Consider the following 144,179-nt stretch of genomic DNA (forward strand, 5'->3'; position numbering starts at 1 on the left):
AAGAAATGCATCAACAGGTGGACAGACAGACAGGTAGACAGGTAGACATATACAGTACATACTGATAAACAATTATGTTACTGTGGAAAAAAATGTTTCCTTGCTACTTTATGCCTTGCTTTTGTACAATTCTGAAAATAATTGTTAGTCAAGGTACAGGAATCTTTGAGGGGGAAAAATGGGATGTAAAATGTGTGTGAATAAATGCTGATTGAGGGACAGATTTTAAAAAATATGTTTTATTTATTTATTTATTTATTTATTATTTTAATTCCATTTATATCCCGCCCTTCTCCGAAGACTCAGGGCGGCTTACAAGCTTAGCAGTAGCCTTCATTCTATGTATATGCCTGCTTATTAGGGCTTTCACACACACCCCCAAGCGGCATTATTACAAAGTCAGCTTAATTGCCCCCAACAATCTGGGTCCTCATTTTACCTACCTGGGAAGGATGGAAGGCTGAGTCAACCTTGAGCCTGGTGGGATGCGAACCTGCACTAACTGCAGGCAGCTGGTGTTACTTAAGGAGGCATTAGCCCACTGCTCCACCAAGGCTCACCAATGTTCAACAAAAGAAAAAAGGAAAGTGAGAAAAAATGAGGCCTGTCCACTCAAGAAATATATTGCATGTAGCCCTCAACTTATGACCGCTATTAAACCCAGAATTGATACTATCTGGAGACAAATTTATTTATTTATTTAAATTTATTGGCTGCCTATCTCCAGTGGACTCTGGGTGGTGCACAAAACTAAAAGAGACGCAAAGACAGCTAAAAATATTAAATCAACAGACAGGGAGGGCTAACCTGCTCTAATGACCAAATCCACAAAACAAAACAAGGGCCATTAAACAAATAGCATTCAAAATTTGGGCCAAAGCCAGATTTTTAAAGCATTTCCCAAATCCCAGGAGAGAGGGCACTATCCTTATCTCTGGGGAAGGTGCTGTTCCAGAGGGTGGGGGCTGCAACAGAGAAGGCCCCCTTACTGAGTCCCACAAAATGACAAAAATTAATGGAAGGGACCTGAAGCACCCATTCTGCTGGAATGCACTGGGCAGGCAGAAACCTTTGGAGACAAAGGATCTCTCAGGTGTTCAGAGCCTATGCCAATTTAGAGCTTTATAAGAAATAACCAATGCCTTGAATTGCATTTGGAAGCCAACTGGCAGCCAATGCAGCTTGCATAGTGACACATGGAACACCAAGAGGTGTCCGTTACTACTCATGCAACTGCATTTCTAACCAGCTGTAGCTTCTGGGTAGGCTTCAAGGGTGGATTTCAAGGGCAACCCCTTGTTTAATTTAATTTAATTATGAGGTGACGGGGTCAGGAGTGACTGTCTGAAAGGCCTTCTGATGGACGAAAGTATGCAACTGGTGCCTAATAACAACTTTACTTGGCTTGAGAATATATAAAGACACTTCTCCAATCATTAAACTGAACTCAAATAAATAGCCATTAGAAATACTAACAGGACTGGACATGGACAATTACCAGCATGATCAGATCTGTCTTCAGTCCTGTTTAGCCCTCAACACACAGAAACTGTCTTGACTGCTCAACACTTACTTGTCCCATTTGCTGTTTCGTAACAAAGGAAGAACAAATTTGTAGCTTGCTTAATATCAGGGATGAACAGGTATAACAGTGGAAGTTGGGAGCTGATTGTATTTCCTGGATTTCTCTCTCGCTCTCTTTCATATTCTGTTGTTGTTTCAAATGTGGGCTTGGAGCCAGGAGGCAGTGAAGATGGCAGGGAGTGAAAGGAAGGAGCTCCCTAGCAGATGAGTTTCTGCAGAATGAATTATTCAGATCAGTACAATATGTGCACAATTGTTTATTTCACATAAACGCCTTTCATCTGTATGCAGTATTACAAGCTCAGTATTTGAAGCTGGACTTCCCCCCCCTTCTCTTTTATTATTTTAGTCTGCTTTCAAGTGATACTATAAGAATGTGGAGAGGTGTGGATAAACGATAGGCAATCAGGGTGCAAGTATGATTAAGATAAAATGATTGGAGGTCATAAGCAAAGGTCTTGCAATCATACGGGGCAAAAAATGGTGACCTCAAAAACAGAGAACATTTTTCAACAGCTTCTGCTTGAACATCTTGACAGTGATCTCTGAACTCATTGGGATGAATTTGTATGAAGTGCTATATTTTCTCTGTGTAAAATAACAGATACTATAACTAACAAATAGACAGAACTGTAACTATGATGGCGTGCTTGTGAAAGAACAGTGTAGTTGCTGATCTTGTTCATTTCTCTTCTGTCAAACACTGGTGTGAGAAGAGCAATGATTACAACTAGTAAAATAATCACAATTAAAAGTCTCCAGTAAGATGGGAGAAGAATAAGAATAAGGCTTCAGGTATTCATCTTCCCGGAACAAATAAGGATATCCAGTGTGCAAAAACAGGATGCACAAAGGACCAGGTATGGCCTAAAATAGCCCAAGCTTAGTAAACAACCCAAAACAAAGTGCATTATTCTGCAATACGAAACCCAGGACTTAAATGCTTCCTGGCAGAAGTGAATATTTGAATTTGATTTGTGGATCTGAAAGAGCTATTCATTTTCTACTAAATGTACTACTAATCGAGAACTTGTGTGTAAGATCAACATCGTTTGTAAAAATAAAGCTAAGGCCACATCCTCACTATGTGACCAGGTTTTGCCTCATTTTAATAAAGAGCAGGAACTATTGCAACATGCCCATCTTCTCCAGGAGCTGATTTCTGATCTACAAATGACTTGAGGGTCTTTTTCAACCTGGCAGGAAGGAATGCAACATGATTGAGAAATAATGATGGGGAAGATTATATGCACCAATTTATGATAGCTATTTTTTTAATGAAAGTGGCTCTGTTTTTTTGTTGATTGCTTTACATTGTCATGAGGTACGGATGAGGACCCATCTTTCTCTAGAAACAAGTGTCTGCTTATGTAAAAGAATCAATGGTCACAGTGGCTAATAGTTCTAGAGAGTCCTGCCTTAGGAAGGCTGGTCTACTTTATCACCTGGGTAATAATTTCCATACAAAATCAGAGAAATGGATGTGAGGAGGACTATGGTTGTGCAGCTCTTTCGTTCCAAAGAAAAAAAGTGCATTTTTCTCCAGAATTACATGATCATTGTTTGTAGTTACCATATGATCAAGGGGAAAAACCTGTTGCAGGCACATGCTGTCTAAAAATGCCATGAAATACCTTTTGGCTTTATAGCTAAAATGCTATACAAGAGCCCTGATGGGCAGTTCTTTTAAAGGTGTAAGGTAGAGTGGAATCAGATTGCTACTTAAGTCCTTGTGGAAACCATTATAGGTTGTCATTTTTATTTTTGGGTGAGACTTGTGGGCCATTGCACGTGGCTAGCAGAAATTCAACAGGAAAGATCACAACCAGCGCATCACAACATTTCCTTTTTTTGCACCTTTAAATACGGTAGGTGCCTTTCTATATATAGTCGCTTTATGGCTTCTTTCTTGTAAGGCCAATAACAGTGTAGATATGTATATATCACCTTCATATGTTGTTACGTATGAGCATTATAACAGATACTTTCTTCTCCAGAAAAGTGACCCTGCAAGAAGAGACCTGTGTAAATCAGGCAAATTAGTGCAATTTTAGGTAACATTATATAGAAGTTATTTTTAAAACTTCTCTACTGGAGCATAGTGAACACCAGTTTAGAATGTGGGCATGCATACATTTGATGATGATCACCCTAAACTTTATGTAAAGATAGATGGCTGCAGTGTTTAATTTCCAAAGGGGGGTGGGGTGGGGAAAACAGCTCAAATTGGTTTGAAAACAACATTCTTTCACCTTTCCTCTAAGTATTGATGAGCGGGAGAAACACATGTAAGGATGTGTCAGTTTGTTTTCTGTCAAAGAAAAGGAATCTTAGAGTACATTAAAGACTAACACATTTATTATAGTGCTCAATTCAGAGGTAGAATCTCCTTCAAAAGATTATGTGTCAGAGTTTCTAGCTCAGGAGTGAGGAATTTCCACATGTGGTTGCAATGCATATTCCCGTAATTCCTATTTATTGGACATTCCTGTCTATTGGACATACTGCATTGGGACTAACAGAATTGGGTACCACCAATATCTGACAGGCCATAAATTCTCTACCCATCCTCTAGTTAATAATGAACAAAATGAGCTCTGCTGTACATGCCAAAAAGGTGCAGTGCCTTCTAATGTTCCTAATTCTTATACTCCAAACTTCTCCAAAGGGGGATTAAATTATTAACCAATTAATATGGTCCGTCCTCAGGCATGTAGCCAGAGGAAGTTTCATAATTTGATATTATGCTGTGTTAAACAGTATTTCCTTTAAATCATCCTTGTTAATCAGTTCTGGGGACGAACCTACATTCTATGGCTTTCTCTAGTCATTTGAGTTCCATCTCGGAAGTAGGCAGTGATTGTTTTCAAGAAAACTGCATTGATCCATGTAGTTGCCAGGAGTTGAACTTCACTTGAAGAAGACTTGACTTTTGATATACCTAAAGTAGGAGAATAGTAGATTCCCACCAAAATAATTTAGACATGACTCCCACTCCTTTCTCCCTGCAGGTAACAATTTTCTTTATGAAATGTTCATATGGGGATAGGGAAATTTTAAGGTAGGTGCGTGTCTATTCTTTCAGATGATATAAGTGAGAGCTAGTTCAACACAGCCAACAGGCTTGGGGCTGATATTTTAATTTTCTACAAGTGAATGTTAGTGTCACTTTAGGACAGGGATTGAAAACCTCAGACTCTTTTGGTGTTGCTGAACTATAATTCTCAGGTTTTTTCACTACTGAATTGTGGGATATTAAAATGATGGCCTTAAGTAGCCAAGGACATTGCTTTGAGCACCTATTGTTTTATTTTTAAGGAAAAGTGTTAGGTTCTTGGTTTGGTTAGGCATTGACGAGGCAGAGCGTTGAAACAGCAAGCATGTTTATTAACTCACAACAGAAGCAGCCCTAATGGTTGCTGAACAGCTATTTATATAGTTTACCTCTAGGCGGCAACCAATAGATTTAAAGTGAGCATTCCTGCCCAAAACATTGTTAACTGCCTGGAGACAGACAGTCTGGGTTGCAGCAATACAAAATCATTAAGCAATAACTTACTTAAGTACAGCTATTAAGATCAGCAATTTAGGCCAATACATTACACCCCTTGCCCCTGGCTCAAACTCTCAAATGCTTGACATAGTCCTGCAAATACTTAGGCAGTCGTTGAGAGTGTTCTGAATGTCTAGGGGTCACTGGGGTCTCCTGGTCTACCTGCTCGCCTGCTGGGCTGGATAGACCAGGACTCTGAGACCCGGTGGATTAGGGTCGACTTGAGTCCCTTTGGCTGGCCTGTTCCAGTAGGCCCAAACCAAAGTCCATCTGGGGAATAGAGTTCATTGGTCTGGACTCTGGAGCCGCTTGCCGGTATTGCTCAGTGGGTGCAGTCAGTGTGACCAGAGGGATTTCACTTGTGGCCAATCTGCTGTCTCCTCGACTGAGAGTTCTGTAAGTGTGCAGGTTCCATCGTCAGGCCTCTGCTGTACTGTCCTTGTGATTGGCCCTCTTGAGAGCCCTGAGCCAGCGAATTGGTTTGTTAGCCTTCACCGCAGTTGGTCAATGTGACGCCGAATTACTCAACCATCGTGGCCCCGTCACCTTAGCAACCACAACTACCACCCACAAAGCCCCTTGACTGTAATTCTGGGCCAAAACCCAGTCACCAACTTGCAGAGTTTGTGGTGGTTTTGGCTGTACTGTGTCTAAGGCAACTTGGTCAGGGTGCAGATGGTCCAGCTTCGTGATCAAGCGCTGGCCCCATCTTAGTTCTGCCGGGCTTCTGCCCATGGACGTACAGGCAGTTGTGTGTTGGCAGAGTAAGAAATCTGCCAGCCTATGGTGCCAGTTGCTGGTGACAATGCTGGCATTCCAAGCGCTGATGGCGGCCTCCACAGCCCATGCATTTAGGGAAAGGAACTGGCTTGTCAGCTGGCCTCTGTCCCCTCTCCAGTTGCTTCCGCAGCTGATTGACTTTGAAGTCCAATTCGCAGTCTTCCGTATGCTCGGCGTCCTTGTGGTGGATGGCTTCTGAGCTGGGCGTGCTCTTGGAGGCCCACAACGCTTTAACGGCCCCTCCGGTGGCTTTGTCGGCCATCACCTCCTTCAAGGCATCTTGTAGTGAGAGGGTCTCTTTGGCGAATAGCTTCTGCTGGAGCTCTCGGTTTCTTAGCCCACAGACTAAACAGTCCTTCAGTATCTCCTCTAAGTCAGTAAAGTTGCACAGGCAGGATGTCTCTCACAGGGCAGCTATGAACTCTAACGCAGACTCACCAGGCTGTTGCTCCTGATGCTCAAATGTGTGCCTCCACGCTTCAGCTCGACATGGTCCCAGAGCTTCTTCTTTAGGTCCATGTATGTGACTGACTCGAGCAGAGCAGGGATGACCAGGTTCTCAGCTATATCGAAGGTAGCTGGGCCACACATGCATAGGAGTGTCGCGGCCTTCAACCCGTCTTTGCTAACCTGGTTAGCGTGGAGGTAATTCTCAATGTGAGAGATGTAAGAACTCCACCTCTTGGGATGCGCCACGTCGAATTCCTCCAGTTTTCCGATCTTCGACATGGTGAGTTTCTTCTTACTCACAATGTCTTGTGCTGCTGGCTTCTATGCTGGCATTAGGATGGATCCTTAGGGCGTGGTGGTCTCCAGCGTGGCTTGCTGGCAGACCGAGGGGAGGAACGTAGTTCCTGCCAGGCTCTGGTGCTGGTCTCATCCCCTAGTGACTTCAGGCTCTCCCGATTAAGCAGCACATCCCACCTTTGTCACCACTGTTAAGTTCTTGGTTCGGTTAGGCATTGACGAGGCAGAGCATTGAAACAGCAAACATGTTTATTAACTCACAACAGAAGCAGCCCTAATGGCTGCTGAACAGCTATTTATACAGTTTGCCTCAAGGTGGCAACCAATAGATTTAAAGTGAGAGTTTCCACCAAAAACATTGTTAACTGCCTGGAGACAGACAGTCTGGGTTGCAGCAATACAAAACCATTAAGCAATCACTTAAGTACAGCTATTAAGATCAGCAATTTAGGCCAATACATTACAAAAAGGCCTTGCTTGCATTGGGCAGTTCTAAGTTGGCAAAGTCACTAGCTTTCTAAATATCTCTCATGCCAACCCAGAGTTTAATTCTGTTTCTAGTTTCTCTGCGCTAACTGCACTAACAGTCAAGTAACAGTTACTAAGTTTGAAAAAGAGAAAGAGGAGTGATTAGGTGTCAAGCAGAAAGACCAGGAAAATTAATTTATATAATATATTTTTAATAAGTAAAGATTTTTTAGTTGGCAAATCTTCTGCCTTTCAACCTTTCTATGGATTGAAACTTAAATACACTTTCATGCCAGCCTAGCCTTGATGTATTTAAGCTATTTCACATTTCCTTCAATATCACCAAATTGCATCTGTATCCAATATAGCACTTTCTGAGATACTGAAGAAAGTTTGAGATAACAATAAACAAAAGCTACTGCTCTATATTAAAAGGTGAGGCTGTCTTTAATATATATAATTTTTCATTCCCTATGTTAGTCACATGGAGGGGTGATCCAAATTACCCCTGAAAAAAAGCTAATATGGATACTTTTAACTTACAGCTCATTCAAGCTGGTCCTCAATTCTTTAATTGCATCTTTAGCTGATTAATCTATTGATTAAACTATCACGAAATTGACCTCTCACCAGCGGTGGGATTCAAATATGTGAACAACCAGTTCTCTGTGTGGATGCTGCTTCTGGAAGTCCATTCTGCGCCTGGGCAACAAAAAAATTAGCTACCAGTTCTGCCAAACTGGTGTGAACTGGCTGAATCCCACCACTGCCTCTTGCTGAGATATCAGACAAGGCAGTAGCACAGCTGTTCTTTAATCCTGCCCTCCCTTTAATGCTAACTCTGCTTGTTTGCTCTGCATGGCCTCATCTGAAAGGTGGCTCAGTTACAGTACCATAGAGAAAATGACAATCATTATTATAATGGAGGCAGTCTCTCTATATGTCCTTAGATTTAGGTTTCCTCTCTGAAGGTGGGATGAGTATTGTCCACCCCTTCCTGTGTTGAACACAATTCCCAGGATGCTGTAGGTCAGGCTACAGCTGAATATCTGAATAGATTAAGATAAGGAGGCCCCATGCTAAGAAAGTCCTTCACCACACTTCATGTCAAGAAGGCAATCCGAAGGACTATGTTTGCAGAAGTCTGGAACTGAGTGGTGTGGGTGAACTGTTTTGAGTTGTGTTGTGTACTGGGTTCGTTGCGCAGGAATGAAGACGAGGTGAGTGAGTTCAGCAAAGAACATGGTTTATTGCTTGCAGGATCTGAACTAGAGAACAGGGCTGTAGCTGCAGCAATTTATACCTTGGCCCCTAGGCCGTGGCCAATAGGTTTGAAGAAACCTATTGCCGCCTAGGGGCAACCAATAGCAGCGCTGGAGACGGGTTGTCTGAGAAGCTGGGAGCTGTTAGCTAGCTCCCTGCTCTAGCAACCTACCAGCCGTTACCACGTGGTGTTAACAAGCAAGCCCAATACATTACACCCCTCCCCCCTTAGAACGAACAACACTATAGCAACAATAGAAAATAATTACAGCAATACTCTTACAAAAGACTTAACACTGGTGTGAATAGGTTCCACTTAGCAGCACAATAAAGTACTTACATTATAGCTCCATTGTCCATTACAATCTTGTAGGCAGCATTAAATACAAGGTACATACAACATTATAGCTTTATTATTATTGAACAAAATCTTTCAGATAAGCAGGAGGTTTGTGTGGCCTTGTGGAACGCCTGGGGGACTCAGGCACATCCTGGCCTACCAGTTTGCCTGCCGGGCTGGGTAGACCAGTGTCTCTTAGTTCAAGTGATTTTGCACAGCTTGGTGCTCTCTGGATGGCCTTTCCAGGTTGGCCCACCCCAGAGTCAGTTTGTTCAGCAGAGTTAGCACAGCGGCTGTAGCCATTCGGTTGGCTTTCTCCGTCAGGGCACCCATGTTGCACGTCCGGGCTCCCCTCCTCTACGGCCAACTCCTCGTTGCTTGGGCTGTGTGAGCCTTCATAGTCTATGCATGGGCTGGCTTGGCTGCCAGTTTGTGGACCTTGGTAAGGACTTGTGATGAAGTCCTCACTTTGTGGCCATTCTGGGAAACGCTTCCTGAGCTAATCGATGTGGTGCCGGACAACTCGCCTGCCCTCCAGCCCCACTGCGTAAGAGAGGGAGCCTGATGTTTTAGTAATTTTTCCAGGCACCCACAAATTCTCATGCCCATAGTTCCTGGCCCATACCCCCTCGCCCACTTGCAGCCCCCTCGGGGGTTTTGGGTGCGAAGCTTCTGCTGCCACCCTATCTGGATGCAACCTGTCCAGTTTTGTGATCAGTCGCCTCCCCAACGGAGCTCTGCTGGGCTTTTCCCTGTAGCTGTGCAGGGCGTGGAATGCTGGCAATGGCCTTTTCTGAACCTGGCCACCATAAATAGCTTCTAGCTAAAGCTTTCATTCGTACAATACCTGGATGACCTTCATGCAGTGATTGTAAGACCCTGTCTCTTAGTGAGGTGGGGACTATGACCCTGTTCCCCCATAGGATACAACCCTTGTGAGCAGATAGCTCATGTCTTCTAGTAAAATAACTCTGAAATTCAGGGCCTGGGCTCTTATCTAGCCACCCTGTGTGCACCCAAGAAAGCACTCTAATTAATGTCTTATCAGCTGTTTCTGCAGCTATGTCCCCAGCATGGAGGGGAAACTCTGGCAAGTCCTGAATCGACAATATGTGGGCTGCTGGGGCCGGATCTGGTTCAATCTGTGGCAGTGGAAGCCTACTCAGGCCGTCTGCATGGCCTATTTCTTTGCCGGGTTTGTGAATCAGCTTAAACGTGTAAACTGATAAAAAATAGACCATCTCAGCACTCTAGGGGATAATATGTGGGGTGTCTGTTTGTCTGTGGTGAATAACCCCAATAATGGTTTGTGGTCTGTGAAGACCGTGAAGTCCCTGCCATATAAGTAGTCATGGAATTTTTTTTATTAAAAAGTTTTAGAATACATTTTATCTTTAACAAACAACAAAAACAAAACAAAAAAAAGAAAAAGAACCCCCCCCAGCCCCCTTCCCTCCCACCCTCCCCAACCCTCCCCAACCCCACCCTCCCTTTCCCCCCCCCCACTTCCCAGAGCAGAATACAGGGTATAAAAATACAAACAATCCGGATGGCAAGGCGACGCCGGAGGCAGCCATTTCTTGGCTGTCAGCCTCGCGGCTCCGTAGAGTCGCCGAAAACAGCGCCGATCAGCTGTTCGGCGGCTTGGAAGCCCCCACCTTGGGAGAAGAGGAGGGGGTGAGCATCCAGGTAGGGGTAGAGCTCTCCGGGGCCGCCAGAACCTAGAGTTTTGGTGGCGGAAGGATTGAGCCCCCCCCGAAGCCTGGGCATGCTCCGGACTGCGAGGCGTCTCTGCTCCGGGTTTTTTGGAGCAGAACAGGGCGTTCGCAACCATCCCTGCTAGCAAGGAAGAGCTTATGAGAACGAGGACGCAGGCAGAGCGATGCAGGAGATTTTGGTGAAGATGATGTTTTGATCTTTAACTCAATGGACTTTGCTGAATCTGCATGTGAAAGTGCGTAGTTACAATAGAGGGTGATAATGGCGGCTATATCTTCTAAAGTTCCTGCCCTGAGGCAGCAGTCTTCGGTGAAAACTTCATTCTCTGCATCTGAATCTGTATCAGCTTTTACAGTAAAAGATTTGCAGAGTTTGCTCCAAGAAACTATGGAAAAGCAAATGCAACAATTTGTTGAGATAATGGAGAAAAAGTTGGAGGAGAAGTTTACAGAGAAATCAGCAGAAATGAGAGCAGACCTCACTTCTGCAACGTTAAATATGGCTAAATGCATTGAGATTTTGGATGAAAAAGTGGAAGATCTTGTTCAAAATGATACTAGAATGGAAGCCAAAATGACAGAAACTGAAAATATGATAGCGAAAATGGACTATGATTTGATTTCGACACAGTATTCTCAGATGGAGCTTGCTTTGAGAATCAGAGGCCTAAAAGAAAATCCTAAGGAAAATTTGACGAAAATGGTTTCTGAGGTTTTGGAAGGGGTGTTGGAGCAACCAGCAGATGAAATAATGGAAGATATAGATAAAATCTTCCGTGTTAATTCGTGGATTGCAAGACAAAGGAAATTACCCAGAGATGTGGTGGTTTATTTCACAAAGAGAAAGATTAGAAATGAAGTTATCCAGGCCTCCTATAATATTGATTTTGTAATGGATGAGCAAAAAGTTTTGATTTTAAAAGAGATTCCTGCAAGAATTTTAAGAAAAAGGAAGGAATTTGCTTTTTTGACACAAGAATTGAGACGACGTGATATTAAGTTTAGATGGCAAATACCAGAGGGTATGGTGGTGACTTATGAAGGTACGAGGCATTGTCTTACCACGGTGATTCAGGCACGTGACTTTTACAGTAATTTTTTAAAAGCAGTCCCCATATCGTCTTTGGAGTCTACAAAGAAAAAAGGTGACAGAGAGCCTCAACGTTCCAGAGAGAATCCACAAGATGTTGAAGGGTTAACGCAGACAGATGTGAAAGCTACAGGAGTGGGTCAAATTTCATCACCACGGGAGAAGGCCAGAAATTGGAAGAGGTGTGCTGCTTCTGGAAGGATGAAGCAAACCTGAGGATTTAGTTGCATAATTGCAAGAGATAATAATGTAATAAGGATGCTAGAAGGATTAAGTATGTGGGGATTCATTTTTCACCCTTATAAAATAATTATATAATATTTTGTGTTGCTTTAGTTTTAAGATGATTATTAAAATTTAATTGGGAAGATTTGTAGTAGTGTTTATTGATATTCTGTAGGTTATGCTTTGTTATTTGGATGGAAAGTTTTAAGCCTGGAAGGTAGTGTATGGTATTTTAAGTTGTATAATACATTAGGAGAAGGAAAGGTTGTATAAATTTGGTTTTAGTATGTTAAAGCTTAGTTGGATAGAAGAATAGTTTTATAAAACTGATATAAATTGTTTTATGTGTGATTGAAATTAATTTGTAATACTTTTATGGGCAATATTGGAGTAGGTAATAGAATATAAGAATATAAGAATGATGTGATTATATAAAAAAAAAATTAAGTTTGGAAGTAATCTATGGTATTTTAATTTGTATAATATATTAGGATAATATGAATTTAAAGCTTAGTTGGGAAGAAGAACAGCGTTAGACAATTGATATAAATTGTTTTATTTGTGATTGTTTTTATTGGGTAGATTGAAAAGTATTATATTGTTTTTGAATAATTATTGATATGATATATATATATGTTTGGAGTTTATCTATATGAGTTAAAGTTCGATAGTCTATATAGTTCAGGATTGTTTGCGTAAGCTAGATCATGGAATTTTTTAACTCCAGCTACAATGGCCAATGCCTCTTTGTGAATTTGAGTGTAGTTACACTCAGCAGAGGACAGCGTCCTCGAATAAAATGCAATGGGAACCTGGGTTCCATCTTTCTCTAAGTGACTCAAGACTGCCCCCACCCCGTATGGGGATGCATCACATGCTAAACAGACTGGTTTAGACTCCCTGAAATGAGTGATAGTGGAACTGATCAACAGAAATGCCTTCAGGTCCTGAAAACTTTTTTCGTGAATGCTGGTACACTTCCAAGAAGCTTTTTTTATCTAAGAGCCTGTGAAGTGGCTCTGCCACTGCACCTTGTTAGGAAGAAATGCATAGTAGAAGTTGAGGAGGACCAAGAATGCTTGCAGCTCTCCTTTTGTTTTAGGGCTAGGTGCCATCTGAATGGCCTTTACTTTGGACTCAGCTGGGTGGATGCCATTAGCATCAATGCAAACCCCCAAAAATTCAGTCGAGGGAACCCCAATACTGCATTTGCTCTTTTTTAGTTTGAGGCCTGCTTCACGCAGCCTCTGCAGGACGGCTCTGAGCCTCCTTGCTAGCACTTCTGTGGATTATCCGGCAATAAGCACATTGTCAAAATAGGGGCAAACCCCTGGGATGCCTTTGAGTTTGCGTTCCATGATTGCCTGAAAAATGCCTGGGGCTACACTGACCCCAAATTGCAAGCGCTTTACTCTGAAAGCCCCCCTGTGGGTCACAATTGTCTGTGCTGCAGCCGTGGCCTCATCAACAGGTAGTTGCTGATAGGCCTGCGCCAAATCTAATTTTGCAAAAGTGGTGCCACCCTGCAAAGATGCCAGGATGTGGCTCACCACTGGGACTGGGTATGCGTGCTGTTTAAGGGCCCGGTTAATTGTACATTTGTAGTCTGCGCATATTCTGACTTCCCCATTGGCTTTAAGTGGTGTTACAATAGGAGTTTCCCACTCCCCACCATCTACTGGTTGCAACATGCCCTGTTCCACAAGCTTGTCTAGTTCTGTGTCTATTTTATGCTTGTGGGCAAAGGGGACCCTGCAAGGCTTAATCCTGATGGGAACCATGTTTGGGACTAGTTTAAATGCTATTGGCGGGCCTGTGTAAGTTTCTAGGGCTGAATCAAATACATCTGCGAAGTCCTCGCAAACTGACGTTAGACTCGTGACTTTTGTCCTGTTGATACCGGTTACTTGGATGCCTAGTGCATCAAACCAATCGAGCCCAATTAGGCTTGTTCTCTGACCCCCTACCACAACAACATCCAGGTGCCCTGAAAACCCTTTAAATTTAACGGCCAAGGTGGCTTCACCCTTGACTACAACTTTTGCATTCTGGAAATCTGTTAAGAGTATGTCAGAGGGCCTCAGCTTGGCCCATCTCCTACTGCTACTGCACATGGAACTAAAAGTGTCCAGAAAAATAATGGAAACGGTGGAACCTGTGTCCAGCTCCATCTTACAGGGTACCCCTTGTAGCTCCATCTGGACTCTATACTTGGGTTTAAGGGGGCATCGGGCCCCGGTATGGCAGATACTTCTATGGCTTGAGCAAAACCCCATGCTGAATGGCCCTGGGACCCTGGTACCTCTCCTGATCAGATCTTCCGACTGGCGATTCGATGGCTGGTCCCTCTGGCAACCTCTGCAAACGGATGCGATGTGGCCGGTTTTTCCGCAGGCCCAGCATGTGGCTGTCCAGAACCTGCAGTCTGAGCGTTGGTGGCGGCTGCCACAACCTGGACATCTAGGCAAGAGATCTGCCTTGTAAGAAGTCTCTTGCCGCTTGCTGCTGTGGAGCTGTTGTTCGGGTTGTCTGTTCAACTTGTCGACTTTGGTGTCTTCTTCAGAGTCCTCGGTGAGTTCTCTGTCCTCGTGGTAGATGGCTTCTTCGCATAGCATTGTTCTGGCAGGCTGTATTGTTCAGACAGCTCCACCGGCAGCTTCGTCCGCCATGACTTCATTCTGGGCATCGGCGAATGACAGGACTTCTCTTGCAAAAAGTGTCTGCTGCAGCTCTCTGTTGTGGAGGCCGCAGACAAGTCAGTCTCGAAGTCGCTCTTCAACGTCTGAAAATTGACACAGGCGTGCGGCATGCCTCAAGGCCGCAATGTACTCAGATGCAGTCTCTCCTGGCTGCTGTATTCGTTGTTCGAAGGAATAGCACCATGCAATCACTGACATCTTTGGTTGGAAATGTTCTCCGAGCTTCTTCTTCAGTTCAGTGTAGTTCAGTCCATCCTCTGCAACCTGGTTCTCCCGAAGGTAATTCTAGACCTGGGACAGGTACGAGGGCAATCCTTCTGGTTGCTTGGTGTCGAATTCTCGCAGCCTTCCGATCTTGGGCATTCTGCTGGTCTTCACGGCTGGATCACAGCGTCTTCGGCTCCTGCCTCTCCGTTGCCCAGGGACTGGTCCTCTGAGCGTGTGGTCGCTAGCGTGGCTTAGCTAGCTGACCCTAGGGGGGGGGAATTTGCTTTCCTGCCAGGCGTGCGCTGCCTCTCCCCTAATGACTTTCAGCTTCAACGGAGAAGCAGGATCCCACCTTCATCGCCAGTGTTGTGTACTGGGTTTGTTGTGCAGGAATGAAGATGAGGTGAGTGAGTTCAACAAAGAACATGGTTTATTGCTTGCAGGATCTGAACTAGAGAACAGGGCTGCAGCTGCAGCAATTTATACCTTGACCTCTAGGTGGTGGCCAATAGGTTTGAAGAAACCTATTGCCGCCTAGGGGCAACCAATAGCAGTGCTGGAGATGGGTTGTCTGAGGAGCTGGGAGCCATTAGCTAGCTCCCTGCTCTAGCAACCTACCAGCTGTTACCACGTGGTGTTAACAAGCAAGCCCAATACATTACAAGTTGTGTGAGTTTTTAAAATGGAGATGTGATTGTGGTTTGGGTTATCCGTCAAAACTGTTCCCACTGCTCCTCATTTCTCCCACTTTCAGAGGGAGTTCTGGTGGCAATGGCAGCAAGAGTTGAATGGTGGCTGAAAGTTGGGAAGTCAAGGCAGAGGCAAAGACAGAGGCTAATGAGAGTGATTAGCACAGGTTTTGAGAAGTGGTTTCACCAGCTGCTTCATTCAAAGGTAATTGGCTCTGTTGATTCTTCAAGTAGTATCTGGAATGGAGCTGAAGTTTGGTCTGTCTACATAATTGTCAGCATCTGCGAGGTGATGGGACTGCGGTCTTCTTCCCTAGAGGAATTTTTGGCTCTAGGAACTGTGGTACGGTAGTGGTGTGGCAGTGCTGTATTGTTTGCCTCAAGAATGAATTTGATGAGCAGCAATCTGAGGCACAATTGGATGGAACTGAGGATAGCAGGAATAGGTTTGGGCTGAGGTACTGAGTGTCCTAATCCAAGTCCTGCTTTTTATTCTCCACAACTTATGCCCTGTCTGTTTTCCATCCAGTCCCCATTTCTTGCTGCCTCTCACTGCAGGAATCTGGGGTACATTGATCCCACTGTTGATCCACAATCTGTCTTGCATATTGTGCCTTGGGAGGTTAGGGATTGGAGGGAAGCAGATAGTGGTTGGGAATGCATGTGAAGGAGTGGATGGGTACTCCTTTGACTGTTGACTGTTGTTTTTAAACACAATTTTAAAAAGAGATTAAAAAAGATACTAATATAATAAATCTAGAGTAAGGAAGAAGAAAGAAAAAGAAAGCAAAGAGAAAGAAAAATGTGGAAGGAAAAAAATAAAGAAAAATAGAAAAGAAGGGGGAAAAAAGCAGTGGCTTCCAATACTCACAGCAGTTATAATTACATTTTAACCCCTCTGTCTAAAGTTACATCAGTTGTTCTTCTTTCTATAATCTATCCTGTCTAATCAAAGCCATAAAGCAGAAGTTTGGGTTTTCCCCCCCATTTTTATGCGAAAAGTCCGTAAGAGGTTTCTAGACATCAACAAATGTCGATAGTGTCTTTTCTTTAATCACAGTTAATTTAGTCATCTCAGCAAAATCTGTCCATTTCACCAGCCATAATGGGTAGTGTTGAATCTTCCCATTTCTGTGCATATAATAATCGTGTTGCAGTAAATGCTAGGGAGATCACTGGTTAGGGTCAAGGAGGATCAAGAAGACTGCATGAAGCTAGTTGGGGGCAATATGCATTCTGCAAACCACTTAGAGAATACTATGAAGCTCTATGAAGTCAGTGGTGGGATTCAAATACCTGAACAACCAGTTCTCTTATTGGATGCATGCCTGGGCCTCTGAGGCCGAGAATAGACTTCTGGAAATGGCATCCATGCACTTCCAGTGTGCCGTTCTAGGCCTGGGAGGCTTCCTCCAGGCCTCCGAGGTCTAGAATGGACTTCTGGAATCAGTGTGCATTCCGAACTCAGCAACATTTAGCTTCGGATTCTGCCAAACTGGTGCGAACCGGCTGAATCCCACCACTGTATGAAGTGGCATATAAGTCTAAGTGCTATTGCTATTGCTCCTTTGGTGAATGTAAAAGGTAGGTTTCTCCTTTATTTTTCTCTTCTGCTTTTCTCTATCTTTAGCACTTTGGCCCTAATTAGCTCTCCATAGTTGGTCTCACAGTTTATATTGTTCTTATTTCCCTGTTTTGTAAAACCCACCATTTATTTACTATCTTTAATAATAAACAGCATTCCGATCTGTTACTCTAATTAATTTTGTTGTTTTCAAAGGCACTTGCATCAGGAAAAAAAATATTCTGGTTTTATTATTATTATTATTACTATCCCTTTTATCCACGTAAAACTTTCTTGGGTCACAATATCGTTGACCTTTTGCTTTTAAATTAGAATCCTTTTAAATAGTTTTCCCCCCCTTCCTCTTAATTTCATAAAGAAGACCCTCACTGAGAGTCTTTGATCTTTGTGGCCTTTCAGAATTTCTTCCTTACATTGTAAAGTAATTAAGTTCAAACTGTGTTTTAAAAAGTGAGGCTTTTGCCAGTTAAATATACATTAACTCCTTCATGGATTACTGCCTTATCATGGCCAAGGGGCTTGTGTAATTCAATGAAGCTATGAGCTATGCCGTGCAGGGCTACCCAAGATGGAAAGGTCATAGCCGAGAGTTCTGACAAAACGTTATCCACTGGAGAAGGAAATGGCAACCCACTCGAGTATCTTTGCCATGAAAACCCTATGGACAGTACCAAAAGGCAAAAAGATATGACGCAGGATGATGAGCCCCTCAGGTCGGAAGGCGTCCAATATGCTACTGGGGAAGAGCAGAGGGCTAGTACTAGTAGCGCCAGAAGGAATGAAGCGACTGGGCCAAAGCCGAAAGGACGCTCAGCTGTGGATGTGTCTGGTGGTGAAAGGAAAGTCCGATGCTGTAAAGATTTTTTCTCCATAGGAACCTGGAATGTAAGATCCATGAATCAAGGAAAGCTGGACGTGGTCAAAAAAGAGATGACAAGACTGAACATCGACATCTTAGGAATCAGCAAACTAAAATGGACAGGAATGGGTGAATTTAATTCAGATGACCATCAGGTATACTACTGCGGGCAAGAATCCCTCAGAAGAAATGGAGTAGCCTTCATAGTCAATAAAAGAGTAGGAAAAGCAATACTGGGATGCAATCCCCAAAATGACAGAATGATCTCAGTTGTAATCCAAGGCAAACCATTCAATATCACAGTAGTCCAAGTGTATGCCCCAACCACCAGTGCAGAAGAGGATGAAATTGACCGGTTCTATGAAGCCCTACAGCATCTTATAGAACTAACACCCAAAAAATGATGTACTTATCATCATGGGGGATTGGAATGTTAAAGTAGGAAGCCAAAAGATAACCGGAACAACAGGCAAGTTTGGCCTTGGAGTACAAAATGAAGCAGGGCACAGGCTGACAGAATTTTGTCAAGAGAATACGATGGTCATCACAAACACGCTTTTTCAACAACCCTAGAGACAGCTGTACACATGGACATCACCAGACGGTCAACACAGAAATCAGATTGACTATGTGCTCTGCAGCCAAAGATGGAGAAGCTCTATACAGTCAGTAAAAACAAGACCAGGAACTGACTGTGGCTCAGACCATGAGCTTCTCGTTGGAAAATTTAGGCTTAAACTGAAGAAAGTAGGGAAAAGCACTAGGTGTTCTGAACCAGCCCTCTTCTGGCCTTGAGTAAGGCAACCCCTATTCAGAAAGAAGAGACTGGAGAGCGTCCAAGGCTAAAAGGCATCTGCCAAGATTTAATTACGCAGTTAACAAAAACACTAGAGCTTGTCTTCTCAAGCGGAAAAGTTGCTTTCAGCAACCAGCCCCTCCCCAAACACTCCTTTTATAGAGAGCTCAGGGCGTGGTCTCCCTGTGCCTCCTCCCGAGGAGTCCCACATTCTTTCTTTGTTTGTTCCTGCTCGACTGCCTCCTGCGTCGGGCGTCCTTGAACAGGGCCAGCTGTGGGTCATCATCTTCCGCACTATCGGGCTCACGCAGCTGAGAAGAGGGCCCCGGCTGGGAACTCTGCCAAGCCTCCACGCCATCATCAACCGGTTCGTCTCCCACACGGTCCTCCTCCCCCTCATCTGAGTCATCCGACACCTCTGAGCCGGCTGCCGAAACCACAGGCTGGCCCTGAGTCACAACACTAGGCCACTCAGATATGAACTAAACCATATCCCTGATAAATACACAGTAGAGGTGACAAATAAATTTAAGGAATTAGATCTGATAGACAGAGTGCCTGAAGAACTATGGATGGAGGTTCGCAACATTGTACAAGAGGTAGCAACTAAAATCATCCCAAAGAAAAAGAAATGTAAGAAAGCAAAATGGCTGTCTGGGGAAGCTTTGCAAATAGCTGAGGAAAGGAGGGAAGAGAAAGGTAAGGGAGAAAAAGAAAGATACACCCAACTGAGTGCAGAATTCCAGAGAATAGCTAGAAGAAATAAGAATGCCTTCTTAAATGAACAGTGCAAAGAAATAGAAAAAAACAATAGAATAGGGAGGACCAGAGATCTCTTCAAGAAAATTGGAGAGATGAAGGGAACATTTCATGCAAACATGGGCATGATAAAGGACCAAAATGGCAGGGACCTAACAGAGGCAGAAGAGATTAAGAAGAGGTGGCAAAATTACACAGAAGAGCAATACAAGAACGAGCTTAACATCCCTGATAACCACAATGAGGTGGTCACTGTCCTCGAGGCAGACATCCTAGAATGTGAAGTGAAGTGGGCCTTAGGAAAGCTGAGCAACAACAAAGCTAGTGGAGGTGACAGTATTCCAGCTGACCTATTCAAAATCTTAAAAGACGATGCAGTAAAAGTGCGACACTCAATTTGCCAGCAAATTTGGAAAACTCAACAGTAGCCACAGGATTGGAAAAGATCGGTTTACATTCCAATTCCAAAGAAAGGCAGTGCCAAAGAATGTTCAAACTATCGCACCATTGCACTCATTTCACATGCTAGTAAAGTTATGCTTAAAATCCTACAAGCTAGACTCCAGCGGTATGTGGATCGCGAACTACCAGAAGTACAGGCAGGATTTCGAAGAGGCAGAGGAACTAGAGATCAAATTGCCAACATACGCTGGATCATGGAGAAAGCTAGAGAGTTCCAGATAAACATCTACTTCTGCTTCATTGACTATGCTAAAGCCTTTGATTGTGTGGATCATAACAAACTGTGGCAAGTTCTTAAAGAGATGGGCATACCAGACCATCTTATTTGTCTCTTGAGAAACCTATATGTGGGCCAAGAAGCAACAGTGAAAACTGGACACGGAACCACTGATTGGTTCAAAATTGGGAAAGGAGTCCGGCAAGGCTGTATACTGTCGCCCTGCCTATTTAACTTATATGCAGAGCACATCATGAGAAAGGCAGGGCTAGATGAATCAAAAGTTGGAATTAAGATTGCCGGAAGAAATATCAACAACCTAAGATATGCAGATGATACCACTCTAATGGCAGAAAGTGAAGAAGAACTAAAGAGCCTCTTGTTGCGGGTGAAGAAGGAGAGTGAAAAACTTGGGTTGAAATTTAACATTAAGAAAACCAAGATCATGGCATCCGGCCCTCTCAATTCCTGACAAATAGATGGGGAAGAAATGGAGGTAGTGACATATTTTATTTTCCTGGGCTCCAAGATCACTGCAGATGGGGACTGCAGCCAAGAAACTAAAAGATGCTTGCTCCTCGGGAGGAAAGCAATGGCAAATCTAGACAGCACACTAAAAAGCAGAGACATCATGCTGCCAACAAAAGTGCACATAGTCAAGGCTATGGTCTTCCCAGTTGCAATGTATGGCAGTGAAAGTTGGACCATAAGAAAGGTTGAGCGCCAAAGAATTGAGGCCTTTGAACTATGGTGATGGAGAAGACTCGTTCGAGTCCCTTGGACTGCAAGGCTATCAAACCGGTCAGTCCTAGAGGAGATCAACCCTGACTGCTTTTTAGAAGGCCAGATCCTGAAGCTAAAACTCAAATACTTTGGCCACCTAATGAGAAGGAAGCACTCACTGGTGAAGAGCCTAATGCTGGGAAAGGTTGAGGGCAAGAGAAGAAGGGGACGACAGAGAGTGAGGTGGCTGGATGGAGTCACTGAAGCAGTAGGCGTGAGCTTAAATGGACTCCAGAAGATGGTAGAGGACAGGAAGGCCTGGAGGAACGTTGTCCATAGGGTCGCGATGGGTTGGACAACAACAACAACATATCCATTAAGGGTGTGTTTTAAGTTAAGGGCATGTTGAAAATCCCTCTCCTCCTGAGCCCCTCAACTCATGATTTGGATACAAGAAACTCTTCCAGAGCATAAATGGGCAATCCCAAAGATCTCTCCTTATGTCCAGAAAGATTTTCATCAGCTAAAACCTGGCTCCTGGCTGGCAATCCTAATGTAGTGCTGTCCACTTGTGCAGAAACGTCCAGGGACATCTAACTCCCAGCCCACCCCCAAGCCCTTGACTATTGTGTGTTTGTAAATAGGTGTGGCTGCCTTCTGGAATGAAATCTCTGGAATGATATTTATAAAGCCTCCATTCTTAAGACCTGGTTCTTTTCGTAGGCTTTGAGTAGAACAAGTAGCAGACCTTTTGTGGTCTATCACATTTGTGAGATGATCGTTGCTTTTGCCTACATGTTTTGTATGGTTGGAATTGTTTTACATGAAATGATGTATACTGTATGCTGCTCAGAATCATAATGGAGTTAAGGAGGTTATAAATATAAAAATAAATAAATGCTTCCTTTTTGGCTAGCGGGGGTGGTCTTTGATTCTGTGGTTTCTTTTCCCAAGTCCCTAATTTGACATTCAGTAATTCACTCAGAAGGGACACGGTGGCTCAGTGGGTTAGGACACTGAGCTTGTCGATCAGAAGGTCGGCAGTTTGGCGGGTCGAATCCCGAGTGCCGCGTAGCAGAGTGAGCTGCTGTTACTCGTCCCAGCTTCTGCCAACCTAGCAGTTTGAAAGCACGTAAAAATGCAAGTAGAAAAATAGAGACCACTACGTTGGGAAGGTAACAGTGTTCCGTGTGCCTTTGGCGTCTAGTCATGCTGGCCACATGACCACGGAGATGTCCTCGGACAAGCGCTGGCTCTTCGGCTTTGAAACGGAGATGAGCACTGGCCCCTAGAGTCGGAAACGACTAGCACACATGTGCGGGGAACCTTTAATTCACTCAGAGAACTGCTGATTCTTCAGATGTGGCTGAAGTATCAAGCCTACCTGTCTATAGTGATGGAAGCTGGAAGTTATAGTTCAGCTACACCTAGGAGGCTATGCTATACTTACACAAAAGGAAGAGCCTCTGAATTTATGTTGTTCCCTACCATAAAAGGAAATTTTGACACGCCAAAAACAAAAAACAAACAAACAAAAAACCCTCACTGGTATCTATTACTGTACTTTTGTGATTTTAAGATCACCCTCCTATTTTAAAGATGAATGACTGTGGCAAAAAAAATGATCAATTGCTGAGCTAAACAGTGTTGTTTAATTGTGTTTCCCAGCACCGTTCACACAAAAGAAGGTATCCATAGCTCTGAGGAAAACTCAAAGACTGGAAGAAGTTCAAAAATATTTTTAGGAAAGAGTGGGGAATAGATTATAGTGGATCATTCCTCTGAGCCAAGTGAGAAGTGCTCAAGGTGAGTGGCACTGAATGCTTGCTGATTGCTGAAGGAGAAGGTGCCATTATAGGTTGCCATTTTTATTTCTGAATGAAGGAATGGATAGAGGAGAATTGAATATTCTAGCAAAGACGTTGGATAGCCTTCTGGCATCGTACACGTGGCCACAGTTTGCTGCACTTTCCTCTTGAATCAGAAATGGGGAAAATGGCAGCAACTGAATAAAAGCAGGTCTTGCTAAGAAGTGCCTGGTGTTGAATGCGCTTAGATGGAATGTTTGTTCCCAGGAGAATGGGGTTTGAAAGGCTGTTTTCTCTACAATCTGGCAGCCTGGTTATCCTACAACAATACGCTCAGATGGGAGATGGACTGGGAGGGAGAGAATAATACAGAAGATGGACACTGTTTAGGCACTGAAAAGGCTGCCTAGGACACATAGTCCCTTTAGGCCCTCCCCTCTGTTACACTTGGACTTTTTGAGAAGAATAAAAGCAGGTTGTCAGATGCCAGACGCTGGGCAGTTCAGAACAGGCCTTTGAAACTTTTTAATGTCCTTGGACATCCAGCTTGAGGTCGTGTGCTCTGCACGCCAGTGGCAGATCTTGGAGATGAGCCCAGATCTTCCTGACTTGTGGGCCACGGCCCAAACCGGCTGGCCCTCTCAGAACAAGGCTGCAGATCACACATGACAGATGTTAGTTGTGTTGCTTAATGTACCCCCAGAAGATGCTCAGATACAGGAGGGGGTGGACACCCGGTGGTAGTAATGAGAAAGAAGCAAATCAGTTACGTAGTTGGTAAAAAAAAACAAAAACCCACTGCATGTATATGGAAATCTTTAATTCCTAGGTGCTACTCACAACCTCAGGCAGCTGTACCCTCCATTGTTAATTATTATAATTAAGATCTGCTTCAATTTAGCCCAGTCACTTCCTCCTTTTTGTTAATTACAGGTGGAAAGCCAGGTTGTTTCTTCTGTTTCTTGGAAAGGAAATGTTTTCTAGAGCAACTTTTACAGTTCAGTTTTGAAATGGCTGAATGGAAAATAAGCAAACACATTGTAAAACTTTTCAATAAAAAAAAAAAGAAAATAAGCAAACACACACACAAACCTCCCCCGCCTTCTCTCCCTCCCCCACCCCATATGGAGTGCAATAAATATCAGGCAAAATGGAATTGTTTGAATTTCCTATTCTTTTATGGATTCCTTTCTCTGCTCTGAGTTACCTCTGAGATCTGATGGCTCAGCAGTTTGAAGGAAAAAAAAAAGGCAAGATACACGTTGAGAATCTTTCTCCAGAGATGAAAGAATTATTGTGGCTGACCTCAGCAGCACACATCTGCACGCACAAATAAAAATAGTGAGCAGAAGCTGGAGGAAAAAAATAAATTGTGTGTGTGTGTGTGTGTGTGTGCTGTTTTGATACTGAACCAATGAGGCAAAAAACCCCCAAAACTCTCCTTCGATAATAGCACTGATCAATTGGATTTCAATTGTAAACCACTTGGCTATGAGGTATCATTTTATTTCTGCCATCAGTTGTGTTGAAACACTTCTTCCTCCCCTTCCTTTCTTTCTAATATCTTTCTTTAAGAACAATGGTAATCATGACGCTTCCCTTCATGCCCTTGTAAGGAGAAAGCAAGCTGAAAAGGAAATACATTTCCATAAACCTTGGTTGGATCACACTGCAGTTTGTGGACAAACTGGGGAGACAAAGGCCGACTTGGTTATTCAAAATAAGTCTTCTGGGACAGAAGAACCAATAGAGTCAATAGAGTCTGCTCAGTGAATATGGATACATGAAGAACATTCACACTAGAAGAACACACTTTAAATCCTGTCATGACCCAGAATTTGCATGAGCAGCATTGGGCAAATTGGTCTCTTTCCATTCAAAAGGGAAATATAACAGAGAACACCATTTACCTAATGGTATATTTGGGGCTGTTTTTATTCCAGTTAAAAAGCATCTTTCATTTTGATAGTTGTGATAAAACCTATTGCAAAAGCAATAAAAACATCTACTTTTTTGGTTGTCCTTTCAGAGTTTGCAACTATTTTTCCAGCTATTGGGTGGCACATCTGGAATGTTGAAACATGTTTCTTTTCTTTTCTTTTCTTTCTTTCTTTCTTTCTTTCTTTCTTTCTTTCTTTCTTTCTTTCTTTCTTTCTTTCTTTCTTTCTTTCTTTCTTTCTTTCTTTCTTCCTTCCTTCCTTCCTTCCTTCCTTCCTTCCTTCCTTCCTTCCTTCCTTTCTTTCTTTCTTTCTTTCTTTCCTTCCTTCCTTCCTTCCTTCCTTCCTTCCTTCCTTCTAGCAGCATCCAGGAATAAAACACCTGGCTGACAGAAGCCAAAATCCTGGGCTCCAGCCATCCACCATGTTATTTTCTAAAAAGGGCTCTGAATAGAGGTGTGTAGTGTTCTGATCTGTATTTCTTAGGCAGTTGATGGGTACATAAAAAATGCCTCCAACCAGATCTGAAGCATCTGCTCCTTCAGATTCCCATCCTGTGCACCCCTATCTCTGAGGTCAATGTGGGGCACAAAGATATTGCTGAAAATGCAAGTTATGCCTGAAGTTGTGCTTTGCTTTGCAGCAGGTTATCTTCTCATTTGTTTTGCTTCAGAGCAAAAGAATCTAAAAAGGTAAAATTTGATGGGCAGTGAGCAAGATCTACGCTAGGGATGTCAAACTGGCGGCCTGCGGGCCGGATGTGTCATGCACAGGACACACCCACCTGAGCTCCACAAAGGCAAAAAACATCATGATATGTCACAATATGACACAATCGAGTTTGACACCCATGATAGATCATTAGCCTAAGAAAAGATATCCTTCAACTAATGTTTCTTCCATTTATTATTGGCCTCCTCCTCCTCATGTTGAGAGGTGTGTTTGCAGAGTTAAAAAAAACACAAAAAACAAGGAATATTCTTTTTTCCTCCTGTGAGTAGAAAAGTTGAAAAATAATCAAAGGGAAGAAGTTAAGCAATCTTTCTCTCTTTCTTTATCATGGCTGGGAGACTTTGGCTTTTTTGTTGTTGTTAAATCGAAAAATTGGAGCTTTTTGTAACATCAAGTTTCTACCTCAATTAAATGTACTTGTTCTTAGCTGTAAGGATATAATCAGAACTGATTGTCTATGTAGTTCGGAGTAACATCACCACTTTCACTAAATGATCACTAGTTGGCTCAGATTACTGTTTGAAAGACGAACAAGCTCTAAACAAGGAAAACAGTAAAGCATGTGTGTGTCTGTATGTCAATGTGTGGTCTTGTTAGCTATGATTTTGATTGGTGTTTTATTATTCAGCTACGATTATTTTTATAAGTAATAAGATTTGTGACTTTTACTAATTTTCAATTGCTCTTTTATATATATATGCTCCCGTATTTTGCAAAGCCCTCCTTTTAAAGGATTTACCTAGGCCGACAAGCGAGTTCTGCATGGAAAAGAGAGCATTGGAAAAATGGGATGAAGGGAGAAAGGAATACCCAGCCTGCAATTTTTTGGTTTCATGAAAAAGCAGAAAATTCATAATTATTAATATATTGCTACTATTGTATTATTTTTATTGCCAAGATTATGAGATTTTCTCCCTCTGGTGGCCAAAGAATTTAGTTGAGATGACAAACTAGACTACTTCAAATGGTGTTTACAACCATTTATTAAACGGGTGGGATATCTATAAAACACAGGTCCTCTGTTTAAATTAAGGGCTTACACTCTTCATCTATCTTTGAATTCCTGAGCTAAATCTCTTTCTGGTAGAAAATTTCCTGTAGCCTGGGCCTTGGGACTCTTCTGGTTGGTTACCAAAACTCAAAATGTTGTGTAGTGAGTTCTTTGTGCAGGAAAGGAGACAAGGCAAATGAGTTCAGCAAAGGTCATGTTTATTTGCTTGCAGGATCTGAACTGAGAATTAGGCTGCAGCCTGTAGCAATTTATAGCCTGGCCCCTAGACGGCAGCCAATAGGTTTAAAGCAACCCATTGCCGCCTAGGGGCAGCCAATAGCAGCACTGGAGCCGGGGAGTCTGAGTTGCTGGAGAGCCTTTAGCTGCTCCAGCTTACCACGTGGTGTTACAACTGAGCCCAATACATAACACAAAATATGGGGTTGAAAGCGGGATAAACAAGCACAGATTCCTTTAAATAACAATGCAAATAGTTCTCAACTTACGACCACAATTGAGCCCAAAATTTCTGTTGTTAAATGAGACATTTGTTAAGTGAGTTTTGCTCCATTTTACATCTTTTCTTGCCACAGTTATTAAGTGAATCACTGCAGTTGATAACCTGGTTGTTAAGTGAATCTGGCTTCCCCATTGACTTTTCTTGTGAGAAGATCACAAAACGGATCACATGACCTTGAGACACAACAATGATCAAAAATATGAACCAGTCGCCAAGCATCTGAATTTTGATCAGATGGTCATGGGGATGCTGCAAAGGTTGTAACTATGAAAAAAAACCCTATGAATAAAGAAAGGACATTTTGGAAATGTGGCAGATGAGGGCCAGATGGATGTTTTTCAGTGCTGTTGTAATTTTGAATGGTCACTAAAAAAACGGTTATAAGTCGAGGGCTACTTTTATAGTTATTATTCTTTGCCATAATCCTTTCTCGTAGTTCTGATATTAGTGCAGGGTACCTGACGGGTAAGAAGCACATACCCAGAGTTGCCAAAAGTATAAATTCCCGGAATCCCTTTGATTTCTATGGGCCACATGTAATGGCGTTATATTTAAGCAAGCTGTCCATCTATTATACCAACTATTGTCTACTTTGTTGAGGATTTATTCCCTATACGGAACAAACATGGAATAATGCCACGTGGCTCTCTGATCTGCAAATTTACACCAAAGGACACACTTAAAGGAAATTTCGCCAAGTTGCATTCCTTTGTTTTGGTCCTCTCCTCAGCTCTGGAATGGAAGCTTGCATGGATGTTTGTTTTTATGTTAATTTTTACCATTCAAAATAAGATTCAATCCTTCCTTTCTCCCCCTTCCTCAAGTGCCCAAGCAGATGTGGATGAAAAAAAGAGAGAAGAAAAGTGTGTATGTGTGTGTGGGGGGTTGCGTTTACTTTCTCTCCAATTCTCCTGATCCATACACGGCCAAGGGATGTTATTACTACCACCAGCCTCAGGCTAATAAATAAAAAAGAGGTGTCAAGGTAAAATATACACTTCCCAGAGAAATGCTTTGGAGAGGTGAGAGTAGTGAGGAAACTGGCAGAGAAAATAATGACACGAAACAGGTGCATGTACCTGCTTCTACACACACACACACACACACACACACTCCCAAACGCATTGGTGATGGAGAAGTGTTGGGGCTGATGTAATGTGAGCTCCCTTCATGATATTTCCATCATTCTGCCCCCAGAGGTTTCCCCTATGCCCCTTTTGGGGGAAGAGACCAGGGTTCCTTCTCTCCCATGCTCTCTCTTTTCACCAGTGGCCATTTGTCAAGCAAGGGAAATGAAGTGGGTGCGGCTGAGGACTACAAAATTAGAACTACAAAACTGGATATGCGTGATCACCCCTCTTCCTTGCTGAAGGCCATCATTTGTACGTAAAACATGAAATAGTGCAGGAGGAATTCCTAAAAATAATTAGAGAGAGAAAAAAAATGGTTTGCAATTCTGAGGTAAAAGCATCAATTGTTTCAAATACCCTCCTCAACATTTTGCAAACCACCCAAAACTGAATGCATATTTCAGATCCCAAAGTTCTTGGAATATTTCCAACAGTGGTAATAAGTCTTTCTCAACCTGGTTCCCTCCAGATGTGTCCAGCTGCACCTCCTATAATTTTGCAGCCTTCATGGTTATAATATAAGTCCATATAGAGTTGGATGTTATGTACGTAGAATGTAATGGGACACTGAAGACCCTGTTGTATTCATTCAGCATCCTGCCTTTCTTCAAAAGCCAGATTTCAAAGCCACTTTCTGATTACTGTGTAGTGAGTTACAGTATTAGCATTTTCATTTCATATGCGCTTATATCTAGACATAGTACAAGACAGATTCACACACACACACACATTCACATACGCAGCCTTGGTGGAGCAGTGGGCTAATGCCTCCTTAAGTAACACCAGCTACCTGCAATTAGTGCAGGTTCGCATCCCACCAGGCTCAAGGTTGACTCAGCCTTCCATCCTTCCGAGGTAGGTAAAATGAGGACCCAGATTGTTGGGGGCAATTAAGCTGACTTTGTAATAATGCCACTTGGGGTGTGTGTGAAAGCCGTAATAAGCAGGCATATACATAGAATGAAGGCTACTGCTAAGCTTGTAAGCCGCCCTGAGTCTTCGGAGAAGGGCGGGATATAAATGGAATTAAAATAAAATAAAATAAAATAAAATTCACACAGCAACAGATTAAAGAAACTGTTGCTGTACTCAGTGATACTGAATTACTTTTGCCCAATCTTCAATTTTTATTTATTTAGTAAATTTATATGGCTGCCTACGCACATCTCTAGGTGGCTTCCAAGCAATAGGAACGCAATATATAAAAAAAATAAAATAAAAAACATTTTTTCCCATTATAAGGAAGCTTGTTGGATCCAAAGAGGATTGGATTGCAGCTTTAAAGATCTCTGGGGAAAGCAGATTATTTGGATCAAAAGTCAGACTGGGATGCAGTATGAGACATATCGATCAAGCTTATTAATCTCTGGTAGAACAGGATAGCAGTGGTACAACCATCCTGGTTCTCATCTATGGACATTCTCAGTCATCCAGGTCATGGTTATCTCAAAGGTGCTTTTTCAAGAGGAAACTGGACTTTCTTGTTTAAAAACTTGAAAAAAAGTAAGTCCAGTTGCCTCTTGAAAAAGCACCTTTGGGATATCCTGGCGTTCTCCTTGACCCCCTAGGCAGCCTTTGATATTATCCATCATGGCACCTTCTGGACCAGCTGCAAGGTTTAGCAGTAGGAGGCATGAACATAGAACATAGAATCATAGAGTTGGAAGGGACCTTGGAGGTCTTCTAGTCCAGGGCTTTTCAAACAGTGGTACGAGTACCACCTGTGGTACATTGGCACCTGGAAGGTGGTACGCAACCATCCTAGAAAAGTGGTAGCAGGGGAGGGAATGAGCTGAACCAGTGGCAGCACTGCACAAGCCTGAGAGAGAGATGGCTGCAGCTGCCGGGCTGTCAGGGCTCAGCAGAAGTACCAGGATCAGCGCCAAGGTCCAGCTGCAGCTCGGCACTGATCCTGACGCTTTTGAGCCCAGAGGAAGCGCCAATCAGCTGGAATGTTACAGCATTTCCAGGGTCATGTGATTTACATTCAGATGCTTGGCAACTGATTCATATTTATGATGGTCACAGTGTCCCAGGGTCATGTGAAGTGACCAAAACCTGCTGCAACCACCCAGCAGATGAGGGGAATAAAAATCACCCCCCACCCCTGCTGCCAATCCTCAACAGAAATGCTCCCAACAATGAAAACCTCGGACAGGAGGAAGAGCGCCACCGGGTGGGCAGGCAAGTGTCTTGCTCGGCTATGGCTTGGGGGGGGCACTTTTTTCAGTGCCATTGTAACTTTGAACAGTCACAACTGTTGTAAGTTGAGGACTAGCTGTACTTCATCACTTTTTTTCCTTTTTTTGTTTTGGTCATCAAGTTTTTGACACCTTGCTAGGTGACTGGTGGTACTCGCATGTTGCCATATCCTAAAAGTGGTACAATGGGTGAAAAGGTTGAAAAGCCCTGTTCTAGTCCAACCCTCTGCTCAAGCAGGAGACCCTAGACCATTTGTTCTATGGTTCTACCATTTGTGCTGTGCAAAGGCTTTCCTCGGTACAGCAAAAATCTTTGCATGAGGGTCATCTTCCTTTCCCAAGGGCTATTCCAAATAGTATAGAGGGGTGTGTGTCAGACCTCAGTTCTTACTTGCTTGATATTCTGCAAGGTTTGAATGCAAGAATCTTTCACATTACTGGTTATTTGAAATCCTTTTTCAGTTCTGAGGTAAGTAAGCCAGAACCCTCGGCTGGCAAAAGGGATTGCTCTGCTATTGTACCACCTGCCATCTGATATATTTTCTCATGCAAAATGCCCAGTATGGCATTGTAATGAGAGGAGTTGTAATGGAATTCTCTGAGTCTGGAAAAGAGAAAGGAAATTTTGGAAATGAAGCAAATGAGGAGGGCCAGATGGTCATTCCAATGTTATGTACTGCATGAGTAGTTAGTCCATCTCTTAAGTGCAGAGGTGTCAAACTGTAGATGCATCACACACACCGGCCACGCCCACCCTGGCTCTGCAAAGGAAAAAAAGTTACGATTCGTCACGATACTTCACGTGACGCGATTGAGTTTGACACCCGGGCCTTATGGAGTCTGTGAAAAACAAGATCAAAGGAGTCACAGAGACACCACCTGGATATATTCACTATATTTAATTGGAGGAATTAAACCAGTGGCATGGACATAAAGCTGCCTGGGTCACATATTCTATTTTCTATAAGAGGATTTGTGTCATTGTGGTTTAGTGCAATCTATGATTCAAGCCTAATATATTATATGGAGCTGGCCAGTTGTAATTTATGGTAAACAAACTGTAGATTAGCATAATCTGTAAAGTCTTCAGTAATGGATTTGAAAATTCTGTTTGGTGAATCACAGGTAAATTACAAACACCACAGGATGAAATAAAGACCATATGTGTGTGTGTGTGTATACACAACACACACACATATACATACACACACACACATATATGTATATATATTTGAAATTATATATATATAATTCTAGGGACAGACCTCAGTTAGACTTTCTGCATGAGAGTTTGGGCCTTCTCAGGGTGCCACCGGTCAGAGAATGTCGGCTGGTGGCCCCCAGGGGGAGGGCCTTCTCTGTGGGCGCCCCGACTTTATGGAATCAGCTGCCGGTTGAGCTCCGGATGGCACCTGACCTTCGCTCCTTCCGACGCGACTTGAAGACCTACCTGTTTGAACAGGCCGGCCTGGCCTGATGGGGGATGCGTTGGGGTTTTTATTGGGGATTTTTTACATTTTTCTACTGTTTTTAGTTTGGGCTCGTGTTTAATTCTCTTTTTAATTTTTGTAATTTGTATTTTTATATATGCCCTGTTCACCGCCCTGAGTCCTTCGGGAGAAGGGCGGTATACAAATATTATAAAACTTAAACTTAAACTTATTAGAAGTGTAACTGAGCTGTTCCCTTCAACAATACCCTTCCAAAAAACTCTTGACTGCTTTGCTGGCTAAGCTCCACCATTAAGGCTGCTAAGTCTAAAAGTGCTGGTATTCTCCACCAAACCACGTCTGAATGGAATGTTTTATGGCTCTCCAAAAATATTATTCAAGTTGAAGGAGAATCATAGCTTGTGTGCAGGCAGCTAGCCATCGCTGGGGATATATCATCTCAAATTGGGATTCCTCTCTCTGCACCATGATAAAATGCTTCATTAATGGGAGATGCAACAGCTCAGATGCTAGCTGATTCAACAGCTTCCCTGACACCTGACATGCCCATACATCCATTTTTTTCCAAACCCCCTTTCTCCATATCCTTATAGGAGCTCCCATTTGCCTCTCATTCCCGAGAGGCTATTAAACTGAATTCATATAGCATAGTGATTTGCTAGTAGGGAAGAGTTATACAGCAAGACTGTAGTACTAGGGGCTCTTTCCTAAGAAAAAGTGCTTAGAATCGCACTGTCCAGTCTCGGGGAAAATGGCATTGGTACAGCCTGAGGCGGCAGAAATAGGTACTCCTGGGTAATAGCAGGTAGCAAATGCAGGGGACATAACAATTTATTTCTAGGTTTCTGGGGAAAACCTCATTAGTTAGGGGAATGTTATCTGACACTATTGCTAAGAGGTTTCTGGAAATGCACTATTTAGAGGGGGAAAAAAATCTAGGATACTAAATGCTGCTTAGTGACTAGAACAGCCTGCTGTGTGTTTGCTTTTTTGGTAGCTGCCCATAATCTTTGTTTAAACAATACATTTGTAAATCCATCATGAAAATACTGTGAAATATCCAGTGCTAGTAAATCCAAAGGTACCTTTTATCGTATTTCAGCATCCTTCAATCTGTTGCCCATCAGAAGTGTTGGACAACAATTCTCAGGCAGGAATTCAGGTCTGAACCCATCTGGAAATACAAAGTTGGGGAGGCTGTCACAGGTAGTCCTCAACTAACAACCACAATTGAGTGCCAAATTTCTGTTGCTAAGCAAGACAGTGGATGAGTGAGTTTTGCCCCATTTTACGACCTTTCTTGCCATAGTTGTTAAGTAAATCACTACAGTTGTTAAGTTAGGAACAGTGAATTTGGTTTCCCCATTGACTTTGCATGTCAGAAGTTCACACGAGCCTGGGACACTGCAACCATCATAAATCTGAGCCAGTTACCAAACATCCAAAATGGAAATAATGGTCATAAGTCGCCTTTTTCAGTGCCATTGCAATTTCAAGTGGTCAATAAACAAATGCTTTTAAGTTTAAGTTAAGTTGTACATAGGTTGACATGAATGTCCTGCTAAGGAATCTCCTAATTACTATCCTGGAATAATGATCAAACTTTCCTTACATTAACTTATATTGGCATGCCAACAGGGAACCAAGAGATTGTGGTTACTCAACAGCATCATTTGTACTCACACTGGTGTTTCTTCCGGCCTCAGGGAGACTATGGGAATTGCTGCTGAGACCAAAATGCCCTCTGACTTTTCATTTCTGGATAATATGGTTGAGCACAGAAGCAAAGTAAAGGGGCAGTTCTCCTCTCTGTATGCTGTATGACTCCAAATTCACACATGTGACTTGAATTTGATGACAGAGAGAGACATCCCTGTGAGTCTCAGAGAGATGACCTTGCTGTCAATGAAACGAACACTTGCATTGTTATTCTGAGGTGTTCCTCAAGCTGGGAGGTGGTTAGTGTTTCTAGGGAGATTCCACTGATTGTAGTATAATTTAGCATGGAAACTGTTTTCGCAAGAAGTTGTGGGAAAGTACAAGTGAATTAATGAGTTTAAGTTAAATTCCACAGACCTGTCCACGGCTTCTATTTGCATAATGCAAATGTACAAAGAATTACCATAAATGGAAGTGTCTTACCAGAGACGGTGACCAAATAATGGGCATGCTTCTTGCTCAATCTGTTTCCTGGTGTTCAGTGTTGACTGACAACTTCAAGGCCTTCTATGTTCTCCAGTTTTATCATTCTTCCAAGATCTTTTGGCTGTGAGTTGTCCTGATGTAAACATGAGGCTAGGAAAATAGAACTAAAAGATTCCTTCAAACGGAGGATTGTCCTCTTTAGAATATGGCCAGGATGCTTGTGGTTTTGAAAACTGCATGCTGAGTAACACTGTTGCTGCTAGACACAGTGGGGGTAGTTTTTCCTTCATTGGGTTCCCAGTTTATGGAATACCCTTACTGCTGTATCCTTGCAAGTTCCTGATCACCATCGTTTTGCCAAACTCAAAGATTTCATTTACCTTACAGAGTCTTTCATTTGAATGAGTTTTCTCTGTTGATTTGCTGCATAGCTCTGGTTCATGTCATCCTCTGTTCTTATTTTAATCTTGATTCTGCAACCATATATTGTTTTTAACTTTGTCTTTTGACCATCTTGGGGATTGCCTATGGTCTGGACATCAATAGTTTACAAATATTTTAATCAAATAACATGCTAAACGGTACCTCCACCTTCAGAAGTACTAGAAGGCAGAGTCAAATCCCAGGGAGAAGATAATGGCTTCTATAAAATGCTTATGAGCATTTGCAGAGCTCATTTGTGAAAAAGACTGCGCTGGCTGAAGGGAATGGGTGTTGTAATCCAACAGGCTCTAATGGGAGCAAAGCTAGGGTAGAAAACAGTTATGCTAGGAGTAAGTATGTTTATGGATTGATCTAGCTTTCAAGATGCGGTCTCAGAAGCACCAGGGTTGGTCAAAGGCTGCTCAGTGGCATTTGTGATTTCTCCTCAAGAGATAAAGATTCTGTTTCAAGATGTTTTCACCTCCAGGCAGCATACATCGAGGGGCAGATCTTGAACCCAGGCTCACAGCATAAGTAAGAATCAAGCCCCTTATTCAGGCAACCATAGGTTCAGTGGCAAATAGGTTCATGTCCCTTGACAGACCCTTCAATGTATAAAGGACTGTCAGAAACAGCAGTCAGGAGCCACAAGGAGATTTAGAGCATTCTGACTTGAATGAATCAAAACGCACAACGTGATGGAGTTTGCTGTAACTCTATAAACAATGTCCTGGCATTTCAGAGTTTCCATTTATATATTTCAGAGAGAGTTCCATCAGCTTCTGTTTCATGATTATTTATTTCTTTCTCCCTCTGTGTAACAAATCACCTATTGTCTCTTCTGTTATTTAGTTCAGCTTGCTCCAGAATGGGATCCCTTGCGCTGTAAATCTTAGCGGCTTATTCTCTGTCTCGCAATAATAAAAAATTCATATGAACTAATACAAACAAACAATAAAGCAGCGGGCAATAATTAAACAGTGAATTAACAGGATTTATTTCCATTGATGACTTGGGCTGAGAGATGGGATGAGTGGAGAGAAAATCTGTCTTCTGCTACCCGAACACCTAGTAACTGAAGGCTGGAGGATGTACACAACTTATTCTACCTACAGAAGCCACTTTTTAGTGAGTATATAGGAATTCCATGGCAGAATTGTTCCTTACAGCCACACTGTTTGGCTGATTTCTGCACACAGCCATGTTTTTATTTATTTATTTATTTAGTGAGACAGGTTCAGACACTACAAAGAAGCAGCTAGATGTGTTTCTCTTGTTGTCACCGGGAAGTAGAAATAGAAAAACAACTCTTTTCTTAATGCTACTTTTCTATTGCATTCAACCTTTATATGCAGACCCATTCTACCCCATTTCAGAATTAAGCTTCTTTGAAAATCATAATGAAATCCCATCAGAAACATTTAGGTCTGCATATACATATTTGGAAATACAACAGTGGCAAATATCTGTAGCCTGGATGTAGCTCAGAGAATGAACCTTCATCCTCATATTTGGAAATCTATAAAACAGTTTGGTACATTGCCGGATGCTGACTAGAAATAATTCTGTGTGTGTGTGTGTGTGTGTGTGTGTGTGTGTATGTACACATATACAATGGTGATTAGAATGCAGTACTGCAGGCTAATTCTGCTGAGCACCGGCTGCCAGCAGTTCAGCAGTTCGATCCTCACCAGCTCAAGGTTGACTCAGCCTTCCATCCTTCCGAAGACGATAAAAGGAGGACCCAGACTATTGGGTGCAATATGCTGACTATGTAAACTGCTTAGACAGGGCTGTAAATCCCTGTGAAGTGGTATATAACTCAAAGTGCTATCACTATTGCTATATTATATAATAAATCCTAGTCCTCCCATAGGCTAACTGGGTAACTTTGGGCCAGTCATTGTCTGAGTTCAGCCTCACCACAAAAGGTGGCTAATGTGGGGAAAACAGGAGAGAGGTGTGTAAAGTATCTATGCCAGCTATGCATGTTGTCTTGAGTTGTCTGAAAACGAAGGCAAGATAAAAATCAAAGAAACTTTAAAAAAAACAAACACAAATTAACTAACCAACTTGAGAAAATGTATATTTTGCTCAGCTGGTCAGCCAAGCAGACTTGAAACACCCCATTTTAACTTCTATTAGGAAATATATATACGTATATATCTTTGGAGGAGAACCTTGAAGCCTTTCAGGAGAATTATTTTTCCTTTGAGAATCCATCTGCTACTCCTATTCATGCCCTCACACTGGCTCTGCTTCCTAATTCTGTTTGGTTTTTTTAAATTCCATTTATATCCCACCCTTCTCCGAAGACTCAGGGCGGCTTACAAGCTTAGCAGTAGCCTTCATTCTATGTATATACCTGCTTATTATATGGTTTGTCACATTGGCTATTGACATTGGAAGGAGGATGTTATATACAGGCAGGCATCCCCCAAATCTGAAACCCAGTGATCAGCTTTTGAGGAACACGCACCTGCCTGGTTCCTCATATTTCAGGGAAGGCCAGTCTGTGGGGTGCAGCCCAGTTGTCTCATTGCAAGCTGCGGACCAAATGCCTGAAAGTGCTCTCATCTTCCTGATCCCACCACAAAGGAGAAAAACCTGAAGAGTCAGTAACTCTTCCTGCACTTGCCCTGGTTATATTCAGTCTATTAACTGCTCTGAGTCTAGCAATAAGGACAAGAATGTCTCCTATGATTCTGATTAATGGGAGGCTGCGTTTCCTGTCTCATTCTAGAAGATGGAGATGGCACACCTGCCTTGAGTTGCTTTCTCTCTCTCTTCTCTCTCATTGCAGCCAAGAACTCTGTAAAGCCACCCTTCCTGGTTTCCATTTCACATTGTGTATTGGCTATTATGTAGTACTAATATATCTTTGATTTTGTTCCCTCTTCCGCATCTTTTCTTTCTCACTTCTCCCTATCTGTATTATGGTAGTTTTGATGAGTCTGTCTTTGCTTGGCTATTGCACTTCATTCTTAAGCTGCCACCAGCTCTCAGAGAGAGAAATGAGCTTGTGTTGCAGGCAGTTTCATTCAGCCAAGCTTCCCAAAGGATTTGGCGGAGAGGGAGAGCGAAAGAGGATGTAAGATATTGAGAAGGTATGGATAGGCCTGGCGGGCAGGCGACCTCATGTGGAATTGATTTTCCACCCCACCAGCAATTTGAAAAGGATTTAGAGAAATGCACCAGGAAATTATGCCTGTTAGTCTGAAATCAAAGGCCAAACAGGGAGAAAATGCTTGCTAGGTTGGGCGTGTAATCCAGGTTTAGAAGCTTGTTATGAGAATTCCCACCAATTCTTGACTGTTGGCCAAGCTGATTGGAGCAGATGGGAGTGAGATTCTTAATGCCTGGAGGGCTATAAATTCTCCATCCTGGGAGTAATCCCTTTCATTAAGACCAATTAAAGTGAGCAAGCTTTTTCAATTGCTTCAAATATTTCTTCAGGCTAATTGTTTAGGAAAGGAATAGGGTGGGGAGAGAGAATAAAGAAAGATATTTATTGGCATGCTAGCCAAGGGAGCATCTGACTCAGTAGTTTATCTTAAGACAGATACAAAAGATGCTTCAGCATGCAAACTAATCTAGCTGAAGCCGGGCAGGAAATAGATTTCAGATTAATCCGAATCCCAATGGAATGTGTGTGGGGGGGAGAGACAAGAGGTGTGGCTGTTCCTCCTTGGAGCACGTATAAAAGCCAGCAGCCCCTCTTGAGGGTGGATGTCTATATGTGCCCATGTTCTTAGACTGGGAAGTTGAAAAAATATTCCAGAAGATAACTAGTAGAAAAACATTTCAGTCTTATTGCCAAAATGACTACCTGGCAATAAGGTGCAAAGGATCAGGACCATACATTAGGTTGAGTTCAGAAGATTTATTGCTCATGCCTATTTACAAGAATCTAATCAACTAAAGATCAGTACTAAATTGGTGCAGGTAAAGGTAAATGGAATTGAAGAGGGAGGGGTTGGATTTAGACTGTTTGTGGGAAGGTAACAACTCTAAGCTGATGATATGCTTAATTCTGCCCCCTCCCCCCCCCCCAGCACTGCCTGCTCTTCTAGACTCATGTAGTCACCAGGTTTCCCTCAAAAAAATAGTTCATTTTATATTGCAGGGAATATTTATAAGGCTGGTAATGCTCTGGATTTTCAGAGAGAGACCCAGATTCAGAGGCTAGATGGGGGAGGGGGAAGAGGTTAAAGGTAGTATCTCTCAGGATATATCTGGTAGGTTAGAAGGTTATAGCTTTAGCTTGGCAAAGTTCTATAATTCTGTTGGATGTATGCAAAATAAGGATCAAACTCATTTGGATTTCATTGTGTCATCTCTGGGCTTGGGCCTGACATACTTGGACCTTTTTGCTCTCCTGTTCTCATAAGAAGAATCACCAGGTCCCATTTGGTCAAGAAGTGGATTCTGAGTTTGAACTTTTCCTTCCTTCCCTCCTTCCTTCCTTCCTTCCTTCCTTCCTTCCTTCCTTCCTTCCTTCCTTCCTTCCTTCCTTCCTTCCTTCCTTCCTTCCTTCCTTCCTTCCTCCTCTCTCTCTCTCCAGGGTGAAGGTGATGGAGATGGAGGATATCTAACACTAATCTGGAGATGGCACTTTTTAAAAATTCAAATTATAACTTGTGATTATTGTTTGTAGCATTATTTATTTATTTATTTTATTGAATTTGTATACCGCCCTATTCCCATAGGACTCAGGGCGGTTTACAGGGCAGTTAAAACCATGAAATACAAAAATTAAAATCAATTAAAACAATTAAATTAAATTAAATTCAAGCCCCAAGAGTAAATCTAAAACCCAGTTAAATTAACAACCCCACAGTCTGGACCAAACAGATCAAAAAGCCAAGTTTTCAGGTCCAGGCAAAATGAGCGAAGGTTGGGGGCAGTCCTAAGTTCCGTGGGTAGTTGGTTCCATAGAGCAGGCACACCCACAGAGAACACCCTTCCCCTGGGAATAACCCGCCGGCATTCATTAACCGGCGGTACCCTGAGAAGGCCCTCCCTGCACAGGACGATGGTAGCCCAGACCCAAGCTATTTAGGGCTTTATAGGTCATTACCAGCACCTTGAATCTCACCCAAAGGGCAACTGGAAGCCAATGTAGCTCACAGAGAAGAGGTGTTACACGGGAGTATTGGGAAGCTCCCATCAAAACTCGTGAGGGTGAATTCTGCACCAGTTGAAGCCTTCGGGTGGTCCTCTAGGGCAGCCCCATGTAGAGGGCATTGCAGTAGTCTAACCGGGAGGTCACGAGCGCATGAGTGACTATACGTAGAGCATCTCGGTCCAGATAGGGATGCAACTGGCGCACCAGGCGAATCTGGGCAAAAGCCCCCCTGGTCACGGCTCCTATATGATCTTCAAAACTGAGCCGTGAATCCAGGAGGACGCCCAAGTTGCAAGCCCTATCAACGGGGGGGGGGGGTAATACCTCATCCCCTATTGTTAATGATGGAGAAGGCTGGTCAGCCCGAGATGCCGGTATGAACAGCCACTCAGTCTTGTCAGGATTGAGATGAAGCCTGTTTCTCCCCATCCAAACCCGGACCGCCTCCAGGCAATGGGACATCACGGCTTGAACTATCTTGCTTTGCATGTAATGAGTCTATCTCATATATTAGTTTCTCCTTTTAAGGTGCATTACTGAAATAAATGAACTTTTGCATGATATTCTAATTTTTCGAGTTTCACCTGTATGTCCAGCATCTCAGTAATGCTGCATATTACATTGGTAGTGATTTACAACCACCACCCACATTAACCTCTGTTCAGTCCAGTCTTACTAATTCAATAAAGTTTGATATTTGTCATTCATTAACTCAGGAAGTATATTCATCAGTGACATTTGTTTAATTAATTTATGATTCATTATAAAGTTGAGTGATTTGTTTCATATTAGCCACTGCTTTAGCAATGTAGTTATTTCTATGATCTGCTTAAATATTCAATATTTGCCTACTCAGAATCTTCAATTTTCTACCATCATTTGTTTGACTAGTTTGTCCAAGGGTAGTCATTTAGTTTTGACTTCTTCAGAACAAACGTGATTAAAGACAACATTAAGAAAGATTAGTACTTGTTCTCATCCTACAGTGGCTGCTGAGTTGACACTGACTTGATGTCACATAATCAAAAAAAGCTATTGTACACAGTTAAGTACACTGTTGAAATCTCACTGACATTAAAGGGACTTAATCAGGGTATTTTACTGCAGAATTTCAACTTTAATTAGCATGGGTCATGGGAAGGGGCAAAGGAAAGCATGTGCGATGATACCGTCACCCGTATCGACTTGCATCTATCATTAATCGCAAATACGTCACCTTGCTGTTCATTTCATGATGCCATCGTGCGCATTTCACCACCATGGTTTGTTGCAGACACTGGTATCTCTAACCTGTCTGTCCTAAAGCTGGAACTAACATTTTCTCCCCTTACCAGTCCTCACTTAATCTGAGGTAAGACAATATGCTTTTAAATGTTGTTTCAAACAGAAAGCAAATGTCACAGGAAATTCTCACAGGTATAACATGATGCTGCTGCGCTTAATTCATTACAAGCTGTCCACACACCACAGGTGCAAACGTCCCATCTTTTATCGTGTTCTTGAGAACCGAAGAGTTTTTTTAGATTTCAGAATTTAGATCCCGTGATCGTGGGGAGGCTGCAACGGTTGTAAGTGTGAGAACCAGTCACTTTTATCATTGCTGTTGTAACATTGAACAGTCACTAAATGAAATGTGTGTGTGTGTGTGTGTGTGTGTGTGTGTGTGTTTGTGTACATGTTCTAATTGTTTAGTTTGGTTTTGTATGATTGTGTTTGGGTATTTTTTGTCCATAGGCTATCTTTATGTATTATCCAATTTTTTTGAGGGATGATGGCCTGTGTTTTACATCCAGACAGTTCAAACGTTTCTCTGAGCATCACCATTTGTCTTCAATACAATGCTCTTTTGCTATGATCCTCTTTAGGGTCAGTTATTGGGATTTGTATCTCATGCCCTATTTTTGTTCCAAATTTATTATTGGGGGTGGGGCAGAATTTATTCACTGTCTACAGTTATTCTCCACTTGTAACTAACTATGTCCTTATTTTTTGTAATGTATTTCCATGAGGCCTTCTTCATCCCAACCCAGCCCATACATGAGGCAGACTTAAGCCTTCCTTAACAGTGCCAAAACTAAAGCGATGCTGTCCCCTTAGTTTTTACAATCCCCAAGGACAGCCTTAAAGTGGGTAAATTTCTGCTAAAGTTTGTCAGCCATGGGAGGAAGGTAGGTAAAAGCAGTGAAGGCAATTTTGATGGTGGCACTGCTTTATGCCTAGTCCTAATTCCTTATTTAAAGGGGCAATCACTTGCCACCATCCTATTCTTTAAGCCAATGAATAATTAGAATTTGGTTAAAAGACATCCAAAAAAGAAAAAAAATGCTTTTAAAGCAAGCCCCTTAAAACAAACAGGTGACATAAAAATAGCAAATGAAAAATGTAAAGACATTATTTATTTATTTATTTATTTATTTATTTATTTATTTATTTATTTATTTATTATTTAATGTATGCATTTATTTATATCCCACAGAATGGCCTAGCGGTGTAGTGGTGAAGACGCCCACCTCCCACTCGGATGCTGACATCAAACTTACACAGCAGATGTTACTTTGGAATGAATTTGTACAAGTATGAATTTGATATAGTCAATGGATCTTTGAATCATACATTCCAAACCCTTATTTCAAGGTTGTACACAGATCTTGATGATACATTTTCCAAATAATGGACTGTCTGCTCCTGATGATCCCCAAAGTCAGATCTGAGAATCTTTCTGTCCTAGCGCTCTTTTCATTCGGCTACAATAGAGATCTTTGATGATGGTGCAAGAAACATTTAGCACCTGTTTTGTTCTTTTAATTTTTGAGCCTCGGGCTTACTTTTTTTTAACTTGCACTCTGTTTCAAGAGTTTTGCTTGGGAAAGCTGGAGGGGGAAAAAAACAGGGAAGAAGGAAGAGAATTATACATATGCCAAAGAGTTTGTCTTTTTAAAACTCTACCTTACTCAGATGAAGTAGCCCAGGTATTTATTTATTTAAAATATTTATATAGCTGTCCATCTTATACTGAACTCTAAGCAGTTCTCAATCAGCAATTAAAACAACACCAATAATAAAAAAATAATTCATACATCTATTAAAAACCTGGCACCAAATTTAAGCTTCTACATGCAGTCCATCATTAAGTCCCCCTCACTTTATCCCGACACTTGGGGGGAAATTCAGGTCTTAAGTGGTTGGATTTTTTTGGAAGGCTAGGAGGGTGTGCTGAATTTCAAAGGGAAGGGTGTTTCATAGGGGCTGGGGCTGCCATGAAAAAGCATGGTTCCTAGATCCCATCAGATGGTATTGTTTAAGGGAAGAGACTAGAAACATGTCCACCCTATTGAATCTGGTAGGACAGGTACCGGTAGTTGTTCTTAGGGAGATGCAGTACTGCAGACAACCTGGTCCTATCCATCCATCCATCCATCCATCCATCCATCCATCCATCCATATAAATTGTTGTTGTTAGTTGCGAAGTCGTGTCCGACCCATCGCGACCCTATGGACAATGTTCCTCCAGGCCTTCCTGTCCTCTACCATCTTCTGGAGTCCATATCCATATAAATACGGTAGATCAAAGATACTGCTTTTTTTCGCTAGAGGAATTGTAACCTGCAACCTCTAAATTTGAAGCCAGGGCTGATGGTCACAATAGCCAGAAAGAAATGGCTCCTTTAGCTTATTTCTCCCATCCCTATTGCACCCCCTCCCCATCACATCGCTGTCTTGATCTACCCCAAGCCTTCCTGCCTTCATGTAGAATTCAAATTGGCCGTTGTTTGTTCTGCACATAGGTCTATTTTTCTTTCTCTCTCCCCTTTTTGCTATGCGCTTTGTTATTTTAATGGATTCTTTATTCCAATCCTGGCAACGTGGCAGGCAGAGGCTAAGATACTGCATCAAATTGCATTCCTCTTCAGTAAATCTCTCTCTGCCTCCCTCCTTTCCTCCCCTTTCTTTGGGAAGGAGGAGAGGGAGCATAGCAGGAAGCAGTACATTAAACAAGCAAACAAACAAACAAACCCCAAACTAGAAATAAAAAATACATTAAGTGTGCAGCCCTGCTGAGGCTGAATGGAAACTCAGTGTCCCTTTCGGATGGGTCCGGCGCACTGCTCTTTGAGCAATTCAGAGGATCAGAGTGATCACTTAGATCTCCTTTGTCTGCTGTTGTGGATTGCAGCCTTGGTAACTCTTCCCCATATCCTCATATGAATTGTTTAGGGTTGGCTGCCTAGCCTAGCACCCTGAATTCACCTGTCGGCTTTCATATTCTCAATAGCCTTCTCTTTTTGCAGCAACTGAATGAGACTCAGCCCTCTTCTGTATTCAAGTTCACATATGGCTGCCATTGAGGAAAGGATGTGTGTGTGTGTGTGTGTGTGTGTGTGTGTGTATAAGAGAGAGAGAGAATATGAGAGAGAGAGAGAGAGAGAGAGAGAGAGAGAGAGAGAGAGAGAGAGAGAGAGAGAGAGAGAGAGAGAGAGAGAATATGAGAAAAAAAGAGACAGAGAGGGAGAGATTGAGGGAGGGGGTCCACAGAGAGAGAAAGTTCAACACAGAGAGAGAAAAAGCTCAGCAGAGACAGACAGAGAAAGTTAGGTCACATTGGATCCAGACTGGTAAATCCAAACCTGCAATCTACTTGGATAGGTCCACACATTACACCTGTCCACCCTAGATGAGTTCAAATCATCAGGACCAGATGGATTACATCAGTCAGCCTGACATCAATTATCTGGAAGATCCTGGAAAAGATAATCAAGCCAATGGATCTGCAAACACCTAGAAGCAAGCAAATTATAATCAGAAGTCAACATGAGTTGGTCAAAAGTAGATCGTGCCAAATAGATCTTATTTCATTCTTTGACAAAGTGACTAAATTAGTGGACCAGCAAAATGCTGTGGACATAGTATGCTTGGATTTCAGTAAGGCATTTGACAAAATAGACCGCAACCTACTTCTTGGTAAATTAGAAAAACATGGGATAGACAGCATCACCACCAGATGGATGTTTAACTGACTAACAAACTGCACTCAACATGTAGTCCTTAATGGAATTACATCTACATGGAGGGAAGTAAGCAGTGGGGTACCCCAAGATTCTGCCCTAGGCTCAGTATTCTTCAATACCTTCATATATGATTTGGATGAGGAAATATAAGGGGAACTCATCAAATTTGCAAATGACACCAAGCTGGCAGGAATAGCCAACATGCCAAAAGATAGGCTTAAGATACAGAAGGATCTCGACAGACTTGAACATTGGGCCCTATCTAACAAAATGAAATTCAATGTAGAGAAAAGTAAGGTTTCACACTTATCAAAGAAAAACCAAATGTACAGGTATAGAATAGATGGAACCTGTCTCAATAGTAGTAACTGCGAGAGGGATCTAGGTGTTCTAGTAGGCCAGACATCTCAAACTCGTGACGTCACGTGATGTCGCGCAATGTATTGGGACTGTTTTGCCATTGCTGGCCATGGGGTGGGTGTGGCTTCCGCATGACGCATCTGCCCGTGGGCTGGCAGTTTGACACCCCTGTAGTAGACAATCACTTAAATATGAGCCAGCAGTGTGCTGCAGCCACAAAAAAGCCAGTGCAGTCCTAGGCTGTATTAACAAAGGAATAGAATCAAGATTACCTGCAGCATTAGTAGCACTTTATAATGCCTTGGTAATGTACTTGGAATACTGCATACAGTTTTGGTCACCACAATATTTTTTAAAAATGTTGAGACTCTGGAAAGAGTGCAGAGAAGACCAAGAAAGATGTTTAGGAAAGTGGAGGCTAAAACATATGAAGAACAGTTTCAGGAATTGGGTATGTCTAGTCCAGGGGTCAGCAACCTGAAACAGTGAAAGAGCCACTCGGAACAGGTTCCCTCACAAAAGGAAAAACTGGGAGCCGCAAAAAAATGTGTGCACATGCGCATACATGCGCGCATGCGCAGAACAGGGTTTGACTGAAGAGTGGAGCCAAGGCGAGATATGCACCTACCCTGCATATTTGAATTGATTGGTTCAACTTTTTTAGTCCCACTTTTTTTTTTTGGACTGCACATGGCAGAGGACTGGGAGCCGCAAGAGATGGCTGAAAGAGCCGCATGCGGCTCCGGAGCCGCGGGTTGCAGACCTGTGGTCTAGTCTGTGAAAAGAAGGAGTAGGGGTGACATGATAGCAGTGTTTCAATATTTGAGGGCTGTATCAAAAGGGGGAGGGGAAGTGTCAACCTATTCTTCAGAGCACTAGAAGGCAAGACAAGAAGCAACGGATGGAAACTAATCAAGGAGAGAAACAACCTAGAACTGAGGAGAAATTTCCTGACAGTGAAAACAATTAACTGGTGGAACCCCTTGCGTCCACAAGTTGTGGGTGCTCCATCACTGGAGGTTTTTAAGAAGAGATCAGACAACCATTTGTCTGAAATGGTATAGGGTTTCTTGCCTGAGCAGGGGGTTAGACTAAAAGACGTCCAAGGTCCCTTCCAACTCTGCTACTCTGTTAAATCAGTGATCCTGGAGCCCAATTTAAAAATACACTATATCCTGATATATCTTCAGAGGCATTGACTAAGTATTGTTATTGCCTTCCTTTCTCTGTTTGTGGTGCCAGCTTTACCAGTTGTGTTAGGTTCATCGGTCAGCTGAAAGGCTAGAAAATAGACCCAAAAGAAGACTTTTCTTCTACCCATTTGTACACAGGGACAAGATGGATAGGGAATACAAGATTAAAAATGCAATTTAGACAAAACTAGTCCATAGAAAGTTAAGGTACAGCTGTAATGGAAATGCAGAAAGTTGTAAATTGTGCTTTTAAATCTTTTAATTAATTTTAAAACCTACAAAAATGTAATCATTTTTAATATTGTGTTTCTAGTCCTCACACAAACCCCTAGTGGCAAGAAAGATGCTCAAAATTAGGTGATCAAGAGCAGCCAAACATTTTCCAATGCCACTTACAATATATAAACTTCAAGCTTTTATTTCTGCTTATCTATTGTCTATTGCCATATAGCTTCCTGGCTGCTTTTGCGGGCTTGATTCTTTGCAGTCTTAAGGGTCTGGTTGAATCCTGTGAATGAATAGACATTCATTCATCCTGCAAGGATGCCCATACCATTTTACTAATCACCTACAAAATCACGATGCAACTTGAAGCTTGTAATAACATAAAGAAGTGGTTGGTGAAGTTAGTTTTGTGTAGTAGATGAGCCGTGGTGGTGCAGTGATTAGAATTCAGTATTGCAGGCTAATTATGCCGACTGGCAGCTGTTCAATCCTGACCAATTGAAGGTTCACTCAGCCTTCCATCCTTCTGAGGTCAGTAAAATGAGGACCCAGATTGTTGGGGGCAATATGCTGACTCTGTAAACCACTTAGAGAGGGCTGTAAAGCACTGTGAAGCGGTATATAAATGCTATTGCTATGTAGATGCTGCTTAACTTCTACAGCTAGGATGACCTTATAAGCCATGTCATTCTTGAACCTTGAGATGGCTTTTTCTGACCCTATAATACCTCATATTACAGAATACTACATATGCTTTGCTTGGAAATTCTGGATTCTAGATGCCTCCAGATGGTAGCAAGTCCAGACCTAAGAGATCCTAGGAGGTCCATCTCCCATCATGCTTATAATATGCTCTGTATTGCTCGCCCTCTCCCAGTTCCACTGTTAACTTGTTTCCGAGCATAAACTGCCTCTGGCAACAAGGAATAGAATCTGCCTGCATCCATCATCTCTACACAGAAATACATCATCTCCAAGTGGCACCTTCATTTAAAGGGCTATTATCAGAGTAATTCCATCCATTCATCATTTGGGGCTTAACATGGCACGGTGCTATTTCTTGGGACTTTCCCCCTCCTGGCTTTAGGACAATAACAGAAAGCAAACTACAAACAATGAAGCCAGCAGGGCAGGGAATTTACCCATCAGCCTCAGGACAACCCACTTTCCCATGACAGTAATCCCAAATGGGACTCTCAGAGAGTTATGCCAAACCTAATCCCTGTGTAATTCCTTTCAGCTGGGTTGCCCTAACCATTGCTCTGGATGCATCATCCCATGACTGTAAGCTGACATTAAACCGAGGTCAGTCTTTCATCCAGGGAGCCAAATTGCAGTTCCCAACCTATTTGATAAAGTTAAAAAGGGGCCATGACAAAGAGAGAGAGAGAGAGAGAGAGAGAGAGAGAGAGAGAGAGAGAGAGAGAGAGAGAGAGAGAGAGAGAGAGAGAGAGAGAGAGAGAGAGAGAGAGAGAGAGAGAGAGAGAGAGAGAGAGAGAGAGAGAGAGAGAGAGAGAACAATTTGTGAAGTCCTATGCTATAAAGTCCTAGAGCATCATGGATACCTAATTCAAAGTGGAGATAAGAGATAGCCAGAGGCTGAATAAGGCTGGAAAAGGAGGAAGCAAAAACAGAGAGAAGCAGTGGATGGAAATGCAAGACAGCAGCCTGGCCAACTCCCCTCTTTCCTGAGCATATAGAAAGAGGCTGGTCTAATGTCTATGGAGATTCTCAATCATCCAGGTCATAGTTGTCCCCAAAGTGCTTTTCAAAACGCAGCTGGACTTCCATGGTATTTTTTTTTCTTGAAAATGTTTAGCATCTCATCCAAGAAGAAGAACTGAGGAAGCTTCTTAGATGAGAAGCGAAATATTTTCAAGGGGGGGGGGAAAACTCCAAGAAAGTCCAATTGCATTTTAAAAAGCACTTTTGGGACAGACTGGTGGAAAGTTTCAGAGTGTGATCTGCAATAAATGTAAATCTGTGTCAAGCCCTCAAAACCAGCACATGGCTAAGGAAGCAAGATTGACACAGAGTTTTCATAATCCATTTTAATCCCTAACTGACTAACACCTCACTTGTGACAGATTTTTTTCTTTATGTCTAAGTCACAAATTATATCATATTAATTCAAGATTCAGGGATAATCTGTCTGAATTTTTAGACTTCTCAAAATCTTGACTCTTGCCACCCAACAGCCATCTCCTCCCTCCCTCCCTCCCTCCCTCCCTCCCTCCCTCCCTCCCTCCCTTCCTTCCTTCCTTCCTTCCTTCCTTCCTTCCATCTTTTTTAATTGACTTGCACTATTCTTCATTATGCCAACTTCCTTTCTGACTAAACGTAATTGGATACTGAAGTAAGGTGATATTCACAAATGTTTCAGCAAGCTACAGTATTTTTTAAAATTACAAGAGACCTCTGTTGGTAGGTATGTGTATCAGAATTTCCTACACTCGGAAATTCATATTTATACAAATGTACCTGTACGCTTCATATATTATTATAGCCAGTAACTAGAAACAAGATCTACTTAAGGTCATTTTATGGGTCCACCTATATCACAAGTGCCATCTACCACTCTTCACAAACAAAAGAGACTAATGTATCTGCTCTACCATGTCTGATTTCTCTCAGAGGTTATTGGTTCCTAGGATTGACCATTCAGCCTGTGTGTTGATTGACTAAGAGAATGGGCACTGTTCATCACCTTTTAATAAGATGACACTACCATTTTATTAGCTGCAGGCATTTCAAAGGAGCTGTAGGCAGTACAGGAAGATGGACAGATGGATTTATATAAGAGAATTGACACAATTTGGGTACAGCCAGAAGGGAAGGGCTGTAGCTTTGTAATAGAACACATGTCTTCTATCACAGTTGTCCCAAATTCCTAATTACATTTAAATGGGCCTGGACAAAATTCAGATGTGGGATTCCTACTTAGCCAAAATTGTCAGTTGTTGGCAGTGACGGTCTTAAGAGTTTTGGGATTCTGGGTGAAAAGTTATTATTTGGAAGACTGACTTTTTAAACCATTCAATCAAGATGATAAATCTGATTTTACTTTAAAATTTCCAACTTTTGGCCTAGTCATGGAAGTCTGTTACTGTAATTCTTATTCTTTGCCTTTGTTTAGGACTTACAGTAAGTTAAATCATCTAATTCTGATAATCATATCATTAATGTTGAAGACTTCTTCCTATTTTTATGTAGGTTTCCTTTTTTATTCACTGAAACTGTGGCAAAACTGGAGGATTCAAAAATGTGGCAATTATTTGATTTGCCTACTCCTGAAGCCATCATAGTTTATACTTCCTTTATCAACTGCATATTTATATGGTGGTGGTGATGTAACTTAGGTTAAATTGAATCAGAGCTGGAATACAGCTAGTATAAATTCAAGAGAGCTAGATGATCTGGCTTCAGATAAACTTTCAATGGTGTTGGGATTTTGGATTTATAGCACTTACTTGGCACTGTGGTGAACCCACCATAGACACCTATAAAAGGTAAAGGTAAAGGTTCCCCCGCACATGCGTGCTAGTCGTTTCCGACTCTAGGGGCCGGTGCTCATCTCCGTTTCAAAGCCGAAGAGCCAGCGCTTGTCCGAGGACGACTCCATGGTCATGTGGCCGGCATGACTAGATGCCAAAAGCGCACGGAACGCTGTTACCTTCCCACCGTAGTGGTCCCTATTTTTCTACTTGCATTTTTACGTGCTTTCGAACTGCTAGGTTGGCAGAAGCTGGGACGAGTAACAGGCGCTCACTCTGTTACGCGGCCCTTGGGATTCGACCCGCCAAACTGCCGACCTTCTGATCGACAAGCTCAGCATCCTAGCAATTAGAGATTCCCTACATCAGTTTCCAGCTTTGATACCATCAATTCATCTCTTGGTCAATGAGAGTCAGTTTGTTGTATAGTACTGGTTAAGGCACCTGGTTGAAACAGAGAGATCATGAATTCTAATTTGTACCTGTTTTAGGTACAAAGCCAGCTGGGTGACTTTGGTCCAGTCTCTCTCTCTCTCTCTCAACCTAGGAAGTAGGCAATGGCACACCAGTGCTGAAATATTGCCAAGAAAATTACAGGGAGTAGTCCAGTCAGTTGCCAAAAGTCAACACTGACTCAAAGGTACAAATATATCTCTTTGTCTAAGGGGTGCCAAAGCACCCACCACCAGGGGAGTAGCCTTGGCTACCCTCTGATCTACAGAGATAAACATCCTGAACCTTTTAACAGCAGACTTTGGCACTTTGTCTATAGGCCATCTTGAAAGTCACAGCAATACCTGCTGCTGAAAGCAAAGCTTCTCCTTTTCCGCTCTAATGAACTATGAATGAAATCTATGAAATTAAACACGCGCTTGGGAATATTTGCTTATTAAATGTATATGCCACCATCTCACTGTTGAGCAGCAGAATATACTAAGTGGGCATACCTTTGTCCAGGTAGTAATTCCACCACCACCCCCGGGTTGTTTTGGGTTTTTTTGTGGTTTTTTTTTGCATTTTGGTCTCTGTCTGTTCTGGAGTTGCTCTGAATCATTGGAAAAAGTGGAGGATGCTAGACCAGCCACAAAGGCCCCTGTTGCTCATTGTCCCCAAACCCATGTTCTTCTGATCCTGCAGCAAGAACTCATATTCATTGTCCGTTTCTCAGGATCTGAACTGTCATCTAATGTTCATTCCTTTAATAAGCTTCTTCATCTGACTGAACACCTCTCTTCAGTATCCCCCAAGAGTTAGGTAACTGCTAAAGTTGGGACATCTACGTATTTTTTTATTTATTTTTTAATTCCATTTATATCCCGCCCTTCTCCGAAGACTCAGGGCAGCTTACAAGCTTAGCAGTAGCCTTCATTCTATGTATATGCCTGCTTATTAGGGCTTTCACACACCTCCCAAGCGGCATTATTACAAAGTCAGCTTATTGCCCCCAACAATCTGGGTCCTAATTTTACCTACCTCGGAAGGATGGAAGGCTGAGTCAACCTTGAGCCTGGTGGGATGCGAACCTGCACTAATTGTAGGCAGCTGGTGTTACTTAAGGAGGCATTAGCCCACGGCTCCACCAAGGCTCTATTTGTTTATATGGGACATTTTTAGCAGGTGAGGCTCAGTTTCCCATTTCTTCGAACATCCTGTCTCTCCTTCTTGAGGGAGGCATATATAATTATGTACCACCAATGATAACGTTTACCAATGAAGTGCTTTATGGATATTATTATGCATTTATCTGAGTTTTTTTACTTTCAGATGTGCTGGTGTTTTTTCTTCTTTTAAAAACTGCCTGAAAACAGAAGCCAGTTTCCTCCTCTATTTACATGTCTTCTGATTGCATTATTCACATGGAAGAGGAAACAAAAAAGATCATAAATAATATGAAGAAGGATCTTGATCAATGCAGACTTTACATTCAATTATTATGAATCCTGTTCAGGCAAGACCTGTTAATTCCTGTATTTGTTTATTCTTCATACATAAAGCAAACCAACCTCCCCACCCCTGTGCACATAATAGCACATTAAAATTTAAGTAATTCTTAATCCATCATTAATTTCAATTGTTGTAACTAGCTGCCCAAAATCTAAATCAAGAGCAAATTGTTACCACTATTTTTATACACTATTTTAATACACTCTCTGAAAAATATTTACAAAAGAAGTCCTGCAGAAGACAAAATCCATTCAAAGAGGAAAGGGTCATTTCCATAAAGACCATCAGTACAGTGGAGTTAGAATGGGGAATCCAGAGTCTTCAGGCTGCTTAATACATAAGAAGATCTATATAGTATATGGAAGGAGAGGTTTTCTGTAATCCTTATAATACTGAGGACTATGGATGACTTCAGCAGTTCAAGAATGGAGACACTTTGGATCTGGTAATATTTGCTACAATTCCCAGCACCCTTCTTCATTGGCTACATAGGCTGAAGCTGCAGGGAGTTGTAGTTCATGAACCAAAGTTTCCCTGCATCTGGGCCAAAGCAGACATCAAAGTATCAGCCAGCATCTTTCTGTAGAACAGGGGTCTTCAAACTTGGCCCATTTATGACTTGTGGACTTCAACTCCCAGAATTCCTCAGCCAAGCACACAGAATTCTGCGAGTCAGACAGTCCACAAGTCATAAAAGGGCCACGTTTGAAGACCCCCTTCTGTAGAACATCACAGATTACATGGTCTCTTTCATTAATGTTAGGTGAAAGCTAAGTTAGAAATATTACCTTGTTTTCTTCCTGGTTCTGATATCCAATTCAGCAGGCTAGGGAGAAGTCACTTTTCCTTTTCAATAATTGTGAGTCTGCATAGCTTGGGAACAACCAAGCTACCACTTGATGCAACAGGACAGTCAGGGAATGTTGACATGCCTTTGCCTCCTGAGAAATACCCTTTGCTACTTGCCTCAAATTACTATCTTTGGTCTACTCTGGAAAGTGTGCAATGTCTATGGAGATTCTCAGTCATCCAGGTCATGGTTGTCCCAAAGGTGCTTTCTTTTCACGAGGCAATTGGACTTTCTTGTTTTCTTGAAGACATTTCACTTCTCATCCAAGAAGCTTCTTCAGCTCTGAAGAAGCTTCTTGGATGAGAAGCAGAATGTCTTCAAGAAAAGCAAGAAAGTCCAGTTGCCTCATGAAAAAAAGCAGTTTTGGGACTGAGAACTACCAGAAGTACAGGCAGGATTTCGAAGAGGCAGAGGAACTAGAGATCAAATTGCCAACATACGCTGGATCATGGAGAAAGCTAGAGAGTTCCAGAAAAACATCTACTTCTGCTTCATTGACTATGCTAAAGCCTTTGATTGTGTGGATCATAACAAACTGTGGCAAGTCCTTAAAGAGATGGGCATACCAGACCATCTTATTTGTCTCTTGAGAAACCTATATGTGGGCCAAGAAGCAACAGTGAGAACTGGACACGGAACCACCGATTGGTTCAAAATTGGGAAAGGAGTCCGGCAAGGCTGTATACTGTCGCCCTGCCTATTTAACTTATATGCAGAGCACATCATGAGAAAGGCAGGGCTAGATGAATCAAAAGTTGGAATTAAGATTGCCGGAAGAAACATCAACAACCTAAGATATGCAGATGATACCACTCTAATGGCAGAAAGTGAAGAAGAACTAAAGAGCCTCTTGTTGTGGGTGAAGAAGGAGAGTGCAAAACTTGGGTTGAAACTTAACATTAAGAAAACCAAGATCATGGCATCCGGCCCTCTTAATTCCTGGCAAATAGATGGGGAAGAAATGGAGGTAGTGACAGATTTTATTTTCCTGGGCTCCAAGATCACTGCAGATGGGGACTGTAGCCAAGAAATTAAAAGACGCTTGCTCCTGGGGAGGAAAGCCATGGCAAATCTAGACAGCACACTAAAAAGCAGAAACATCACCCTGTCAACAAAAGTGTGTATAGTCAAGGCTATGGTCTTCCCAGTTGCAATGTATGGCAGTGAAAGTTGGACCATAAAAAAGGCTGAGCACCAAAGAATTGAGGCCTTTGAACTGTGGTGCTGGAGAAGACTCCTGCAAGTTCCTTGGACTGCAAGGCGATCAAACCGGTCAGTCCTAGAGGAGATCAACCCTGACTGCTCTTTAGAAGGCCAGATCCTGAAGCTTAAACTCAAATACTTTGGCCACCTAATGAGAAGGAAGGACTCACTGGAGAAGAGCCTAATGCTGGGAAAGACTGAGGGCAATAGAAGAAGGGGACGACAGAGAATGAGGTGGCTGGATGGAGTCACTGAAGCAGTAGGCGTGAGCTTAAATGGACTCCAGAAGATGGTAGAGGACAGGAAGGCCTGGAGGAACATTGTCCATAGGGTTGCAATGGGTCGGACACGACTTCGCAGCTAACAACAACAACAACAACAACAATGTCATTAACTACGTTACTGAATTAATTCATATTCTGGATTTGCCCAGTACATTGAATCATCAACTGACTAAAAGACCAGGGTTCACACAGCTCCCCAAACCACTCCAAAAAAATAGCACAAGATTAAAACTAATAAAAACTTAGCATGTTGTGCAAATGCAATGGCAAAACCTGGAATTGCTCTGGTCAAGCACAGCTGTGTGAACAAAACCAGAAGGAGAAAAAGAAATGGATTTTTTCAAGGGCTCCATTATTATAGAATATATTTATACTGTATGTTATATGTATTATAATAAGCTGGTGCATAAACAGTGTAGTTAAGATGCTGTTGGATGAGAGGAAAGATTTTGGACAGGCTGGAAAGATTAATTTATTTTCTTGGCCCCTGACATCAAAAGAAATCAGCTGGGCATGTTCTTTTTAAGTGAATATCAAATTAAAACCAGATTGGATTGTGTCTGGCAATACTGATTCCTCTCCATATTCTTAGAAGCTAAAGCCCAATAGAGGAAGCTGTGATTCCAGATGTACATTTTATAAATAACCAGGTTTCCTAGCAGCCAGTTGCTTTAATGTGGCTTCAGTACAATTTAATAAACATAATAGCCTCTTTCTTCATTGTGCCAGAAGTGCTGAGTGAGAGAGGTCTGTGTTGAGAAAAATATACTGTCACATCACAGGGATGTAATATATCCAAGAGGCACCTGCAAATAGGAACACAGAGTGCATAGATAGAACACCTCCACGTGCGCACAATTGTATCCATGCCAGCAAGCATATATATTACTAGAACAAAGACTTATTGACAAAGGGTCTATGGCAAAATATACAATAGTAGGAGAAATGCTCATATTTATTTTTAAAAAGCAAGCCTCCTGTTCTGCATTGGGCTCCTTTTCTTAATCAGGCAAAATGCCAGGAGGGATGAGGCAGGGCAATGCAAGAATTCCCTACAATAGGAACATGGTCTGTACCTCCAACAAAAATGGCCAGCAAAAGACCTTAGGGAGAAGCATCTGGCCAATTAATGCCTTTTTAAAAATCATTTTCCAGTCAGAAATCAGCTCTCCCCACTAGTGGCAATTTTCCTGAAGGCGCCACATTGCAATAAAAACAGTACATAACTGGGATGGAGATGGAAGGTGGCAGAGTCCTTCTGTAATGTGCAGTTCATTTCAAAATTTCAGCGTGACTCTTTCTTTTGCACAGTCTGGACCACAGGTGTGTAAATGCACCTATACGAGGAAAGTCTCATCAAAGTTAAATGTACAGATTGGACTGATGTGGCGGAATAAACCCAAGCTGCGCCACAAGCTTATACCAGAAAGCCTACTTGCACAGAGATGTAGAAATGCTTATGCAAATGTGAATATTATAAATAGGGGGGGCTAATTCCTTGCTCCTGCCTCTCACTCCCCCCCCAACCCTGTTCTCCAGAGGACACTGAAGTGCTACCCAGCCTTCATTAGCAAGACTCTACAGCCCAATGGGAGACGTCGTTCTTATTATCGCCAGCTTGAAGAGCGGGTGAGGTCAGACAGAGAGCCAGGGTCCAAACAAAGAGAAAACTCAGAAGACTTGACTCCCAGACCCTGCCCAAATCCACCAGGGCTTCTTACTCTGTAAAAACTAGTGATGTCGTGTGTAAGGAGTCACTTGGAAGGAATCGCAAACATCTCAGTTGCTGGGGAGATATGACATTCTCTCCAGTGCATTTGCTTTATTTTTAGCAGATGGAGTTAAAGTAAAGCTGAGCAGAAAGGGCCATAGGACAGAATATTCTGCTCCTAAGGAAATACTTCCCACTGTCTCATTTACCTCTCTGGGTTGTTGTTGTTGTTTTTTACAGCAAAGTCTCATAATAGATTATAGTCCTAAAGGTGGGATTCTTTTCAAAGTCCATTTTTAAAGGACCTTCTTTCACTCAGTCATCAGACTACCCCATATTTGTTCAGAAGTCATCGCAGGCAGATATTAGCAACTTCACTCATCTCTCTCACTCAACAGAGCCCCTGGAGGTGCAGTGGCCCAATAGCTAATGACACTGAAGATGGATTCTGCTCCTGCCATTCAAGCCCTAGCATTGCATGGTAGGGTGAGCTCCTGTCGCTTGCCTCGGCGTCTGCCCACCAAGCAGTTCAAAAGTATGCTCTATGTGAGTAGATAAATAGGTACTACTTCGGTGGGGAGATGAATTGGTGCTCCATGCAGGCAGTCAGATTACTGCCGGCTCTGAGTTTCCCCAGTTGGGACGCCCGTTTGCAAGGTGGCTCCAGTGGAGGGACAGAACCTTGGATGACACTGCAGGAAGGGCCCCTCATCTTTCTCTCTGGTGTGAAGCTAGCTCGCCCTCCTGTGGTGCGCCCTGGGAAGCACACAATTGTGTACCCCAATAGAGCTAGTAAATTAGCAGCAAAACTCTGCATCAGCAACATAATCTCCTGGCTAATGTAACAGCGCCATACCCTAAATAAATATATAAATAAACAGAGCCCCTTAGCTGCCTTCTAGATACTGGATGAGGTAAACCTTCTATAGTGCATGTAAGATAGGCTCTTATGTCTGATACAAGTAATCCTCAATTTATAACCACAATTGAGACCAGAATTTCTTCTGGTTGCTAAGCAAGGGAATTGTTAAGTGAGTCGCGCCTGATTTTATTACCTTTTTGCCACAATTGTTAGGCAAATCACTGCAGTTGTTAAGAGAATCACATGGTCATGAAGTGAATCTGACTTCCCTCATTAACTTTAACTGGTCAGAAGTCAGCTGGGAAGGTGGCAAATGGTGGCCACATGGGCCTGAGACACTGCAGTCATTATAAATACATACCGGTTGTGAATTTTGATCACATGATTGTGGGGGGGTGGGAATGCTGTGATGGTTGTAAATGCAAGCACTGGCCATTGTAACTTTGAACAGTCACTAGACCAGGGGTAAGCAACCTTGGCTCTTTTATGACTCGTGGACTTCAACTCTGAGAATTCCTGAGCCAGCCATGCTGGCTCAGGAATTCTGGGAGTTGAAGTCCACGAGTCATAAAAGAGCCAAAGTTGCCTACCCCTGCACTAGACAATTGACTGTAAGTCAAGGACTACCTGTATTGACCTTTCTTCTGGGCTGCTTATTTACCTCATACTCTGGGATGAGAGCTAAAAACTAGAAAGTTGGGTTTATTTATTTATTAATCGGATTTGTATAGCCACCCATCTCACATAAAAGTGACTCTGGGTGGTGTATAACATCCACTAAAACAACAGATATACAGTATGGTTTGATGTGGAAAGGCAGTATTTCTTAGAAGGAATACGGCACATTTTTCTGAAGAAATCTGAAAATGTCAAATAAACAGGGGATTGATCCTAACACAGCTCTTTGTAAAACTAATAGCCTCAAAGAAAAACAGTATTTAACTAGAATTTAACAAGACATGCTGTCCGTAGAAACAAATGTCGAGGTAAGTAGGGAAATGTTTATTTATTTATTTATTTATTTATTTATTTATTTATTTGGATTTATATACCGCCCCTCTCCGAAGGGACTCGGGGCGGTGTACAGGGCAATTAAAACACTATAAACAACACATAATGTATACAAATTAAAATGAGATTAAATCAAATAGCCCTAAACAATAAACACATTCTAAAATTTTTTTTTTTTTTATAATTTAAGATTTAAAATCCCAATCCCTCAGTCCAGGCCGGCAAGTTCAAATAGCCAAGTCTTCAGGTCGCGGTGAAACGAACGAAGGTCGGGAGCCATCCGGAGCTCAACCGTAAGCTGATTCCAGAGGGCAGGCGCGCCCACAGAGAATGCTCTCCCCCTGGGAGCCACCAGTCGACATTCCCTGACTGACGGCACCCTGAGGAGGCCCTCTCTATGGGAGCGCACAGGGCGATGGGAAGTTAATGCCAGCAAGAGGTGCTCCCGTAAATAACTCGGACCCATGCCATTTAGGGCTTTATAGGTCATCACCTGTATGACTCCAGGTAGTCCTCTTGGGCGTCTAGATGGCATAAGATGCCATTGGCCATGGTTTGTATCCATCTAGACCAGTGATGGCGAACCTTTTATAGACTGAGTGCCCAAACTGCAAACCAAAACCCACTTATGTATCATCGGGTTCCAAGTGGGTGTGGCCCATTGGGTGGGCGTGGCCCATTAGCTGGGTGTGGTCCATTTGCTGGGTGTGGCTGCTGTGGTACTGGCAGACTGGCTGGGACTAAAAAGTTCAATCAATCAGCTCCAACTTTGCGAGATCTTTTTTTTCCCCACGAGAAGTTGAAATTGATTGATTGAACCTTTTTTTTTTGCACACGGCAGCGGAGGCCTAAAGCGAAAAGGTTTTATAAAACCCATCTGTCTGGTAGGCCTTAAACTTGGAGACCTTCTTTTTGCAGTCTTTTCTGTTGGGAAGTGCTGGTGCTGGGTGGCTATTGTTCATCCCTTAGTCGAGGGGTGAGGAACCATGGCCCCTTTATGACCTGTGGACTTCAACTCCCAGAATTCATGGCTGGCTCAGGAATTCTGGGCTTTGAAGTCCACAGGTCATAAAAGGAGCATAGTTCCCCATCCCTGCCTTAAGCTACTAGCCTATATCAGTGTTCCTCAACCTCAACCACTATAAGATCTAAGATGGCGGCGCCTGGAATGGCTGCGGCTGCATTGGCTCTTGAAGGCAAATAGTTTTGGGAGGGATAGTAAGGGCTATAGGCCACATGATCAGGAAATTTTAATGTGTTTGAGCAACATGGTGGAACTAAGGTAACATACGACATACGACCGACAATCTTTGCTGGCATGGTGAGTTTCTAGTTGTTTTGGAACTGTTGGTGAGACTGTTAAAAGTCGTTGGCACTGTTTGAATTTGTTCTACCAGCAGCAAGATCTGACTGCTGGCCCAGTGATGGATTGTATTGCAAATCAGGGCTGTTTCCAGAGGAGGCAGAGGAGGAGAGGACCTGGAGCTTATGGAGTGAAGGAACTGGATAAGGCTGTCGGCAGGCCCAGAGGAAGAGAGAGAGGCTTTTGGAGGAGTTGGTGGCGGTGGCAGCATGCTCCAGGGGCGAAAAGAAGCAAGGCCTCTTTAAGGAAAAGGTGGAAGAGTCAGGATCAGAAAAAGGAAAGAAGGCGAGGTTGTCAGAATACAAGCAAATTTGAGGGCTAATCCACATGGAGCCCCATTTCCATCTGTCCTGTGTGCCATCATTCACTCCCTAGAGACTAAAATGGACAATGTGAAATTTGAGCGGGCCACGAACAAGGAGTATATATCGGAGGTGGTGACCCTTTGAGAGCTGTATGCAACAAAATTTCATTTTGATGTATGCTGATTGGTGTACATTCAAAGTGACAATAAAGTTATCATTATAAGATGTGTGAGCTTCAACACCCAGAATTACCCAGCCAGCATTGTTTCTGGGCGAATTTTACAATATGCAAGACTTAGGATGCTTATGGCCTTCAGTCAAATTTCAAAGCTCCTCTGCAAATTATATATTGAGACTTCAGACTATATAACTGGAGATTCTCTGGATGAGAAGGAAAAGCAGGGTAAAAATGAGACTCTGTGGTCCCCCCGGTACTGACTTTCAGATTCCGCAACTGATGCCTTGTGGACCTTGAGAGAAGACATTCTCCCCACCTCTGTAACACATAAAAGTTGTAGAGTTGTTAGAGGAATAAACTTTCAAAACTCCTCCCCTGCATCCACAGATTCCATCTATACATCTTTCAGTTGTTGTGACACATTTAGATTTAATTCGAAGTTCTTCATCAACAGGGTAGAAATAAGGACGGGTTACCACTTTAAGATGCCTGTCAGATATCTGAAGCTCCAGAATACTTAAGCAAATAACCAAGTCAAGTCCCTTGCTTGAGGCATGCAAATCAGATAAGGAAGGTCATCTCTTCTCTCTAACCTGATGACACAAAGGGAATGTTCCCCTGCTCCAAAGTGCCAGGTTAGGGTCTTGCTTACTAGAATGGCTTTTCTGTAGCCACACGTTTGTCTGGTTTTCCCTGTTTGATTAGTTATTGCTGCAGCCCTGCTCTTATATTATGACTCAAATTAAACTCCATTTTGAGATGATTTATTGTCCATCTTGACCACAAATCTTTGCATCATCCTTCAGGGTAGAAGCAGTATATTGTGCTTATTGTGCATCTTTCTCCTTGATTGTGTTTTAAGTGACACTGCTGTTCGCTTGAATGAGCTGTCGGCCTGATGCCCGGGAAGCAAGGCTGTTGAGTTGCAAAGGTAGGGGCAGTGGGCTGGGGGAGAAAAACAACAACCCTATGTGATGATTATTGGATTGGTGAGGTGATCAGCTTTAGGACTCTCATGCACTGGCAGAGGTACATTCATTGGTGGGATTCAGTCGGTTTGCACCACTTTGGCAGAACTGGTAGCTAATTTTCTGTTGCCCAGGCCCAAAATGGACTTCCGGAAGTGGCATCCACACAGAGAACCGGTTGTTCACATATTTGAATTCCACCACTGGATACATTGGTTGTTGCTGAAATTAGCATAAATGCAGCAGCATCTTTTCCAGCAGAGAGTTGCACCATTTGTGTGAGCACATGGCAAACTAATTCATGCTTTAAATTAAGCCATTGTTTGTTTAACAGTGTTTCTCGAATAAACCAATATTGGCTGTGTTTGCTCAACTCACTAATCCAGAAATCATAGTTTATAGATTATGGTTCTAAATTTGTCCAACATAATTTAAATTTAAGACAAAATCAAACAATTGACAGTGGCTTCCCACAAACTTCCCTTCTCTGGAGATCACTCCCACCTAGTTTTTCTTTCTTTCTTTCTTTCTTTCTTTCTTTCTTTCTTTCTTTCTTTCTTTCTTTCTTTCTTTCTTTCTTTCTTTCTTTCTTTCTTTCTTTCTTTTTTTCTTTCTTTCTTTCTTTCTTTCTTTCTTTCTTTCTTTCTTCCTTTCTTTTCTTTTCTTTTCTTTCATTCATTTCTTCCATCTATCTATCAATACACATTGCTTGAAATTATCTTTACATGTGCTATAATAGCAGGATTGGCTTAAGTTACTTTGCTGCCTTTATAGAAGTAGGAGATGTTATTTTTCTCCCTGGCAAGTTTTGGTGTACCAAAAGCTGATCCAGGTATGAGAAAAGCAAAAGATTACAACCATAAATGACTAATAACTAATAACCTGCTGCCCCTTTATGACACCCACATTTAACTGTTGTCATTATAGCTGTACCTTTGTCCTTAATGAAAGTGCCAACCGGCTATGCATTATCACTTTATTAATCATAAGTGCAATAATTACAATCCTGTGGTAAAATGGCACTCACTTCAAGTTGCTGTTTTCATCTTAAAGGGCCAATATTTCCTCCTGAGTTTATGGTGCTGATATTTTTAATATACATTTGACCTCTTTTGAGATGTGTAGTATGAGTGGCCATCTGTGCTACTTAGGTTGAAAGGAAATGTCCTCTTTGTAAAGTGTATACGTGTTTTGTGGAATGTTTTATAATATTTGATGAAAGAGTAAAAATCTATAACATATACTGACATGTACATATTGTGCTACCTTCATCAGAAAGAAAAGCACTCAACAACATCCCAGTTCTCCACTCTGTTTTTGAAAATAGCAGAATATGTAACTAGAGAAAGAAAGAACTTGCTAGGAGCAAGATTGTTTAATTGTTTTGCTGTATTTGCAGAAGGATCTGGAATCATAGAATAGAATAGAATAGAATAGAATAGAATAGAATAGAATAGAATAGAATAGAATAGAATAGAATAGAATAGAATAGAATAGAATAGAATAGAATAGAATAGAATAGAATAGAATAATAGAATAGAATAGAATAGAATAGAAGTAGAGTAGAGTAGAGTAGAGTAGAGTAGAGTAGAGTAGAATAGAATAGAATAGAATAGAATAGAAGTAGAGTAGAGTAGAGTAGAGTAGAGTAGAGTAGAATAGAATAGAATAGAATAGAATAGAATAGAATAGAATAGAATAGAATAGAATAGAATAGAATAGAATAGAAGTAGAGTAGAGTAGAGTAGAGTAGAGTAGAGTAGAGTAGAATAGAATAGAATAGAATAGAATAGAATAGAATAGAATAGAATAGAATAGAATAGAATAGAATAGAATAGAATAGAATAGAACTGGAAGGGACCTTGGAGGTCTTGTAGTCCAGGCCCCTGTTCAAGCACATATATCCCCTCTTTGTCCCACCCCAAAATATCCAGAGTAAATATTGTTTGCCAACAGGTGACAGTAGTAGACAAGATAGAACTTCATTAAAGTTCACAGTTTGAAAAATGTTTGTTTTTGAAAACTCTCTCTCTCAAACCACCACACGTCTTCTGATGTACCTATCAACCTTAGCTGATGCAACTGCAATTTCACACAAATTGGCAGAACGCTTTAGCAGGGAAAGACAATATTTTCCTATAATTTCAAGCAAGGATGATTGTGAACGCAAGTTTACCAAAATGGACCGTCACATGTTAGAATTGTTTAAATTAGAAAATAATGTCTGTTTTTGAAAGCCTGCACATCACCAAACATCCTGCTGAAATTCTCCACTTTCCAAGGATAGTTCTGTTCAGTGAAATGGCAGAATGATTGCGAATTTGAAGCAAAGAAAGCTGCAAGAATAAATAAAATAAGATGGCAGGAAGCAGATGAAGCAAAGAAGAGAAGCCCTGGCCTCAAGGAGAGAAAAATCAAGACTGGGTAATGAGGACTCAGGGGAATAAGGGACATCATGTACAAGACTGTGTGGTCAGAAACATAGAATAGTCAGCAGAACATGGGTGGGAAGGAAGGAAGGAAGGAAGGAAGGAAGGAAGGAAGGAAGGAAGGAAGGAAGGAAGGAAGGAAGGAAGGAAGGAAGGAAGGAAGATGTGAAAGAACAGAAAGAAAATTTGAGGTAGTCCAGTTAACTGTGACCGTTCTGAATCATAAAGAATCATGGTATGGATAACCTCAGCATTGCAGGGGCAAGTAGATATTTTAGGGCATGAATACTCTGGCTAGGTTTGCTGGGCTTAATTCCTATTTTATGTGAATTGAGATTATGATCTAATATGTTGAGGTGCAACAGAAGGTCAACAGCTAATCAAGGGCGCTTCTGATCTTCTCCTAAAATATGGCAATTATTCCCTCAAGTTCCCTCCCTTCCATCCAGGACGTAGCACATAAGCCTTGCTTGAGCAGAGTCTGTAGGATTGTCTGGGATGCTACGCATCCTCTTCATGACCTGTTTTCCTTGTTACCTTCTGGGAGGAAGGGGCTCTGTGCAGTGGTGGGATTCAAATATGTGAACAACCGGTTCTCTGTGTGGATGCCGCTTCTGGAAGTCCATTCTGGGCCTGGGCAACAAAAAATTAGCTACCGGTTCTGTCAAAGTGGTGCGAACCGGCTGAATCCCACCACTGGCTCTGTGGCATCTGAAGCAGAACATCCAGATTCAGTCAGTTTTGTTCCATACAGTATTAACCTTGTACTCTAAAGCTTCCTCCTTCTGTTATGTATTCAAGATGAACAGTGATTATTTATATGTTACTTATATGTAAGGGTGTAGGGTGTATGTTGTACATAGTATATTTTAAATGTGTGGTATGTATGTGTACACTTTGAGAGAAAGCAACTAAATTTCATTTTTAATGTGTGCCATTGTGCCCCCAGTAAAAAATGACAATAAAGTTATATGTCTATCTAAGTTGAATCCAATTCTTCTTCCTATATGGGTATGTCCAGGGCTTTTTTCCTCATAGAACACTCAGAACGGAGTTCCGGCACCTTTTTTGGATGGAACCTTGTAGGGTAGGCAAGGCAGGTTGTATAACATGTGTGAGTTCCGGCACCTTTTTCTTTTACAAAAAAAGCACTGGGTATGTCTATGTAATATTTGGTTTGTCATGACCTTCTTCTGCTATGCTCCACATTTTTGAGGTCATCCAAGGTTGGCTAGATGTTACCATCTACACTGGATCTTAAACAATGCTTAAAAGATTTTGATCTCATTGTGAATTCTTATGCAAATTGACCTAATCCACACTTTAATGTGCAAATTAGGATATATGTGATGGAACACCTAACAACCTTAAGAACACAGAGGAAATAGAAGGAAATTTAAGAGGTTCTCTTTTGGAAGAGATTCTTGTTCCAGGAGAGGAAAGTAGTGTTAGAGAAGGGTCATAAAGGAGTTCCACCTTAATTACATTAGATAGAATTTGTGCAGACAAAAAATGATTTGGTAGACTTATTTATTTATTTATTTATTTATTTATTTTATTAAATTTTTATACCGCCCTTCTCCCGAAGGACTCAGGGCGGTGTACAGGGCAATAAATATCAAAATGTAAATACAAAAGTTAAAAAAGAGTTTAAAAGAATTAAATAATTATGCCCAATATAATACAATACTAAAAGTGTGTTAAAACTAAATCCAACCCCAAACCCATCAGACCAGGCCAGATTGTTCAAATAAATAAGTTTTTAAATTGCGCCGGAAGGAGCGAAGGTCGGGAGCCATCCGGAGCTCAACCGGCAAGCGGTTCCACAGGTCTGGCGCGCCCACAGAGAACGCCCTCCCCCTGGGGGCCACCAATCGACATTCTCTGATCGGAGGCACCCTGAGGAGGCCCACTCTGTGGGAGCGCACTGGACGGAGGGAAGTTGACGCCGGCAGCAGGTGCTGCCGTAGGTAATCCGGACCCATGCCATGTAGTGCTTTGTAGGTCATAACCAGCACCTTGAATCTTACAAGTTTCTTTTTGCATTGCTCTGCTAGCAATAAGTATTTTTCTAAATCTTTCTGAATAGTTCTTGTTTCCTAAACTTGCCAGAACCTGATAAGGAATTTGCTGTGAACATTCATGGCTCCAAAATGTTCAGATAAACTATCAAAATATTTTTCAAAATGGCAAATATCTGTAGCTTGGGTGTAGGATGAGGGTGAAGGCTTGTTCTCTGAGCTTGTAGGTTGGTTTCTGAACGTTTCGTTACCAGGCTGGAGTCGGTGGGGGGGAATGTTTGGGAAATTAGCAGCACAATTCTATCCACAATTCTATTAAATTCACAATTCACTCTGAATTTAATGGGACATAACCTAAGGTAAATATGCATCAGAAAGAAGCTTTCAGATAACTTTAAGTGTAGGATATTTTTGTGTGAATGCCTATTTTTACCTGTGTTTTGCATATTTGAATTTTATTGTTTATTACAATTACATATGTTTAAGTGCATATTTTGAGAGACAGATATATTTTCATTTTTAAGAAAAAAAAAGAAAAATGCCTATTCTAAAAGATTGCCGATAAGCTTTTGAGGATTCTCGTTTCACCATAATATATAGTCTTTTAAACCAGGAAACATGAAACAATATGGCCCAGAGCTACATGGATACCAACGCAAGGGTCATACCCATTTTAGGATTAACCTTTATTTATGTCTTGATTCAAGCAATTGTGTTTCAGTTGTACAATTTGATTGATTTGGCCCAGTCAATGCAATAAGATCCTTGTTGCTCAAGAACAATAATGTTGTGGCATTGTACAGTTGTTTCTTTTCTCACTGTAAATATATTCTTCAAAATTAGCATTTAGAATCCATTATAAAGCTCAAATCAATTACATAGCTTTGATGGCACATGGCAAGCTAACGTTATGAAATTAAGTGCTGTTTTAATTAGCCACATTAATAGCCCAGGGCTCCTGAGCTTCTATTGTTAAATGTGCACAAGAAACTGGAATAGATCATTTTAATACCGGAAAGCTGCACTGATACGTTATGAATGATGGGGTAAGGAAACAGCCACTCCTGATTGTCCCATTTCATTTGGTCTTGCCATCACTCAAGGCATTAGGAACTGCTTGGACTTGTTTACAACTGTCCCACAGAAGTGTTTATGGCCATTTCTTAAAGAAATGATCTTTCGGATATTGTTGGACTATGACTTCCTTCAGATCTACACACCAGAGCAGAATGTCAGGGGTGAAGAGGATTGTAATCCACCCATCATTCCCATCCAGATGAGTGCAAGAAGCAACTGGGACAGCCTGTGCTAGTCTTCCTCTACCTAAATGGCCTACGCTGGTCGTTGCGTTCACTTAAATAGGAATTATGGTGCACATGCTAGTAAAACATGCTAGTACATAATGCATACGCTAGGAGTATATAATCGTGAGATATCTTGTGTTGCTTGGTTGTTTCTGATCTGGGCTTGCTTCTTATTCCTGTTTTTCCTTTATCAAAGAGCTAATTCTGACACCCTTTAATGTTAACTCATGAAAAACCTCTCACTGATTCTGAGTTCTGGTTGGTCCCGCTGGTTTCTATCTCATTTCAGATTGTTGCTTCCAACCACATCTGATAAGATGACTTCCATCCTTATTTGTGAGTAGGAGTGCCCAGAGGGATTGTTGCTTTTTCTCTCTTTTGGGGATGGGTCTTCAGCTAATGTCCTGCATGGGAAATTCATCCGGTGATCTTAGATGAGTGCTACTTAGCCATAGTTACCAAATTACAACAAAAGAAAGCCCCAGCTCTCATGGAGGATATTTCAAGGCAATGAAGTAAAAAAAGTGCAATGCAGGAGAAGCATGTAGTTCCCCAACATCCTTGAGAGACTCCCAACATCCTTGAAATAGGGCAATTCCTTAAAGCTGAAATGGGACATGGCTTTCTTTCAGCAAGCTGCACAATGCCTTCAAGCTAATGGATGTGGTGTGCCCTATCTTAAGATTTTGAGGAGATTCAGTTTGGTGTAGAGCTTAAAAGTATCAATTTACAAATTAGGAGACTGTGAGTTGAGTCCCACCTCAGACATGAAGTCAACTTAGTCCTGCCTAAGGAGGACCACTTCCAAAAACGTTGCCAAGCAAATGGCAGGCAATCCCCAGGAGTCAAGACTGACTTGAGTGTGTGTGTGTGTGTGTGTGTGTTTGTGCACAAGTGCGTGTGTGTACACACACATACACGCACACCCACACATAGAGGAGATGCAACAGGTAATATTATGAGGGTTCTGAAATGCCTAACTGTGAAGTAGCACTAGCCTACTATACTAAGCTCGGAGCACATATATAATCTGAAAAAAGTCAGTATTACATTTACCCAGGAGCAGAAAAATTGGGGCATTGTACTTTTTAAACAAACAAAAAAATGTGGATATACATTGATATATGCAAGTAACTACTCAGGATTACTGTTTAAGGAATCTAGGTTTCATTGTTATTTAGTGAATACTTTCTATACCAATCTCATTTTTCCCCCTTTTTTTAACCACTTTTTTATTTTAGAGTTTGTGGCCATTGGGAATAATATTCAGCAGCAGGCTGCAATCATTTTTTTAAAAAATGTTTTTATACTCTAATTTTGCAGCAGGGGGAAGGTTCTGTTCCCATTCTTTTTTATCCTAGCACAGATATTTAATATTCACAAATCCTTGTTTTCTTCATTATGTTTATTTTTTGATTAATGTTCCCTTCATTTGCTTTTTTTTTCAAGGGATGGTGAAGGTACATGAAAGGAATATTAATCAAAATGGGTGAAAACCACCAGGAGTAAAGAGCAGCCTGACTGTAGTGGAGTAAACGAATAATAGGGTAAGCAGAAGTTATTGGAAAGAACTTTCCTTCGATAACTTTTCAAGAAGAATTTCAGGCTTACATTCCTATAAATAACAGAGAACATAATCAGGAATAGATAGAAGAGAATATTTGTAACTCAGGGTAGAACTGTGGGGCCATAGGTGCTCTCTGAGCTTTGCGGTTTTCTTGCAGACGTTTCATTACCCAACTATGTAATATCAACTGCCGATCTAGTTGCTCAGTAGGCAAATTGCAAGGGGTCTAAGTGGATTTCTGATGATTTGAAGGTGGGCCAGCACTAACCTTTCAAAGGTTTTCATAACTATCGATGTCAGAGCAACTGGCCTGTAACTGTTCAGCTCCTTCATGAAAGATTTCTTTGGCACTGGGGTGGTAGTAGAGCATTTGAAGCAAGAAGGAACATAACACATCTCTAGTGACGTATTAAAGATGCGGGTGACAATGGGAGCCAGTTGGTCAGCACAAGCTGTCAAGCAACAAGGAGTTACCTTTTCTGGGCCTGGTGCTTTCTCGCACATCTTTTTCTGTGATCACCAAAGGTGAGGGTCCCAAAGGGATGGGCTCAGTTGTACTAGGCTTGGCTTTTGTTGGTGTATCTGAGATGGAGATGGTGGTGATAGTTGACAGTGGTTTCCTCTCAAATCTACAGTAAAACACTGTTGGAAGTCAGCAGCCACCCTTCTAGAGAAGGAAATATTTTGGGGGGGATATTAAAAAGGACAGAATATTATATTTCCCCAAAGGAATAATGAAAAATCTGAGACAAAACCAGCCCCCAGAAACCAACCCCCTCTCCCTGCCCCAAGCAGAAAACAGTTCTGTAGAAATGCAGATTTGATAATCCTTTCAGAAAGGCTGGAGCCAGGAAGCTTGGAGCTGATGAGATTGAAAAGATAAAGACCCCTAAAATCTACATACCCCACTTAAACTCTAAAGACATGACCTTTAGGACATAATACCACCACCATCATAATACCAAAAGCTCGGGTCAAAGCTCATGCCACAGGAACAGGAAACAAGCTCAAACACAAAAGCCCAAGAAGAGTATAAAAACCCAACATTCCTTGCTACATGTAGTCAGCTTTCGCAGAGCCACATTTCTGTCTGGCTCTGCTCTTCAATAAATTACAACCTTCTTTTTAAAGCAGTCTCCATTTTGTTTATTCCCAGCTTGGACTGGACCCTGATAAAGATTTTTCTTTTCACAACATATTCAGGTCATCTGCCAGTTGTCGATTCCCTTCAGCATGGAAAGGAGGTTGATATTTTTAAGAGTTTTCCACACGTTTGATGGCTCATTTGTTGAGAGCTGATTCCTCAACTTTTCAGAGTAGCTTCTTTTTGGTGCTCTGATCTCCCTTGTTAATATATTTCTGGCCTGATTATACAGCATTCTATCTCCTTTCCTGTAAGCTTCCTCTTTGGCATCACGTAGCTGCTTGAGTTTAGCTGTGAACCAAGGCTTGTTGTTACTGTGTATTCGCAGGTGTCTGGTTGGCACACACAGGTCTTCACAAAACTAACATATGATGTTGCAGTATCTGTGAAGAAGGAATTGCAATGACTAGAAGTTCCCACTTTTATTCATCACATTCCTCACCATTTCTGGGACTGATCAAAATTTGGGTGCTTAGCAACTGCCGTGTGTTTATGATGGTTGAAGCATCCAGGGGAGATGTGATCACCATTTGTAACCTTCCTAGCTGGCTTCTGACAAGGAAAGTCAATGGGTGAAGCTGGATTTCCTTAATGGCCACGTTATTGCTTCATGGCAAAAAAGAGATCGTAAATTGGGGGTGACTCACGTAACAGCCAGAAATTCTGGTCCCAGTTGTGCTTGTAAGTTGAGGAGTACCTGTAATTATGATAATACGGCTGTTCCTTGGAATTCCTTTCCAGAGATGTGGAAGCAGAAAAAGAAAAACCCCACTGTAAACATTCTGGGTTGTTTTTTTTTGTGGTCTATGTATTGAACTGCTTTTCAGAGATCACCTAAAGAGGTAGTCTAAAGCAGGGGTCTTCAAACTTGGCCCTTTTATGACTCATGGACTTCCAGAATTCCTCAGCCAGCATGTCTGGCTGAGGAATTCTGGGAGTTGAAGTCCATGAGTCATAAAAGGGCTGGGTTTGAAGAACCCTGGTCTAAAGTGAAGTATTCTGATTGTTATTTTTAAATGCTTGAAACCTTCAAGAAGAGCAGGTAAGACTTATTGCTCTTAAATTGCTTTGAGCCATTTAACATACCAATTTAAACGCTGAATGCAGCATTAGGGAATTTCTAGCAGAGAGCTTCCTTTTATCTCCTGGTCTTCCCCATGTCCTACCCCACTTTTTGCCTCTAACAGTAATCGAAAACCCACCCCCACTTTTTTTTAAAAAAACAAAGCCCAATCTCTCTATGCCAACTTACCATGATGTGTGTGTGTGTGTTTTATACAAATTTTATTGATTTTCTGATATTACATTCACATATTTGAAAAGCAACGTGGTGGCTGGGTAGTAGTAATTCAATTACATACAAATATCATTAGTACAGATTTCAAATTGCTACCACAAATATTTCCTCTCTTTTTCCCTTCATATATACTGTCTATTTGTAAATTAAAAGACAAGTTTTATCCTATCCAACACATAGAAAATAACTTTCTTACATATATCCATAGTTTTTAGTTTACACATATTCTAATTGTTTTAACATACAATCTTTTAGACAATCAATGACCTAATAGATTTTTCAATTTTAATTTCCACTAACATTTAGATTTAATGTTTGATATTTATCATTCCCAAAATTTTTAGTATACTCCCAATTCATCTATCACCATTCCTCACAAAATCTAATATTCAAAATACACATCCTGTTTACTTAACTTCTCACCCTCTATGTCAACAAGTTAAGGATACAACATGATATCCTTCCTTTTTGCTAATTTTCTGTTGTTTTTTTTAAGTAGTAATCAAAATTTCTTTTTATTTCAATATTCAATGCTTCCTCTCTTCCTCTGCTATCTCTTGCTTAAACTGATAATTTTCATTTTTAACATTCCAAATAGACCTATTTATTACTTTCAACAATAAGTTTTTAGCTTATCTACATAATTCACCTTTACATGACCTTTATGCACAAATCAATATTGAAATTAGCGGTTAGTATTTATACCGCTAAATTTTAATGACCAAATTTTTTTCTTTATCTCAGTTCATAACAATGTCTTTTTTTTTTTTTATTGAAAAGTTTTAAAAATACAGTTTTCCTTTAAAAAACCCCCTTCCCCCTCCCTACCTCCCCTCCCTACCTCCCCCCTTCCCCCCCCTCCCCCCCTCCCTCCTCCCCCCCCACCTCCCCCTAACCCCCCTCCCCCCCCCGGACTTCCCAGAGCTAAATACAAGGTATATATATATAAAAAGGCAATCATAAACAACCATATACTAACAACTATAAATTCTAAAATCCATCACTCTCTAACTTATATAGGATCAAACAAAACTTAGCATTATTAAATATATATAGAAGACAAAATAAAAAAAGAAAAAAGAAAACGAAAGAAGACTTATTCAAATGCTAGATAAAACTTCTTGACCCTATACTTATTCTGGATAAACTCAATCCATTTTCTCCATTCCATAATATAATGTTCTTGCGAGTAATCTTTCAAATAGGCCGAAATCTTCGCCATCTCTGCCAAGTCGGAAACCTTTAAAATCCACTCTTGTATAGTCGGCAGTTCCTCTTTCTTCCAATATTGACCTATCAAAAGTCTTGCTGCCGTAACTAAATTCAACATCAACTTAGAGTCCACAACTGTAGCGTCAACAATTATTCCCAACAAAAAAAATTGCGGACAAAACTTTATCCTCCGTTTAAAAATCTTCTGCATATTCCACCAGACTTTTATCCAAAAAGCCTTGACCTTTTTACATGTCCACCATATGTGAAAATATGTTGCCTCTTCATCACCACACCTCCAACACATGTCTTGTGTTCAACATACACATCTTATCTATTTAAGTACATTCTGTTTCAGATTTCAATAAGATGGTCGAAACTCCATTCTTCTTAAGTCTTATTCTAGCTTTTTTCCTTTGCCAAATCATCTTCCATGTCCTTGTTTTTGGGTCATCGAACCAATCTCCTTGTAATATCATGTATATTAATTGATATTGGCAAAACCATCTGATCACCATTTTTTTGAGAGGACTTGTAGGTCTAGGGCACGGGTCGGCAACCCGCGGCTCCGGAGCCGCATGCGGCTCTTTGAGCCGTCTCCTGTGGCTCCCAGCCGCCCGGTGCGCGTGCACCTCTTCGAACGGCACCGAGTGGCACCGCCCATTCCGAGAGGTGCGTGTGCACCTTTCCGAAGGGCGGAGGTGCGCGCGCACCTCTCCAAGCCACCGCCGTCTCGTCCGGAGACCTGCCGCGTTCACGGCAGCTGTGCAAACGGGATGGCGGCGGTTTGGAGAGTGCGCGCGCACCTCTCCCAAGCCGCCGCCGTCCGGAGACCTGCCGACGTTTGGGGAGGTTTGGGGAGGTGCACGCGCACCTCCCCAAACCTCGGCAGGTCTCCGTACCTCCGTGCGAACGGGCAGCGGCCCCGCTTGTTGCAAAAGCTGCCGCGGCCCGTCTGCAAAGCTGCCGAAAGCGGCAGCTTTGCAGACGGGCCGCGGCAGCTTTCGCAACAAGCGGGGCCGCTACCCATTCCGAGAGGTGCGCACGCACCTCCCCAAACCTGCCGTTTGGGGAGGTTTGGGGAGGTGCGCGCGCACCTCCCCAAACTTCCCCAAACGTCGGCAGGTCTCCGTACCTCCGCGCGAACGGGCAGCGGCCCCGCTTGTTTCGTCCCTGAAGTTATCCATAGCAAAGGTAGACGTTGCCCTAATATTTCATGTCCTCCTGCCAGGCTTCTTTGGAAAGTCATTTATTTCGTCGTCAAAATCCTGCGGCGATCTAAAATCGTGCCTTTTGTGGCGATTTTTCCTTCTTCCCCACCACCATCTGACTTAAGACAGAAACCTGTGCGGCTTGACATGACCTTGACTTAAGTATTTTTTTAAAAAAAAAAAACCTGGGGCAATCTCTACGAAGCAGAGTGCTTGATATAAGTACCCCTCGGTATGTTGGAAAACCCGAAAAAGATAACATTTGAGGATTTTAGGCTTAGCGGGATAACGCTAAGACTTCTCCTTTCAACCACCCGGCGACTAACGTGCGCACCACAGAGCTTGCTCAGGCCGGCCCGCGAGGCTCCGTGTATGCGCGCACGCCTTTCTCAAACTGACACACACCCTGAGTGGCGAATGAATGATAGGCGGGGAAGGAGAAGGAGGTGCGCGCCTTGAGCTGAGTCTTACGGGGCTCATGGCATGCCGGGGGTCAATTCCGGAAACTTGCACGTTAATTTTTCGGCGCATATGCAGAGTGAGTTTCCTATGGGAGAGGAGAGTGACTCAAGTCGCGGTCTGCGATGGAAAGGGGAGCAAGCCTGGGAAAGCCCCTGTAAAATAAATAAAAGGGCCTTTCAGGAGAGGTTGAGTCTCAGTATCTATTGCTTTAGAGCTGAGGTGCAGTGATTGGGAAAGAAGCGAAGAAAGGAGAGCTCCGATAGACGAATGTTGCTTAGTCGTGGGTATTCGTCGTTGTTTTTTTTCCTTTTCTTTTCTTTTTGGCGTAGCTTATCTTCCCCACCCTCACCCCCCACAGGATGCCGGCGTCTTTTGCTCAAGTGGCAGGGCGCAGAGTTAACGCTCGCTTCCAGCCACTTGACGTGCCTTCAGGTCTGATGCTCCCTTCCTCGAGCAGGCCCGGGCTGCTGCTTTGACGGGTTTTGTTCGAGTATCGGCCTCCACACGATGGATCTAGCAGGGGCCGCTGCCCGGCTCGCTGGAAGGCCGCAGTAACGTGGGGGCTGCATACAGACGCCGGCAGCTGGTCACGGGGCCCGGTGAGTCCCTCCGCGGCCTCACCGGGTGTTGGGCGTGTCGAGCCCAACACCGGGCAGTCTCCCTGGTGGCGTCGGGCGATCGGAGGATGCAGCCGGCATGTGGAGGGCAGGCCCCTAAGACGAGGTGGGCCTGCGCTAGTGGTGTGTGAGGATGGCGGGGGTGGCTCCCGTGGCGAGGAGGGCGCGTCTGTGGGGGGTGAGGGCCTCGCGCCGTGCTGCGAAGAGGGGCCCTGCCGAATGTCGCGCCCATAGGCCGCAACAGCTGCCACGGCCCGCCTGCAGAGCTGCCGCCTTCGGCAGCCTGCAAACGTGCCGCGGCAGCTCCCCCAAAGAGGAGGAAAGCCGCTGCGGCCCGTTTGCAGGCCGCCGCCCACCTCTCTTTGGGAGAGCTGCGGCGGCACGTTTACAGGCTGCCGAAGGCGCCGGCGCTGCTGCCACTGGGAACCGGTTCCATCACACACACAGGAAGGTGGCAACCACGGGCGTCTGCGCATGCGCAAGAAAAAACCGTTTTGCGCATGCGAAAGACTTTTTTGCGCATGCGCGTGCATGGACACACACATGCGGCTCCCACTTTTTTGTGTGTGTGATGAAACCGGTTCCCAGTGGCTCTTTTCCTTTTTTGGGTTGCCGACCCCTGGTCTAGGGGGTCGTCTCTTTATTCTTCCATATCAATGTAGCTGTTCTGAATTGTTTGTCTTCTCATCCAACTGTTCTTTTTCTAGATCCTCTAGTTCCTTCTGAGTTGTATAAGAAACCTTTTTCTTTTTCCAGGTTGTCAATGTCTTTTCTGGATTTTCTTATATCAATATTTGTTTAATAGTAGATTTTTCTCTCATGGTACTTGAATGTTTCATTTTTTCTATTATATTTTGTATAGATGGTTCTTTAATTGTGGTCAAAGTTTGGGCTTTCATATCTGGGCTGTCTTCTTGTTCCTTCACATAGCCTCTTAGTATTTCATTGGTTGTGGTAAGAATTTGGGTTAGTGTTTTTAACATAGCAAGAGTTTGTTCATCTATAAATAAATTTTGTTCATGGTCTTCTTCCATGTTGGTATTTTAAACTAAAGGCTTTACACTTAGAAAATCCAAAAAGAAAGAATTTTTTTTTCTAGATAGGGAACACAAAGTCTTTCACAGCTGTTGTTTCAAAGTTCTCAAGGTTATGTATCTTATCTATTTCCCTGGGCAGTCAGCAAGGCCCCTTTTAAAGTTTCCCTTTGAGTCCCAAAGTTGTCTTAATCTTTTCAGTTTTTCTTTCTTTTTTTCATAAAAAAGAATCCAGATTTCCAACAGAAGTAGACAATGAACAATAGGAAATAAAAAATCTTTCAATCCACATGGTTTGAGAAATAAAGTTCCAACTGGGATTCAGTTACTTTTTCAATGTTTAAAATGCCCCTGGGTATTTAGTCGCTGCTCTTTCTGGAGGGAGGGCTGAAATCCCCCTTCCCTCACCGCAGGGGGAAAAATGCTTAGCAGCTTAAGGAGGTACAGAAAGTAATTAGGGTGTAAAAGAGGTAGATCTCACCCAGTCTCTTCCGCACTGCTTTAAGAGTTGCCTGGTGGAAAATGTGACTGGCTGTTCACAGCCTAGGGACGAGCCATAATGGCCGGTCCTTTCGTCTGCCAGTTTGGAGGGATCGCCAGGTCTAATGGGAGAGTTGCAGCTCTCCTGCGATCCAGCGAGTACCCCTCCTTGCTGGTCACCTCTTCAGCACGACTTTTAGCCCTTTTCAGGGGGCCCCAGCAATGCGAAACTGGACGGGGGAGAGAGAGCAAGTCTCCCAGCCGTCCATAGCAGCTGTATGACAAACCGGAAGTCTGTATGTGTGTTTTTATAAGCATGTTGATACCTGCTTATCATCTGCTAAATAGAACAATGACCTTAGCTGACCTATGCATTCTTTCTTTTTGTTCTTTCCTCAAACTAACCCTTTTGGTTAAATCACTAAGTGGCTCACATGGTAAAGAAAGAAACAGGAGCACTCTAAGACAATCTACTGTATTAAACAAGGAACAATCACTATAGGAGAACTCAACGTATATGGCTTTTTTACCTGAACACAAATTGGGATCGACAGAAAGAGAATGAGGTGATAAGATGATATGGAAACTAATCAAGGAGAGAACCAACTTAGAACTAAGGAGAAATTTCCTGACAGTTAGAACAATTAATCTGTGGAACAACTTGCCTTCAAAAGTTGTGGGTGCTCCAACACTGGAGGTTTTTAAGAAGAGATTGGAAATCATTTTCCTTAAATGGTATAGGGTACAGATAGGGAACCTTGGCTCTTTTATGACTTGTGGACTTCAATACTCAGAATTCCTGAACCAGCCATGCTGACTCAGGAATTCTGGGAGTTGAAGTCCACGAGTCATAAAAGAGCCAAGGTTCCCTACCCCTGGTATAGGGTTTCCTGCCAGAGCAGGGGGTTGGACTAGAAGACCTCCAAGGTCCCTTCCAACTCGGTTGTTCTGTTATTCTGTTAAGAGTTCAGAGGTGGTAGAATGGACTGAGCCATCTCAGAAGGCAAGTGAGCTACTTCCTCTTCTAACATCTTCTCTTATTCAAGGTTGGTGTGCATCACTGCTATTAGCATATTGCTGCTACAGCCTGAAACAAGCTGGTTATATTTTTGCCAAACCACATACATAGATTTTTCAGCCAGGATATATAGTGTCTCTCATTGCTGCATTTAATAATATATATGAAATAATACATATTTTTTTTCTTCATATAATTAATGGAGGGAGTTGGTATTTTTCATTGCATATCACATGACATAAATTTTCCAGATAATTTTCTTCTTGTTGCTCACAATTTTGCCACCGTTGTTCTTTTTTTATTCTTTCTTTCTTTTCAACCTTTTATATTTTTGGTTATCTTCCCAAATCCACACTTCAAGGCTTCTGACAGTTATTTTGACTATCATTTGGGATCATTGTCAATGCTTGTATTCCATGTAAAAGTGGCAAGGTGTAATGGCATACCCTCATCAAAGGTGGATTTGGGGACATCATACTCTTGAGCGATTCCTTACTTCAAACCCTCCTTACAGATAAAGAAACCAATAGAACAAGAATCTTTCTCCCACTTTATTTTTCTAAATTTGGCGCCCATGCTTTGCTTGTTACTAGAACATCACAAACTGGGGACTACCATGCCCTCTTCCAGGGGACTCCATTCCTTTTCTCTATCACCCCTACATTATTTTATGTTCCCGATTTTTCTCTCTCTCTCTTCCTCACTTCCCTCAGTCTCAAAAGTCATCCAACAGCTGTGTCCACTGAGAGCAACTTTCAGTATGGGAGCTTGTCAATGATCTCCCTGTTGATTTGTAGTTCTTCTGAAGCCTTCAGAAGACATCAGAACTGAAGCAGATACTGTAACTTCCTGAGACTGGCAGGTATGAATTTAGATTTAGAAGCCATTGGCCTGACCAGGGCTGGGGTCCTTTACCTCAGGCAAAATAATTGATGTCCTTGGCAGTGTTCTTGTTTTTGCCTTCTGGGTTGTCATGAAAGTTACTTTTTGAAAGAAGTCAATGGAGGCATAATTTAGCTAAGATTGGAAAGATGTCACAATGTCGGCTTGTGGTTTATTTGCATGCTTCCATTCCCAGCAATAATTTCATCTTAGTTTTCTGTACCAAGCTCTCAGCATAGACAAGGACCTTCAGGGACATTGAACTGGGAAAAACATTCTATAGAGTACATTGGGAGGGGGGAGGGCTGTGTGGAGAGAGTTTCCTCCTTTAAATTTCTGGGAGTCTACCTCTGTGAAGATCTGACCTGGACAGTTATTACAACCCAGGTGGCCAGAAAGGCCCAACAGAGGCTTCACTTTCTCAGGGTCTTGCGGAAGAACAGGGTAGAACAACGGCTTATGACCCTCTTTTGCCGGTCTACTATAGAGAGCGTCCTCTCGTACTGTATTGTGGTTTGGTATGCTGGTCTGACAGCCGCGGATAGGAAAGTATTACAGAGGGTGGTGAGCACAGCACAAGACATTGTGGGCTTTCCCCTGACACCACTGGATGACATCGCCAGGACCTGCTGCCTTGGAAGAGTGAGGAAAATTCTCAGGGACGACTCACACCCTGGTCGGTATCTCTTTACTCTCCTACCCTCAGGTAGGAGATACAGGAGTATAGCCAGCCATACCAACAGGCTGAAAAACAGCTTTTATCCATGGGCTGTTAGGCTCTTGAACAGGAAATAATTTTATAATTTTATGTATGACTGACTTGCGAGGCCGGTGTGATGTGCAATTAGCTCACATCATGTAACAAGATGGAGGGTTTGTTGTCACTGTGAGTTGCAGTGGTGGGGGGACACGAAGGGAGGCTCAGCCAATCTCAATGTATACATGGTTGTACTTTGACAATAAAGGTTCATCCATTCATTCATTCATTCATTCATTCATTCATTCATTCATCAGGGTTTCCAACCTTGGCAACGTTAAAATATATGGACCAATTCTCAGAATTCCTCAGGTAACCATTCTGGCTGGGGAATTCTGGAAGAATTCTGGAATTCTGCTAGAGCAGGGGGTTGGACTAGAAGAACTTCAAGGTCTCTTCCAACTCTATTACTTTATGCTCTATGTTTTAAGTTGAAGTCTACGTGTCTTCAAGTTCCCAAGGTTGGAAAACCATGATCTAGAGGATCTTTTCTCAGTGAAGTAGCTTCCAGAGCTGTTGAATCACAACTCCCAAGTCTACTAAGACTTCATTAGCAAATTGCTTGAATTATTGAGATTGAATAGCATACAAATTAAAAAAATAGCCAATCAACCAGTCAACCGACCAAATACAATGTTAGAGAAGTGAAGTAGTGAAAGAGTTGCTTGAGTGATGCATAAGTTTATTCAAGAAAGGAACAGAATGCAACAGAAATTTGGTGTTTCCCTCTTTTCCCCATACAGTCTGAGTTAACAGCTCTTCATTTCCTACTATTCATGAATGGCTTACTATAGAATTAATTTGCTTTTACCGTAGAATGGCTTACTATAGAATTAATTTGCTTTTACCGTATTCTAAATATAAATAAAACAGATGCATTACTAGCACAAGCCTGACATAAAGTAATGCAAGTCACAAGGAAGCAAGACTACTACACTGCATTGTTTCCCCAAAATGATTATTTCAGTAATTGGCCCTCTGTAATTAAACATTGCCTTTTCTTCTATTGCCTTCTCCAAGGGCCAAACCAGATGTTGTCGACACAAATGCAGGGTTTTGAAATCCTGATATCTGCTTTATGCATGAGAAATAGCTCTGGGAAACAGGGATTTGAAGTGGAAAAGGGGACTTCCTTCTCCTTCCCATCATTTTCACTGCTTTTCCTTCTGCAGAAATCCAGATGCACCTTTACTCTTACAAATATCTTTGTGGGGGAGAAAGCCCCTGGGAACAATATTTTGAGCAGCAAAATATCACAAAGTTATCTCTTCTTTATCTCTCCCCCTCCTAAAAAAAAGGCAGTAATAAAGGCTTCATTGGATGTATAGAGAACTGTATTTTACACAGGCTGTTATCCATTTGTCCATCAAGGACCGTAGGATCAAGAATAATTCGGCCATGATTTCAAGTAGAAATCAAACTTCATTTTTTTATTTTTCCTCTGTGATTAGTTCCCCTGATCGTTTTAGCTGCAGATGCCATGGATTGAATTTGAAACCATCTGCTGATAAAGCAGATACACACTTCCACTTACTTTCACCTCTCTTTCCAACTGAATATGTAAATTTCACTTAGTTCTCACCTTCCACACAAATCAGTCTTCACTCTGTTGAGCATTCAAGGGTTCGAAGATTTTGCTATTTCTGTTTTTAACAGATACAGATATGTTTGGTATTATTTCCCTACCTGCTCTCTAACTGGGTCATTTCGAGAGGAATTTTCATAGTTTCTGACTTTTTAATGAAGTTGGTATTTGCTAACAGGCTAGGACAGGGTCCCCAAACTAGAATTGGCAGGCACTGGAGAGGTTGTCATACTGATATTCTCCCTGTTGTGCTTATCCAATTAATTAGGATGAAATTCCATGAGGCTGAGATTGTCAAGCACCCTAAATATAGGCATTTTGTGGGGAAATTCTGAAAGCCCATAATAATTTCATGATAAAATCTCGGGCAGTTGGTTCTAAATACATGATGGGATCTTTTAGGCAATTTCCACATTATTTTACCTTCTGTGCTTCATAAACCGTTAGAAAAAGAACTTAGGTGGAGGCATTAGATTTCACACACACTTTCTGCAAGCTCCTTCAATTGTGTTATGCCATAACACTTTACAACTGCTGCGTTCTTTCCAACTTCTTTATCCTGAAGCTACTTTTACACAGGTGGATCTTCAGTCAGTCTCATCCGCCAATAAATAATTTGCCGTATGATTATGACAGGGATTTGCTTTGTTATTTTCCCCAAGGTGCTAGAGCTATAATGCTCTATTATTTTATTATATTATTATTGCTTATAGTTGGTTTATCATGACCATCATCATCGGATTTGTAATTGTAAATCTATAAACTGTTTATAGTCACCTCCATGACTGAGTGGAATGAAGGAATGGATGGGCTAATTCGGCATTGTGTATGCAAGGTTGATATTGTCTGTATGCTTGATGTCTTTAAAATGCACTAAATACACTAGTCTAGAAAATGATTTACAAAAGCAATCAACCAAAAATGATAAATCAAGTCCATTCACAACTACCTATCCACAGAGGATTAGGGTTAAAACAGGAAGCTTCTATGGTCATGTATTTATATTTTTAATGACGTTTTAATTCTGTATACTTCCTGGAATATTTTGACCAGGTCTTCCTCCCTCCCTCCCTCCCTCTCCTCCTCCTCCTCCTTTTCTAGTAAATCCTTGAAACAACCACAGTACAAAACCTGCACGTATTTCAGAAGAGCAAAGCCAAGGCTCACATGCAGTTCTAGGTCATCATTGGTTCCATCCAAAAATGATAGCAAATGTGTGTGTATATTTTTTTATACATGACTGAAGAGGCAACTTATTATACACACTAGAACAATCTTGTTGAATATAAATATGTCAGGATGCTTTTTGTTGACTACAGCTCGGCTTTCAACACCATTTTGCCGAGCATTCTCATCGAGAAGCTGACTGACTTGAAATTCTCCCCCGCCATCTGCGATTGGATTCAAGACTTTCTTAGGGACCGGTTACAAATAGTGAGGGTCGGGTCTGCTTTGTCCACCTCCCTGAAGCTTTGCACCGGCACGTCACAGGGCTGTGTGCTTAGCCCCTATCTGTACTCTTTATACACATCTGATTGTGTATCATCTGACCCATCCACTGCGATAATCGAGTTCGCAGATGATACAACTGTGGTGGGTCTTATTACAGGTGGGGATGAGACAACATACAGGGCGGATGTACAAAAACTATCCATATGGTGTAGTAACAACTTGCACCTAAACATCGGCAAGACGAAAGAGATGGTGTTAGACTTCCGGAGAAAAAAGGAGGAACCTGCTCCACTTTACATCAGGGAGGACTGTGTGGAGAGAGTTTCCTCCTTTAAATTTCCGGGAGTCTACCTCTGTGAAGATCTGACCTGGAAAGTTAATACAACTCAGGTGGCTACAAAGGCCCAACAGAGGCTTCACTTTCTTAGGGTCTTGCGGAAGAACAGGGTAGAACAACGGCTAATGACCCTTTTTTACCGGTCTACTATAGAGAGTGTCCTCTCGTATGGTATTGTGGTTTGGTATGCTGGTCTGACAGCCGCGAATAGGAAAGTATTACAGAGGGTAGTGAGCACAGCACAAGACATTGTGGGCTGTCCCCTGACACCACTGGATGACATTGCCAGGGCTTGTTGCCTTGGAAGAGTGAGGAAAATTCTCAGGGATGACTCACACCCTGGACGGTATCTCTTTACTCTCCTACCATCGGGTAGGAGATATAGGAGTATAGCCAGCCGTACCAACAGGCTGAAAAACAGCTTTTATCCGTGGGCTGTTAGGCTTTTGAATGGGATATAATCTCTGTGAACTTATGCAGAATTGACTTGGGAGGCCGGTGTGTGGTGTAGTTGGTTCACATGGTGTGGTAGGATGGAGGGTTTGTTGTCACTGTGTTGGGGGGAGGGAACACGGGGGGAGGCTCAGCTAATCTCAATGTACACATGTTGTACTTTGACAATAAAGGTTTATTATTTATTATTTAATAATGATCTGCAATTAAATGGGAGCCCTTGTGGTGTAATGGTTAAATTGCTTAGGTAGGATCAGGAAGATCCAGATTCCTTTTTTTTTAAGAAAAACCCATATTTTAATTGTAAGAATAATGAAATAGAAAGAAAAAATGGTCTACATTAGATAGTAAGTGTTGAATAATGCAACTTTTACTATCCAACAACGACTATGCATAAACAAAAATATTATGGGAAAATCTTGCAGCAGATTCTCTCCTTCCTTTCTGTTGACTTTTTCAACTACTAACCACAACCTATATATTTATACTGTTTTTCTAGTAGTTATTTAAATATTTTGTTTATTGTTTTTGATTGGTCATAATTTTCTTCATAAAATATTCCAAATGTCTGAATTTGCCTTATTGTGTAATGGGTAGTATACATGGAGTCATTTTTGCTGAAATTTGGTTAAACTTATATTATGGATATAGGGACGCGGTGGCTCAGCGGGTTAGGACGCTGAGCTTGTCGATCAGAAGGTCGGCAGTTTGGCGGGTCGAATCCCGAGTGCCGCGTAACAGAGTGAGCGCCTGTTACTCGTCCCAGCTTCTGCCAACCTAGCAGTTCGAAAGCACGTAAAAATGCAAGTAGAAAAATAGGGACCACTACGGTGGGAAGGTAACAGCGTTCCGTGCGCCTTTGGCGTCCAGTCATGCCGGCCACATGACCACGGAGATGTCCTCGGACAAGCGCTGGCTCTTCGGCTTTGAAACGGAGATGAGCACCGGCCCCTAGAGTCGGAAACAACTAGCACGCATGTGCGGGGGAACCTTTACCTTTACCTTATATTATGGATATATACTGTCAATTTTGCCATTATTGTGTATTTTCCAATTTTGGTCTACTAATATGATATTGTTAGCAAGGTCTTCTTTTCCCAACATTATGTCAGATTTGTTCTTACAACTATCAATGTATATCTTTGTAAATTGTGATACTTTTCATTTATGTTTCCTGGAATTATACTTAACAAAAATATTTGTTGCTTTAATTCAAATTTTATTTTTGGATATTCTGAATATTTCAATGTATTTCTTTCCAAGAATTTTTTATATAATTGCCATACATGATAAATGTTCCTTCCTTTTTATGACATTTCCAATATTTATTATTATACAGTTTGTCTAATTATGGATCAAGTTATATATCATCTGTAAAACATTATCACTTGGAATAAATTTTATTGACTTTTTTTTCATAGCTCTTCCATAGTTGTACACTGATCATTTCTCTGAGGTTTTACATCTACTTTATCATACAGCTTTTTGTTCCATCTCCATGTTGTATTTCAAAAACAATTTATGTTTTATGTACATCCTAATCAGTAAATTTCGTTCTGTATAAGTGTTTCAGGTTAACTTTCTCGAAGTCCTTTTTTCTTAAGACCATTTTTAATTCTTCCACCATTTCGTAAAGAGTTGGATAAATTGATGATAAATTGATGAATGATAAATTATCAGCCATGATAACTTTCTACTTTCATTAAGCAGTTATTACTATGTCTTTAGACTGTTTTCTGAGTCTTAAAGGCATCATAGAGCCTTGGTGGAGCAGTGGGCTAATGCCTCCTTAAGTAACACCAGCTGCCTGCAATTAGTGCCGGTTCGCATCCCACCAGGCTCAAGGTTGACTCAGCCTTCCATCCTTCCGAGGTAGGTAAAATGAGGACCCAGATTGTTGGGGGCAATTAAGCTGACTTTGTAATAATGCCGCTTGGGGTGTGTGTGTGTGAAAGCCCTAATAAGCAGGCATATACATAGAATGAAGGCTACTGCTAAGCTTGTAAGCCGCCCTGAGTCTTCAGAGAAGGGCGGGATATAAATGGAATTAAAATAAAAAAAATAAAAATAAAATATTTGTTGTGTAGTGGGTTCTGGAGAGCAGAAATGACACCGAGACGATGAGTACAGCATGGCAGATCTTTATTAGGTGGGAATGACTGTACCGGGGAATAGGGGTTACCTGCCCTCCTTTTCTACCTGGCCAGGTGAGCAGCCAGCCAATCGGTTTGAACCTCTGTTTCCCGCCGAAACTGGGTTCCCGCCAAAACAGTTACAGTTCAACGCCCCCTGGTGGTGACTGCTATGTAAGTGTGTATGTGTTCTCTTCACCTGGATACATAACAATATTGGCCTATGTGATTAAATCTTTCTTATAATAGTCGGCCCTATAGTAAAAGGAATTTTGATGCTGAAGCTAATGGTGAAGTTGCCAGACCTATTTTTATATTTTAAAGATTTCATATTTTTAAGAAACTTAAAACGTCTTATATTGTTCCTTTCCCATTCTTTTCTTGTTTCCTAATTGTATTCCATAAGTATCTACAAAGTCCATTTGATAGCCAGCTGCTTCTATAATTGATATTCTATCATTTAGGGATTTTACCCATTCTGTCATCCATGATAGGCAGGATAATAATATAATTTAAAGTTAGGGAATGGGAAGCCATCCCTTTCTTTTGAATCATGCAGAATTTTAAATCTTAAAGAAACTAGATTTTAGCCTTCCCTTGGGCAATGAAGCTGACTGAATGATTTGGGGTTTGTTTTGAGTTCTCAAATTCCTAATCAGCATTAAGGTCAGTTGAAAAACAAAACCCTTCCTATTTCATGTGGTTTTTAACCAATCTAATGGTTTTTAATTTTTCTTTCCTGGATTTTGTAAGCCACCCACAGTCTTCCAGGGTACTGATCTCGTCTCGTCTTGTCTAGTCTAATCATACATTGATAAGATTCTCTGTAAGAGCAACGTGAGAATAGTACAAGATAAGTCGACCAGTAACAAAATGGGACAAATGCTAAGAAGAGCAACCATTAATTTTAATTAAAAGGGGAAAAAAGTCAAATTTAGCTTTGCCTTTGTCTCACTTTCAATGGAACAACATTCTACTTCAAGTCATGGTATCACACACACACACACACACACACACACACACAAACACACACACACACACACGTCTCAGAAGTGTCATACAGCCATGATTTAGAGACTGGGTTATACGACACCTTCCCAAATTCATCATTTCTTTTTAAAGGGGTGTTATCCTGAGGGCTTGAAACAAAGACTGGGATGCAAAGATATACAGCTATAGTATATAAATAAATATGCTGTAGCTGCCAAATATATTAAACTTCAGTTCTGGTCGGCCCAGCCGACATGGCCACTGGGAAGAGTTTCTGAAGAACTGACTTCTAAAACATTTGCAGATCTTAGTCCTGCTCCAAAGCATATGGACAAACGGTTGGCTATGTTTCAGGTCAGACTGAGCAGGAATTCCCATGACTAGGATAGCTAATTCTTTGTTTTCCTCCAATACCGGGGAAACAAGGCACTGATTATATAATGCAGACAACTACAATATGCACAAATTAACTAAATTTGGCTCAAGTGTACTGTAATAATCAGCTTACGGTGCAAGCATATAGCAAATGGCCAGGCATAAACAAGATTTGCTTTTTTCCCCTTATTTCTTGGGTTTGCGACTCGTTCTTTTTCTGAGCTTTGAACAGCAGTGCCTCTCTCAAAAGAAAATGGCACAAAAGGTATGTACGCTTAGAATGCTGCCAGCTTTGTTTTTTCAATTTTTTTTTTAGACCACCATTTCCCCCTCTCTACAATACACAAAATCTTCCAAGACAATATGGTATCTAATTAATGTGCATGTTTCCAGACATGGCACTTGTATGAATAAGACAGTTTCAGGCAGGCTGTCTGGGATAAATTTCATTATGAAAGAACAGCCCAGTAAATCATCCTTATCCCAACGTATTAGTTGCAGTGTTGTTTCCAGAATTAAGATGTGGATGTATTGGCATGCTTTTTACTTGGGCACAGCCATTTGGTGGTACCTGTGTGGAATTCTAAGATTACTCCTAAGCTACCCATCAGGGATATAAAGCTACCATGGAGCTGATTTCATTTTTATGATACCAAAGAAATTTTAGCACTCTGGGCAGAACCTTGACAAGGTAGAAATGAAGTCTTCATTTCTGTTCTCTTACACTGCTGTTTTTCTTCTCTTTGAAGTCCCATACAGATCAATCCCCTCTCCTGGTGACTTCAAATATCTCAGATTTTGACAGGTTTATGGAGAGCAACAGAATCTGGTTAATGTTAGTATGTGTCTTGGATTAATCTTAAATCTACACTATTCCTTCATTTATAATTAAAGAGTAACCTAAAGGTGGACATTAGTTATTTACAAGAATTCTGGAATTAGAAAGTTGGAATATTCGATATTAACAAATCAGCGGTTAAAGGTTTTTAGAGGATATTACCTATGATCTTGAAGATGTACTTGATGAAAAATGTATTTCATGTTGGTTAGAGACCCCAAAGACTGTTCAAAAAGTGCTGGTTGGCAACTTCATTTGTGATGGAAATTTATTTTTATTTATTTTATTTTATTAAATTTATATACCGCCCTATTCCCGTAGGACTCAGGGCAGTTTACAGGGAGAGTTAAAAACAAACATACAAAAGTTAAAATCAGATTAAAATTAATTAAATCAAGTCCCCAATTTAAAGTAAAACCCAATAAAATTAAAAGCCCTCAGCCTGGGCCAGACAGCTCGAAGAGCCAAGTTTTCAGGTCCCAGCGAAATGAACGAAGGTCGGGGGCAGTCCTAAGTTCCATTGGGAATTGGTTCTATAGGGCCGGCGCGCCCACAGAGAACGCTCTTCCCCTGGGAATAACCTGCCGGCATTCCTTAACCGGCGGTATCCTGAGAAGGCCCTCCCTGTGGGAGTGCACAGGACGAAGGGAGCTTGATGCCGGCAGCAGGTGTTCCCTCAGATAACCCGGACCCAAGCCATTTAGGGCTTTATAGGTCATCACCAGCACCTTGAATCTCACTCGAAGGGCAACCGGAAGCCAATGCAGCTCGCGGAGTAGAGGTGTTACATGGGAGTATCGGGAAACCCCCATCACAACTCGCGCGGCCGCATTCTGCACCAGTTGAAGCCTCTGAGTGGTCCTCAAGGGCAGCCCCATGTAGAGAGCGTTGCAGTAGTCTAAACGGGAGGTCATGAGCGCATGAGTGACTGTGCGTAGGGCATCTCGGTCCAGATAGGGTCGCAACTGGCGCACCAGGCGAACCTGGGCAAAAGCCCCCCTGGTCACGGCTCCTATGTGGTCTTCAAAATTGAGCCGTGAATCCAGGAGGACGCCCAAGTTGCAAGCCTTATCAATGGGGGGTAACACCTCACCCCCCATCATTAAGGATGGAATAGTCTGGTTGACCCGAGATGCCGGTATGCACAGCCACTCAGTCTTGGCAGGATTGAGACGAAGCCTGTTTCTCCCCATCCAGACCCGGACCGCCTCCAGGCAACAGGACATCACGGCGAGGGCATCACTGGGTTGGTTCGGGGTGGAGAAAAAAAGTTGGGTATCATCAGCATACTGATGATACCCCACCCCGAAACCACGAATGATCTCGCCCAGCGGCTTCATATAGATGTTGAACAGGAGGGGCGAGAGAACCGACCCCTGAGGAACTCCACAAACGAGAGGCCTCAGGGTGGACCTCTGCCCTCCCGTCAACACCGACTGTGAGCGGCCCAGGAGATAGGAGGAGAACCACTGCAAAACAGTGCCTCTCACTCCCAACCCCCTGAGACGCCGCAGTAGGATACCATGGTCGATGGCATCGAAAGCCGCTGAGAGATCTAATAGGACTAGGACAGAGGAACAACCCCTGTCCCGAGCCCGCCAGAGATCATTCACCAGCACGACCAATGCCGTCTCCGTGCTGTGCCTGGGCCTGAAACCCAATTGGTACGGGTCCAGATAATCAGTTTCATCCAGGAACAGAGGAAGCTGATGCGCCACCACATTCTCAACAACCTTCGCCAAAAAGTGAAGGTTGGAGACCAGATGATAGTTATTTAAAACAGCCGGGTCCAGGGCAGGCTTCTTGAGGAGGGGTCTCACCACCGCCTCCTTCAGGGCGGCAGGGAAGACACCCTCCTTCAAGGAAGCAGTTATTACTGCCTGGAACCAGCCTCGTGTCTCCTCCCGAGCCGCATAAACCAGCCAGGAGGGGCATGGGTCCAACAAACAGGTGGTGGAGCTCAGCCTCCTCCTCATCCTATCCACATCATCAGGGGAAACAGGATCGAACTCAGTCCAGATAACATGCTCAAGACCGTCCGATTCCTCCACGTCAGACTCTGCCCAGTCAGAGTCCAAACTGGCCTGGATCTGAGCGATTTTGTCTGTCAGATGATGACTAAACTCCTCGGCCCGCCCCTGCAAGGCATCCTCCCGCACCTCCTGGTTAAGAAGGGAGCGAGTCACCCTAAACAGGGTGGCTGGGCGATTATCTGCGGACGCGATGAGGGCAGCAATTAGCCTTCGCCGTCCTCATCGCTGCAAGATAAGACCTTATAAAATTCTTAACTGCAATCGGTCAGATTCGGATCGGCTGGATCTCCAACCGCTCTCTAGACCCCGTCTCCTACGCTTCATCTCCCGGAGTTCCACAGAAAACCATGGATGTAATGTAAAATGAGTAAGGAAACACATACTGTATAAGGTGGGCTTGCTTTGTCCCGTTATCCATAAATTTGTTAATAAGGGATTGCAAAAATCCATTCAGTTGAACGACATGAATCTTGTCTGAGATGGTATAGGTTCTCCTGCTGGAGCAGGGGGCTGGACTAGAATCTATGCTCTATTCTATTCTATTCTATTCTATTCTATTCTATTCTATTCTATTCTATTCTATTCTATTCTATTCTATTCTATTCTATTCTATTCTATTCTATTCTATTCTATTCTATTCTATTCTATTCTATTCCATTCCATTCCATTCCATTCCATTCCATTCCATTCCATTCCATTCTATATTAGTTTTGAATTACATACTCAAACATTAGTATTTATCATTATAAGGTGACATGTGGCTTCATTAAGCATGAAAATTTGAAGTTGGAAAACAGCATGATCCCAGGACTACAGTCTTGGATTGATTGTATGTGTTCACTTTCTTTTTATGAACTAGTTCTCTGTTGAAGTCAGCATTATTCCATATGGTCAAATTGTATTATGATCTGTTTAAAAAAGTGTGGAATATTTTTTCCCTACAGAATTGTCTGTTCTTATTTCCTTTTTCTTACTCCATTTTAAAATTATTTTTTTACACCCTCTTGCCTAAAATCATGCCCCAGAAGACATCCTGTACCCCTGTGGAAGCACACATACTGCAGCACTGGTTAAAACAACCACCATTCTTCTGATGCATGAAAAATCCAGTACTACCGCTCTATTTATTGAACTGGGCTATGGAATCCTGTTGCTATTTTCCTGGTTTGACTCTCCTCTGAAGTTGTTCATAGCTTCATGAGAGATACACAGGCATTGTGTGGATATCACCTGATGGCTTTGTGGAGAAACAAAGCTTTGTGGCTTTGTGGTGAAGGTGGGACTAGAATACATGGTCTCCCAGTTTCTGTTCCAACGCCTTAAGTACTACACCAAACTGATTCTCTACATCTTGCTTAATAAACCTTTATGGATCAGAGCGAGTTTGGTGTAGTGGTTAGAAACTAGGAGACTGTGAGTTCTAGTCCTGCCTTAGTCATGAAAACCAGCTAGGTGGCTTTGGGCCAGCCACTCTCTCTCAGCCCAGCTCTCCTGACAGTGTTATTGTCATGAGAAAAAATAGGAGAGAGTAGTATTATGTATGTTGGCTGCCTTGAGTTATTTATAAACATAAAGGTGGGAGTAAAATCGAATAAATAAAAAAATAAAAATTATAATATGGGGTGCAACTTATGATGCAATATTTACTTTGCCTACAGAATGTCCTAGGTTCACTTCCATGTATCTCACAGGGTCTAGGGTCTAGGTAGGACAACTCATAACTGCCATGCCCCAGCCGACTTGCCTTGGGACAACTCACCATGGGACAATTCAATGCAGGATAATTCAAGAGAAGGACAGGTAAATTGCAGCGGGCCTTGTCTTGCTTTAGAGCTGAAAGTCCTCAAGGCTGGGGTGAGCTGCAATTCTACTTGTACCTCTCTTGAGCTATCCCACATCAAATTGTCCTGTGGCGAGTTGTCCCATGGTGAGTTGGGCACAGCAAGTTGTCCCATTCCATAGTTAAAAACATCTCAGTTGGCAGTGCTGGGATTCGCTTTTGCCTTTCTTAAGCAAGGAATAAGGAAGGCGGCTGGCCTTGAAGCAATTAGAAGCGGTACTGGGGATGCAGCTTGTATCTTGCCTTTGAAATGTTTCTGTCTCCCTCTCTGAAAAGACAAAAAAGGGCATTCTAATAATTTATATTTCCCTATGTGACAAGAAGTGCTGGTCCCAAAGTTCTATGTACATAAGACAAAAGGAGGAAGAGTTGTTAGGGGGCACAACTCACCATCGCAGTAATCAGAAATGTTGATCCCAGGGCACCGAGAATCAGTGATTATATAGCCTAAAAAAGGATGCAAGTAAATACTCATTCACAAACACATCACACTACCCTGTTTGCTGATAAATGCACATCACAAGATAATACACGTGCGACATGGGATTGCAATGTGGGTTTGTGTGCAGAGAGGACATGTATTGCAAATTTAGATGGTGCTTGACCTTGCTAAGCCATGGAGATGATATCAAGCTGAATGGATCAATAGCCAATTTTCAAACAGGATCTTCCCTCCCTCAGTATAGTAGTAGGATTTCCCCCACCCCACCCCCAACAATGAATCAATGAAGTCATGTGTGAACATTACATTTGTCCATTTTGTTGTTGTTGTTGTTGTTGTACCACCCTTAATGCAAAGCAGACAGGATGAGAGAATTCATTCTTCTTCTCGACAAAGTGCCACCGGAGCAGGGATTCCACAGTAACCTTCAGATAACCTTCATGTGGATTAGCAATTAGGCATTTTCTGAAAGTGCTTATTGCCAAACAAGGAACGTCTTGTCGCCCTGGTGCCTGGGACCTGGCAATGACAGAAAAGAGTTATTTCTTTTTCCTGTGAGCAATTACAGGCATCCAATGAAATATCTCCTTCCCCCCCCTCTTGTTAATTACTTATTTTGACAGTCTTTATGTGTCATGAAACAAAAGAAGAAGAAAAACGAGGGGGAAAACTTCTGAACCTCACACTGGAAAACTTTTCTCCTTCTTATTCTTTCCCATTGTTCCTCCTCCCCTCCCAGCCCCCACCTCTTTATTTGCAGTCAGTTGTGATAGGTTCCTTAGCCCTGCAAATGAGGATGTAGCTTCCAAGGAGAAAGAAACCTTTGTGCTGTTAGAATTAATTCTTCACACCTCTCTTTTGTTGCAAGGGCCACGGGCTCCTGTTCCTGCATAGGCTCTGAGAACAAATTAAAAATAATGAGAAATGATGTATGTGTGTATATATATATAGCAACAGGAAGCTGGATAGTAGAATTTTTTCCCGAGAGTCTCAAAGAGAGATTATTGACTTACATAGAGAGATAATGATGTTTTCTGGTTAAACAGGTTAAGGAGGACTTTCCACCTTTCAAAACCTACAGTCAACTCTTGACCTGATCCTCAGATCAGAAATGGCTAGATCATTTATGAGGGGGAATGCTGGAGTAACAATTACCGTAGTTTCCGGCGTATAAGACTACTTTTTAACCCATGAAAATCTTCTCAAAAGTCAGGGGTCGTCTTATACGCCGGGTGCTGAAAATTTAGGGACAGGGCTGGCTGGAAAACCTGGAGCGGATCTCCCATTTAGTCTGCGCAGGGAAAGCGGGACCAATTGGAGAAGAAGCTGCAGTCTGTGATTTTTTACAGGCTGGGGTCTGGGCGTCTTTCTTTCTAAAGTTGAAGAGCAGCTGTAGTATATCCCAACTTGAAAGGCAGGTGGGGAAGGAAGCAGCCAGAGCAGCGGCTTAGCTCTAAGGACACATTTGACTCAGGAACTGGGCGGGCTGGCTGGAAAACCTGGAGCGGATCTCCCATTTGGTCTTTTTTAAAAAAAATCCCATTTATATCCTGCCCTTCTCCGAAGACTCAGGGTGGCTTACAATTTAAAGCACAAATCAATGTGCTTAGCAATAGCCTTCATTCTGTGTATATGTCTGTTTATTAGGGCTTTCACCCCCCCCAGCAGCATTATTACAAAGTTAGCTTATTGCCCCCAACAATCTGGGTCCTCATTTTACCTACCTTGGAAGGATGGAAGGCTGAGTCAACCTTGAGCCTGGTGGGATGCAAACCTGCACTAATTGCAGGCAGCTGGTTTTACGTAAGGCTCTGCGCAGGGAAAGCTTTAGAGTGAATTAGGAAAAGTGAAAAAGTGAATTAGGAAAATAGGAAACGGTTGCTGGAATTGGGTATGTGTAGTTTAACGAAGAGAAGGGTGAGGGGTGACATGATAGCAGTGACCCAATATCTCAGGGGCTGCCACAAAGCAGAGGGAGCCAAGCTATTCTCCAAAGCACCTGAAAGCAGGAGAAGCAGCAATGGATGGAAACTAGTCAAGGAGAGAAGCAACCTAGAACTAAGGAGAAACTTCCTGACAGTTAGAACAATTAACCAGTGGAACAACCTGCCTCCAGAAGTGGTGAATGCTCCAACACTGGAAGTTTTTAAGAAGAGACTGGCCAGCCATTTGTCTGAAATGGTATAGGGTTTCCTGCCTGAGCAGGGGGTTGGACTAGATGACCTCCAAGGTCCCCTCCAACGTCTTCTTCTTCTTCTTCTTCTTCTTCTTCTTATTATTATTATTATTATTATTATTATTATTATTATTATTATTATTATTATTATTATTGTTTAATCCACTTACACTGTTTTATGTTTACATGTTTGATGTCAAACAGCCTTATGTTTATAAGTGACAGTTTTCCTACTAAGCACCTGCATGTCATAAGCATTTGAATTAAAATTACCATATTAAAATCAAATCTGATGTTTTTTAATTTTTATTTGGTGTGCGTTGGAAGAGGGGTAGTCTTATATGGCGAGTATAGCCCAAACCCTATAATTTAACAGGAAATGTAGGGGGTCGTCTTATACGCCCAGTCGTCTTATACGCCGGAAAATACGGTATCTTCTTAAGCATTCTCAAGTTTGCAGTCATAATTATATCTTGTAGTCTTTAATTCCATAGTTTATATACTATATCCTTCTTTTTCCTCTTCTAAATTACCCACTATTGAGATTCCTTGGATGACCCTTGGATTCTAATAACATGAAAAAAGAGAAAATCTCCTTATTTTTGTATAACTTTATATATCTTTCTATCTCTTTTCTAATAATCTTTTTTCTAATTTAACTAGGCCAAATATATTTCCCGATCATATAACCCTTTGCTTAAGTAGCTATGTGTTCTTTTTTAATGTTTAAATTATTATTTATAATTTATATAAATTATTTATAATAATAAAACTCAGTATTCTACATGTAGTCTCTTTGTGAAATTTGCATAAAAACATCAAGGCAATAGTGGTTTTATTTTCAGTTCCTTTTGTAATGATTCCCAATAAGGAATTTGCCTTTTTCTCAACTTTTTGATCTATGCCAATTCCAATGTTCTTCTCCTGGTCAGTTATACCAATTGCCATAATATTTATCATGCAACTAGGTTTCTTTTTAAGAAAAAGAAACATTTACCCTGTTGAGAAGTGCTTGATAATAAAGGCGAATGATGAGGAAATAGATGGATAGTATACAATAAAAGTAGAAGAGTGAATTTTCTATTTTAGATACATAAGAAATTAAAATTCTATATACTAACAGCTGAGTTTTCTCTCCCCAGGCTCTGGAATTCCACATGCCATAGAAATTAAAATCAAACGTCCAATTTAAATGTGGAGCCTCCTCTGTGGAGCATTTTTTTTTAAAAAAAAAAGGCCATAATGCCTTGTATGAAAGAAGATCATAATGCTCATGAGTGCTTGCTTGAGATGTTACATAGTTTATGCTCCATACATATATAGAAAACATCACAGTAAATTCTCAGGATCATCTTTAAATGAGATTCACATTTTTAGATCAATATTTCATTGCTTTTGTAGTCCTGTGAATTTACGAAATAATCTGCAAATAACTACACTTGGCAGAAGTTACTGTTTTCATGTTAAGTAAAAGAATTCTGCAATTTACTAGAATTGACTTGGATCTTTTGATTTCTTGAGCATTGTCTACCGTCTAAAAATGTGTAAGTCATGAGTTTCTTTGGAAGTTACTCATTGCTGAGAGACCATGATTTTATGAATAGAGTAGTGATCTCCGTAGGGGGCTTGTAGGTAGAATTTGGACCACATTTTTGAAACTGGAATCTTGCCAGAGGTATACAAATTATGCATTCTTTTAAAACTCCTTTTAACTTCAGATTTCTAGCTATCATTGCATATAGGTTTTGGCTACATGAATATGTAAATGAACTTCTTGAAGGCAGCTATTGCCAAATACAATTATATGGTGCTGTCCTTGGTGCTGGAAAAAATAACAATGCTATGAGTCCCAGCTGCAATAATTTCTCCTTCTCTTTTTATTCCTGGTCCGTTCTGACCTTTCAGAACCAGGTTCAATATATGGGTTTCACATCCATCAATCTCCATCAACATTATTTTGCCACTATCAAATTTAATTTGATGATTAAGAAACAATTAAAATAATTAAGGTAAAGGTAAAGGTTCCCCCGCACATGCGTGCTAGTCGTTTCCGACTCTAGGGGCTGGTGCTCATCTCCGTTTCAAAGCCGAAGAGCCAGCGCTTGTCCGAAGACGTCTCCGTGGTCATGTGGCCGGCATGACTAGATGCCAAAGGCGCACGGAACGCTGTTACCTTCCCACCGGAGTGGTCCCTATTTTTCTACTTGCATTTTTTACGTGCTTTTGAACTGCTAGGTTGGCAGAAGCTGGGAGGAGTAACAGGCGCTCACTCTGTTACGCGGCACTCGGGATTTGACCCGCCAAACTGCCGACCTTCTGATCGACAAGCTCAGCGTCCTAACCCACTGAGCCACCGCGTCCGTGCGCCTTTGGCGTCTAGTCATGCCGGCCACATGACCACGGAGACGTCCTCGGACAAGCGCTGGCTCTTCGGCTTTGAAACGGAGATGAGCACCGGCCCCTAGAGTTGGAAACGACTAGCACGCATGTGCGGGGGAACCTTTACCTTTACCTTTAAAATAATTAGTCATGTGTAATACTGGGATAGTTTTCTTGAGCCAGCTCTAGGAGCAATATCACCTTAGGGTTCAAGATCTGGAAGTATATCTGAAAATAGATAATACTGTTCTTCATGCAGATTCCAAATTTCACCCTCTTTTTTTCCTAGTGCCTTATCAGGGTCTCTATAATGAAATGGATGGTCTACAATTAAGGATACGGTATCTTGGACAAGATCTTTCCCCTCCATGAAACTTACTGCAAGGTATGTGGAGCACCAGTTTGTGAGGATAAAACAAAAGAGAAAAGCAATTTATAGCTATCAAAAATAGCTTCTTGTGGAGGGTGGGGACTAAATGCAAATCAAGAAATCATTGACTGTCACAGTTTTTAAAAAGACTGTGTAAACATTACATTCCAAAAACATGTCTGAAAGACAGTTAAATGAGATTTAGTGATGCCCAGAGCATGATTGATTGCCATAGCTATTGGGAAAGAATTCTCTCCACCCGATTTTTGTGGGTTTGCTTGTTTGTTGCTAACTTGATTTCTGCAGCAATCTGGTGCCATTTAGCTTGAGTTAACTGGACTTGTTTCTTCTGAGATACATTTCATCTTCAGATATATTCCTTTCCATTCTTACAATCCAGATTGTGCAAGGTGATCTAGAAAAAGCATCAAGAGTGGATTGCTTGTTTAGAAGGCAATGAACTCCTCTGAAAAATAATCCATACACTATCCCTCCATTTTGATTGAGCATAATGATTGGGAATAATAGAAAGCCAGTTCCCACACATTTGAGGTCAAAGCAGTTGTGGAATTCAGCCAGTTCGCACCATTTCGGCAGAACCAGTAGCTAATATTTTGTTGCCCAGACCCAGAATGCATCCACACAGAGAACCGGTTGTTCACATATTTGAATCACACCACTGGGTCAAAAGTAAAAGTCAAATGAAATCTGACTTGAGAAATTGTATTCACTTCCAAAATAGAGGAAGTGGTCAATGTGGTTGTGTCAAACTTTATAGCAGTGCATGAAACTAGATTTTTTTTACCAAAAGACCATATTAATCACCATTGAAATAAATATATCTTTCGAACAGATTTAGCTGAAGGAATCCAGATTCCTTATAAAGGGTAAACCTTAAGCCACTATCATGTCTTTCTTTTCTTTTATTTATGTATTGCAGGAGTGTTCTTCATTTTATTTTTATGGGATTTGATGCTCTCTAGATGGCCCTTGACTCTGTGTATGTGTAGCTGTGTGCACCTATTTATATATAGACCTTCAATCCTTGGCTGTGCTGAGTAGATCAATGCATATGGTTATGACTAATTTAGGCACATGTAAATCAGTGTCCAGGCACGTCTACGTGAAATGTCATATGAAGAAAACATGTTAAGATCTTGTGGGGCTGCTACCTGCCTTGTATCTTACTTTACTGTTTGTTCACTTGAGGATTCAGGGAGGAGTAAGAGAAGTGAGGGGTAGCAGACCTGATTTGTCTGCATGGTAAATGGCTTGGAGCAAGCTGCTGGGCTCTGTGACCACCTACAGCAATTGCTTTGTGAAAACTTTCCTGACTATCCTTAAATCACTATGTATATTGCTATTTGGAAAACAATAACGATAATATTAATGATGAAGTTGGAAGGGACCTTGGAGGTCATCTAGTCCAACCCCCTGCTCAGGCAGGAAACCCTATACCATTTCAGACAAATGGCTGTCCAGTCTCTTCTTAAAAACTTCCAGTGTTGGAGCATTCACAGCTTCTGGAGGCAGGTGGTTCCACTGATTAATTGTTCTAACTGTCAGAAAATTTCTCCTTAGTTCTAGGTTGCTTCTCTCTTTGGTCAGTTTCCATCCATTGCTTCTTCTCCTGCCTTCAGGTGTTTTGGAGAATAGCTTGACTCCCTCTTCTTTGTGGCAGCCCCTGAGATATTGGAACACTGCTATCATGCCACCCCTTGTCCTTCTCTTCATTAAACTAGACATACCCAGTTCCAGCAACCATTCCTTATATGTTTTAGCCTCCAGTCCCCTAATCATCTTTGTTGCTCTTCTCTGTACTCTTTCTAGAGTCTCAACATCTTTTTTATATCGTGGTGACCAAAACTGGATGCAGTTTTGCATCTTGATTCTATCCCTCTGTTAATGCAGCCTAGAACTGTGTTGGCTTTTTTGGCAGTTGCAGCACACTGCTGGATCATATTTAAGTGATTGTCCACTAGGACTCTGAGATCCCTCTTACAGTTACTACTATTGACCAAGGTACCACCTATCTATACCTGTGCATTTGGTTTTTCTTCTCTAAATGTAGAACCTTACTTTTTTCACCATTGAATTTCATTTTGTTAGATAGTGCCCAATGTTCAAGTCTGTCCAGATCCTCCTGTATCTTAAGCCTGTCTTCTGGAGTGTTGGCTATTCCTGCCAGTTTGATGTTGTTTGCAGATTTGATGAGTTCCCCATCTATCCCCTCATCCAAATCATTGATGAAGATGTTGAAGAGCACTGGGCCCAGAACAGAGCCCTGGGGCACCCCACTGCACACTTCCCTCCATGTAGATGCAGTTCCATCGAGGACCACATGCCAGTACGGCCGGTCAGCCAGCTATGAATCCATCTGGTGGTGATGCTGTCTAACCCACATTTTTCTATTTTTTCAAGTAGTAGGTTGTGATCTACTTTATCAAATGCCTTACTGAAGTCCAAGTAAATTATATCCACAGTATTCCTCTGGTCCACTAATTTTGTCACTTGGTCATAGAAAGTAATAAGATTTGTCTGGCATGATCTATTTTTGACAAATATACAGTACACCAGTACCGTACAATATAGTACACCAATGTTTTTCTACACCAGCATTTTTAACTGTGACCTTGAAGTACCTTCTCTTAACAGAAGACAATTCACACAGTTTTTTCTAAGAGTTTGCTGAAATCTATTGATTCTGATCTATCTTCAAATTTTCTCAGGACAGTTTCCCAGACAGTAAAACCAGAAAAGAGAAATCAACCCTGTTTGCCAAGCATGATCATCTGAATGAGTGATGGGTAAACATACATGTGAATGGTCTCGTGAGCAATTGGCCTCATTTTCTAGCAATACTAGAAATTAATCCAAGTCTTGTTAAAAATGGGGCTAATTATAACTGGGATGTTTCAAATCTATATTCATTTGGACATCTAGCTCTGGTGCCTTCAGATGTTTTGAACCCATGCATTCAATTATTTGAAAAGAAAGATAGGATTCAAAATGGTGTGGATGATCTATTTCTTATTAACTGCTCATAGTTGTAGTTAGGATAGTTGGCTTCTGATTTTCAAGAAGACTGCTGGGTGGACTTGAAGCTTATTCTACCAAAGAGAATAGAAGGTATATCTTGATCCTTGTGTCCCATGAACACTTTTCATTATGTATGTACTAGTAAATTCAGTGCCATGTCAGTGACAATTGTATCAATTGCTTACGAGATGCTGTATTTCAGACTCCCCATTCATGCGATAATTCCACAAATCATGACAAAGGTGAGGTACAATTGGAAGATGCCCAGTTGGGAATGCTTGTCATGCTGCATAGTATTCATGGGGTCCTTAAAATTGGAACTGGATTCATGGGGGTAGCCATTTTCCTTGATCTCAGATCCAGCATATTCTGCTTGGGAAAACTAATGTTGAAAACTACTGGAGAGCCACAGACAGTAAGGGCAGGCAACACAGGATTAGACAGATCCATGGTTGACTTAGTGCAACTCATTTCCCTTAGAGTCAGAACCTTGACAACGCTTCTAAAATGTAATCTGCAACATGTAGCAAGTGCTTCCCTCCCAAGAAGCTTAGAGCTGATCTTATAAACATGACCCTCTCCACTCTTCTCTCCTTCTTCATCTTCTCTTGCCCCTTCTACAAGTAGAGAGCTCAGAGATCTTATGGCTAAGCACCAGGAGCTGATATTCTGCCAGGGGTCACTGTAGGTCTCCATTATCCCCGAAACGAAGTCAGTTAGCCTCTCTGACCCTCTCCATCTCCTTTCCTCCCCAGCTGCTTCTCAAACCACCAATGAGTAATTCGGTACCGGAGTCTACAAAATCAATTCCTATTCCAGCCAGGACACGAATAGAATGCAACAAATGAGAGCTTTGGTTCTGTAACAAGATAATGTCATTTTTCTTACTGAACTTCATAATAGGAAATCAATGGGGAGTCTCAGTATGACTGGCTCACCATCCCCCACAATTGACTCTTTCCCCCCCCCACCTCCCACCCCAGAATAAGGCAGCAATCGGGGCAGCGGGGTGGGGGGTGGGAGGAGAAGGTAAACTCAGGCAATGAAGAAAGGAATTTAGAGACCGAGAAATTGTTGGCACCCAACACCAAAACAAGGGTATGCAAACATTCAAATTATTCAGGACTTTTGAACAGGCTAAAATCATTGCTTGGTCAACTGTTCTCTGCAGTGATTTTTTCCCCAATTAAAATAGATGAAATGTGCTATATAATCAGACTTGTTTGTGATAAGTCTTTTGACCTTCCAAGACAACTGGAGCCTCTTGGCCATTTTTTTTTTTTACCACTCATGGACATATTCAGTTTCGCTAATTCCTGCTATACTGGAAAAAATTAGTTTTATTATATTCTTTCTAGACCTTTTTATGTGTCTGATGAGCTGCATTTGTTTTTATTGGTTACAAGTCAGTGGATTTGATTAAATAATAAAATCACAGTTGGGTTTTTTTCAAAAAAAGTCTTCATAACATGCAAAAGAGTGTAAGTTCGGCTTTAAAAATTACATGTTGTACTCCAAGATTCCCATTTTAAAAATGTACATAGAGGTAGACCTCACTTAATGACTGCCCTGTTAAGTGACGGTTCAAAATTACAATAGCTGAAAAACTAATTATACAAATGGTCCTCAAATTACAACTGTTGTAGTGTCCCTAGTCATGTGATCGACCTTCCGGTGCTCCACAGCCAGCTTCCAACAAGTGGAATCAATGAAGAAAGCCAGCAGTAAAATCACAATTTGCAGGCATGCATAATGTTTCACTTAATGACCCATGGTGATTTGCTTAACAACCTCAGTAGAAATGAGGTCATAAGCAAGGTTTTTCCTTGCCTCTTTCCTTGGGGTTGAGAGAGAGGGTCACCCAATTGGCTTTGGGTCTAAAGTAAGACTTAAATTTATGGTTTCCTGGTTTCTAATTTGTTGTCTTAGCCATTGGAGCAAACCCTTTAAACCTTGTTACAGATCAATATAAATTGAAGTATCTTAGTCTCTCTCTCTCTCTCTCCTTTCAAGTAGTATCTAATTCAAACACTGAGTAGATGCAATCTGCATAGAACTGTTTACCTGTGTTGCAAGTTCTCAGTATGTACCATCAACCTTCTGCACAGCACCTAGACAATGAAAAAAGAATTCTATTTAACAAGAATTTAAAAATGTTGCTTAAAAAGAACAGATGGGCTTGGAAAGTACTGGACCTTCCTTCACTGTGTTTAGATAGAGCAGGAGTCTTCAAACTCGGCCCTTTTATGACTCATGGACTTCAACTCCCAGAATTCCTCAGCCAGCATGCCTGGCTGAGGAATTCTGGGAGTTGAAGTCCATGAGTCATAAAAGGGCCGAGTTTGAAGACCCCTGAGATAGAGGCTGAATCGTCATCTGTTAGGAATCCTGTAGTAGTGGATTCTTGCACTGGGCAGTGGGATGGAATAGATGATGTCTAAAGTTCCCCCCAGTCTTTACATTCTCTGATTATATGACTCTCTCTGTCTGCTTACAACGCAAATCAATGCTCTGCAGTTCTACCAAAACCAACCAGATGTGCCCATAGTAAAATGCAGTCAATAAAATGGAGAGACGAGGAGCCTTGAAAATTTCCTATTAGGTAACACATTATGAGCAAAGGGCTGCTCTTCTCAATAACAGCCATCAGTCTCTGAGGTTTGGCTCTCAAGAACATGATCAAAGGCTAGATCAAGAACATCTATCCCTTGATGTTGTGCACACTTAAAATAAAGAGGAAAGCTATTGATGGAGTTGAGGATTATGTCAATCTACTTTATGTCTCTTAGGCTTGAAAGTCTTCAGTCCCCCAGTAGGAACAACAATTCCAGAAAAGTTACAACTTTAAGATGCTATGTCATACAAAAGGCTGAAATTATCTTGGTGCTCTTTTCTGACAGAGGAGAAGCACTTGTAACTTTATTTTTATTTTTTATTTATTTTAATTCCATTTATATCCCGCCCTTCTCCGAAGACTCAGGGCGACTTACAAGCTTAGCAGTAGCCTTTATTCTATGTATATGCCTGCTTATTAGGGCTTTCACACACACACCCCAAGCGGCATTATTACAAAGTCAGCTTAATTGCCCCCAACAATCTGGGTCCTCAGTTTTACCTACCTCGGAAGGATGGAAGGCTGAGTCAACCTTGAGCCTGGTGGGACTCGAACCTGCACTAATTGCAGGCAGCTGGTGTTACTTAAGGAGGCATTAGCCCACTGCTCCACCAAGGCTCTTAAAAGAACTTAAACAAACCTTTTGGAGAATGTAGATGCTACCAAAGATTCAGATTTGAAGAGGTTCTTGTAGTTTGGCCTTGACCCTGAATCTACCTTTTGTACAATCAACTATGTCTCCTTAAGCAGACGTGAAGGCTGAGGGGAATAAATGCAAGATTAAGCCAGGTCACCTATGAAATCTGCAATAGACTGTTTAATGGGAATGGGGACCAAAGGGAGCAGATAGCCAAGAGATCAAGTGATTGATTGGGTGGTCTGAGTTTTCACAGACAACAGAATGCACAGAACAGCTCGCAAGATGGTGGCTGAATAGATGTCTCACAGCTGTAGATTCTCCTTTTCCCAAAAAAATTCAGAACAAAGCAGATGTGATATGAAGGAACTGTTAATAAGATTCCCCTGGTGACTTTTGAGTATTTTTCTTAAAAGCAGGCAGAGCTGATTTAGATCAGGGCAGCAGCACTGAGAAAATTAGGACCGAATATTTTCTCTATATTTTCATTATGATCCAAATCATTCTGTATGCACACACACACACACACACACACACACACACACACACATATTCACAGAGATGCTATTTGCAGAAGAGATGGGGTGGAAAAGGATGGTGAAAGAAGAAAAGTATAGCTTTTCTGCTTGCACAACTAATTGCAATATTTTGGGAAGAGAGCCATTTAGAGAAAATAATGGGGAAAATTGATTCACTCTTCTCCCATTCTAGAGATGGGAGAAGTTTCAGGGGTTTTTTTATTATTATTTTTTGTAAATTTATCTCATTCATTTTTTCTCATGTTTTCATTTTTCTGTTCACTACATTTGTTCTGTCTTATTTATACAAGGGATATCCTTTTTTAAAAAAAATAAGTCACACTACAGTTTATATGAACATTTGAACCTATTATTCTAACATACACATTTTGTTTGCAGTTTTAACCTGCAGTATGGTATCTGCAAAAGGGACACGGTGGCTCAGTGGGTTAGGACGCTGAGCTTGTCGATCAGAAGGTCGGCAGTTTGGCGGGTCGAATCCCAAGTGCCGCGTAACAGAATGAGCGCCTGTTACTCGTCCCAGCTTCTGCCAACCTAGCAGTTCGAAAGCACGTAAAAATGCAAGTAGAAAAATAGGGACCACTACGGTGGGAAGGTAACAGCGTTCCGTGCGCCTTTGGCGTCTAGTCATGCCGGCCACATGACCACGGAGACGTCTTCGGACAAGCGCTGGCTCTTCGGCTTTGAAACGGAGATGAGCACCAGCCCCTAGAGTCGGAAACGACTAGCACGCATGTGCGGGGGAACCTTTAACTTTACCTTATGGTATCTGCAATCGTTCCCCCCCTCAAAAGCGTGTTTACACAAAACACCATAACATCTCTTTTTCACTGTCAGTTTGCACTGTAATTTCTGAAGGCTAATTTAATTTCAGTTCTTCTCGTTTAACAAAATAAGAATGACTCTTAACCCACTTCTATCCATGTTGGTGTGGTCCCATTCCAAAAGGCTTCCCCCTTGGAGAGAACAATAATGTTACCAATGGTTTGAATTTAGGCTGTTTGTGTATGTGTGTATGTGTTTATCTCATTTAATCCTTGCATTAGCCCTCTGAGGTGTGTTAGAATAATGTTATTTGGCCAAAATGATTAGGTGGCAGTGTTTATCCCAAAAGCAGAGGCTGAAATGAGTGAAGGCACACTGTTAATCATTAAAAGCACTATTTTCTGCACTGACTGGCAGCTAGTTACCTTTTATTTCTTCTGAAAGTGGGCTCTCTACCAACTTTTCTGAAAAATGCTAAGGCTTGAATCAGGGACCTTCAATGTACAAAACATGAGCTCTGGTCCTGAATAATAGCCAATCCCCATCTTCTGAAATATTTCACCTAGTAATGTCTGCAAATCAAGCAGCTGTCTAAAACTGTGTAGTAAGAAAAACCAATATATATATATGGCAACCTTAGTTGAAGTGCAACAGGTACCAACTTTGAGGGGTTCCCCCTCCCCCGCCAGCTTTGAAAAGTGTGAATTTACAAATCACAGCCTGATTTCAGACTAGCTCTCAGATTGAATGATTTCTGGAAATTCAGAGCAACACTGAAGAATGTGCTGCAGTTGCTCTAAATCCAACATGGGCAATGAAAAGCATGCTGAATATTGCTGTACCCAATTCTCATCAACCCCAGCTAAATAGCAATAGCACTTAGACTTATATACTGCTTTGTAGTGCTTTACTCCCCTCTCTAAGCGGTTTACAGTGTCAGCATATTGCCCCCAACAATCTCGGCCCTCATTTTACTTACCTCAGAAAGATGGAAGGTTGAGTTAACCTTAAGCTGGTCAGGATCGAATTCCTTGGCAGTGGGCAGCATTAGCCTGCAATACTGCATTCTAACCACTGTGCCAACACAGTTCCTAAATCGCCAAAGGTGAAAAGTAATAGAAACTGCAAGAACTGAATAACATTTCCCCACTCTCCACCTTAAATGAAAACAGTTCTACATCCTGTAGCAAAGAAGCCAACTTAATCCATAGTGAAATAAGAGTTCAGAGACAAATAAAAAGCAGATCAGTAGAAAAGGGTACATTTGATCAAAAAGATCAAATGAGCAAGACTGACATTCTTTGAAGAAGGAATGCAGTGATGCTGTATTAGTTTCCAGTTTTCTCACCACTGACCATGCAGTCTGGAGCAATGAGATGTTCAGTCATTCTCTTCATCTTTCCTTCTCCTTTCCCAGCATTAGTGCCTATTCTAAAGAGTTAGGTTTTTGCATAATGTGTCCAAAGTAGGATAATTTGAGCCTGGTCATTTATGTAGCAAGCAAGAACTCTGATCTGGCTTGTTAGCTGGTTTGCTCATTTCAGATGAGGCTCTTGGTATCAAATTTATTTTGTATAGGGTTTCCTGCTTGAGCAGAGGGTTTGACTAGAAGACCTCCAAGGTCCCTTCCAACTCTGTTATTCTGTGACTGTGTTAAATGATTTTCTTTTTCATAGATTACACATTCAAAATATAGTTTACTTGCATTGTATTCTCACTTATAAATGCATTTTTTTTTCAGTTTTATGCGGAACTGTACATTGCGCTACTTTTTCCATTAGAGATCTTTCCGAGCAAGTTTTGCCTTTACAAACCTTTGCATTTTTCAACTACCTCTCTCCAGATATGGCCATTTTGAGTTCAGTCAGTGTGCAGAGCTTGATTAAAAAGATCAATTCGCTTAGTGGTTCTTCTAATCAAGAGGGGTGCCATCTGGCTCTTTAATGGCTTTTCAAAGGCAAACAAACATAGGACGCTGCCTTATAGGGCAGACTTTTAGTCCAATTAACTCGATCTTGTATTTACTGACAGGGACCAACTCTCCAGAATTTCAGACTGTTTTTCTCCCCAACCCTTACTTGAAAATGAGAAATTTCTACATGAAAGAATATGTTCCACTGTGGAGCAATAGCCCTTGCATCATTCCATCCAAATGTACTTTTTCCCCCTCTTCTGGAGTAAACTCTGAACAGAATTGTTGGCAACATTCTCAGAGACTGACTTCAATGGAGGATGTGTGTATGCATATAAGGGATGGGGGAGATTCACATACACATAGATGTAATTTGTGATAAGGCTGAGAACCTTACATTTGGTCTTTGTGTGCGAAATAAAGTGAGAGTCTGGATTGCAGTGCAGCAGATCAGTGTTGGATCTGACCATGGAAATGTTGGCTTTGGCTACTCAACCTGACTGCTCCCCAAAGTTGTTTTTTCATCGGTGACTTAGCAGGATTTTTGCAATATTATCCATCCATCCTTCACTGAAGTGAAAGACAGCCTGCCTTTCTTACCACAATCGTTGGATGACTCTAGAAGACATTCTAAGTTCTTGCAGTGGATATGATCTAAGAGATGGCACTTACTGGTTCTCTCTCTCTCTCTCTCTCTCTCTCTCCAACAGACTGCTATGAGGCTAGAAGTATTATAACTGCAGGAAGAGAGAAATCTAACATCCCATTTGGAACTCTTTGCAGAAAGGACAGAATTTTTTTAAAATAATAATAATAATAATGTAATCAATATACCTGCCTTCACCCTTCACTGTATCTTTTCATTGTCTACTCCGCTGCATCCCACAGTTTTGCTAGTTGTACCATAGCACAACATTGTACAGTGGGCTGCCTTCTGTTATATTGCAGACACCCAACCGATAACGACTTGTTCTGCAAACCTAATGCTTTCGCACCTTATGCTGTGTCATATTTTGACGCATCCCCTCCCCAGCTCACAGATCCAGGAGCTTGAAGACAACACATTACCCAGAAAAAGGCATGGAGGCTTTGTCATAAGAGCCTGTCTCATTTCTGTGCCTGCCAAGCCTTGTCCCCATGTCTTCCTTTCCTGGAAACTACCAAGCAATAATTACCGGCCAATTAGCTTGTTAAATGTGGCTTCCTTTTAAAAGTACCGCTTTGTTGCTACCTGAGGCTGTCCCATGCCACGACAGGAATTTGTGCCAATTAACTGAAGTCCTTATAAGAGAGCAGCTAGAAAAAGAGTTTTTTTCAAAATGGGAAATGATGGGGGATGTGTGTGTGTGTGTGTGTGTGTGTGTGTGTTTAAAAAAAAGGCCTGCAGTTAAAGTTCTACTTAAATTTATCCTCATTAATATGGAAAAGCACATGGTTCTTTACAGTTCTGAAGTTCTGAAGTAAGGCTTCAATCTTGCAGCCATGGGGTTTGGGTGAGGACCTCTCCCTCTGAGGTTGGTAAGAGGTACCCTCAGAGGAGGAGATGGGAGCGCCTCCATCCAAGGGCCAAAAACTCATAGCAGATGCCTCTACAGTCAATACATTATTGGAAAGGGGAGAAATGACCCCCCCACCCCCCAAATTCCACCTCCATCCCATTCACTTGTTGATCCCTTTTTATTTAATCCCTTGTTAATTGTTCGTGTTTTAATTTTAAAGCAAAATGTTTTTTAAGGCTTTCATTGTTTTATATTGTGCTTTTAAGATGTTATATAAGCTGTCCAGAGTCACTGGACAGGGAGATAGGCAGCTTATAAAATGAGTGAGTGAGTGAGTGAGTGAGTGAGTGAGTGAATGAATGAATGAATGAATGAATGAATGAATGAATGAATGAAAATATCCTTCTGAAGATGAGAAGGGATCAGATTTTTTTTTAACTCAGTGGCCCAGCTTCCACAACAAATGCAGTAAATGAACAGTATAGTATTCAGGTGTCTCTCCCTGAGCAGATACTCAGCACACCACACAGCTTTCAACACCAGTCATAGCTCACACATAACACTTTCACACCCTCAAACTACTAATTCTCTCCCTCCCTAAGTAAGCAGAAGAAAGACACCTTTTCATTAAACCATATGGTAATCCACCAGAGATATCGTATTAGTCCCTAAAACTTCTTTTCGTCCACACCTGCTCCAAATCCTGGGTTGCAATATTTTGTTTGTTTTCAGTGCACTAAATGACTTGGAACAAAAGCGTCTAAATGACCATCTGCTTCCTCATGAATCCATCCATTCATCCTGTAAGAACAGGTAAAGCAGTCTTCCCCCTAGCTGGCTTCTTCTGGGTGTGTTAGGATTACAGTTCCCTTCCTAGATGGAGAATTCTGGGAATTGCAACCTTAATAAAACCAAAGGGTGTCACGTTGGGGAAATACGGATTAGAAAAGCAGATCCCACCCATTTCCTTGAAGCCAGGCTAGTAACCATGTGGAAATGGACCTTTTCCACAGCTGCTAGTTTTGTAAAACATCTTTCCTGCCTGAAGCTTGTGGAGTTCTATCCCCATTTTTAGTGCAAATTGAAAAGCTGGTTTTCCCACCATGGTTTGCCCTGGTTTATTTAGTTGCTCTGTTAATTGTTTCTTATCCTTCTTAAAGATTGGTGGTTTTTACCTATATATTGTATTTTTATTTGTGTTTTAAATGTAGGCTGCATTTTAAATCTTGTTATTAATCATCTTTGTTATCTGCTTTTGGAGTTTTTAAGTATAAAATCAGGATAAAAAAACATTTTAAATGGTTAAAAAAACAAAATAGTGGAGCTTGAGTCATACCTGAAGGAACAGAAACACAACTTGTTCCTGTTCAAGGTTAGACAAAGGCAACAAATCCATTAATCTCTAAAAGAAGAGTTGGCAAAGCATTCCACTTAGCTGTTCCTTATAATTCTGCAATGAAATAGGTAAGAAATTACAAATCAGGTGGATGGAGACACTGAACTTTTCTATTATTTCTGTCTTGTCTTTTCCCCCTTTTTAAGGAGAGGAGAAAATCCAGGCACAAAAAACCCCACACTGCCTAGAAAAGAATATAATTCAGCCTAATTTTAAACAGATCATTAAACCCTGACCGTATAAAATGATTTTCATCACTTTCAACTGCATCGATAGAGTGCCAATTCATAAACAGAAAGTGAGCGTATATACCTGTAATCCAAGATTGTAAATCCAGAGTAATTTTATCGTTTTGGTGCTGAAGTCAATAAGGACAATGGTTAGATGTCTTTCCTGAATTCTGACCCAAAAATGGGAATTGCAGCAGAATGCGTCGGTGCTCCATTTCAGCTTACCTATCATCAATCATTAGCCAGCATTCTATGGTTATCGTGTCTTCTCCTATTGTTGTCTTGGCTCACTTACTCCATCCTGGTTTAGAATTCTTTTTTCCCCTTTTCTAAAGAGTGTGTGTATGTCCTTTTGCAAGATGTGGCATTTCTTCTGCTATTTCACTCCTTGTCCGCAGTAAAACAATATTACCTCTAACAGAGACTTTTACTCTGCCAAAAACTCAGCCTGTTCAGAACCAGTCCTTCCCAGCAGAAGTCTCAATCAGCTTCAGTAAGTAAGCAGCTAAGGCTACATTGTCTATCAGAGCAGCCAAAGGATCAGAAACCACAACCATCACAAAGGATCAGCCTGTTTCGAACTTACCCAAACTGCCAGTTCCGCAACCTAAGGATGGAATACAGCAACAGCTCCAGAAAAAGAACAAGCTTGCACAGAACAAACTGGGCAGCAGTCTTCCTGTTTGTAGAATAAAGGCTTAAACTGCAGACCAAGGAGATTCCTCTTTCAGATCTTCACAGGCATCTTTTGAAGGACGTGCCAGAAAGAAGTCCTGAGGCCTCATTAAAATCAATGGCACTTGAGGGGTGTTTTTAAGATTCTCCTTGGTCTCAGTGGGATCCCAATCCAACAGCATGTTAGCTGGGCAGTTATGCTCTGATGAAAGCAACTTGATGGCCCTTAGTCGAGGGAAGTATTTGCTCGGTTGTGCTGCTTGGGCTTAAGAGCAGATGCTGGATGTATACTTTCCCATGATGGACGACTCTCTTGGCTAAAAACAAAAGGGCTAAAATTCAAGAAACAGTGGGAGTCCCCCAAGTTCCATTACATTTCAGGCCTATTAAAGAGAACAGATGGGATTTAGTTTTTTTTACTCCAAAAAAAGGAAGCTCGGGGCTGCTTCACACTTATGTGGCTCTGCAGGATATCCTACTGCTTGCTGACTTAGTGTAAATAATTTACACCAAATACATGAAGTGTGAAGGGGAGGTATGCATGTCCAAACCTTCAGGGATTGGTTGTCGGTGACTCACTAATTCTTATTTACATCTTCCTTTTGCACTTCATCTTATTTATCCATCTACAGACAGGTAAGTGTGGACACAAGTTTCCACCAATGCCAAGCTGGACAAGAAAGTGCATGCACAAGAAAGTGTTGAGCATGTTGTTTTTGGTGTGATCTAGCAGCTAGCGCTGGGCACATCTGGCCCTGGTTAAACCATCAATGGCTGTGCAGACTATTTTGAAAAATCAAGCAAAAGTTCCTGCAAAAAAAACAGGTATTGACCCATAGGGGTATGCAAAGCATTCAAAAGAGGGTATTTGCAAATTACATGAGCAAATAGCAATAGCATTTAAACTTATATATCGCTTCATAGTGCTTTACAACATTCTCTAAGCAGTTTATAGAGTCAACATATTGCCCCCAATATTTAATTCTTTTTAACTTCTTTTTTAACTTTTGTATTTATATTTTGATATTTATTGCCCTGTACACCGCCCTGAGTCCTTCAGGAGAAGGGCGGTATAAAAACTTAATAAATAAAATAAATAAATAAATAATCTGGGTCCTCATTTTACTGATCTCAGAAGGATGGAAGGCTGAATCCACCTTGAGCTGGTCAGGATCGAACTTCTGGCAGTGAGCAATGAGTGAGCCTGCGAAACTCATTCTAACCACTCTGTATCACCAGGGCTCAATGGTTACAATGCAGAGAAATAAACACTTCTGTTTGTTAAAACATCTGCATCCTTTGGTCATATGGCTTCTCTAAAAATGGTCCCCACCCTGATGTGTGTGAAATGAATCAATGAATTCAGCTTTGTGTTGCAAGATTTGGATTAAGGGGGCATTCTGATTTCCTGAACTAAGTAGAGAAATATACAATGGCAACGGAAGTGCACCCACAACACTTACACTGGGACTCCACACAAAGCAAAATGGCTCTGCAAGCACAGGCATGTGGAAACCGATGGCGGCTTGTTATTTTCACTTTCTGAATAGAAGATGTCTTCAGAAATGAAAGCTAAAATTCTTTGCAAAGCAGCCCTTTCAAAGGCTTTGCACAGTCTAACCAGCCAGAGCAAGAAAAGCACCTCTGAGAGGGGATTGGGCCCTTTAGGAGCAAATGCTCGTCCACCATCAATATGCAGTGGGCTGAGGAAAACCTTTGACGGTTCTTTTAACACCCCCCCCCACATTACTGAGGTTCAAAGTTAGGGTTGGTTCATTGTCTTGTACTTCCCCCTAGTGGCTGTTAAGCACCATGACAAGGGAAAACAAGGCTGATGACCTTCAATAAGAACAGGTAGCGCAAGTGAACACTGGGTAGGCTTCAGATTTGCAGGATCTACTTTAGAACTGTGTGTGTTTCCTTTCATTAGAACATCGAAGTCCACCACCAGAACAGGTGCAAAGTAGAGGCAGACAGAAATGCACACAATTAAGGCATAGGGTGTCTCTGAGCATATACTCAACACAAGGACTTATTTTATATCGGAAATGAGGTTTACAATCCATCTCCTTCTTGCTTTTTTCCATGCAAAATTGCTTCACTCTGTCTCATTCAGGGCAGGACTACATAACCATACCTGGGCTGCTAAAAGCAATATGAGCACTAGATGGCCACCAGGAGTCATTGTTTCTGCTGCCCTCTAGTGGTCCCCTAGATCTCTGCAGTCCTAAATTTAGAATTGGTGCTGCTTTCAGATAAATTGGCAGTAAATCTTGATGCACGTTTTTCCCAGCCTTATCTCCTTGCAAGATGCCACCCGACCGCCCTTTTCAACAGCAACAGGCAGCAAAAGCCTGTGAATAGTGCTATTGTCATTTCAAAGAGAATTAATTCTAGAACTCACAGGGGGGCCAAGGTACTACTGTCCTATCTCTCTGTTGGGGAATAAAATCCATGAAATGTATCTAGAAAGGAATGAGTTTGCAATTTATTTTAATTATCGTTGGTTCCAAAACACAAGCAGAGATAATAAGAATGCCTGTGTGCATCAAACTGGCAAAGACATTAGTAGCAGGAACGACACCCGTAAGGCAGATGAAAAGAAATTATTGGGTATTTCACCTGTGGCAAACTGAGGCACAGATCAAGATTCAAAATAGTTTGAATATGTTATCCAACCTCCAGAGGAAAAAAGGAACTCAGTGGATGAGAGTAACAAAGGAGGATGCCATTAGTCAAGAAGTTATTCATGGGAATCTATAACAAAATATATTTGATCAAGATTTTAGAAAAGATTTCTCTCCACGCATTTCACCAGAGAGCTGCCAAAGCAGCTGACTGACTCCATTCTACCTCCCTCAGTGTTTCGGGATCTGTAACACTTTCCATTGGGTGAACCCTCCATATGCCTACTTGTTTCTCCCAGTCTTATTTTGAATCCTGGTGCTAGGGACAGGACAGGACATTGCCTGACTTTTCATCCCATTTTATAAAATTGCCCTTTAAATGCTCAAGTTCAGCTAAAGTAAAACACGTGGACGTAATGAATGAGGTCAGCATTCTTTTGCAAGGCTTTGATGAAAACTGGGTGACTTGGTCTTTCTGAATTCATAAAAGAAATGCGAGTGGGGTCAAGAAAGAAGGTGTCGTGCTAATAGCAAGTCTGCTCCTTTGATCCTTGGTGGAATATAGCCTGGGCCGGTCTCAGAAAACCCACCCAGTTCCACTACATTCACCAAAGCAAGGACCAATTTCTCTGTGGCTTCAGGTAGAAAAAGAAGAGGGGGTCAAATTATTCTCCAAAGCACCAGGGGGCAGGGCAACAAACAATGGTTGGAAACTGATTAAAGAGAGAAGCAACCTGGAATTAAGGAGAAACTTCCTAACAGTGAGGACAATTAACCAGTGTGACAGCTTGCCTTCAGAAATCATGGGCGCTCCATCACTGGAGGTTTTTAAGAAGAGACTGGACCCTTGTCTGAAATGGTATAGGGTTTCCTGCATGAGCAGGGGGTTGGACTAGACTTCCAAGGTCCCTTCCAACTCTGCTATTCTATTCTATTCTATTCTATTCTATTCTATTCTATTCTATTCTATTCTATTCTATTCTATTCTATTCTATTCTATTCTATTCTATTCTATTCTATTCTATTCTATTCTATTCTATTCTATTCTACTCTACTCTACTCTACTCTACTCTACTCTACTCTACTCTATTTATTCTCTCTATTCTACTCTACTCTACTCTACTCTACTCTACTCTACTCTACTCTACTCTACTCTACTCTATTCTATTCTATTCTATTCTATTCTATTCTATTCTATTCTATTCTATTCTATTCTATTCTATTCTATTCTATTCTGATTCTCTGATTCTGATTCTTTAGCAGAGAGCTGCCCTATCAAACATCATCACCCTCAGCCCAGAGATCCTGGTAGCAGCTTTGAAAGGCTGGTTGTTCCCTTTCACTGGGAACAACCTGGGGCCAAAATGTTAAGTGACCCGGTTGATTATCTGCCTGCTCTTTGATTCACAGGCTTGGGAAAGATTCTTTCAGCCTCAAGTGCATTTGCGTTTGCTTTTATCATAATTGCTTTTAATGATTTGGAGCAGTTGTTGCTTTTGATTTTTAACTTGCTGCTAGCTGCCCAGAGTTGCATTAGTGAGATGGATGACAGGAAAGGAAAGGAAAGGAAAGGAAAGGAAAGGAAAGGAAAGGAAAGGAAAGGAAAGGAAAGGAAAGGAAAGGAAAGGAAAGGAAAGGAAAGGAAGGGAAGGGAAGGGAAGGGAAGGGAAGGGAAGGGAAGGGAAAGGAAAGGAAAGGAAAGGAAAGGAAAGGAAGGGAAGGGAAAGGGAAAGGGAAAGGGAAAGGGAAAGGGAAAGGGAAAGGGAAAGGGAAAGAAATCTAAAGGAAATGGGAACCACAGATGAAACTTCCCCACAAGTATACATCCCCAAATCCCAATAGTTTTTTAAAAAAATTATTTAAATGCAAAATCTTCAGGATTTATTTATCTACATCTCATCTTTTTGTTCTGGAATTTCTCTACAACAATTGAAATGTCAGTAGAATTAAAATATCTGAAAGCTTTATACATGGAGCAGAATGTAAGAAGGGGACAAAATAATTCTTTCTCGTTTTCTGCTGAAAACTTAACTTTTCTATTGCTTCTCCCCTTTACAGAATTCCACATCTCCATCAGAGTATGAACCTTAATTTCCATGGGGGAACAATATTAAGGGAAGGGGGAGTTTAGAATTAAGAAGTGTGTATACGTAAGGGCGGGGGGGGGGATGTTATCAGGAGAGGAGATTGCTCCCCAGCTCCTGCTCAAAACTTAATTGCTTTTTTTAAAAAAAGCAACATTGCAGAACCATTTTTCTTGCATTTGCTTTTGGTCATGATGTATTTTTAAAAAAAGTTCCAATACTGTATAGCACTTTTTCTTTCGCCAATCTCCGGTTTTTCAAGATGGGACATTTACTCTGATGTATCAAAGCACTTACAGTGAGAGAAGCCACATGTATTTCTTCCTGTGTCTCTGCTGTTCATATAAAAAATAGTGGTTCTTTACACAGGTAGTCCTCAACTTACAATCATTCATTTAATGACCATTCAAAGTTACGACAGTACAGAAAAAAGTTTTTTTCACACAACCATTGCGGCATCCCCACAATCACATGGCCAAAATTCAGATGCTTGGCAACTGACTCATATTTATGATGGTTGCAGTATCCCGAGGTCATGTGATCACCTTTTCTGATAAGTAAAGTCAATGGGGAAGCCAGATTCACTTAACAACCATGTTACTAACTTAACAACTGCAGTGATTCACTTAACAACTGTGGTAAGAAAGGTGGTAAAATGAGGCAAAATTCACTTAACAACTGTCGTATTTAGCAGTGGGAATTTGGAGCTCAATCTTGCCCATAATCGAGGACCCACCTATAGGGCATTCCTAACAAAAATTAAGCTACATGTGCCTCTTTCTTCTTATTGTGGTCTACGTTACCTCAAGAATGTGTTCCTGGCTAAGTTTTCAGGGTATTGAAGCTGCAGGGGGAGAAAATGTTTCAAATATTGGAATGCCTTGTGATAAGGACAGAACAGGCTAATGCTTCTGTGACATTCACAACTTTTCAGATTTGCTGCAACAACATGGCAGGTAAATCTATCCATACAGCACAACGTATTTCATTTGCCCTTTGGGAGACTGTGGGGTGCAGCCGAGCATGACTTTAAATCTCTTTGATTAAATTGTCTGAGGGGATGACATCATCATTGAGCTATTGGGCTTTTTCAGTCATGTTTGCTCACAATATTATCAAATCACAATAGCTGGAGCCCCATCTGTAAAATAAGAATAACCACCTGAGAATGTTGCATTCAACAAGGGCAGGTTCAGCATTTTAAAGAACGAAGAGATGAGGAGGTTCCAGACATAGTTTTTTATTTCTTAGGATTATTCAGTAACCATACGTTTCACATTTAATTGTCAAAACTGAGTTCTGGAAATTTGCTTAAAACTGAAAAAGAACAAAAAGCAAGATTCTTGGAAAGAACGAATATATATATATTCGTGTGTATACACACACACACACACACACACACACACACACACACATATATGTTTTCTGAGGTTTTTGCGGGTGTTTGTATGTAGATCTTTGGTCATTCGGGTTTTTCCCCACGTAGAATTGAAGGTATAAGAGCAACGTTTCGACGAAATCTCATCCGTCATCCTCAGGCTGGTGGCTTCAGCTTCGTTCTTCTGGGAGAGGTGTGTGGTAGTGGCTGTTTGTTCCTCTTTTTTAAACTGCCAGAGGGGTGTGTTCTGTGGGTGGAGGTGTGCTCTGATTGGGTGGGGGCTTAAAAAAAAACCCAAAACTATCGCCAAAATTGAACATTTTAACAACAGAATAATCAGAGAAGCCATTGAGATAGAAAAACGCCCCCACAGCATGAACAAACGAGATAATACCTCTCGCCTACCAGGCATTTGGAAGCCCGCCTTGATTGACAGATGAGTCCCAACCACCAAGAATGATACCAGACCCAAACTCATGATAACATCACATGACATCACCACCACACAACCATTCAAAAAGCAAATCCGAACCCACAGCGATAATGACACACAACCACAAAACAGAAACCTAACTACAGCTGCAACATCAGCCACTTTAAACCCCTCCAAACCACACAATAAGCAAACTGACACCCACTATAAAAACATGGCACCACCACAAACACGGAGCCGAACAAAAGCAGCACAACTCACCAGTTCAGGTCTAAGGCTGGCAGCTGAGACCAGCCCATCCACTCAAAACACACCCCCACCCAATCAGAACACAGCCCCCATTCAAAACACACCCCCACCCAATCAGAACACAGCTAACCCCCCACCCAATCAGAGCACACCTCCACCCACAGAACACACCCCCTCTGGCAGTTTAAAAAAGAGGAACAAACAGCCACTACCACACACTTCTCCCAGAAGAACGAAGCTGAAGCCACCAGCCTGAGGATGACGGATGAGATTTCGTCAAAACGTTGCTCTTATACCTTCAATTCTACGTGGGGAAAAACCCGAATGACCAAAGATCTACATATATATATATATATATATATATATATATATATATATATATATATATATATATATATATATATATATATATATATATATATATATATATATATATATATATATATATATATATATATATATATATATATATATATATATATATATATATATATATATATATATATATATATATATATGTTTCTCTGTGTGTCTGTGTCTGTGTGTATTGAATGAAGACATTCTTGAGTCTTTATTGTTCTTAGTGAACAATTACTGAAGAAGATAAAGAGACACAGGCATTCTAGGAGTAGATTTGAAGTATCCTAGATTTAGCATCAGGCTACCATTGTCCTTTTCATTGCCAGGTAAAGGTGCTGCCATGCTTCAAACCACTGTCAGCTAGGGAATTCTGGGAGTTGAAGTCCAAACATCTTAAAGTTGCCGAGATTTGAGGAACAGTGATTTTAACAGTGCATCTGAGTGAAACTCTACTACGCTTCTTTTGTCCTACTGGGAAGGGACAACAATCACTTCCTGAGCTTCTTTTGACACCTGTGTTGGTGGCCACAAGAAAAGGAGAAAAATGATGGGGCTGACAGTGTTTGCAGCTGTTTGCAAAATGCCACTAGATACAGCTGCCGGGAGTTCAGGACTCACTGAGCTTCTGAGATGCTTTAATTAGCTCTAATAGTGCCTCCCTGCTGTGCTGACACGGAAAACCTACATAATTACCAGCAGCTACTGGGAGACAGGTAGAGTAATATGGTCCTAATTGAGTGTTTACTGAAGATACACAGGTAAAGAGGTGCGCATTCGTTAGGAAGGAAGCTGCAGAAAAATAAAAAAGTCTAATCTGAAAGCTAACTCTGCTACTTCTGTTTGCTGCCTTATCACATACAGTAATTTGGCAGACATACAAAGCTCTGAATGTGTGAAGTAGTTTAATTGCACATTTGACATTTTGCAGTGGTGGAGAGAGTGGTGAGAGTATGAGAATGTGGGTTCAGACCCTCACAGAAGGACTGGAATCCAGCTGGGTGAATTGTCTGGAGAAAAGACATAGAAGACGACAGAAAACTTGCAGTGGGTGCTCAGCTTATGAGACTGAACTCTGAGTTACCAAAGGGATACTGGAGAATTTTCTAAAACAGAGGCCCCGAACCTTTTGGGCACCAGGGACCGGTTCTGTGGAGAGAGGTTTTTTCACGGACCGGAGGGGGTGTGGTTTTGTGTGCTGCCTGCATCCTGCAGATGGGGCTTCACTTGTTTGCATGGACCAGTTTCTGGCATGCCATGGACTGGTGCCAGTTCTTGGACTGGGGGTTGGGGACCCCTGTTCTAAAGGCTCTCATCTGGTTTATCTCTGTGGATACTCTGTGTAATCCAGAGTGCATTGCTATTCCACCCTTTCAAGGATGTTGCAATATAGCGCTTACCTCAAACAACATGCATATTATATGCATAAAACACATTATTTCAGGGAATATTACTTGCAAAAAGTGGATATCAGAAAAACTGTGGATGAGAAGGTGCAAATGAGAGGCCAGAATAAACAGTGTGGATATTTTTATAACAGATTTTTTTTCTTTTTGGTCAAATTTGCAAGCGATGTTACAATGGAGCAGAAATACCGTATTTTCCGGCGTATAAGACGACTTTTTAAGCCATGAAAATCACCTCAAAAGTTGGGGGGTCGTCTTATACGCCGGGTCGTCTTATACGCCGGAAAAAAAACCTTCGGATCTTTTCTCTTTTCTGCTGGGCGGCGGGATCGCTGGGTGAATGGAGGTAGGCATGGCGACCCGTGGTAAAGCGGCTGACGGTGAACGGTGAACGGGTGATGGAGGGCAAACTCTTGTCAGCTTCTGGGGCGGCTACTGCAGCTGCTGCCGTTGCTCTCTCTAGGACTGGCCGTGCTAGCGCCTCCAATGCTGGCTGACAGGTCCCTGATGAGAGGAGCGGGACTAGCCCGCGCCCGTCGTCTCGGGCAGCTGCTGCCGGGGGTGACTTCGTCGTCCTTCCCCAGCGACAGGAAGTTTTCTTGAGTCCCTTGCCACCGCCACGGCCGCCGCCTCTTCGCAGAAACACGACTCCCGCTCAGCTGGAGCCCTGGGCTGAATGGAGGCAGGCGATGGCGACCCATTCTGGGGCGGCTACTGCAGCTGCTGCCGTTGCTGTCTCTAGGACTGGCCATGCTAGCGCCTCCAATGCTGGCCATCAGGTCCCCGATGAGAGGAGGGGCAGGCAGTCCCCAGAGGTGCCCCGCTTGACCGTAGGAAGGGAGCACCTTTGCTCCCACCGAGGCACCACCTGACTCGCGCCGACCAGAATTGCTTGCCCGGTCATGCCTCGGCTTCACGCACTGCCGCTGCCCGTGAATTGTCTCCAGCGCGCGCGACGCTCTTTTCAGCGTGGTGAGTCTGCCAATCAATCTTCGGGTTTTGGGTGGCGGGAGGGTGGGGGGAAAGAGAGATGGAGCACCTCTTGTCTGCAGCCACTTGGCGCCCCTTGCCCGGAACTGAGAGCAGCAGCACACCAGGCGAGAGAGCTCAGAGAAAAGAAGGCGAGGCGCCCATTTGGCGGGGAAGGAGCAAAGCTGGGCAAATCACAGAGCAGGCGGAGCAGAGAAACGTTACAGGGGAAAAGGGGGCGGGGTTTAAAAGGCAAGGCGGGCAGGACGTGGAGACGTTCTGCAGTTAGAAGTAACGAAGGAGCCTCCGGGCGCTTTCTGGATCGGATTGTGCAAACTGAGCGTGCCACTACAGTCGTCGTGTTTCCCAGGGTTGCCTGTCATGCCAGAGGTATTCCCTGTAGCCCCACATTCTTTAGCTCCCCACTTTCCTTAATTCGGGCAAATTTTGTGCTCCATGGAGAAACATTAATACGCAAATGCCGTTTGTTTAACCGCGCAAAACTCGGGGGAAACCTTGGTATTTGGGAACGGAAAGGCTTAAGCCTTTTCATTTCTGTTTTATGCACGGGCTGAGAGGGTCACGAAGTTTACCTCTTTTATTTATTAACGAGTTGTTAATATGCAGATTGTGTGCCAGGAAGTGAAATATTGAGTTATTAGCCCAAACCCTATAATTTAACATGAAAAGTAGGGGGTCGTCTTATACGCCGGGTCGCCTTATACGCCGGAAAATACGGTAGTTGATATAGGAAAAATGGGGATCCGATTGAAACAAACAGGCTTGACTACTGCAGTGTGCTCTTGGAGTAGCCACCCTTGAAGAATCCAGAAGTCTAACTTGTCATAAAGCATAGCTGCTAGGCTAGTAACTGATGAAAATACAAGAATTGTATATTGCCTGTGCCAAATGATACATAGTGTTAACATTTGGTTGCTGCTTTAAGGTACAATTATCATGACCCATAAGTGACTATAGATAATTTCCAGTTTAGTTCGCACTCAGCAACAGTTATAACAGCATGTACAATACTAATAAAAGAGAACAGCTCAGGGTTGAACTGTTGAACTCAATGCTCTCTGAGCTTGGCTGTTTCTTGCAGACATTTTACTTCCCAACTCGGTAACATCATCAATGATAGTAAGTGTGGGGGTTTGCTCCCTGTTCATATATAGTAGCTTGCCTTGCCAGTGTTGGTGTGGGTATGGTTTTGTTCTTGGTAGTTTCCTGATTAGGATAGTGTTTTCTGCTTGATTCTTTGTCTGGTGTTAATCCCCGTTTAACTGAACATCACTGTCAAGTAATGAAATATCTATAAGCAAACAACCAAACTCAGAATGCACAAAGGACTCCATCACAGCATGTGTACACAACAGCAGCAGACTAGAGATGGAAAATAGGATGCCAACTAATTCTTTCTTCTGCAACCATTAAGGAAACTATTTGTTGGACAGGGAAGATGCATCCAACATCTTTAACATTTTAAATAGTTTCAGACCTGACTATGGGATTCCCTGTTCCATTGCCTGTTTGCTAAAATCAGCTAAAGAAATCCTTTTGAAGATCTTCCCAGTCTCAGGGACTCATCTTTCCAGCATATAAATGAAGGTCTTCTGCTCTGGTCCCAGGAATTGTGTCTGGCCTGCATTTAGCATTTAATTGTTTACACTGTTTTTGTTTTGAAGATGGTGATAACCACCTTCTCTATACACCAGAAGAGAGAGGCAAAGTATAAATCTTATCCTGTAAGTAGAGGTGGCTCTTTATTAGTTCATCTATGAACCTGAAATTTAATTAGTTCCTGCTTTATTAGGCTTCAGAAAATGACTTAAAATAGAATTGTTTAAGGAGCCTTTGGTTCTTAAACAATGCTATTTTTTGGTCTTTAGTTAGTTACTTTTATGATTCTTATTTTATGTTTATTTACATGATTGCTTACATACCATATTATATTGGTGGTTGTTACAGTGGCATGATTGCAACCTGCTGAGAATCCCTAGTCAGTAAAAATAAATTGAATAAACAAAGAAATATATTTTTCTCATCCCATCTCTTTATGGGGTGGGACTTTCTCTTACCGATCTACTTATTTCAGCTGTACGTCCCTTTTTATTTCCACTGGATGGAAAAGTCTCCACATTTTTTTATCTTCGCTCACATTACAAATGCCTGTCTTACCCAGTTTTTGTGATATCAAGTATATCATTTTTTCCATCCCCAAATAGTTATTTAGAACAGTGTTTCTCAACATCAGCAAGATGTGTGGACTTCAACTCCCAGAATTCCCAAGCCAGCATGCTGTGAATTTCCAAGGTTGGGAAACACTGTTAGCATATGACTTTCTGACTCCATGCTCAGAAGTAGAAATCTAAGACAATTCTCTCATTTTATCTGAAGAACAGAGGTGTTACTGAATCCATCAGAAAAGAAAGCCAAGCCCTCCAGAACTTATTAAACAAATATTAAGTGATTTAATGTAATATTGACTACAATTAGTGGGGATGATGGGATTTGAAAAACCATAATTACCATAAAATTTCCATTCCTGGTCCAGATCAATAGATAGACTAGTATATGGAACAGTTCTGTGAAAGTGTAGGAAAAACACCAGATACGGTACTTTTTAAGGATGTAACCTCAAAATTATGCAAGGAATAATTGCATATCAGAAGCAAGAAAGATGTATAAATAAATTTCATTAGTTGGGGCCAGGACTTCATGTTCTTCGCTTCCCCCTCCCCATGACAGCACAATCATTATAATTTATGCAAACATTGCAGAAGAGAAAGTTTGCAAATGTATTCCAGTTCCATCATCTCTGCAGGTCATCCAATGCAACTTATTTGGCTTATTTGGACAAAAAACAGTATTCACAAACCTGAAAATAAAATTAAGTACTATGGTCAAGTTAAACTAATGTCAAGCTGAATCAGAGAATGCATTAATTCTGTTTAAAAAATGTGGAAGATCACACTAGTCTGTTGATGAATCAATTTCCCTTTTCTCCCTTATTTTATTCATTAGCACACCACTGCTGAGACACTGTCACACAATCTCACATCATAACTTAAAAGTTATCTTCATCTGTCTTTCTCATTACAAGCAATCCCCTGATCTTGTAATGTTGTCTAGTTGCCTATGGCTCCATAATCATTATAAGAAGGAATATGATGGTGCAAAGTGTTTGCTTTGCTTCAAATATAGGCAGATATTTTTAAAAATGGGACCTCAGTGCCTCTTCAAAATTCCAGATGGAATCCATATCCAGAGCAACAAAGGGGATCAGGGGATTGGAGGCTAAAACATATAAAGAACGGTTGCAGAAATTGGGTATGCCTATTTTAAAGAAAAGAAGGACTAGGGGTGACATGATAGCAATGTTCCAATATCTAAGGGGCTGCCAGAAAGAAGAGGGAGTCAACCTGTTTTCCAAAGTACCTGAAGGCAGCACAAGAAGCAATGGATGGAAACTAACCAAGGAGAAGCAACCTAGAACTAAGGAGAAATTTCCTGACAGTTAGAACAATCAGTGGAACAACCTTCCCCTAGAAGTTGTGGATGCTCCAACTCTGGAAGTTTTTAAGAAGAGATTGGGCAACCATGTGTCTGAAATGGTATACTGTAGGGCAGGGGTCCTCAACCTTGGCAACTTTTAGACTTGTGGACTTCAACTCCCAGAATTCCTCAGCCAGCTTTCTGGGAATTGAAGTCCACAAGTCTTAAAGTTGCCAAAGTTGAGGACCCCTGAGCAGTGGGATGGACTAGAGGATTTCCAAGTCTCTTATTCTGTTATATCACCTCTTTCCCCAGCATTCTGTTTCATTCTTATCACACTCTTCACTGAACAAAAGTGAGGAGCAAACAGCTCAACACGTAGGACAATAGATGAAGTTCATCTGAGATTATTCAAACATGGAAGGAATATATTTGGTGATTGCAATCCATATTCCTCAAGGAAGTGTAAAGTATGGCTATTTCCCTCTTCTCATTCTGTCTTCTAAAAAATCCTATAGAACTGGTTAAAATCAGAGAGCAGTGGGAAAGAGCAGATTAATCAATGGTAGTTTCTGCTCAATTCCAACAATTTACAGTACATTTGAAATTTGTTCCATCCCATTTCTGATTTTTTTTAAATGTCTGACAGTTCATATAAAAAAGTAACTTTCAATGCTAATTTAGGATCACAAACATGAATATATAGAAATCCAAGCTCAATTTTAATTGTTCAGCACTTATTGCCATGTCGGTTTAGAGATAAAGCTATCAGCTTCACTTTCTCTGAAACTTGAGTTTTTGACATCTTTCTCTACTTCTTTGTGTGACAATAGTCATTTTTGAGGGTCAGAAGTCACTCAATAATCTTCCTGGTTGAGTGGGACCATTTCAGGAGAGCTCTTGACACGGTCTCTATGACATCACACAGACTTCCTTTAAAATATGTGCCCTTGTGTGAAGTCTCCCTTTTCTTCACTCTTTGCTGAATTCTCCTAACTAAAATCAGTTCTGTTCAGGAGCCATCAGATACCCTATTTCTGCCACCTAGGTTGATGCCTTCCCCGTCTTTCATTTGACTTGCTAATGTGAGTCTCCTCCACAGCTGTTGTAGCAAAGGTCAGGTTTCCTGTCAGCCAGGCTGAAATCCCCCTGCAGGCTTTCCTGGGGTAGCTGTCACTTGACAATCCACCTCACTCCCCTTTCTGGTGTCCTTTCTCCTTCTGACAGACAGGTGCAGCCAGGTTTAACTGAGATACCATCCCTGGAAAAGGAAGGTTGGAGACCCATAACCATCCTCTTTCATCTTAGGAGGGTTGCAGCTCTCTTGCTTTGCCCTTCTCTGCAGTTGGTCCCAGAATGATTGCACTGTTTTGAAGCGAAGCAACTTCTTAGATGACTTTGATCTAGATCATCTCCTGGCCCAAGGATACACACCATTTTAGGACCGATGTCAGAGACAGGATGAGTCCATGTGTAAGGATGAAGTAAATTGGCCAACACTATTCCTCAATTCTTATCTCCCACCCTGGATCGTTTTGGCTGTATTTCAAGGGGAAGGGGTGAAATGTAATTCTTTCCTAGAAGTGGAAAGAAGAGAATCAGAAGCTGCTGCCATTTTGTTTCTCACATGTCCTTTCGGCATGTGGGGAGCATTCAAAATGCTGAGTGGAGAGGTTGGTCTTTCCGTAGTTAACTTGAGAGAGACAGAGTTGAATAACTCTCCAAGGAAATGGCAAAGATAACATCGTGATTATATAGTATAAAATCATGATAAACTGTTCTGTGGAAGTCCAGAGTAATTTTAGTTTACATTTTTCATTACATGCCCTCCCAGGAGGGGAAAAAAACTTCATCAAATAGCTATTTACATGTATATGTTGGGTTATTGCCATTTTTAGCAGTTACACAAGTTGATAGGACAAAAGAGAAAAAGGGGGAAAAATAAACACATAACCTAGTAATCCATCAGTCATTTATTTCATACATTGATCATCAACATTAACATTTGGTATTAAAATTAAAGCCATCTGATTACACTAATAGTTTAACCTGGAGTAGTACAGGAAGAATGACTAAGTTTTAAGGCTAACATAAATGTGCAAACATATGTGAGAAATGTAAAATTTACGCAAGCTCAAAACTTAAGAGAGAACTTTTATAAAATGTTTTATAGGTGGCATTTAGATCCTAAAAAATTAGCAAGTATGTATCCGAACTGCCAGCCTAAATGTTGGAGGTGTGGTGGTGAAGATGCAACGTATTTTCATATATGGTGGACCTGTAAGAAGGTTAAAGCATTTTGGATTAAAATTTGGTGGAATATGCAGAAGATATTTAAGAAAAGGATAAAGTTTTGTCCGCAATTGTTTTTACTGGGCATTATCACTGACACTACTGTTGTGGACACTAAGCTGATGTTGAATTTAATTACGGCAGCAAGACTTTTAGTAGGGCAATATTGGAAGAAGGAAGAACTGCTGACTATAGAAGAATGGACTTTAAAAGTTTCCAACCTGGCGGAAATGGCAAAGATCTCAGCGTATTTGAAAGACCATTCGCAACAGAGATATATTGTGGACTGGAAAAAATGGATTGATTACATCCAGAATAAATATGGGACTAAAAAGTTTCATTTAGCATTTGAATAAGTACTGATGTGATATTTATATTGCTTGTAGTCATTTTATAAGAGTTAAAGTGTGATAGATTTAATAGTTTATTGTTTGCATATGGTAGATTATGATTGTTTCTACTTTTATACCTTGTATTTAGCTCTGGGAAGTCGGGGAGGGGGGAGGGGGAGGGAGGGAGGTGTTGGGGAGGGTTGGGAAGAGGGGAGGGGGTTGGGAGGGGTTTTGTTTTGTTTTGTTATAAATAAAATGTACTGTAAAACTTTTCAATAAAAAATAAATAAATAAATAAATAAATGTGCAAACATATTAATACATGTATGTATGTATATTTAGGATTTCAAAATCAACTATGAATATGACTTAAGAAGCATACTATTATATAAAACTATACAATGCTAAACATGATTGAATAAAAATTGTTAAGATAGTATATATAAAATTTCTGAATTGCTGAAAACTAGGTATTTCAAACAGAATATTACTGGTGTAATTATCATGGTGCAGAAATTTAGGTAGGCATCAAAAGAGAAGATAGAGAATCTAAAGATAAATAAAAACTGTGGATTTCATCATTTTGATGGTTCCAGTGCCTAAGTGTAAATTATGATAAAGGATGTAACATACTATATGAAATAAGTATACACTAAGGTAAAATTAGCACCTAATCATCAACAATTGTTGTGGGCCATTTGTCAGTGGAATTTATACATAATATAATGATTCTGCTATTTTAAGAGATAATCTCAATTGCTTTAGAAATACTGAAAATAAAAGTTATTCTCATTTTACCAACCTCAGAAGGATGGAAGGCTGAGTCAACCTTGAGCCAGTCAAGATCGAACTCCTGGCAATGAGCAGAGTCAGCCTACAATACTGCATTCTAACCACTGCGTCACCATGGCTATTCTTACGATATCATAACTTTAGGCAGACTTCTCCAACCCAAGTTGCAGCAATTTTCACCAGCCTAGCTGGGAAGGAAGGGAGATGCAATTCAACAGCCAGAAGCCTCCAGGGTAGGCTTTAAGAAGGAAAAGTATGCCCTTCTCTCCCAAAATGATATGCCTTCCCAGTTTGGCTGCTCATATTTTTATTTTTTTATTTTACCAAAAGGCCTCAATGTAATATCTGTGTGGCATTTTGAAGAAATCCTACAGCGGTCATGAATTAGAATGATTTATGTTAACTCTGTTCCTGCTGCTCGAGAAAGGTAACTCTTCTTATTCCAAACAAGTGATGTGGTGATACAAATGAAATTCTAAAAATGGTACAAGCCTTGCCCTTTTATTACTAATTCCAAATGAAATGTATGCATACATTTCACCGCTGTTGTTGCATGGAGTTGCCTTAATCTTTCACCTGACAGCCCATGGTGCTTAGCTAGATTATGTGCCTAGAAGTTGGTTGTTGACTCTTAGCAACCATATACATAGATGTTCTGCAGGTTGATTTGTCCTCAGCCTGATCTTTTGGGTTTTCCAAAAGTGTATTGGTTGCCGCTGTAACTGAATCCTTGCTGGTGGCCATTCTCTTTTCTTTTTACCTTTCCCAGAATTATAGTCCTCTCCAGAGAGCTAAGTCTTCACATAAGTAGGGCAATTTGAGCCTAGTCATTTGTGCCTTAATTGAGTTCTTCAACAATCCATTAGTCTTCTTGGCTATCTGTTGTATTCTCAGATATTTTCACCAACACTAAAGTACATTAATATTCTTTCTGTCTTGCTTTTTCAAACTCCAACTTTTGCTTCCATAGAATCTTATGAGAAATGCCACTGCCTGCACTATTCTGATCTTTTTAGGTAGAGTTAAATATCTTTCCCATGGTCTTTTTGGCTACTCTACCAAGGGCTATTCTGCCTACTCAGCGGCATAGTTTATGACTGCTTGTTCCTTTACTGCTGATGGTTGATTCTAAACGGTAGAAATAATCTATTGCGTTAATATATTCATTGTCATTTGTAAAGCTGTTTGTTGTTATCTTTACTTTGGTCTTCTTTATATTTAATTTTAGTTCCACTTTTTCATTGTGCTCACTAACTTATAAATTACTAGATCTTGCAAATCCATTGCATTTCCAGTGATGGTGTCATCAGAATAGGGCAGGGTTTTTTAATGTTTCTTCCTCCAGTTTTAAAACCACACTAATCTTCTTTCAATCTATATTCAGCAGGTAGGTTGAATCAATAAGGGGATAATATACACCCTTGCCTCACTCTTTTGCCAACTTGGAGTCAGTCTGCTTTTCCATATTGTCACTGTAGAGAATCATGTGTGGCTTCCTGATCTGTGTATAGATTTCACATAAGGACAATGAGATGTTCTGGGATTCCTATTTTCAAAAAACAGATCCCACAACTTGGTATGACTAACATAATCAAAAGCCTTTCAATAATCATATTGACTTTTTGGTTCCTTTGACGTTCTCGATTGTCCAGTGTGCATTGACCATCAGATGCCTTGTTTATAAAATAAATTCTTGGTCTTTGATCCAAGGGACACATATGATTGGCTTAAGAAACAATCCCATCCATGCCTAGCAATCCCATTTTCATGGCTTTTCAGCTCCCTTCTGAAAAAAATACACCAAGCAAGAATGGGATGCTTAAGAACATGCATGATATACCTCCCCCCCCACACAATGACCACTTACTGTAAAACATTAATTTATTAATTCAGTTTATATCATCCTTCAAAAGCCTCCTGGATAGCTCAACATCCCTCTTCAAAGAAACACAATCATTAATCAACAAGCACATCTCTGCTGTGTACTCTGTAAACCCTGATTTGTGACCTAAGGTCCCTATAGTTGATTAACCATTTTTTTTGCAGACCACCAAACTCCCCAGAAGCCTTGCCTACGCTAGCTAACTCGGGACTGGCAGGGGAGAAAATACAGGTTCCCCACAGCCACTAATAACCCTGGAGGTGGAAGGGGTTGCAAATCACAATGGGAAACCAAGATTACTGGTTTTCATTGCCATAATTAGCAGAGCTTACCAGCAAGTTTTCCCAGAAATCTTGGTAAAAGTAGCTGTTTTTTCCCCCCATTAGTAGCAGACAACTAATGATAATGATTAGAACCTAGAGGGGGACAGAAGCCTCAAAAGATCAAGAGAGATGTCTCAACACACCCAGGAGAATGGAGAGAAAAAAGTCTGGAAGGGGGGCGGATTCTGTGTGCCATGCAAACATGTTCAGAGGGATATCTGGATGGAGAAGAACATTGTTCCCCACCCTCTTGGCCCTCTGCATCTCTAGGGTTAAGGAACCAATGTGCTTTATTTCGCCCTCTCAACAAGAAGTATGTGCGTAGGAATCCATGGATGTGTATCAACTGAACAAGAAATGTAGGCAATATTCCCCACATTTTCAACAAGTTCCAATCAGAATAGGAATGGAGCTCTGGTAAATTTTAAAATGAAGGCGTTCAGCGTAGCAAAGGCACACAGGTACCAAAGAACAGTTCTCCATAGCACGAGAGTTACTTGGAGTAAGCATCCTGTTAGGCACGAGCACCACAGAATTCACTAGCACTTACTTCTGTCTGCATGATGTGAACTTTCTGCCCGCAGAAATACCACCTTCACCTTGACGTCAGATTTCAAATTTCTGCTTTTTTGAGTTATTTCTTTCTTAGTTTTGGAAAGAGATTTGGAAGCTGATTTTTTTTTAAAAAAAAAAAAGCTGAATTGTGTACAAAACATATGTTCTACATTTCATTGTAACTTTCATTCCAACAATACGTTCTTAAGAAATGCCCCTGATGACATACCAATTGACCAGAATGGAAGTTGGAATGAGCAAATTATCTTTCAGTTCTGAATTATGTTTACTGTGCCATCCCCTTTGCTTGTCTTTTAGAAATAAATCTTATTGTGTTTATTATGGGTTATTTTGAGGTAGCTGCCTAGGATTTGCAGCTTGAAATATTCTTCTTGTTAAACTAGAATCCAGGCACAGCAGAACAAGTCAGGGAATGAAACAACAGGAAAAGGTAAAGCCTATTGTTTCTTCTCCCCTAGTAAGTTTTCTTGGCATGATTTTTTCAAAAGTGGTTTGCCCTTGCCACCTTCCTAGGGCTGAGAGAGAGTGACTGGCCCAAGGTCACCCAGATGAGTTTATCCCTAAGGGACTAGAACTCATGGTTTTCCAGTTTCTAGTCTGGTGTCTTAACCACTACACCAAACTGCTTTCACTTTATATATTTGCCAGGCACAAAGTGCAGTCATCATAAAAGCATTAGGATAAACTTGCTAGAAAGTCTGATCCACAGAAGACTTTGCTGCATCTTTTATGCTTTGGTGTAAGGCAGGAATTGGAAGCTGTCATTTACCTTTCCAGACATGCTTAAAAACAAGAATCACTGCACACTGTCAACATACTGCCTCCAATTTTGTTAAGTATAATATAAATACAATATATAAATATAGGTTCTCCAAGGGAAGTCAATCCAATCACTGCAGCAGAAATTGTCCAGGTTCTCCATGTTGACTGGGTAGGATTGTCTGTTGTTACAGAAATACTGTGATGTCTTCAATAAAATGTACACCTGATTTTTTTTTTAACAAGATCATTGAACTTTAGCTATTTATGGTTCCTTTATATTTAGTAGAAACCTGTAAACAGGCCCTCTCAGTGTCACAATTATTTTAAAATAGTACACTGAAAAGTATGAAAATTGAATACAATAATAGAAAATCAATACAACTCCAGCTACAAACTTTTATAGATATAATAATAAAAACCCCTAATGCAATATTATAAAAATATAAAAAATAAAAAGTGAAGACAGCAGCTCATATCTACACATATGAGCAGTGGTGGAACAGTAGCTATACTTCCTAAAATCTGCATGTAGGGTAAGGAACAAAATCAAGAGGATATCAACCTGACAAGTAAATAAATATTTAACCCATGTTAATAGCCTTTCTATATTAGTTATAGAAGAAGCAAAATTCAAGAAAATTCCATACATGGGCCAGCTGTGCTCATGCACTGCCTTTGACATCAAATCAGCAGCTTATATCTTGTTTTACTATCAGTGTATATTTATTTATTTGCTTGTATGTTTGTTTGTTTATTTATACATATGGCTGCCCAATTCACACGTGGGTTTGTTTGTTTGTTTATTTATAGGTAAGGTAAAGGTAAAGGTTCCCCCGCACATGCATGCTAGTCGTTTCCGACTCTAGGGGCCGGTGCTCATCTCTGTTTCAAAGCCGAAGAGCCAGCGCTTGTCCGAGGACGTCTCCGTGGTCATGTGGCCGGCATGACTAGACGCCAGAGGCACACGGAACGCTGTTACCTTCCCACCGTAGTGGTCCCTATTTTTCTACTTGCATTTTTACGTGCTTTCGAACTGCTAGGTTGGCAGAAGCTGGGATGAGTAACAGGCGCTCACTCTGCTACGTGGCACTCGGGATTCGACCCGCCAAACTGCCGACCTTCTGATCGACAAGCTCAGCGTCCTAACCCACTGAGCCACCATGTCCCTTGTTTGTTTATACGGCTGCCCAATTCACACATAGGTGAATTCGGGAAATGCATATCATTAAAAATCCACAGCATAACACCTCTCCCCATGGCAGAGATAACAATCAAGTCAACTGCTTCATTGGCTCCATCTCCATCCATGGTCCCCAGGCCCACTATGTTTTTCAGAAAAGCAACAGGGTGTATTTGTAAACAAATTTATAAACAAATTAATATGGCCATGCAATATCAATATTGCAATATTGTATCTGCCTTACTGAGTCCCAAAGGTGGTTTTTCAAAAGGCAACTGGGCTTTTTTTACTTTGGCCTTTGTAAAGCACCTTTCGGACAATCATGACCTGGATGACTGAGAATTTCCACAGACATTTGGACACTGAGAATTTGTTTGTTTAAAAGGTCCACTCTTGGGCAAGACTCCATCTGTCTCTCCATGGCAGCAAAGTTCTGTTTTTCTCTGCAATTTGTCAGGGCTTGACGAATTGATAACCAAGTAAGCACTTGTGTCTTGCAGCATATATGATGACCTTAACGACTTTTAGTTTTTTAGCAAAGTTTTCTGACTTTAATGAAGAGGATTTGGCTTAAATAAAATAGACCAATGGGCAAGTTGTGGTGTGAAATGTTGACTCCTGATTTAATGTATGCTAGGTGTCTTTAACCAAGGCAATTCTAATGGGCGTGGCTGAGCCAGAAAATTATATCAGCAGGAACAGCTAAAGTCGAAGGGAGTGGTGGCCAGCTCTAACATTAGGCCATTATCCTGAAGATGCTTTTTTCACGAGGCAACTGGACTTTCTTGTTTTTTTTTCTTTGAAGACATTTCGCTTCTCAACCAAGAAGCTTCTTCAGCTCTTCAGTATAATTAGGCCATTACACTCTGCTTATCTTAGGTCAGGTTTTGGATTACTATTTAATGGCTAAGAAATAACCAGCTTATTTTTAAAGGGGGGGGGTTATTTTCCCCTCCACCTTTATTATTTTTAAAAAATGATTCAAAGTGGTGAACATACTATTTTCCTCCTCCTGTTTTCCTCACAGTAACAACTCTGTGAAGCGGGTTGGGCTGAGAAACAGTGACTGGCTCAAAGCTGTCTTGTCATGCCTATGGCAAGACTAGAAGCAGTTTCCAGTCAGAATCTAGAGCAAACTGGTTATCAGCTGGAAGCACCAGAACGTTCTGTAGATATAAGGGAACACAAATCTCAGCAGCGTTAGTCCCAAATGACAGAACTGAGATGACCAATTATAAGTACCTGGAAAAGTCCCATCTGACATTATTTTGCTCATGTCAAAATGTGACTCAGTTAAGTGTGGACTAAGAAACTTCCTTTTCCCAGACCGAATTTACAAGGAGTTCTTAGTATTTCTTGGAAGTTCTTCCAGATGATAAAACCATGATAAGAATATGGCAGAAGTTCTGCAGTTGGATGGTTCCAAAGACCTATCAGATGAGGTAACCAACATGGAGCTGCCAGGAAGAAACCCACAAGTAGGAATGGATTGCCTGCCGTAAGACCATATGCTGGTTCCTGGACTCGCTGCAGTTTCTTGCACTTGATCCTTGGGGTACTGCATTTAGAGAGAAACTGCCTATGATTTCGTGATGGGATTCAAATATGTGAACAACCAATTCTCTGTGTGGATGCTGCTTATGGAAGTACATTCTGGGCCTGGGCATCAAATCCCCTGAAAATAAAATGAAGAACACTCCTGCAATATATAAAAGAAAAGAAAAGAAAAGAATGACATGATAGTGGCTTAAGGTTTACCCTTTATAAGGAATCTGGATCCCTTCAGCTAAATCTGTTCGAAAGATATATTTATTTCAATAGTGATTAATATGGTTTTTTAGTAAAAAAAAAATCAACAACCTAGTTTCATGCACTGCTATAAAGTTTGACACAACCACACTTCCTCTATTTTGGAAGTGAATACAATTTCTGAAGTCAGATTTCGTTTGACTTTTACTTTGACCCAGTGGTGGGATTCAAATATGTGAACAACCTGTGTGGATGCTGCTTCCAGAAGTCCATTCTGGGCCTGGGCAACAAAAAATTAGCTACCAGTTTTGCCGAATTGGTGCAAACTGGCTGAATCCCACCACTGCTATGATTCCAGAAGTAAAATAAGCCATCGTAATAAAAAATATCATTCATAAGCTTATTCTTTAAAGGCTAGTTAAATGAATTAACATACAATGTTAGAAGGAGGCATCTACAATACTTTTCAGCAGTAGATTGTTGATGCATGTCTCCAAAATTTGTACTAATGCTTGTTTTCAACCAAATTCCAAGGAAGAAGACTTTCTCACAGTACATTTCTTAAAAAATGTAAATCATGAAAAACATATTTTTTTCAGGATCTACCCACACCCCCAGCCTGTTTCTATTGTCAAGATGATAAACTATGAGTTTACACTATGTTACTAATATTGTTGTATGTATATTTTTTTTCTATTAATTAGTTTGGTGTAAATACACTTTTTTAAAAAAAACAACTACAACATTTTGCAGTAGCAAAAACTTTAGTCTAACCATGTGCTTCTTACCTCCTCACTCAGCCGTATTAATTGTGATCTAACACCTCTTGTAATTTCTTATTCCTGTACCACATCTGATGTTATGGATGCTTATACTGAGAACAGCTACACTGTGTTCTCAGATTTTTTTTTTAATCTATGGGGAGCCCTCAAGCAGGCACTTTTTAATAAGTTATTCCTATTTCTTTTTTTAAAAAAATGGAACATGTTATTCTTCTTCTGCAGAATTGCTGCTAAGAAAGTTATAGAATTTTTCTCCAGGAACTAAAAAAAAAAGAAGAAAAAAGACGTAGTTCGGTCTAGTAGTTAAAGCACCGAGCTACTCCCGCCTTAGCTATGAAAACTGGCTGAGTGATTATGCTCAATCCACCTCAGAGGGCTGTTTTTTGGGAGGAAACAGGAAGGACGAGGAAGGAGCATTATGTATTTTTGCAGCCTTGATCTATTTATAAAAATAATACAGACAGGAGATAGATGGACAGATAGATGAAAGATTGGATGGATGGATGGATGGATGGATGGATGGATGGATGGATGGATGGAGAGAGAGAAACAGAGACAGAGACAGAGACAGAGACAGAGACAGAGAGAGACAGACAGACAGACAGACAGACAGACAGACAGACAGACAGACAGACAGAAATATAAAGGATACATAACACTTTCTCCAAAGGTTCTGTGTAGGTCCCAATGAGGTAAATACACTAGAACAGGGCTTTTGAACCAGTGGTACAAGTACCACCTGTGGTACATTGGCACCTGGCAGGTGGTATGCGACCATCCTAGAAAAGTGGTAGCAGGGGAAGGGAATGAGCTGAACCGGTGGCAGCACCACACAAGCCTGAGTGGGAGATGGCTGGAGCTGCAGGGCTGTCAGGGCTCAGCAGAAGCGCCAGGATCAGCACCAGGCTCCAGCTGGAACTCGGCGCTGATCTCGGCAGTTCTGCTGAGCCCAGAAGAAACGCCGATCAGCTGGAATGTTGCAGCATCTCCAGGGTCTTGTGATTTACATTCAGATGCTTGGCAACTGATTCATATTTATGATGGTCACAGTGTCCCAGGGTCATGTGAAGTGACCAAAACCTGCTGCAACCACAGAGCAGAGGGCGGGAAATAAAAACCAAACACCCCCACCCCACCCCCGCTGCCAATCCTGAACAGAAATGCTTACAACAATGAAAACCTCGAACAGGAGGAAGAGCGCCGCCGGGCGGGCAGGCAGGTGTCTTGCTCCGCTGTGGCTTGGGGGGCACTTTTTTCAGTGCCATTATAACTTCGAACAGTCACTAAGCGAACTGTTGTAAGCCAAGGACTACCTGTACTTCATCACTTTTTTCCTTTTTTTTTTTTTTGGTCATCAAGTTTTTGACACCTTGCTAGGCGACTGGTGGTACTTGGATTTTGCCATATCCTAAAAGTGGTACAATGGGTGAAAAGGTTGAAAACCACTGCACTAGAACAGAGGTCCCCAACCTTTTGGGCACCAGTGGAGAGAGTATTAACGGCAGACCAGAGGGGGGTGCGTGGTTTTGTGTGCTGCCTGCATCCCGCAGATGGGGCTTTGCTTGTTTATGCGGACTGTTGCTGGCATGCCGTAGCCCGGTACTGGTCCACAGACCAGGGGTTGGTGACCCCTGCACTAGAAGACAGAGAGTCTTCCCGTAATGTCCTGGAACCTATTTCAACACCTTAATCACTAACTGTCAAATAAACTTCCTCAGGCAAAATTCCACTTCTCCACAATAGTTAACAAATAATATTATGCTAAGGTTTGCTTTAACTTTGTTTTGGCAGACAAATGAGCCTTGCAATCCCATAGAACATTCATAACCTTAGGCCAATGCCTGATTGGATTTCTCCACTTCTTATGCCAGTGTCCAGAAATAATGGACCAAGCACAAAACCAAAGTATAAGTTAAAATTCTCAGTCCAGGCATTATAGCAAGATATGATTAAAACAAGCCAGAGTTCACAAAGGCTGCAAACTAATTTCCAGCAAATAAATGCATTTAGTAAACAAAATGCAAGAACATTTTTGCATTTTTGTGCAATGGGCAATATTTCATGTTTATATCTCGATCCTTGATTAAACATATAAAACCACAATGCAACATATGTCATATATAGAATTTCTGTAACCTTTAATTAAATTTTTTAGACAATTGCATTTCATATTCACATTACTTAAAACTATGCAGTGTTTAATGACTTCAAAACACATGCTCAGGAGATAGACTATAATAGCATGTAAATTCTCCGTGGTGAGAATATAAACATAGCTGTCAGATGCTTCATAAATCTTAATATAGACCCAAAATATCTAGCTTCACTTGATATAAATGTTCACAATTCAAGGTTTTTTTTACAAATTAAAGTTAAAAAAAATCCCTACTTGTGTTGTTGTTAATTGCAAAGTCGTGTCTGACCCATCGCTGACCCAACCATCTTTTAATTTCTTGGCTGCAGTCCCCATCTGCGGTGATCTTGGAGCCCAGGAAAATAAAATCTGTCACTACCTCCATTTCTTCCCCATCTATTTGCCAGGAATTGAGAGGGCCGGATGCCATGATCTTGGTTTTCTTAATGTTTAGTTTCAACCCAACTTTTGCACTCTCCTTCTTCACTCGCAACAAGAGGCTCTTTAGTTTCTCCTCGCTTTCTGCCATTAGAGTGCTATCATCTGCATATCTTAGGTTGTTGATATTTTTCCCGGCAATCTTAATTCCAACTTTTGATTCATCTAGCCCTGTCTTTCTTATGATGTGCTCTGCATATAAGTTAATTTGCTGGATTTGCTGGTAGATGCTTGATTTGGGGATGGAAATGCCTTCTTGCCGTTGTACGGGTTGTAGGGGGGATGTCTTTGCCCCCCCTCCCTGGAATGGCGGCAATGGCTGGCGGCCTGAAGATTGGCCGGGGCTTGGCCCTGCTCCTTATGCTGGTTGGCAGGCAATACTGTGGCCCGAAGATCGGCCAGGATTACGCTTCAATGCCCGGTTGGGGGCTAGTGCTTCTCATTATTATTCCGGATTGGACCTGGGACTGGACCGTGGTGGGAGGATGGTCTTGGTTTGATCATTAACCGCCCCACTGGTGTGAGAGACCAGTTGGGGTAGGTTTACCCCGGGATTCCTCACTCTGTCCATGACAGGCTAGATTCCTCAGCCGTAGTGAGAGGATGGCTGGGGTTTCTTTTTCTGAGCTCCACCTCAGGTGAGAGCTGAGTTGGACTAATGGACTGTGATACACCTACCGGACTTTATGTTATCAATACCATTGATCCACCCATTATTAACATCAGCCCTATGCGGACATTTGTTACTATTGTATGGGTTTCTTACACTACTCTGGAGCCGACTTGTATGACCTCAGGGGGGGTTCCCCTCCTGGGTTCGACCTGCCACCCTTTCCTGCACTCCCCTTAATGACAGACCCAATTGTTGGGACCCTGAGAGGTGTTTGGGCTTAGATAGGGGCCTCCAACAGAGACGTATTAAGAGGCCTCTGATTCACTTTTTAGGGAGGGTGAGGGAGGGGAGGGGATTACTAACCGGCACTCAGTCCGGGCCGGTTTGGGGTCCTGGCAGGACGGGGTTTGGGTTAGAGGCGGCTGGTTCTGGATGTGTTGGGGTGGGGCTTCAAATCCCCATGACGATAGGGAATGGCAGCAGGTGTGTGCACGGAGGGCCGTATCGACATCTGGGATCACGCCCCCGCTGCTTGCAAGCGGTGACGCGCTCCGACCCTCCAGTTAGCACCCTTTTGCCCGGGGGTGAGTGCGATCAGGCCCCTGAGCTCCGGCTGGTTTACCTTAATGCCAGATCCGTTGTTAATAAGGCTCCCCTCGTTCGTGACTTGATCGAGGAGGGACGCGCGGATCTGGCATGAATTACGGAAACCTGGTTGGGCTCGGAGGGAGGGGTCCCTCTGATCGAGTTATGCCCCCCAGGTTTCTGTGTGCTACATCAGCCATGGGCTCAGGGTAGGGGCGGTGGGGTGGCGGTGGTTATCAGGGAGACTTTATGTCCGCGGGAGACCACCATTGTCCAGATTGGCGGGAGTGAGTCCCTCCTCCTGAGATGTGGTTCTCGGGTTCAGATGAGCTTGTTGCTTACATACCTGGCGCCCAGCTGTGTGGCAAGAGCTCTGCCCGAGCTGCTCAACACCCTCTCAGGGTTGGCGGTGGAGTTCCCCAGGCTCATAGTGCTGGGTGACTTCAACCTGCCTTCCCTGGGAGGGTCATCGGAGCTAGCCCGGAAGTTCATGGCTTCCATGACGGCCATGGACCTGACCCAGGTAATTCAAGGCCCAACTCATGTGGGGGGTCACACTCTCGACCTGGTGTTCCTGTCTGGACAATGGTTGGATGATTTGGGAGGGGGTTTACCGGTTATTACTCCCCTGTCATGGTCCGACCATCATCTCCTGTGGCTGGTCTTCCGTTATGCCACCCCCTGCTGCTGGGCAGCGGAACCAACTAGATGGTTCCGCCCCAGGCACCTAATGGACCCTGAACGGTTCCAGATGGTGCTTGGGTCTATACCCATCACCCTCACTCACAGCCCAGTTGATGCCTTGGTGGATGCCTGGGAAAAGGTGGCCACTGAGGCACTCAACTGTGTCATATCCTTGCGACCTCTGACCCGGCACAGATCCCGTTGGGCTCCATGGTTTTCTGCGGAGCTCCAGGAGATGAAGCGTCGGAGACGGGGTCTAGAGAGCGGTTGGAGGTCCAGCCATTCCGAATCTCACCGATTGCAGCTAAGAACCTTTATAAGGTCTTATCTTGCTGCAATGAGGACGGCGAGGGCTAATTACTTCGCTGCCCTCATCGCGTCCGCAGATAATCGCCTGGCCGCCCTGTTTAGGGTGACTCGCTCCCTTTTTAACCAGGAGGTGAGGGAGGATCCCTTACAGGGATGGGCCGAGGAGTTTAGTCATCATCTGACAGACAAAATCGCTCAGATCCGGGCCGGCTTGGACTCTGACTGGGCGGAGTCTGACGTGGAGGAATCAGATGGTCTTGAGAGTGTTATCTGGACTGAGTTCAATCCTGTTTCCCCTGATGATGTGGACAGGATGATGAGGAGGCTGAGCTCCACCACCTGTTTGTTGGACCCATGCCCCTCCTGGCTAGTTTATGCGGCTCGGGAGGAGACACGAGGCTGGTTCCAGGCAGTAATAACTGCTTCCTTGAAGGAGGGTGTCTTCCCCACCGCCCTGAAGGAGGTGAGACCCCTCCTCAAAAAGCCTGCCCTGGACCCGGCTGTTTTAAATAACTTATCGTCCAGTCTCCAACCTTCGCTTTCTGGTGAAGGTTGTTGAGAGCGTGGTGGCGCATCAGCTTCCTCTGTTCCTGGAGGAAACTGATTATCTGGACCCATACCAATCGGGTTTCAGGCCTGGGCACAGCACGGAGATGGCATTGGTCGCGCTGGTGAATGATCTCTGACGGGCTCGGGACAGGGGTTGTTCCTCTGTCCTAGTCCTATTAGATCTCTCAGGGGCTTTCGATACCATCGACCATGGTATCCTACTGTGGCGTCTCAGGGGATTGGGAGTGGGAGGCACCGTTTTACGGTGGTTCTCCTCCTATCTCCTGGGCTGCTCGCAGTCGGTGTTGACTGGAGGGCAGAGATCCACCCCGAGGCCTCTTATTTGTGGAGTCCCTCAGGGGTCGGTTCTCTCACCCCTCCTGTTCAACATCTACATGAAGCCGCTGGGAGAGATCATTCGTGGTTTCGGGGTGGGGTATCATCAGTACGCTGATGATACCCAACTTTTTTTTCTCCACCCCGAACCAACCCAGCAATGCCCTCACTGTGATGTCCCGTTGCCTGGAGGCGGTCCAGGTCTGGATGGGGAGAAACAGGCTTCGTCTCAATCCTGCCAAGACTGAGTGGCTGTGCATATCGGCATCTCGGGTTAACCAGACTATTCCACCTCTAACGATGGGGGGTGAGGTGTAACCCCCCGTTGATAGGGCTCGCAACTTGGGTGTCCTCCTGGATTCACGGCTCAATTTTGAAGACCATATAGGAGCCGTGACCAGGGGGGCTTTTGCCCAGGTTCGCCTGGTGCGCCAGTTGCAACCCTACCTGGACTGAGATGCCCTATGTACAGTCACTCATGCGCTCATGACCTCCCGTTTAGACTACTGCAACGCTCTCTACATGGGGCTGCCCTTGAGGACCACTCGGAGGCTTCAACTGGTGCAGAATGCAGCCGCGCAAGTTGTGATGGGGGTTTCCCGATACTCCCATGTAACACCTCTACTCCACGAGCTGCATTGGCTTCCGGTTGCCCTCCGGGTGAGATTCAAGGTGCTGGTGATGACCTATAAAGCCCTTAATGGCTTGGGTCCGGGATATTTGAGGGAACACCTGCTGCCAGCATCAAGTTCCCTTCGTCCTGTGCGCTCACACAGGGAGGGTCTTCTCAGGGTGCTGCCGGTAAAAGATTGCCGGTGGATAACACCCAGGGGGAGGGCCTTCTTTGTGGGTGCGCCTGCCCTCTGGAACCAGCTGCCTGTGGAGCTTAGGACTTCCCCTGACCTTCGTTCATTCTACCAGGACCTGAAGACCTGGCTCTTTGAGCTCTCCAGCCCAGGCTGAGAATTTTTAACTGGGGTTTTTATTTTTAGGGATAATTTAATCTTTTTAAATTGTTTTTTAACTTTTGTATTTTGTATTGGTTTGGTTTTTAAATACCCTGTAAACCGCCCTGAGTCCTTCGGGAAAGGGCGGTATATAAATCTAATAAAATAAAAATAATAAATAATAAATAAAAATAAACAGGCAGGGTGACAATATACAGCCTTGCTGGACTCTTTTCCCAATTTTGAACCAATCAGTTGTTCTGTGTCCAGTTCTCAATGTTGCTTCTTGACCCGCATATAAGTTTCTCAAGAGACAAATAAGATGGTCTGGTACTCCCATCTCTTTAAGAACTTGCCACAGTTTGTTGTGATCCACACAATCAAATGCTTTAGCATAGTCAATGAAGCAGAAGTAGATGTTTTTCTGGAACTCCCTAGCTTTCTCTATGATCCAGCATATGTTGGCAATTTGATCTCTAGTTCCTCTGCCTCTTCGAAATCCTGCCTGTACTTCTGGTAGTTCTCGATCCACATACTGCTGGAGTCTTTGTAGGATTTTAAGCATAAGTTTACTAGCATGAGAAATGAGTGCAATGGTGCGGTAGTTTGAACATTCTTTGGCACTGCCTTTCTTTGGAATTGGAATGTAAACTGATCTTTTCCAATCCTGTGGCCACTGTTGAGTTTCCCAAATTTGCTGGCAAATTGAGTGTAGCATTTTTACTGCATTGTCTTTTAAGATTTTGAATAGCTCAGCTGGAATACTGTCACCTCCATTAGCTTTGTTGTTGCTCCTAAGGTCCATTTCAGTTCACATTCTAGGATGTCTGGCTCGAGGTCAGTGACCACCTCATCGTGGTTATCAGGGACATTAAGCTCGTTCTTGTATAGTTCTTCTGTGTAATTTTGCCACCTCTTCTTAATCTCTTCTGCCTCTGTTAGGTCCCTGCCATTTTGGTCCTTTATCATGCCCATTTTTGCATGAAACGTTCCCTTCATCTCTCCAATTTTCTTGAAGGGATCTCTGGTCCTCCCTATTCTATTGTTTTCTTCTATTTCTTTGCACTGTTCATTTAAGAAGGCATTCTTATCTCTTCTAGCTATTCTCTGGAATAATCTGATGAGAATTGATGTAGTCATCATATACACCCAAGTGCTTTACAAGATTTAAAAACATATATCAGCCTCTTAGTTCAATCAGCAACATAGGAGCCACATTTTCCCACATTTTATGTTTTAAAATTTTTTATTTAGACCTTTAGGCTGAACTTTGTCCTGCTCAACAGTCTAGAAAGCCTCTCTTCACAATCACAATATTGTTAAATATAATCTTCCAGAACTTAATCAACGTTTCCCAGTCAAAAAACATTTCATACACTCAACATTTATAACTCCCTACTTTAAAATGTTCTATTAAGGGGGCATTTTCAATTAAATTAAGAATCCTACTTTTCTGTTCTTCAATCTTATTTTCAATTTCCTGAACGTTGACCTTCATATAACAATATAACATCCCACAGTGGCAAATGAAAACATGTACTGCATTTATTTTACCTGGTAGCAAAAAGTATATTTTCCCCATAATACCTGTGAATGATCTCTGGGTGTTTTACATTCACAAAGAAGAATGGAAGACTCTGTTGAAAGCAAAAGAAAGAAAGGAAGGAAGGAAGGAAGGAAGGAAGACCTGAAGCTGGCAAGAGAAAATGCTGTAAATATGGCCAAATACAGGCAATCCTTGACTTACAATAGTTCATTTAGTGACCGTTACAATGTCACTGAAAAAAAGTGACTTACAATAGTTTTTCACACTTATGACTGTTGCAGCATCCCCATGGTCACATGATCAAAATACAGATGCTTGGCAACTGATTCATATTTATGACGGTCGACGGTCTTTTGATTCCCTTTTGTGACCTTCTGACAAGCAAAGTCAATGGGAAAGCCAGATTCACTTCACAACCACATCACTAACGTAACAACTGCAGGGATTCACTTAAGAACCGTGGCAAGAAAGGTCATAAAATGTCTCACTTAGCAACAGAAATTTTGGGCTCAATTGTGGTCATAGGTTGAGGACTACCTGTACTGGGTGAATGACATTTAGTTTGAATCCTATTTATTTTACATACTTTTTACCTGTGTTCTATTTCTATGATCTGTTTTATACTTTTTTTTTACTTGCTCAGTGTTGAATGTTATATATCTATAATTTGAAGATGCATCTGACACAAAGAAAGAAAGAAAGAACTTCTCCTGCCTTCCTCCATGGGAAAGGCTCTTGGCCTATAGGGAAAGGGAAATGAGGAAAGATGGTTCTTCAGACAGCCCCTCCTTGATACACGAAGATCCATTTCTCTTCCTTCTTTGTCTTATTTTGCCTGCCACTTATGGTAAGAGAAGAAACAGCCCTCCCCAAAATGGTTGGCCTATGGCAAGGGTAGGCAACCTTGGCTCTTTTATGACTCGTGGACTTCAACTCCCAGAATTCCTGAGCCAGCTATGCTGAGGAGAAAGGGAGAGGTTTCCAAGCTGAGCCATGCTGGCTCAGGAATTCTGGGAGTTGAAGTCCACGAGTCATAAAAGAGCCAAGATTGCCTACACCTATGCAAATGCAGATGCGTTTTATAAAAGCTTAGCTTATTTTACATGCTGTTGATTTTAAACAATAGGTATTATTTGGGATGCAAATATCCAGATATCCACTACATGAGGGATGCAGGAATTGTTTTGTAAATAAAGTACTGTGTGGTCGCCTTCATTAATTCAGTTGCTGATTTTGTGGCCTGCCTCTGCTCTTTCTTTGGACTACCTCAGTGGGCCTTGCAGTACTTCAGATTTAATTCCAAAATGGGGCTGCAAAACATGGTGCCTGTCTACAATTCTTGAAAGCAGCCACATACATACAGTAGTTATTGTCTGGATATAGAGGGGGCAGTTCTATAATCCCAGTGACAGTGTTGCTTTAAAGAATTGAAGATAAGTGCAACAATTGCACTGAAGAATATTCATTCATTCCATCAATGAATCGTGATTATATATATCATATATATATGTATCTGTATGTGTATCTGTATGTTTATCTTTAGGTGTATGTATATGTATATATGTGTGTGTGTACATATACAGAGAGAGAGAGAGAGAGAGAGAGAGAGATACATAGAGATATAGAGAGATATAGAGAGATATAGAGAGAGATATTTGTGGGGGATGAACTTTCTTGCCACAGCAAGTCAAAAACTAATAAACCCTATTATAAATTAGCATTAAGTACACACCAGGCCAATAATTAAAAGTAAAAGTGGTCCCTGAGTCATGACCCTAACGGAGCTGAATTTATGGTCATAATTCGTTTCCGTTGTTAAAATGAGTCACCATATGACCAGATCTGATTTACAACTATTTTATGGCAATCATTAAATGAATGCCATAATCTTTACCTGAACACATTAGTCATTAATTGAATGCTGCAGTCGTTAAAACAAATCCATTTCACCCAATGGTTGTTTTTTGCCAGAAACCAGAAATACATTACTGAACCCCCACCCCCCCACCCTCCCACCCCATTGAAAGTCATGGTCATTGGATCGCAGAAAGCTGTAAACAGTTGTAAAGTGAGTTGGTTGCCAAGTGTAGAAAATGCAATCCCAAAACCACAGGTGTGTGTTGGGGGGAGAGGGGCATTGTAACTTTGAATTTGTATTGTATATAGCTTTTGGAATTGTTTGTGATAACTTTGAACATTTGCTAAGCAAGTGGTTGTAAATTGAGGATTACTTGTAGAATACGGGTCCTCAAACCTGGCCCTTTTATGACTTGTGGACTTCAACTCCCAGAATTCCTCAGCCAGCCATTCTGGGAGTTGAAGTCCACAAGTCATAAAAGGGCCAGGTGTGAAGACCCCTGCTGCAGAAGATCAGCCCTGTCCTCTTTTGCATCTGTTTCAATTAATTGGGGTGAGATGAGGTTCTCCTGGGTTGCCTTCATCTATAATTTCTGATGAATTGCTGAGAAACGTTTCCACATTCCAAACCACACCCCATTTTTCCATTTTGCTATGTTTCTTCTATAATCTTTTTCTTGGCATAATGAATCAATTAAGAACAAAAGAACAAAAAAGCCCAGTAGGTTTCGTTTCCCGTCTCATCATTGGGAAGAAAAGATCTGCTGCAAGCTAAAAGGAGCCTTGTGGGCAAACCAATCAGGATCAGAGATTGGAGCAGAGCTAGAATCAAGTTTAGCAACTCCTTCTTCTCATAAATGTCAAAAAAAATCCCATGTGGTTTATCTCACATTCTTTGCACGACATTGATATTTTGCTTGCATTTTATTGATTTGTAATTTAATATATTTATGCCAGCCAATGTTTATGAGCACTTTGAGGCCAAAAATGGATAGAAAGGAATTTTATTTGGATCTTTGAAGCATCTTCACTGATATCAGAAATTTATTTTATTATCTCTCTCTCTTCTATCTATCTATCTATCTATCTATCTATCTATCTATCCATCTATCTTTTATCTCTATCTATCCTGCCTTTAAGTGACATGGTGGCTCAGTGGGTTAGGATGCTGAGTTTGTCGATCAGAAGGTCGGCAGTTTAGCGGGTCGAATCCCAAGTGCCGCGTAACAGAGTGAGTGCCTGTTACTCGTCCCAGCTTCTGCCAACCTAGCAGTTCGAAAGCACGTAAAAATGCAAGTAGAAAAATAGGGACCACTACAGTGGGAAGGTAACAGCATTCCGTGCACCTTTGGTGTCTAGTCATGCCGGCCACATGACCACAGAGACGTCGTCGGACAAGCGCTGGCTCTTCGGCTTTGAAACGGAGATGAGCACCGGCCCCTAGATTTGGAAAAGACTAGCACGCATGTGCGGGGGAACCTTTACCTTTACCTTATCCTGCCTTTATTACTATATGACTAACTACTGGTGGTGAACATAGTTAATATTCCTTTCTTCTCCTCTTTTTCCCAACAACAACCCTGTGAGGTGGGTTCAGCAGAAAGAGAGTAACTGACCTAAAGTCATCCAGCCAGCTTTCTTGCCTAAGGCAGGACTAGAACTCACAGTCTCCTGGTTTCTAGGCACTTTAACCACTACACCAAAGTTCATACTGTTGAAGTGAAGAAAATCGGGATTAATCAAAAGTAGATTTTTTTCTGTTGGAATATAGTTACGTCCTTTTATTTAAAATAAGTCATGTGCAAAGAATATAGTAATTCTAAGTGTATGGCATTTGTATCAATCTTCTGTTAATAAGTCCACTTTGGTATTAGAGGAAGCAGATACAAGTAGGAGTTGTCAGATAATAAACACTCTGAAAGATTATAGCCGCTGATATGAATGAATTTCCTCTCTTGGGTGCATTCATTCTGGATTCCTTGGTTTGACTTGACTTGATGACCCAAATTACCACTTCTAATATAATGATTGTACATATTTATGAACCATCCTGTGAGAATATTGGAGCAGCAATTGATGATATACTTCCCCTATTTTCCTTCCAGATTATTTCCAGAAAATATTATTTTAAAATTAATGCTTTCAAAATATGTACTGTATTTTCAAGGAAGTTTACAGCATGT

The sequence above is a fragment of the Vipera berus genome (assembly GCF_964194415.1).
Source record: "Vipera berus genome assembly, chromosome: 2".
In the NCBI taxonomy this organism is placed as follows: Eukaryota; Metazoa; Chordata; class Lepidosauria; order Squamata; family Viperidae; genus Vipera; species Vipera berus.